This window comes from Pinus tabuliformis, chromosome 1_2, assembly GCF_031772625.1.
Source record: "Pinus tabuliformis cultivar Carrire ecotype Pingquan chromosome 1_2, CPIR1, whole genome shotgun sequence".
Classification (NCBI taxonomy): Eukaryota; Viridiplantae; Streptophyta; class Pinopsida; order Pinales; family Pinaceae; genus Pinus; species Pinus tabuliformis.
Genome location: NC_142298.1, coordinates 900996930 through 901141108, shown reverse-complemented (window position 1 = coordinate 901141108; position 144179 = coordinate 900996930).

Sequence of the window (144179 nt, the reverse complement as noted above, 5' to 3'; positions counted from 1 at the left end):
GGCGTAGCTTCCATGGACACAACTTCAGGGGTCTCTTCTTGAGAGACCATGGCTTCGAAACTTACTGGAGCAAACATTTGTTCAATAATAAGCTGCTGGCTAATTTCAGGAAGCTTCGCGATAGCCAGACTAGAAACTAGGTCCTCCCAAACCTGTCGATTCATATAGAAAAAATAAGAGGGCTTGTAGAAATTTCTTATAAAGAAAAGTGTTCTGCAGTAGCTGAACATGCCAAATTTATAGGCGACTTTGAATTCACATCCGATCGTTCCCTCCCTTTTCTGGTCATAAATGCAACTTTGGCAGCAAATATCCAAAGCTTTTTTCCATAAATGTCGTCTACTCACTCCTCCTAACTCGATTTTCACTATAAAATCATGAACAATGACTTCAATGGCTAATTTTGGACCCGACTGCGCGACACCGCCTCTTGTGACACAACTTACCCATCGTAGCTCCATCCGTCACAACTCTTGCCTCCATTGCGCAGCCCCCTTATGGTATTTTTATCCTCTTTGGGTCGTGTAGTTTAAATTCCCACTCCCCCTTGCAACTCCTTGGAGCACTAAGACTGTCTTGTGACCATGTCGCGAAGCTGAATGGGGAACCATTCCTTGGAAAAGTGAATGGAAGTCGGTTGAAGTTGTATACAGGGGATCCTAGCCCTGCGCCACCATCCATGATTTCATTAATAACATATGGCCTTAACCGGTGCATTTGAAATTTCCCCGGAAACTTTGTGAATTTGCTGTCATACAGCAACACCAAATCATTCAACTTGAAGGTGTGCAGCTTAATATGCCTATCATGCCAAGATTTTTCTCGTTCCTTTTGTACATGCTGGTGAAATCCTGCAAGAAAGTAATCTTCTTCCAGCTCTAGTAACTGCGCGAGCCATTCTTCCAAGGTCTTGCGATCCACCATCTCTATCAATGCTGTAATATGAAGGCTTGGCACAATATACTCCATAGGCATTACTGCCTCAATCCCATAGACCAACCTAAACAGAGTTTGGCCTGTCAACTTCTTGCAAGTCATTCAATATGCCCATAGAACTGCTGGTATGCACACGTCCCAGTCATTCCTCTGCGCGTTGCAAATCTTTGTCAACACATTCTCCAGAATCTTATTGAATTCTTCCACAGTACCATTGGCTTGGGGATGATAGGGCGTACTCTTTTGATGGTATACCTGGAATTCTTCAAGCATTACGCTGATTGTTTCATTCAGAAAATGTGTACCCCTATCACTCATCAATACCTTAGGGCACCCAAACCATGTTAAGACATACTCGAACAAGAAATTCACAACAGTGGCGGCAAAACAATCCTTCACCAGCTACGCTTTTTCCCATCTTGTTAAGTACTCTGTTGTAGTAATAATATACCACACGCCCTTCTTCTTTCCTGGTGGTTGTATCAGTCCTATAAAATCAATAGCCCACTTATCAAATACTTGTAATGACACCTGAGGGTTTAGGGGCAATTCATCTCTTCGCAAAGGCTTTCCCGTCCTTTAGCAAGCATTGCATGCCTTAGAATCCTTATGTAATGTTGGCCACCATAAACTCGTGCGCAAAATATTCTACGTAGTTTCTTTTCTCGCATAGTGTCCTCCCACCACTCCTCCATGTGCTTCGACGAGGATACTAGCACGCTCAAACTCTAGAACATACCTTCGCAGTATTTCATCTTTTCCCATCTTATATAAGTGACCTGAAATCACTAAAAAATCTGCAGAGCGGACTACTAATTCCTTCTTCTACTGAGTGGAATGTCCTTCCAAGGCTGTACCCATGGTTAAAAACTGAATGATATTAACGAAATGGTCATCCGCGATGCGCACCGCAAAAAGCTACGCATCCGGCAGTCCTTCCTCCAAACTATTTGGTTCTTCCCTTGTTTCAATCCTTGATAGGTGGTCTGGCCCTACATTCAACCTTCCAGGCTTCATAATTACTTCAAATTCATACTCTTGAAATAACAATAACCATTGGTAGATTGCCCCCCCCCTCCCAACACAGGCTTATTGACTAGGTACTTCAGCACGGAGTGATTTGTATACATTTTAAAATTTCCTCCCAACAAGTAATGTCTAAATTTTTACAACACGTAAACCATTTCTAGTTCTTCGCGCTTAATAATGGAATAATTCTTTTCAGCTTTTGACAATTTTCTTCTCATGAAGGCTACCAGATGATCAATATCTCCCTCTCCTACCTGTGTTAATACCGCACCTAACGCAATGCTAGAGGCATCCACATGGACGTGGAATTCTTTCTTCCAGTTTGGAAACACCAAAATAGGCACAGTCAACATCGTCTCCTTCAATACATACAAACTGCGCTGAAATTATTCATTCCAACAAAAATCACATCTTTCTTCAATAACTTTTCCATCGGCACGGTTATCTGAGCATACGCCTTCATAAAATTTCTATAGTACCCAGTGTGCCCTAAGGTCATGCACAGCTGTTTTACATTCCTGGTAGCTTCCAAATTCACAACCACAATAATTTTCACAGGGTCCACCATCAATCCTTGCTTACATACTACATGACTAAGTAATATTCCAAAGGGCACACAAAATATGCACTTCTTCAAGTTCAATGTGATCTGATATCTACGGCATGTATCCAGCATAAGGCACAGACTTGCAACATGGCACTTCAGCAACCCAAACAAAGTCCAATAATCAAAATAAACCTCAAAAAATTTATGAATAAATTCCTTGAACACCGCAATTACTACCCGGGAGGAGATTGCTGGTGCGTTCCGAATGGAATTAATGTATACTGAAAGCAACCCCACTCGATCATGAAGGTTGTCTTGCTTCGATCCTCTGGCACGATCTTTATTTGATGGTATCTTGAAAATCCATCAGTAAATGAATAAGCCTCCTGTCCTCCAACATTCTCTAACACTTCATCTATAAATGGTGTTGGAAACAGATCATGCCACATGCATCATTCAATTTTCTTAGATCTACACATATCCAAATTTCACCTTTCTGTTTCTTCTCTTGGACAACCATTGGGCTCACCCAATCAGATTCTTCTACTGGTTCAATAATACCAGCATCCAACATCTTATCAAGCTCTTGGCACACCTTTTCTTTATACTTTGGATTTAGCTGATAAGATCTCTTCTTAACGGGCTTTGCATCAAGTTTCAACGCGATCTTCATAATGCCCGAATCTCCAACGATCCCCTTCAGATCCAAAAAATTTGTTGGAAATAGATCCTGCTATTTGCATAGAAATTAGGACACCTTATCGACTATATCTTCATCCCAATAGTCTCCTACCTTCGTGAACTTAGGCTCTGCTTCAGATCCAATATTTATTTGTCCAGCTTTCAAAGGATCTGATATCTTCGAGTTTTCTTCTTTCGACCCTTCAACTTTGCGCTATCCTTTTGTCTCTGGAATGTTAATATTTTGTGGATCTTCTTTTTCCTCCTCATCAGTCACATTGTAGCATTCTTGTGCATGGTGCAGCTGTGTACTCCAATCTGGTTGAGTCCATTCTACTGGTTCCTTAGGCGTTCTGAATATAGCAGCTTTTATCTTCTGGAGCACTTCATCAATGCATTCAAATCCATCCTCAAAGTTGAAAGTCAATAGAAAAATTTCTCTTAATATGTCCCACTCCGCTATCCCATGGCGAAGCTCTGTTTCTAAATACTAGTTCATAGGGATTGTATCTAAGGTATGGCAAAAAATGTGCACCCATTCTGGTTGTGGCTCCGTTCCCCAGGCCTTAGTCCATCGTGCGAAATGATTGCGCAGATCATCCTTCCCATTGTACTTCTCTATCATCTAGGTATTGGCATATCCAAACCTTAATCTCATCATTCTTCTATATTCCTTCCATCCAGTGAAGCTCTCCTTGTACATACCCCACCACCGAGCAGGCGTAGCACACAGTGCCAACTCTAGTTCTTAGAAGCGATTTTCTTTAGGTACTTCCCTTTCAAATTCATCTAAAAACATATCCACATCAGTCAAACCATCATAATGTGGAATATTTCTTACCTCAGTTGAAACACACCTCAGTGATTTGGTCATCATATTACACCGGAGTGTAGATACTTCATGCAACCGATTCTGCCAGTGCTCAAGTTCTTCATCCGAGTTTGAGGTGCAGGAACTATCCCTATTCCACGCAATTTTTCCATCGGCCATAGGATTGATCCAATCTTTGTCTCACGTTGTGATCTTGTATATCTGATCTAGATCATCGTCATCCTCCACAAAGTCACACATAGGTTCAGTATAGAGCGCTCCCTCGAGAGGGTCTAGTGGTACTACAACTCGGAGCACCTTCCTTTCAAAAGTCATCTTCTACTTCTTCAAGTTGATTACTGCATCCATGTTAAAAGGCTAGTCAATCCTTAGTAGCATAGGGTATGGGTTACTATCATCCACTATTTTAATGACCTTAAAGTCAGTGAGTGCACTTGCACCCTCAATGTCTACCGTTACACCATATAAGTGCCCCATTAACATAATCTTCTGTTGATTAGCCATGTGCAACTGGATAGGAGACCACTGTAGTGCATCCCTCCTCATTCTCTCCCATGTCTTCTTAGGCAAGATATTTGCATCAGATCCCAGATCCAAGATTACCTGGTTCATTTCATATTCTCCTATTTGTGTGGTCAGCCTCATCTCGTGCCCCATTCGCTTCTTATGCTTGCCAATTTTTCTCAAGGTGTGCTATTTAATAGGGGTGTTCTCTTTATTCGCGCACTTGTCGATTAGCTCTTGCATCCCTTCTACTACTTTGTTACTAGGAAACAACTTCATACAAGTCTTTATAAAAGTCGCTAATACCGAAGGATCTACCTTCTACGTCGCACTAGTTTTTGGCAATTTCCCTTGGTTTCTTGAGGTGGAGGCCTCAGTGAAGCTCTTCTTGGCTTCCATGAATGTTTCTTTAGCCTAGTGGAGGTCACGTCCAACTTCCTTTTCAGTGGCCTTGTGCACCCATCCCTTGATCTCTGGCTGCTTTCCCTTATCTTTGCCAGTGGTCATACCACTTCTTGTTACTATATTTACACTATGATATTCTTCGCGTGGCTCCACCCTCATCATCTAGATATTCTGCGTAGGCTGTTGGGGCTAAGTCTTTTTTTTTTTCTATAATGACTGGACAACCTTCTATCACATGGTCGAACTGTCTACAGTATTGACATGACTGATGCATTTGGTTTTGGCAGTCCGCACGAAGTGTCCTGCCTCACCACAGTTATAACAGATCACTTGTCCACGACCTCTACTAACCCCTCCTCCTCTTGGTCTTCCCCGACCTTGGAATCCTCAGTGCACTCCACCCACGCCCTGCTCTTGAGGCTAATTTTCTGCCTACATGCGATAGGTAGGGGTTCTATCCATCATCAATTCATAGCTTCAACAATGACGCTAATCATGACCTATAGACTTGCAGAAATTGCAAAAAAACTGTTGAGGGGTCTGTACAAAATTTTATTGTAGATGACAATTGTCCATCGTGTGATGTCCTGTAGCCTAAGAGATAGCACACTATTTTGGAGAATTTGGTATCTACAGATAAATACTAATTCTAGATAAGTAGCCATATCTAGAACAACAATTTAAAGTGTTTTAGTCTTTTCCTATAAGCAATAGATAATATGAGAAGATGAGAAGACCTACATGTAGTTCCGCTTTCCTCTCGTCTCCTTTGTATCGATCCTGTTGCTCCTTCCCATACTTAATACACTTGAGAAGTACCTATAAACACAACAAAAAACAAAGAATCGATCAAAGCAAAAGTTCTATTGAATATAAGTGAAAGGACTAAGATACAATTCACACATATAAGCATTATAAAACAATACAAACGTATGGGAGAAAGGTTCAAACACTTTAATGAATAGAAGAAGGAATTACGACCATTGGTGTCTAATTCAAAGCTATTCCTTCAGCTTGGATCCCATCCACATCACATCAAAAGCATGACAAACTTGCAGCATTACAATACTTGATTCAAAGCCAAATCTCATAGCAACATTATCTCCTTACAATTTGAGTGGTCAATTTATAGGGAGATGAAGGAGGTTTTGTCATAAATGGTGGCATTGAATGGCCTTCCGTACTTAGAATTAGTTCCATGGAGGAAGGGATGAGAGGATAGGATGTATGTTAATTCATTCCTCATCCATTTTCGAGCTCATAGGAGTTGATAAGTGAGGGAACCTTCTAGATGACTCCAAAAGATAAGAATATTCCCCAAACCCGATGTGAATTTCACTCAAACTCACCCAACGTAGGTGAAGGGAAGCCTAAGTGCTCTGTAAAGCACCCTGGAATGGACTTAACTACTCTGCAACGCATCCTTACATGGGTCTACCTGCGTTCTTCCCTCTAGAGGCCATTTCTGGATGTCTTCAAGTCATGAAACTGTCTGGGAAGGAGGCATTCAAAGGGGTGACTTGTTTAGGGCATGTAGCAACTGAAATTAGGGTTTGATGAGCCCTAAAACACTGATATGGATGATGGGATTGATGTGCCCAAATGGATTTGTAATAGCTACCCCCTAAAGCATGAATTTGGAAAAATTCCAATGTGGAATGAAATGCTTTACGATGTGATGAGGAGGTATCGAAGTGGAAGGTGACCTACATCAATTACAATACATATATCATGTTTTTTGATTTTTACATGAATCGCTGAGGGAAGGCATACCCATGCTCAACTTATAAACTTTCATTACATGTACATAAACAGTCATCTACAGATATAGACCCATGATCGGAATGACCATCAGTGTAAAGCCATTGTACATATGATTTAGTACTCCTGAAATCACAATCCGGATGGATGAAACTAGATTTGGGGTCTTCTATCTTGTTCAATTTTTCGCTCAAGTACGAGTCTAACCATGTGAATATGTGATCTAAATTCAAACATGGGAAGACACCATCTAATTACCAGCCAATGATGTAAGCTGTTAACAGATGCGAGAGAAATCGTCGATAATGATAATGATCCTCAAGGTACTGTAGTACATTTGCATGGTGTGAATGGATGATTTGATGTCAAACACCATACAAACTCTTTCGGTCGAAGGCCATTGATGTCAACCTATCGCCAGAAGTGAGAAACCTACCATTGATGTATGAAAGCCTCAGGGTATTGGAAGGGTGTTTCTAAGTCAACTTCTCGGATAATATTTTGATGTTGACAAGAAGCGACTCGTTACAGGAGGGTCTTGATGTATCCCACATCAATGACACAAAACGAGTGTAGTGATTTTGGATATGGAATTTGACTGACGACACAAGGTTCAGGAATGGTGGTTATGAAAATGAAGGTTTATGAGTATTGCAAAGGATGAATTTTAATTGAATGACTTCTTTTGAACATGTCAGCGACACTGAAATGAATTGGTAGCATTGACCCAAAACAAAGTGATGGATGGTATGATAGACCAATGGTATGATAACCATCAAGCTAATAAGCCAACCCAAATAGTCACAATGATGGAGTGAAAGTGTCATGTTCAAGAGCGATCTGCTACCATAAAGTGGTTTTCCCCTTTTTCCCATTTTCCCTAGTCATTGCTGACCAATACTTCTTTATTTTTATCAAGCTTGAGGAGGATAACATATGCTTGTTGTATAATTCCACCCTTCGGGTGAATCCATCGTATTTGGTGTTTTAACGAGTCTAGCGAAGGTGAAGCTCGGTCTTGTCTAGATGGACAAGTTTATTGTTATTTGATGTTTTAACGATTTTAACGACAAAGATAACTCGCTCCTTTTCATGTTTAGAGAGTTTGAAAAGGGACAAAAAGAAAGCTCCATAAGTTCTTTTTCATAAATTAATCTCTCAAGCTCGAAAAAGCGTAAAATAATACAAGAGAGATGTCATTTCCAATCCGTTAACGAGTTGGAAAGGACAAGCGCTCGAAAATATTTTCATATTTTGAGAGTTTGAAAAGAGCTTAAAAAGGACTCCACTTTGAGGAATGAGTGGTGTCTAGGGTAGCAACTGGTTCAGGTGATGTTGGAACTTCTCAAAACATGTTGATTTATGTGAAGAGGCTGGCTAATAAGACCACTCATTGCAACTGTTCCTAAAAAGGGTAAAAAACCAAGTGAAAGCATATGATTGACCAAAGGGATGGTGGCGATGGGATGAAAACAACCAAGGCTCATCTGACGAAAGAGGTTGATATAATGGAAATTAGGAGGGTTAAAAATGGAAATGGGTTCATTTTTAGACAAGCTTGAACCATAAGGAACTATGCTTGGATTCAATTTCATGTTTACACAAGCTTGAAATGAAAAACTATGCTTGGATTCAGTTTCATTTTTACACAAGCTTAAAACAAAGAACTATGCTTGAGATTGGTTTACATGGCTCCAACATGATGAAAGGGAAAGTCTCCTATGACCAGATGGAAGTCGCTGCGGTGAAGCAAGACGGTTATCCAACACCTTTTTGGCTTCATCCAGATAGGGACAAAGGTGAATGGGGTGATTCCCTTCACATAACCTACAAGGAAACTTAACTTTACCACTAGGTGCATGCCCCCCAAGCTTCATTACATTCACCTAAGTAGACTACTCGTGGCTATCAGGTGGATGGAATGAAGGTTCATTTATGAGATCAAGTGAAAGACTTGACTGGGATTTTACGAGATCTAATCAAAGACTCGAATTGGAACTTTGCTCCAGGGGTCATTGTTTCATTTTTTAACGAGCTTGAAAAAAGACAAGGAACTCTGCTTGTACCCTTAGTTTCATTTTTAAACGAGCTTAACACAAGACAAGGAACTATGCTCAGAGACCCATTTCATTTTTTTTAATGAGGTTGACACAGTAAAAGAACTATCCTCATATCCTTGGTTTCATTTTTTAACAAGGTTGACACAAGACAAGGAACTATCCTCATATTCCTTGATCACGACTCATAAGAGGTCATGACTTCCAAGAGGTTCTCATCTGATGGGAGAATAATTCTTTCGAAGGGATCCGTAGCAAGGAATCTGAGATCTGGTTCGAATGCCCTTAGTACATAATGTACAACATCAGTGAATTGATCATTAGTTGACGTAAGCATGGAATGGGTTGCGACATAATTAACCCATGGCAGGGATGATACCATTGGTACAAAAGGATCACTTAGGGAAGATGGTTGACTAGAAGCCATATTTGGACCAGGAAATGAAAGCTGGTCAACAGTGAAAATTCTTCCTTCATGCGGGAAACAAATCACTTGAAATAGTGTTGAAACAATAGCTCCCATGTCATAAAAATAGTCACGCCCAAAAAGTAAATTGTAATCTAAAGGGATTGGCACTACCTATTAGCTCTGCTACACATTTCGAGATTTGAGGGTCAAATGCATGTCTGGCCGCGTTGGTTATGCTCACAAAGGACCCGTATCAGTAATCCTTCTCTTCCCCCCTCATTTCGCTCATACTCTCATAACCCCCGCTATCTCTGTTTTCCTCCAAAGCCCTGTATAAACCCATATTCCCTCAGGTCACTGGGTGCGAAGTTTAAACCCATAAGACCGTGATCACATGACCACATGCTTTCACAAGTCCTTTCCCCATCACATCCAATGAAAACATGTGCAATTAAACCCCGCCGTCTGATCACCCACAGTGGGATCCAACGACATTCGCTCCTCCCGCACCCGCGAGCTGCCCACGCTTTAACTCGCAATCAGGGCGGTTTTCATCATGTCCCGTCTGCCACGCTTCATGCATTGAGTGGGAACGCTCACTGTTGTACGATTACCGCTTGACCCCCAAAGGCGGTGCAAGCGATACCACTTACTGCTCAAACCATTTTCCCCGACCGTTAACCCCTGCGCATCTCCTTCGCCCGATGACCGTTGGATTTGTCGGCCCGAGATCCAACGGCTCACAATTGTCTCCCACCTCGCCTTCCCGATAAGTCCCTGCTGAGTGATCTCCGCCGTTCATACATTTGATCCAACGGCTGATATATCTTCCCATCATGCTTATGCATCCGACATGCAGTCCACTCACCTTGATCATGCCATGCACCCGAAGGATGAAGGCGATCACCTACCAGTGCCCGACACATTTCATCTTCAACCACTGCATTCAAGAAACCGTATGGCCGAGGAGAAAAAGGACAAAGTCTAGGCAGGTGAATGCATTTAACAGTTATGGAATTATATCCTCTATAACACTTCACCTGCACGAGAAGTACAATAGAGCATCCAAGAAGATCAATTTTGTTCACTACAACAAGCAGTTGCAATCAGCAGTTCTGCCAGACAGTTAAAGTGGTTGGTGGTCCATTATGACCGCTCCACGCATAGAACAACAGAACAATTTTTGTAATAAAACTCTATATATACCTGAAAAACAGATGTAATCAGGGTTGATGGTTGTTGTTTTGATGTAAGGTTCAACTTCTGGAGACTGTAACTGCTTTGATACTTGTAGCGTCTCATCTTCATTTTCAACTAATACAAGCTTCTTTTGCTGTTAATTGCTCACTTTCCATCTCTGTTCTGTTCTAGGCTATGCTTGATAGGCATTTCTTCCTGAACTCTTGATGTTTAGCATTAGAGGGGCTGTCATCGCACCTCCGTGTTATAATCTTGCATGTATCAGTGAAGGTGTTAACCAGGTTTCTTTTCATCTAGTGACAGTGAGCTGTCATCCTGTCTGTTCACTAGGGAATTAAATTTGCAGACCTTTTTACTGGTTACGGCCGGCCATCACAGGGTCTTGTGCATCTATTGGTGTGGTCAGTATTCTCCATATTCACCTCATCCTTAAACTGTGAGTAATTGGTGGTCTAAAGCCTTGTAGTCTAGGGGTGTTCACACCTGTCTGAAGTCAAGCAAAGCAGAAGTGGTTATTTGGCTTGAACATGCATCATTCCTTCCATTCATCCATTTCCAACATTGAGTTGAGTTTGTAATGTTCTCGAGCATCTCCAAGCTACAACCTAGGAGAATTCTTGGGGTGATAACATTGATTGGCACTGCTGTCGGGGAGAGGGGATTGAAGCTCAGCTTCCTTGGGAGAACGACATAGTTCTAGCTTTGATGATAGACAAATTCTGGACACATTTCTGCTTGTAATCATCTATCTGGCGACTGTACTGGAGAACCTACCTGGTGGCGACTCCACGTTTCAGTTCCGGCTCAGTTTGTGAGGCATACCCAGAGAAATTCTCAGAATTCACCAGCTGACCCAGTGCCTGACCCTGAGAAGATTGCTAAGCAAAGGAAAACATCACAGAAAGGAGCTCTAGGATCAGGTAAGCGCAAGAAATCTTATGTATCTTTGAAGGAAAAGGCTATAGTTGAGGATATACAGTTTGAAGATTTAGAGCCTAACACTGTTAGTCAAGAAATACCTTCAGAGATTCATACAGCTCCTTGTTCAGTCAGTTCCCCTTTGGATCTCAGTCCAAAGAAAGCCTTCCACACAGTCCATCATATTCCCTTGTGTCTATCATCTGTCTCGTTACTTCCTACCGTTCAATCTACCAGTATCCTTCCACCTAGCACAGTCATGGCAGGTCAGCAAGCTCCCACGAAGATGGAAAGAATTATAGCTGCTAGGTATGGACCCCTGGTCTTGCCTATTCCTTTGAATGCCATGCCTATAGGAGAATATTAGAAATACATGCCCAAATTCACTGGTACAGAGGGAGTAACAGCTGAAGAACACCTTGAGTCTTTTTATAGTTATGTTGATAACTTAGATATCAGTGAAGATGATGTGTGGATGAGAGTATTTGTCCAGAGCCTTGATGGAGAGGCTAGAAAGTGGTTCAGAGAATTGCCCCATAGGTCCATAACAGACATTGAGGTATTAGATGATGCATTCCTGAAGCAATGGGGAGATAGAAAAGATCTGCTTTATTATCATACAGAGTTTGAAAACCTAAAGAGGGAAAATGGGGAATCTTTGCCTGATTTTAATAAAAGGTTCAATCGTATATATAGTAAGATACCAGCTGAAGTAAAGCCTATCCCCACCTCTGCCAAACTCACTTATGCCAATGCTTTTGACTCAAATTTCTGCCTGCTTTTGAGAGAAAGGAGATGTGCCACTCTAGCTGACATGCAAGATGCAGCACTAGAGGTGGAATCAAATATTATGGCTGCAGAAAAGCTTAAAAGTCATGCTGATAGATGAAGGCAGAGAGGTGAGGCTTCTTCTTCCTCTGCTTCATCTTCAGAACTTAAACTAGATAAAATGGCCAAGATGATAGAGTCATTGGCTGCTGAGATATCTAAGCTGAAAGTTGAGTAGAGTTCTGGGAAACCAAGGTTTCAAAATACATTTGCTCCAAGAAGTTCAAACCCATTTAGAAGAGCAAATGAGTAGTTGCAAATCATTCAAAGGGGTAAAGAAGCAAATGAAGAACAAAGAGTTAAGGCTCCTTTCCAAAATGTAGTCATGGAGGAGGAGTAGTTTGAAGAGGAGGACAAAATTCACTGCATGGAAGATAAAGGTAGTGCTACCTTTTTGACATTGGCTGCATATGAAGAATCATTACTACTGGACCAAACTAGTCAAGAGTGGGACAAAGAGGTTATTTTGAAGACTGGTGAATAGCAAAGATATAACCTGAGGTCAAAAGAAAACAATGTCAAGGAGAACCCTGCCCAAAAAGTTGTTGTCCAGACAAAGTCACAGAATATCAGACATAAAATACCAGCAGCTGATCCAGTCATCCTCAAAGCACCAGCTCAAGAGGTAAGAGGTCCTGATAAGTCCCCTTCCCCTTTCATTTTTGAATCAGAAGTCCAGAAGTTAAAAATATCTGTGCCTCTGTTAGAACTTGTAAGGAGTGAAGTTTTTAGAAAGCCTATCCTTGAGGCTCTTGAGCTGAAAGCCACACAAACCCCCACTGACTATGTCAATTTGCAAGATGATAAACCCACAGTTGTGCTTAGCTCTATGATAGAACCTGCCGATAATAATTCTCCATCATTTTATGTCTCCTTAACCATTCATGAAAAAATCCTCCACAATCGCTTGCTAGACACAGGGGCCAGCCACAATCTGATGCCTAAAGCTGTCATGGAAGAGTTAGGCCTTGATATCACTAGACCATATCATGATTTATTCTCATTTGATTCAAGAAAGGTGAAATGTCTGGGGTTGATTAAAGATCTAGCCATTACCTTAACTCAACTGCCCGAAGAATATGATGATGGATATTGTGGTGGCAGATGTCCCTCCTAAGTTTGGCATGCTGTTGTCTAGAGGGTGGATTAAGAGACTAGGTGGGACATAGAATGATCTATCTTATGCCACTGTCCCAGTGTTTGGAGGAGAAAGCAGGAGATTGTACAGAGAAGAATAGCTTGCATACATCATTAGTGATGAGGAGAATCCTTCTAATCATCCCATATATGCTGTGGAAACTGATTTTGGAGCTTGTATCCTCCAAATTGAAGAATCTCAGAAGGCCTCAATGCAGATCAAGAAACCAGTCAATTAGGCCGAGGAAGAGAAAGGAGGTTTGATTTGGGAGATGTTCTTTGATGGGGCATGTTCCAGGGAGACTGTAGGAGCAGGGGTGGTGCTGATATCTCCAGAACAAGAAAGCACACATCTGTCTTTTAAGCTAGCCTTTCAAGTCACAAACAATATAGCAGAGTATGAGGCTCTAGTATTGGGTCTAAATGCAGCTAAAGACAGAGGAATCAGAAACATAAAGGTGTTTGGAGATGTTGACCTTATCATCTAGCAAGTAAAAAAAACATTTCAAGCAAAACACTCAAGGCTGAAAGCATACAGAGATGAGGTATGGAGACTTAAAGAGTCTTTTGATCATTTTTGTATCTCATATGTCCCTGGAGCTAAAAATCAACTTGCCAATTCCCTTGCTGTGTCTGCTAGCATGTTCCTTTCCCCCATGCCTCCCAGACTAGTCTATGAAGTTCAAATGAAATACAGACCCTCCTTGCCTGATAATGTCCAGCATTGGAAAGTTTTTGAGGATGATGATGAAGTAAATAGGTTTCTGCAAGTCATTGATGAATTTTCTAAAATGCAAATTGACCGAGAGAATGAAGCCTTGGAAGAAAATCCCCAATCCCAGCTTAGAAACAAAATTGGTAAAGATAGCATTTTCCAACTGCCCAACAATCATATACCTAAGGGTCTAATTCCACTAGAGAGACTGTTTGACCAGAATGATGTGCCTTCTAAGGCTGCCCAAAAGGAAGACCAATCTGCAGTCTGTAGGCATAATATAGGGATTCCAGGTCAGCCCAGATACATAAGTCTGTTCACTCATCTGTCTGCTGCCCATAGTGCTGAATACTGCCATTTAATGAAGCAATTAGTTGATGTTTTTGCCTGGGAATATAGTGACCTAAAAACTTATGATAAAAATATTATCCAGCATAACATTTCTTTAGAGAAATACACCATCCCTTTTAAGCAGAAGCTGAGACCAATAAATCCTTTGCTCCTCCCTTTGATTGAAAAGGAAATAAAAAATTACTAGCTGCCAAAATCATAGTCCCTCTCAGATATTCCAAATGGATAGCCAACTTAGTGGTAGTGAGGAAGGAAAGTGGAGAAATCAGACTCTGTGTTGATTTTAGAAACTAAACAAATGCTCTAAGAAAGACAATTACCCTCTACCCAAGATGGAGCATTTGCTGCAGAAAGTCTCAGGGGCCAAAGTAATGTCTTTCCTGGATAGATTTTCAGGCTATAACCAGGTTGCTGTACATCTAGATGACCAAGAGAACACTGCATTCACCACTCTTTGGGGCACTTTTATGTATTCCAAGATGCCTTTTGGGTTGATGAATGTTGGAGCCACCTTTCAGAGAGCTATGGATATAGCATTTGTGGGAGAGAAGGACAAGTTTGTCCTTGTTTACCTTGATGATATAATAGTATACTCCAGCAGCCATCATGACCATTTGCAACATTTAAAGAAAGTGTTCCTGAAGTGTAGAAGGTTTGGGATTTCAGTCAATCCTAAAAAGTCACAGTTTGCTTTAGAGGAGGGCAAGCTGTTAGGACATGTTGTTTCCGCTGTAGGTGTAAAAATTGACCCAGAAAGAGTAAGAGCAATACAGACCTTGTCTGTCTCGAGATCAAAGAAGGATATTCAGTCCTTTCTGGGAAAAATAAATTTTGTGAGGAGGTTTATCCCAAATTTTGTAGAACTTGTGAAACATATTACCTCCATGTTAAGAAAAGGATTAGAGATCAAGTGGACTGATTCAGCAAGAAAATCCTTTGAGTCCATTAAGAAGGTTATCATGGAAGCTCCCACTTTAAGAAGTCCGAATTACAGCAAGGAGTTCCATATATTTTCTTTTGCCTCTGAAGACACCCTTGTAGCAATTTTATTGCAAGTAGATGAAGAAGGCTCAGAGTATCCAGTGGCATTTTTCAGCAAAGCATTAAGGGATGTTGAGCTGAGGTATGATATTATGGAGAAAAAAGCATATGCTCTTATCAAGTCTTTGAAAGCTTTCAGAGTTTACATTCTGCATTCCAAGATAATTGCATATGTGCCCTCTACTTCAATAAAAGATGTCTTAACATAGCCTGATGCTGATGCAAGAAGGGCTAAATGGATTGCAAAGTTAATTGAATTTAATATAGAATTGAAGCCCACCAAGCTTGTCAGAGGTCAGGGTCTTGCCAGACTAATGGCTGAAGAAAATTGCAGAACGCTGGACATAAATCTCATGGGTGCAATTGTAGAAAATGGTCAAACAGAGGAAGAAAAAGAAACAGTTGAACCAAGGAAAGGACAGTCATTAGCAGAAAATCTAGCTTCTTGTGATTGGTACTCTGCAATAGCTAAATTCTTGCTGAAGCTAGAAATCCCTCCAGGCCTTAGTTCAAGCCAAGCCAGAACTGTTAAGCTCAGGGCAGCAAAATATTGCATTCATGAAAATCTGCTTTATTGGAGGGATCCCTCTGGAATCCTGCTAAGGTGTCTGGACAAAGAACAATCCATTGAAGTCATGCAGCAATTTCATTCCAACATATGTGGAGGGCATCATTATTGGAAAACTACAGCCCACAAAATTCTCAGAGCTGGGTACTATTGGCCCACCTTGTTTTCTAATGTCTTTTCATTTGTTAAATCTTGTGACAGGTGCCAAAGATTTGAAGGAAAGTAGCAATTGAAGTCCCTGCCCTTGAAACCAATACATGCAAATGGTCCTTTTCAGCAGTGGGGCTTGGATTTCATTGGAGAAATCAATCCACATTCCGGTGTCCAACACAGATGGATCTTAGTAGCTATTGTTTATTTTACTAAGTGGATCGAAGCAATCCCATCCAGAAAGACCGATCATCATGTGGTCATGAGGTTCTTGACAAAGAATATCTTCACCAGATTTGGTTGTCCACATAAAATAATTACAGACAATGCAGCAGCCTTCAGGGCAAAAGAATTGGTGGACATGTGTGACTCAATGGGCATTAAGCTGGTTCATTCCACCTCATACTACCCTCAAGGCAATGGCTTAGCAGAATCTTCCAACAAAAGCCTGATAAGGATAATTAAAAAGCTGTTGGAAGACAATAAAAAGAATTGCGACTCTAAACTCAAGTATGCACTATGGGCTGACAGAGTGACCATCAAGAAATCCATAGGGAATTCTCCATTTAGGCTGGTATATGGCACTGAAGCTGTATTCCCAATTCAGTTAACACTCCCTGTGGCAAAGTTCTTACAAGAAGCATAGAATGAGGAAGAAGATATGGCAAAAAGGCTGATTTAGCAGAGGTACATCAGATCAGAGAACAACTGGTTGAAAGGTCTGTAGCACATCAAAAGAAGATCAAGGAAGCTTTTGACAGAAAGACAAAATCAGATAATTTTCAAGTTGGAGATCTGGTTCTGAAGTGGGATGCATTGAAAGAAAAGAAGGGAAACCATGGGAAGTTTGATGCCTTCTGGACAGGGCCTTTTATCATTTCTCAGATCCAAGGGAACAATACCTTCATACTACAAAGTATGGGAGGGGAGATAGTTTTTGATGGTCTAGTTAATGGGCATTTTCTGAAAATTTATGTTGTTTAAGGTCTTTGGGCCTTAAGATTGTAAATATGTTATTTTATCAATTTTAGTATAGGCTTAGTTAGACTCCATGCCCAATGGAACACTAGGAACATTTTGCTAATCGGTTTGCACAGGGAAGGTATTGATCTACAAGTTCTTGAGACCTCACAGGGAGGATCTCATCCCCAGAAGGAGCCAGTGTTAGCTCTGCTACATATTTTGATATTTGAGGGTCAAATGCTTGTCTGGCTGTGTTGGTTATGCTCACAAAGGATCCGTATCAGTCATCCTTCTCTTCCCCCCTCATTCCTCTCATACTCTCATAACCCCCGTTATCTCTATTTTCCTCCAAAGACCTGTATAAACCCATATTCCCTCAGGTCCTCGGGTGGGAAGTTTAAACCCATAAGACCGTGATCACATGACCACGTGCATTCACAAGCCCTTTCCCCGTCACATCCAATGAAAACATGTGCGATTAAACCTCACCGTCCAATCACCTACCGTGCGATCCAATGACATTCTCTCCTCCCGCACTCGCGAGATGACCGTGCTTTAACTCGCGATCAGGGTGGTTTTCGTCACGTCCCATCCACCATGTGTCATGCATTGAGTGGGATCGCTCACTGTTTTACGATTATCGCTTGATCCCCAAAGGTGGTGCGAGCGATACCACTTACTGCTCAAACTGTTTTCCCTGACTGTTAACCCCTGCGCGTCTCCTCCGCCCGATGACCGTTGGATCTGTCCGCCCGAGATCCAATGACTCACGATCATCTCCCACCTCGCCTTCTCGATAAGTCCCTACCGAGCGATCTCTACCGTTCATGCATTTGATCCAACGGCTGATATCTGTTCCTATCATGTTTATGCATCCACCATGCAGTGCACTCACCTTGATCATGCCATGCACTTGAAGGATGAAGGCGATCACCTACCAGTACTCGACACATTTCATCTTCAACCACTGCATTCAAGAAACTGTATGGCCGAGGAGAAAAAGGACAGAGTCCAGGCAGGTGAACGCATTTAACAGTTATGGAATTCTATCCTCTATAACACTTCACCTACTCGAGAAGTACAATAGAGCATCCAAGAAGATCAATTTTTTTCACTACAGCAAGCAGTCACACTCAGCAGTTCTGCCAGGCAGTTAAAGTGGTTGGTGGTCCATTATGACCCCTCCATGCATAGAACAATAGAACAATTTTTGTAATGAAACTCTATATATACCCGAAAAACAGATGTAATTAGGGTTAATGGTTGTTGTTTTGATGTAAGGTTCAACTTCTGGAGACTGTAACTGCTTTGATACTTTCAGCGTATCATCTTCATTTTCAGCTAATACAAGCTTCTTTTGCTGTTAATTTCTCACTTTCCATCTCTGTTCTGTTCTAGGCTGTGCTTGATAGGCATTTTTTCCTAAACTCTTGATGTTTAGCATTAGAGGGGCTATCATCCCACCTCTGTGTTATAATATTTCATGTATTAGTGAAGGTGTTAACCAGGTTTCTTTTCATCTAGTGACAGAGAGCTATCATCCTGTCTGTTCACTAGGGAATTAGATTTGTAGACCTTTTTACTGGTTGCAGCCAGCCATCACAGGGTCCTGTGCATCTGCTAGTGTGGTCAGTATTCTCCATATTCACCCAATCCTTAAATTGTGAGTAATTGGTGGTCTAAAGCCTTGTAGTCTGGGGGTGTTCACGCATGTCTGGATTCAAGCAAAGTAGAAGTGGTTATCTGGCTTGAACATGCACAATTCCTTCCATTCATCCATTTCAAACATTGAGTTGAGTTTGTAATGTTCTCGAGCATCTCTGAGCTACAACCTAGGAGAGTTTCTTGGGGTGATAAAACTACCATCACAGTCAGATAAACGATTTTTCCTCCCAAATTAATACACAACCGAGGAAGGATCCCTAATGGTTGACTGGTTCCTCTGTTAAAAACCAACGAATTCTGGGTAACAGGCATAAGTGGTGGTGAACCGAGCACTTGCCAAGCAGTTGAGGAAAGGATACTACTGATGCACCTTCATCTATAATAGTGCCAGATACAATCATATTACAAACCTATACTATGATTTGGAAAGGCACATAAGAAGGAAGACGAAATCCTGCCAGTCGATTCCAATCAAAAGAAGTGACCAGACTACTTGGCAGGGGTACCGTAGAAACAAGAGAATTAACCCCTTGTGTTACGAGAATGGGAGGATTTTCCTCCTGTCTTGATGGAACAAGAGGGTTGTATCCAAGCTCATTAGAATATGAAGAAATAAAAAGAACTTGAGTGGTATCATACTCACTCTCTTCGGGAAAGGTACGATTAACTAAAGGTGAAATCGGGTCAACTGTTTCCACGACCTGTTGATTTGGGTCAGGTATAGACTCGTGGAATTCACTTTCATATAAAGAGTGGGTTTGACCGACGGTTGATTTTGGTCAGTCAATTTATCAACTAGTGAAGGATTTAGGGAGAGTTTCTTGTAACCAGATGGGAGTTGCTGCGGTGAAGCAGGGCAGTTATCCAAGACTTTTTTGGCTTTATCCAGATAGGGACAAAGGTGAATGGGGTGATTCCTTTCACATAACCTACAAGGACACTTAACTTTACCCTTCTTTCCATGAACTTTACTACCACTAGTTGATGGTGTGTCACCAACATGATCTCGAGAATTTGATGACACAGGATGATGTGAATGAGAAGACCATTCTTCTAAGATCTGAGGAATATTAGAACAATTTCGAAGAAGATGGTCTCCCGCACAAAGTTTGCATGGATATCAAACTTTGTGAGGCTTGACGGATGGTTTCTCATCAAATGTTGCATTCAAAGCAATGGTTGCTTGGTTGCCCCTCTGCTAAATTTGCTTCTTCTTCTTCTTCTTCTTCTTCCCTTTCTTCTTCTTCTTAGCCACCTGGTTACTAGTACCAATACTTTCACCAGGAGAAGAGGAAGAAGGGGAGGAAGAAACAACCGAGGAAGAAGGCAAAGGGTCAACTTTAGGATCAACTGGAGGTTGATTTTGTCCAGTTGGAGGTGTACTCGATTGCAGAGAAATCACAACATTTTGAACCAAGGAGGTTGAAAAAAACCATACTGGTAAGCCAATGGTAAATCCCGGTAGGGATAATGTAGCCATATAAGAAGCACCAATATTTCTGAAAGGAGGAAAAGGACTAGGATTCCCATCAAAAGGAATTCCCTGATTGGTGGACTCCGGATTTGTCGCCATATGTCTCAACCTAAGATCAACTAAGGAGTGAGCATGGAGGATGTTATACACTGTCAATTAATTTATTTTAATCAAAGTAACATAACAAAACAAAAGAGGAATAATCTAGGCAAAAGGTTTACCAAGCAACTGTGAACTGCAGAATACCTCCTAGCGAACCAAGAATTACGGCCAGGCAATCTCCCCAAATCCTGTGTTCGGTGTATCACAGTGTACAAGGCGACCGACTCGGTATCTAAGGATGGATAACAACCTAGTGTTGTCCTCCCTTATATACCCTAAAGTACGTGGAGGTCCAATCTGTATAAGCGTTGTCTAATGCAAAACCGCATAGTGAGAGAATTCCCATATACTTTACGTACTGTAACACCGCCTTATATACCCGAAGGTACGTGGACGAGCTACAATATACTCACGTAAGTGGAATGAGGTATCACACTTGGGATGTATTGCAAACAAGTTAGCGACAACTTATTTTTTTTATGACACCGGAACACGTCTATAGCTTAAACCTCTAAATGTTTTTCGTTAGGTGACAATGCTCCATTAGGTAAATTCAAATAAATTTTAAGTTGATTTTCTTTGGAATTTTCCTTTCAAGGTTCACCACGTGATACATGTTTGCAATTCCTAGAATGCAACTAATATGATAAACATTCTTCTCATTCAATTGAACAATGAAACCTTAGCTAGTAGGGATAGAGCAATCAGATCTTTGACAAAGAGCAAAGAGCACATCTAATGCAATTTTCCTAGCTATTCCTTTCAAGCGGTCACAAACTACAATATGAATGATGCAAGTTTTTCTTTTCGACTTCCTTAATGTGAATATAAACAAAATGAAATATGCATATACAATCAATCAATCTTTTTATAAGAACGAAGACTTTTACGACAGTTTTGTTTCGAAGGAAAATAAGACTTTACGACACTTTCTTTCGAACAAAGATTAATCAATTATATTCTAACTTTTACTATAGATTGATAACAACAAAGAAAACTTTTAAGAAACATTAATCAATCAAGTCAAAGTAGGGCTAGACAAGGAGATAGAAACTTGTTCTCTGAGACATAACATTCATTGATCAATCAACAAGCAATCAAACAGAGGAAATTTGGTAAAAACGCAATCCAAAGGTGAAAATTTTCCCTAAGTTTGATCAGCACAGGTCAAAGAGGGCCTAACTGCACTGCAGAGCACTATCTCTCACTCAAGGGTGCTCTACAAAGCACTGTCCCCTGACCAAGCCTGCGCTGATTCCTGAGAGGCCACCAAAGAGTCATCTAACCTCAAATTTTGACCAAAATTCAATGCAAAAGAGCTGAAATACAGTCAATGAACACAAGTAGGGTCTACAAGAATGTCCTAGGAGGTGGATAAGCTACTAGGAACGGTGATAGTTCCCCAGTGGAGTCACCAATTTGTTTTGGAGAATTTTGGTATCTACGGATAGATATTAATTCCCTAGATAAGTAGCCATATGTAGAACAACAGTTTAAAGAGTTTTAGTCTTTTCCTATAAGCAATAGATAAGATGAGAAGATGAGAAGACCTACTTGTATTTCCACTTTCCTCTCGTCTCCCTTGTATCGATCCTGTCACTCCTTCCCGTACTTAATATGCTTGATAAGTACCTGTAAACACAACAAAAAACAAAGAATCAATCAAAGAAAAAGATCTATTGAATATAAGTGAAAGGAATCAGATACAATTCACACATATAAGAATTATAAAACAATACAAACATATGGGAGAAAGGTTCAAACACTTTATTGAATAGAAGAAGGAATTACAACCATTGGTGTCTGATTCAAAGCCATTCCTTCAACCTGGATCCCATCCACATCACATCAAAAGCACAAACTTGTAGCATTACAATACTTTCTTCAAAGCCAAATCTTATAGAAACATTATCTCCTTACAATTCAACATAATCCAACCATTGATCACTTAGATGAGTGGTCAATTTATAGGGAGATGAAGGAGGTTTTGTCATAAATGGTGGCATTGAATGGCCTTCCATACTTAGAATTAGTTCCATGGAGGAATGGATGAGAGGATAGGATGTATCTTAACTCATTCCTCATCCATTTTCGAGCTCATAGGAGTTGCTAAGTGAGGGAACCTTCTAGATGACTCAAAAGATAAGAATATTCCCCAAACCCTATGTGAATTTCACTCAAACTTGCCCAACGCAAGTGAAAGGAGCCTAAGTTCTCTGCAGAGCACCCTGGCATGGACTTAACTACTCTGTAGCGTACCCTTACATGGGTCTACCTGCGCTGGTCCCTCTAGAGGCCATCTTTGGATGTCTTCAAGTCATGAAACTATCTGGGAAGGAGGAATTCAAAGGGGTGACTTGTTTAGGGCATGTAGCAACTGAAATTATGGTTTGATGAGCCCTAAAACACTAATATGGATGATGGGATTGATGTGCCCAAATGGATTTGTAACACGCACCATGGTGCATCTCCTGCACTTGGCCCAACGGTATTTTCCAGTTTGAGAGAAAAATTCCCTCCCCCGATAAGATAATTCTGATAAACTGGGCAATGGTCCTTATCATGTCCATGGCCCTTGAATTTCAAGCACCAAACTTTAGTGTGCACCTTAAGCTGGGCTTCCTTTCGTTTCTTTAGGCTTTACGACTCTAAGTGAATGCTTTCCAACTGGGAGTGAATTTGTTGCACTCTAAGGTTTATATCCTGTATCGGTGAGGCTTCCAACCTCATGGCGATTTCTAAGGCTTCTTCTTGTGTTGCTATATTTTTTTGTGACAACAACAATCATAAGTGCGGCAAGGGTGATGTGATATACTAGTCTTGATGCTGGGAATCTGTAATCACCATATTAGCCTGCCTGGTCAGGAATTTCAACCTCTGGTCGAAGTCTCAGGATGACTCATCTATCCTTTGGTGAATTTCATTGAACTCGGTTACTGATTGTGCCTCTGACTTCGGCTTTCTCTCAGATCTTGCTGGGTCTCTTCCAACGTCATGTTGGGGTTATTAGTGCAGTACTTGATGTACCACGTTAATGCTCGATCTTGTAAGGTTGTGACTAGTTGCGCTTTATTTATCTTATTATCCATAATCTACTGCACCATCCACACAACATCCACAACAAACCAAAAATGTTCGAGGTCTTCACTCCCGACCCCTTTAAAAACTGACATATTCATTGTGTTTGCCATGTTGAATGGTGGAAGTGGAGGTGAAGTTGAAGGTGTAGGCATATGAGGTGGAGGTGGAGGTGGAGTGGATGGATGAGGTATCTGTGGGATACCCTACTTAATCAACTATAAAGCACTTTATGGTGTATTCAACACCATCCCTTCGTCGTCACTTGAAGGGGATTCAATGAGTGGACTGTACTCTGAGCTCATTCCTTCGTTTCTTCTGAATAATTTACCACTTCGTGTAGCTCCAAACATCAAGGTAATTGCATAACCCTCTTTTCACATAACAACATTTTAATCCATATTTTCAATGATTTCAAATACTTACCTCATGGTCCCTTGAAGAGCCCATGTTCTGCCTTGCTATAACTGATAGTTCGATCAACCGCGAACTTAGTCACAAAGCTTCCAAGTGTGCGATCAATCTAATGATCCACGACCCACATGATATTTCTTTCTAATGCTTCCAGACGTTGCACCAGTTTTGGAGTCCACGTTATAGGACTGTCGAGCCTCCATGTCCCTTGACTATCTACCAATCTAGAAAACTATTTGTGTAGTTCGTCAGGGAAGAAACAGAACAATGCTTCGATCTCGTCTATGTACAAATATCTCTGCAACCACTTCTCCTTGGAAAATTTAGGGATTTTGTTCCCTTGAGCCACAAATGCATGCACTTTTCAGTCAATCCACTTCTCGATCTCTTTCTTTATAGGAAACCACTTATCACACATCTCTTAGATAGATCCCCATCCCAGCAACGAAACCATTTGTTGGCTTAAGGGGGCTTGACCCAGGTTCAGAGTTATTCATGCCAACCAACAAAACCCTACACTGCTGGCCCTTTCGGCAACAACCTATGTAGCGCAGGCTGCAGTCTCACCTGAAGCAGTATTGGGGGATGCTAGAACTGGGTTTCTGCATCCAGAGACCATGTGATGTGTATTCTAAAGCCCTAATAGCTCAAATCTGCCTTCATGCAAATGTATACCTTCCTACTATGCACTTTTGTAGCTCTATCCAGTTGACCTCTAGGACTTCGCAAAGGTCTATGATTGTTCTTATCAGATGTAAAAGTGGCAGATTCATGACTTTCGCTTAGTAAATAACAACCCTAGATTTGCCTTCGTGCAGATCTACACTGTTTCGAACAATTACAATAATAAATCTATCTAATATCTTCATAAAAACATTTCAGTACACTTTTCATGCATAAGTATTAAAGTCCAATAGATTCGCGTAGAGAATATACTTCAATTCATAGAAAGTAACCTACAAAAAGAAGATACATTAACTTAAACATAATTAAAGAACAAGGCTCAGATGCATTTAATTCAACCCAAACTGTCTTTATTAGATTCAATGTTCAAATTACAAACTCTTCTACCCAGTGCACCCGACGGCAGGGGCCCACACACTCAGCTGCGGACTTGCCAAGGTCTCCACGCACTCAGTTGCAGGAGCCTTCCCCTTTCACCTAAGTACAGGAAACAGAGCTTTCCTGCCTTAGCACCTTGTCCTTACACTTATTCTTCAAAAACCCATTGACTACTTAGACTCACTATGACTTGAATATATATAGCTTTTTCAATACAATACCATGGCTCACGACCCATGGGTGAGTCTCAAAACCATCCTATCACCTACCCATAAAAGGGGCTAATACCCCTTTGACTCTTACTTGACTTCGCACCCCGCTTGCACATTTTGTGGATACTTTACATTCTTTACAAAATTCTAATGAAGAACTAATTAAATTAACAAACATTGACCCTAGAGAACCTATCCCAACAAGTTCTTTAGAAAAGAGAGAAAAAATATATACATTGTTAAAGACGACTAAAATCGCCAATAAGTTTTGAGATTATAAGCTCCTATGCATTAATATTGAGTAATCCGAATTATAAGGTCTTAAATCTAATCCCTCAGGGTGACCAAATCACAAGGTTAAAATGATCTCTTATAGCTAGAGAAAAATTCACCTGTTGAAAAATCTAAGGACCGAGTTTTATAAGAACATTCTTAAAGTCCTATTTAGAAGCCACAATGAGGATTACAGTCTTCACTAAAAAGAGACTTGTATACATTTATTGAGAATGGAAGCCGAGACCACTATGACATAGAAAAAAAATCTATGTATCTACATATAATTTCCAAGTCTAAATGATGACGTAGAAGCTGACCTAGAATCAACTAATCTTGAAATTGATGAATCATTGAAACAAATCAAGATCTACAATCCTTATGGAGAAATGATCTATGTCAAGGAGAAGTAAAAAAGAGAAGATCTGTAGAAGCCTCTACTACATATAATGAAAAGATATCCAACATTTGAGGACCAGCTCAAAGCCTTCATCAAGTAAGTATTGTTACCGCTCTTTATGTTTTTAGTCTTCTAACAATGTGTATGTAGTTTGCAAGAATAGGCAACACACTCAAATAGAATATCAAGATAGAGGTATGTATATTATGTTAAAAAGAAAATGTCTTAGGGTTTATTTGCTTGTATAATCCTAGGATTTGCAAAATTAGATATAGAGAATGTGAATAGTACATATGCTAGTCTCTCTCTCATTCACGTGTTTCCTCTTAGAGACCCTATCTCACAATTATATAAGGTTTATAAAATATTTCGTGAGATATGAAAATTCTTGGAAATAATGAAATTAAAAGATTTCTATATTTTGTAACTCAAGTCGGACCATAGGAATTCACTCTAATGGAAATTATAGATAATCATCACACTATTGTACCTGCATATTTTGGTTGTGTTATTAACAAATATTGCAACCATATGTTAAATGGTGACTTGATAAATCAAGATTGGATCCTTGGCAAAAGTTAACATATAAGGAAATGAACCATGAAGACATTGTCATAATTCTAAGGGATACCTTCAATAAGGATACCCCAAAAGGTTTGTAAATGGAGCAACTCAAGGTATGTCTAAGACCACAAAATTTGTCACTAAACTTTTTCATTAAAATGTACGATCATTTTCAAAATTTACCTTGTATTACTATCTTTCTTATGTCTAGGTTTTTGAATCATAAGGATTCTTGTTCAGGTGATTAATATTTAGATTGAATCTACCCTTATCCATCTATCTCTTACTATTTGCTCATTTTGGTGAAACCCTAACCTTTAGGGTTCACTATAAAACCCTAGCCTTTTGATGCTTAGGGTATGCTAATGATGAAACCCTAGTCTTCTTAGGGTTTGTTGATAAAGTTTAGATCTCATAATGAAATCCTACTCTTTGATGTTTAGGGTTTTGGTAATGTTATGGTAAAACCCTAGCCCTTTTATGGTTTGATGAATTAGGGTTTAGGGTTTATGAACAAAATCCTTGTAATAGTTAAAGTAAGGTCCTAGGAATGAAACCCTAGGTGTCTGTGCTACTGTATGATTTCCTAGCCTTATTAAATTTGTTATATATCTAATTTTGGAATTTGATCTAGGGGTTTATGACAAAACCCTAGTAGAGATTGATATTCTAGGGCATGATAATGAAACCCTAGAAGTATAATGTTTTTGCTATGATTAGAATGCTAACTTGATTATTGATATGATTTAGTTTTGATGATGAAATCTAGGGTTTGTGACAAAACCCTAGTAAATGTTGTTGCAAGAAGTCTAATGGATGTAACTCTTGATCAATTATAATAACTAACTAGGTTTAGGTCTTGAATGTCTAAAATCTAATTTATCAGGCTCCTATTATAATGACATGCTAACCCTATATTGATAAAGTTGACTTCATGCTCTTGTACATATATATCTGTGTTTGGTTGTATGTGTTGTTGAAGGTTTATAGGTACATAGTCTTCAAGATGATGAAGATGATTACCTCATATTTGATGATAATTTGATGATGATGTTGAGCATGATGGAAAGAGGGAGCTGTGAGAACCTTGATGAAATTAAAGTTCGATAGATGACCTTGTTTCCATGTGAAGGAATGATGAAGTTTTGGAAGGTCTAAATTCTCCAATGAATTGTTGATGCAAAAAGGAAGAGCCTGTGTGACTAGAAGAATAAGATAATTGATGGACTTGTCTCTTTGTTACTTGGATAAAGGAAAGTGTATATATTCCTAGTTGAGAGGGAGATTGAAGAGAAGTGAATGAATTCATGAAAATGCCATGAGGATGTTTGAAATAAGAGAATAGCTGAAGAAATACTGATGGTTATTCATGATTGATAAAGTTGTGAACAAGACTTGGATGTTTTTGGAAGAAGTGATGAGGCTGAGTTTGGTGCTGCTGGAAAAGTTGAAGAAGTAAATATTTTGACTATATGTGTTTGACATGATGATGATTTAAGAAACATCAATATATTTGAGAAACCCCTAAGGTTTAAGCTAAACATATATATTGAAAAGTTATTACTAATTGGGGTTGTAACAAGGTTGAATATTTTTGGAAGCATGCCTGGACTGGTGGATATATATTATTTGGTTTATAGGAAGAGATGAAGCTTCTTGGGTCACAAGATGCTTGGGAGGACATCTGGCCAGCCTGTGATGATGTCTAGATCTCAAAGTAGGGAGGATGGCGTTGGTATTGGAGCTTCGACCTTGGATATGCACCTAGATCACTAGGTTGGTGTTAGAGATGAAGCGAGATGGTACCTAGAGTGGCTGAATCTTAGAACACACCTTAGTTCCACACAATGAAATACCTTTTTCAAGTATCTAATATATAACACTATGTGTGATGTGACTCTTTGTAGCACATATAAATTTTGATATGTTTCATGTACCTATGCATTTATGGTAATTACGAATACCTCCATAGTTAAGAGGGAGTGTTGAAGAATGTAACTAGTGTCGGTATTCATAATTATATTTGATGAAAAGAAAGAAAAATGAATTTTTATTGTAAAAGAAAATTTTCTTGAAGCATGGGTTTCTTGCTCTTTTATTTATTTTCTAGGTTAAAGCCTTAATTCAAGGCTTCTAGGTTTTGTCAAGAGTCAAAAGAGTCATTTTCATAATTATTAGACCCTACTTGGGCTTTTGTATCATGTAAAAAGAATGATTTTTTAGTCAAAATGTCATTTGCCACATCCACACTAAGTCGACCTTGTCCTAATGAAGTCGTCTTGGATTAGGGCTATTCAATCCAACAAAAGCAGTATCAATAGAAGTTCAACTCGACCTATTTGGGATCATCTCACACACAAGTTTGATATACAACTTTAGGGAAAGAAAAGAAGAGTGAAGAGAAAGGAGAAGGAAGAAAGAAGTTTTTGGGCATCTCTCTCCCACATGTGCAAAATTTTAGAAGTGTAGGAAGGCTGGAATTTCGTAAGTGTAGGCAGGTTGGAATTTCAGAAGTACAGATAGGCGGAAATATCAGAAGTGTAGGTAGGCCGAAATTTCAAAAGTGAAGGTAGGCTGAAATTTCAGAAGTGCAGGCAGGCCGAAATTTCAGAAGAGCAGGCAGGTTTGAAATTCTGAAGCTGAGGGCCGAAATTCTGGATTGAAGTTTTATTTGTGAAGCTGACACTTGGAGACTTTAGAAGCGATCATATACTTGAACGAAGGGTTGTATTGGTGATTGAAGGAGGTCATTGTCTACATCAAAAGGATCATGGATTGTCTCATCTTGATTTGAATCTACTAGTGGAAGATTTGGACTGGGTTTTCCCCTGGATAGGGATTTTTCCCTAGCTGAGTGCCTATATCTTATGTTCCTTGTTCTTGTGATATTCATACATTTTAATTTGGTAATTTCTTTATGAAATATAAAATAATAAAGAAGTAAAAGAAGCCAACATAAATCACAAGTAATTATAAAGAAAAGAGGAATCAAATCCTAATTCCTACATGCATTGATTTCTCAACATATAGGTCTACAAGAATATCGCCTTAACACAACATAATCACATGGGGAGAGCAAGAAAACATTCAAACAATATTGAAGAGTTTTATACAACAAAATGACCTCGTCATCAGCTCAAAGGAGAAGGACACTTTGGTTGGAAGAAAGATCTAATTCACATGCCTATTTTCCAGGGTAACACACCCTAGAAACAAACAAGAGGAGTTGTAATACTTTCCATCTCTCAGCCAAAAGCGTTAATCCCTAGGTTAAAACTCTATTTTTTCTAAAGGGTAGCGTTATTGGATATTTATGATATTCCAGAGGTCAAAGTGTGGGTTGACTGACTGACACTCTGCTTTTCACTCAAATGTCAGCTCGAAAAGCAAGAAACATACGCCTCAGACCTAACTAAGGAAATTGCTATTCCTAATAGAGCTTCATGGGAAGGGAAAGAGAAATAAATCGAGGAAACATCCAAGATTTTTCCTCATTGGAACTCATGAAAGAATTGGCAAGGATGAGCCTCTCTTCATCTATAAATTGGAAGCTCGGTCATTGTAAGAAAGGTTGAATGGTTGCCAAAAGTTTGAAGAGATTAAATGTTGTTATGCTACCAAGAAGTAGAGAGAGGGAGAGAGAGTGGAGATGAAGGAATAAAAGAGGCTTGATCTAGCGAAGATGGTTGTAAGAATCCTTCTTCTATCTAATAATATAGATATGTTTTTGTTTTGTCTACTCGACGGTGTCGATATTGTATTTCTTTACACATTGGCTCAATTCCATGATTGATAAGTAGCTTAGATGCATGTTGGCTTATATTCTCTTATATATTAATGTTTTGATTGTTAAGGTTCATATGCTGTGGAGATTATGCTTTATATTGTTTATGTGCAAATTTTGAACTAGGAGCTGGTGAAGAGGTCTTCCACTTTGTCACAATGAGATCTCCAACAGGACTACATCAAGGATTGAGGTAATTATTCTCCTTTTGATTTGTCGATAATGGATTAATATGAATATACGTATGCTTCTTTTTGAGAGTTGCATTTAATCTCAAACAGTCTGCCTTGGGTCCCGGGAAGTCCCAAGAGGGTATTTCATCGACAACCACCCATGCAATAAACCCTATAGCAAAATTATTCATCGAAAATATTTTTCCTAAATCTAACTAAAGAGGAATTTGGGAAATCTTCATAGCCTTCACTTTTATATATATTGGAGGCTTGGTTATTGAGAAACGAATGGGAGTTATTTTATTGTCACGCTGTTGATATTTATCTGGAGAGGGATATTTTTGGGGCTATGAGCTGGGGGAGGTGCTACTCCAATTGCATCTGATGGTTGTAACTTTCCTCTAACTCCTTTAATAATATAGATTTTTTGTTGTTCCTTCCACATGCTACCATTCGTTATTTACTTCTTTTGTTTAACTAATGAATGTATGGAAGTTTGGTTTATATTTATTCATTCAGTAATATTTTGATGTTTCTGATAGTTTTGATTATCAAGATATTATGTTGTGAAGGTTGCTTTGTTCCCTATTTTATGTGCAATACCAAGCTTTGGAACTAGCTAGGAGTGCTTCCCAGCTACACTGAAAACTCCAACAGGCCCTGCATGTGAGGACTCACAGGCATTCCTTCTCTTCTTTATCTTCTCTACATCTTGATCTACTGAGAATTCTAAGCCTTAGAACAACCTTTCTCTTACTCGGTCTCCCCTAGGTTTCCGGGATGACCTAAGAGCGTTTTACATTTAGCATACCAAGAATAAAATCCTATAGCAGGGAAATAATCAATTTTCCACTATACCTGGTCTAAGGAATTAATACTCAGAGCCTAATAATTCCTTTGAAAATATTCCTTCATTTTATAACTATACTATAAGGGGAATGCATGGTACATATGGGGTACCATATTTTCCTCCATACCCATTTAACCAAGATCAAATTCCATTTCTAGCATCACTTGACTTGCCAGATTTAGAGAAACTTACAGATGAACCCATCTGCCATGACCCATGGGCCACCCATGACTCTTAAGTTGCCCTCAGATATACCAAATGCATTGGTAATATGGGGGAGAACTAGACCAAACACATCATGACCTACCACTTATGGTGTTCATCTAATTAATTGGTGGATGATAGTATTAGGTTGTGTCTCTTTCAATGAACCTTAACCAAACATTCCACCAATTGGTACATTGAAATCTATAAGGCATCTTATCTTGATTATGCAACCTTGGGGTGAAAGTTCAAAACCATTTCTAGTTTCCTTCACAACAAGATATTAAAATCGGTCCCCTTTATACCTCTAGGAAGGAAACTTACACTCATATTTTTTATCATATTCACAAGTGAATGTGAAATAAATGGTTGGTTAGGAACAATATTCCATTTTGACTACTGAAATATTAGTTTACTCGATCCTTGTTACCTGAAATTTCCAAGGATGTAGCTATGGTCAGGGTGGATATTGATGACAAAGAAATCTTGCATGCCCAACATCTCGATTTAATTTATTCACAGTTGGGAACCTTGTACAATAATATTCCCAATGCTCCTTAAACATTAACCAATTCACCACATTCAAAATTAGGACCACATGCTTAGTTGGTTCTGTCTCCACTAGTGCTGTGAGCAAGCTAGCTGCTCAATTGGGGTAGATGATTGTTACATCTAAATCCCATGAAATTGGGCCTCGTTCTTAAAAAGAAAAGTCTCTTAAGCATACCATTGAAATTAATACGATGTGATCCACATAAATTAAAATATCTGAAGAAACTGGCAGTAAAAGGAAGAAGACTAAGAAGAAAAAGACTTCCACAAATTCTCCTAAGACACAAACGCTCTCAAGACACAACAAACTCAAACCAGTATAGGTGGGGGCACAAATGAATGCAATGTAAAGTTAAATTTCCTTGTAATATTTTTCAAGGTGACCATTTGATTCATGAATTCCCATGGATGGATGAGATTCATTTCCTCTTAGTGCAATACACTACTACACAACAACTTGCTATTTTGACACATCCATTTCCTTCGCAACCCAAAAAATAAATGGTTGTAACTTGTTCTCACCCTCTGCTTGGGGGTATGGGAGGATGAAACACCCAAGGAGGTCAATAGCATGTTCTTATGTGCGATGAGGTAGTAAAATTGACTACGAGAGTGAAAAACTATGAGACTCCATAGAGTAATTCTTATGCTAAGAACCCAATCATCCCCACTCAATCCAAGGGCCCTCTCACAATAGATAAGCCTTTGGAGATAATGATCCACCCACCTAAGGGTGTTCAAAATTAGTCAATACATAATACTAATCCTAGTGCATCCCAAAACTATAGTATTGTTGTGGATTTATCCCAAGCCTGATGTGCCATGTCTACTTTGGATGTTTTGCAAAGATGCCTTATGTAACACATAGCCTTGTTGACTTCTATCAAAGGGGTTGATCCCTTAGAGTATAACCTTATTATGTTTGATGTTTTTGGAAGTAGGTATCAATTTTACCATCAAGTCCCATTTCAGTTCTCAGTTCATGTCCTTAATATGGATGTTTACCATACTCTTGTTGATGAAGGATCCTCCACTTCTATTATGGCCTCGTCATGTTGGAAAGCTATCTGTTCTATGGCACTTTTTCAATAAACTACCACACTCTAGACCTTTAACAACCATACCATTTTACCTAAGGGATAGCCCTACATTGTCCATTGATATTGGGGGAAAATCCGTCACTGTTCTTCTATGTGTCTATGGTTCTACTGATGTATATTATGACATAAATCCTCATTGTATTTGTTGGTGGCTATGATATCTTTATTTACTGCATGTATCCACTATGTATTTCTTCATGGTCATGGGATAACATTTCATGTTATAGATCCACAGTGTGTACCCTTAGAAGCTATGTTTATTTCTTCTTTATACTCAACATAAGTATACTCGCCTCAGGAATGATCTATCTATGATTGAGGTTTCATTTCCAGGGTTGCTCCAATCTGGTTCCTTAATTTGTGACTCCTTCCTTGCATTTTTATACCTAGTTATAATTCATTTTGGCCATTATTTTCTCTTCTAACCTCATGCATTATTGGGGCATATGTTATAGCCCTATTTTCCACTTAGTTTTTTTGAGAGAGACCTTAGATAAGCTCACATCACTTGCAGGCTAAAGTGCCTCCCATTTAACCTTTGATTTTTCTCATTACATGCCTCATTGTTCCTTGATCCTTTATCATCACTCCATCCAAGTGTACATATTGTCATGGAATATTCAAAATACACTTGATGCCTTTGTTCATGGAGTGATTATGGCTCAGAGTTCTAAAAATGTTCTTTTCGAAGATGATCAAATCTAGTGAGGGTGTCATGAATTAGCTTAGGCCCAATTACTAGAGAAGTTTTCTAACTCCTCTTGACCCTAGGTGACTAGATACATTCTCCTAGATCTAGGAAGATCCTATACAACCAAACCATCTCAAGGGTAGAGGAGGGAGGAGAGAGATAATGTACTGTAACTTTATGCTAGATAATTGTCACCATGAGGCCTTTTCTTGTTGCATATATGAGCCCATTCTATGTTTGTGAGTTAAGGAAGGGTTATGGTTGAAGAATCAAAGAGGACTACCTTGCTTCCAAGGTGACTATATTTGCTTTGATATACATTTATATAGATTGTTAGATTGTTCCCCACTCTTACATGTTGTACATTATATATATTTATTATTTTCTTGAGATGATGAAGAGTATGATTTCTAGCCATTGAATTAAGTCTATCGTCTACATCGACATGTGAGGGTCATTGAAGAATCAAGGGCTATTAGGTGTAGTGTGATTCTTCTTGACTTGATAACAATTTTTTGAGTCCTTTTACGTTTTCTTGTTAGCTTAATATTCTTCTTCTTCTTATTAATGCATGTGTGTGTACTTCATCAAACTGCTACCAAAAACATAAGAACAAGAACACAAGATGTTGGCTCTCTGCCAAGGCCAAAACCTCTCTTCTCTTGAGAGGAAAACCCTTTAGTAAGTTTCTCTTATTGAAGCTTATTATTGATCAATGCTAAACCATAGACCCCTGACTAGAATGTCCTCCAAGCACAAGTCAAGTCCTTTCTCCTTTCTGTACTTTGTTCCCTGACACTTCCTTCTTCCGGCACTTCGTTTCTCGGCACTCCGTCCTCCTCCTTCTGACACTTCGTTCTTCTTTCAACTATTGGTAAAACTTGTAGCACTTTCTCTAGATGAGATGCTACTCTTCTATACTTATAGATATCCTTCACTTATGTAGACACCTTCCTTCAAATGAGATCCTTCTTGAGATGTATATGTAGGCTAAAGTGACTGTGCAACAACCCTAGATTCTCGCACATGTGGGAGGTTTACTTGCTGTAGTATACCCTTCTCTCCTTTGCTTGAGTACCCTTCTTATACACTTGAGTAGGAGGACTTGTATGCCTAGATTTAACCACAAACAATGAGAGATAGTACACTGTTTTTTGCTTCTTTCATAACCACAGAGACAACCTTCCTTTCCTCGCATGTGTGCCTGTAACTAGTCCTAGAACAGTCCTCTTAGGCTAGGTTATGTATCCCTTTTCTTCACTACACTAGGAGACCTCTTCTTTGTCCTTCATTACCCTTTACTTGCCTCTTTTCTTCACGGATTTCAGAGATATGAGTGCATTGTCTTTGGAGGAGTGGACAACCTCTATATATAGAGGATTGTCCCTTCTTTAGGTCGACTCATTGTTTGTAGGCTGACTTGCCTTTTATAATTCAGATTGCTTCTTTTGCAGGTGTCTTTGCATGGAAGAGACTTGTTGACTTTCCTTGGAGGTATTCACTTGACTCTAATACATAAAAATACATGTTGTAACATGCCCTTAAGGTCTTCAACATTTTCCTTTGACTATTTGACTCACCTATAGCACTTTAACATGTGCTAGACCATTTCAAAGAGCAAGAAACTCATTGACATATACTATAAAAATAAAATAAAATTTCTTGAATAAATATAAATATCAAAAGTACATTTATGAAGACTGAACCTAGTTACATTTCCTTCAACATTCCCTCTTATGTAGGTAGGTATTCATACAACATTACAAGGTGTTTGGATATGTTTCAATCTTGAAGAATTCACATAAGAGAAACCAGATTTTTAATCCATCTATTATAGCACTATAATAACCAACATTGTTTCCACAACAAGGCCTTGACTGACAACTCTATCTGTAAATAGACTGGAGCACAATGTTGGCGAGATAAATGACTTATAGACACCTTAGTTATTGTCTCTCAAGGTACATACCCACCCGGGTGTTCACTGAGTATGACCTTCTAGGACTATTCTTGTCTTGAGTTCCCAACCCTCAAAGAATATCGGTCCTCTTGCCTACTCTTGTCTTGCATTCCCTACACATACTCAAAGAGTATGAGATGCCAGATGATTACCCAATCCTCCCATTCTTTCTTCCTAAGTGAATACGAGAATGTTGTGTCTATGACTTCCTCTCAATTGAGGAAGACATGCCCAATTATCCTTTGACAAGGTACTTGTCCAAGTTCCTTTGTAATTGGGAACTTGTTATAACTCCCTCTTAGCTAGGGACTTGTCCATTCATCAAAAACTTCTTCCTTGTGGGTCCTCTAGCTGCTTGATCTCCTTCCTTCCTTTGATGTCATGAAGTCTTTTTTCGAACTTCTTCTTGGTAGGGCACCATCCATCGATCACTTTCCTTCCTTATTTTTCATGTCATTGCTTCCTTCATGGAAAGTGGCCTTCTTGTCACATAACAGGTTCTCTTTTCATCTGATTATTCCTTATCATCTTGTCTATTCTTCAGAATACTCTTCACATGGATGCTTCTTTGTACTTTATTGTTCCCATGCTTTGATCTAGTAGTCCTTCATGACTTCATCCTAATATTGCTTCAACATTAAATGGTGCTTTTGCTGGGTGGCTTCTTCATCGTGATATCTTCATAGAGTAGAGCCAGTTATATGCACCTTTCATATCTCCAAGGCCTTCATAGGTGTCAAGGGTCCTTTGATATTTTTCTTCCTTTTTAAGAGTTGACATGCCTTCTTTCGGGAGATGTCTTCAAAGTATCTCGTCAGATAGTGATTCTTGGTGATCATGGTGTTCTTCACATGCTTGATGTCTTTCTTCACTTGCTTCTTCTTGGATATATTAGTCAACCACATTATGCTCCTTGTGGGAGCACTTCTTCATAGCTTGCTTCTATGATTAGTCAACATTCCTTTTTCACTTGCTTCTTAGTCAACAATCTTATACTCCTTATGTGAGTATTTCCTTTTGTTGACCTTCATTGTATTGAAGTACATGAATTCTAGCATGTCATTGGTGAAAGAGATTCTTTCCTACTTGATCATGTTATATAACTATTCCCATGACTCAATAATATACATATGATAACATGACTAAACTTTGATACATACACACCTCATCTTGATTTTCCTTTGATCATATTAGCTTCATTTGGTTGTCCTTGGTGTCGCTGTTCTTGCTTCATCTTAGCTTGTATGAATACAATCCTTTTTCTTGAATCCCATGAATGGGATTCCCAATGAGACATCTACCTTTTTTTTATGATTCTTCTTTTGAAAATTCCATCATAGGATCTTGAAGACCCTTACCCTACAAATGTTTCTTTTCCTTTTGATGATGGAGGTCTTCTAAGATTCTTAATCATGATCAAATTTATTTCATTGTGGATGAGGTCCTATTCTAGGTATGCTCCTTCTATATGAATATCTTGAGCTATATCTACCATCCTCCTATATTCTAGAAGATATTTCTAACCATGCATTTTTTCTATTACAAACGCTCCTTCTACATGAGTATTTTGAACTCTATGTACATCATGCTTCTAGATTCTAGAAGATGTTTCTATCCATGCAATTTTATTCTATTCCTACATACTTCTATCCTACCGAAACCTTGAAAGAAGACCTTAAGTAAAGAAGTAGACTTAGTAATAGTAGAGATCCGAAGGATCTTCCTTATTTTTCTTCTTGTCTTCTTCTTTCATTTCTTGAGTCACATGAGCTTCTTCCCTTTTTTGTTGTTGTTTTTGTCCTTCTTTAGTTTAGGACAATTCCTCTTGTAGTGTCCATATTCTTGGCATTCATAGCATTAGAGTTTGGACATATCTTTGTTGTTTGTTCTCCATGGACCAAATTTGCCAAATTTCCCCTTTTTCTTGGCCATGGTAGCAAATGCTTGCTCCTTTGATCCCACCTCTTCCTTTCCTTTAAGTATTGTTTCCTCTATCTTGCATAAATACCACATTTCACTTAGTGTGGTGGCTTCCTTCTTGGCATATATGCTTGAATTGAAGTTTCCCCAATCCTCAGATAGAGCATTAAGTACTAAAATTGTCATTTCTTTGTCAGTCATGAATTCCCCTAGCTCTTGAAGTTGATCCCTCATCTCAAAGATCTTCATGAAGTAGGGAGCTATTCCTTCCTTTGATATCTTCATCTTGTACAATTCATTTAGAAGAGATATCACTTCTCTAGCTGTACTTACAGAGAAGAGCTCTACTAGTTTTTCATAGATTTCTTTTGATGTTTCAAGTTTGGATACATAAGGAATGAGAGAGTCTTTGATGGATTGTATTAGAATCCTTTGAGCTCTTATATCATCCTTATTATAATTGGCTAAGGCTTGAGTCCGTTCCTTAGCAGGAATAGTAACATTCCCTTTAATGTGTTCTAGAAGTTCATTCTCCTTGAGAAGTAAATCAATCCTTATCTTCCATGCAAGAAAGTTATTGGTACCTACCAATTTATCGCTTTCCTTGTAAAAATACATTGATGTATATTCAGAAGGGGACATATAATTACTTGATAGATTTTGATATGTATTAGACTTGCTTTCTCTTTGAAGACTTAATGGCTTGCCTGACTTAGATATTGATTTTCTTCAAGTTTCTTTCTCCAAGTGGACTTGACTTGATGATGAGAGTTGCTTGATGACTTGTAGCTTGATGTAGGTCCTGCTTTCATTTTCTATTCTTGTAGGTGCCTTTGTGTAAGGCTCTTCTTCTTGCTTTGTAGTCTTCCTTGATGAATGATAAATGGTAGACCTTATTCTTCTTAAAGTGATTGATACTTCTTGGCTAGATGCTTCAAATTTTGTAGATGTCCTTTCTTGATTACTGTTATTGAGATGCCCTTTCCTTGATGTGTCACCTTAGTTTTGATTCCATGTTAAAGAATCAAGGGCAATTAGGTGTAGTGTGATTCTTCTTGACTTGATAACAATTTGTAGAGTCCTTTTAATTTTTCTTGTTAGCTTAATCTTCTTCTTCTTCCTATTAATGCATGTGTGTGTACTTCATCAAACTGCAACAAAAAACATAAGAACAAGAACACAAGATGTTGGCTCTCTGCCAGGGCCAAAACCTCTCTTCTCTTGAGAGGAAATCCCTTTAGTAAGTTTTGCTTATTGAAGCTTCTTATTGATCAATGCCAAATCCTAGACCCCTAATTAGAATTTCCTCCAAGGACAAGTCAAGTCCTTTCTCCTTTATGCACTTTGTTCCCTGACACTTCCTTCTTCTGACACTTCGTTTCTCGGTACTTCGTCGTCCTCCTTCCGACACTTAGTTCTTCTTTCAACTGTCGGTAAACCTTGTAGCACTTGCTCTATCTTAGATACTTCTCTTCTATATTTATAGATATCATTCACTTATGTAGACACCTTCCTTCAAATGAGATCCTTCTTGAGATGTATGTGTAGACTAAAATGAATGTACAACAACCCTAGATTCTCACACGTGTGGGAGGTTTACTTGTTGTTGTATACCCTTCTCTCCTTCACTTGAGTACCCTTCTACGCTTGAGTAGGAGGCATTGTAGGACTAGATTTAACCCCAAACAATGAGAGATAATAGATTGTTTGTTTCTGTTGTCATAACTGCAGAGACAACCTTCCTTTCCTCACACATGTGGTTGTAACTATCCCTAGAACAGTCCTCTTAGGCTCGGTTATGTATCCCTTTTCTTCGCTGCACTAGGAGACCTCTTCTTCGTCCTTCATTACCCTTTACTTGCCTCTTTTCTTCACAGATTTCAGATATATGAGTGCATTGTCTTTGGAGGAGTGGACAACCTCTATATATAGAGGACTGTGTCCCTTCTTTAGGCCAAATTGAAGGCCAACTTACTGTTTGTAGGTCGACTTGCCTTTTAGAATTCAAATTTCTTCTTTTTTAGGTGTCGTTGCATGGAGGATACTTGTTGAATTTGTTTGTAGGTATTCTCTTGACTCTAATACATAAACATACATGGTGTAACATTCCCTTAAGGTATTCAACATTTTCTTTTGACTATTTGACTCACCTTTAGCACTTTAGCATGTGCTAGACCTATTTCAATGAGTAAGAAACTCATTGACATATATTATAAAAATAATATTTCTTTTCATGAATAAATACAAATATCAAAAGTACATTTATGAAGACCGAACCTAGTTACATTTCCTTCAACAAGGGTAGAATAGTGCATATTTTATTCCTCCCTTTGTTTCTATTTTTATATGAAAGCTTGTGTGCATAAATATATAGGGGAGATTGCTTAACCTTCTATCTACATTTTAGTAGATCTTGAGGCAGGATATAAGGGACAATATTCCCTTCACTCTAGTGTAAAAAACATGCAAACACTTTACAAGACCTCCAATGTAGGCATGACAAATGGTGCTTGAGCCAAGTCCTCCACAAGACTATAATTGTGGGTAGCTCATGCATTTGGGTTACGAGTTGACTAGCAAAGAGCAACTTTGGTAGGGTGTATGGCTAGTTCCAATGTGTTCTCTATCGAGAGAGGACAATTAGGATGGCTAGGTAGTAGGAGGCCTTTCCTTGCTACATAGATAAGCCTAATCTATGGTTGTGAGTTAAGGAAGGGTCAAGATTGAGGAATTGAAGAGGAGTACCTTGATTCCAAGGGGATTGTACTTTCTTTTATTTACATTTATATAGATTGTTAGTTTTTTCCCCCTATTACATGTTGTACATTATCTCTATTTATTGTTTGCTTGAGATTATGAAGAGTAGGATTTCTATCCATTGAACCAAGTCCATAGTTTAACTTGACATGTGAGGATAACCAAGTGCATATTTTTACTCCTCCCTTTGTTTCTATTTTTATACGAAACTTTGTGCGCATAAATACATAAGGGAGATTATTTAACATTCTATCTACATTCTAGTAGATCTTGAGGTGGGATATATGGGACAATAGTCGCTTTAATTGAGTGTAAAAACTATGCAAACACTTTTCAAGACCTCTAATATAGGGAGGAAAAATGGTGCCTGAGCCAATTCCTCCACAATACTATAATTGTGGGTAGCTCATGTATTTGGGTTATGAGTTGACTAGCAGAGAACAACTTTGGGAGGTTGTACAACTAGCTCCAATGTGTTCACTATTGAGAGAGGACCATTGGGATGGCTAGGTATCATTGGATTCTTCATGGAAGGTCCACTGTTAGGAGTATCATATTTATTTTCTTGTTCAGTAAGTAGAACAATTCTCATTGCACATGAAAATGTGAATATTTGAGGGCATGGTCCTAGATTGAGGTGAACATGCCATACCCCCTTGTGGAGATGTAGGGTGATGCACAACCATATGTTGTTGGGTGGGGAATGGATTAGTCAAAATAATAGGCTACTGAAAAGAACTCTACTAGTTAAATAATGATGGATTTCATCAATTTTTGGGAATTCGTGACTGAGATGGTCTCCTTGAAAAATATTGCAAGGATTTTCTTTTTTCCCATTAATTCCCTCCCTTGCATTAGGTTAGGTTTGTTGGTTCCCTTTATCATTCTTATAAGTGTTTTTATATTTAATCTTCTTCTTTTTTCCCTCTAGGTTGTTGAGGATTTTTCGATTGTGTGGACAACACCAATTTTACCTTAGAGGTGTAAGTAGGGACCATAGTAGTTTGAGTGGCAGATACTATATGGCTCAACTTCACAACTAACTTACCCATCATTTCATGGGAAAAGGAATCAACCAAAACATTGACATGTGGTCCCATATTTACATATTACACCAGTTACACACCATGACTTTGCTCTCAACCTTCATAATTGATAATCCCGAGGAGAATCTACACAGGATAAGAATCACATGTCATGCAAATCACCATGAACTAGCCTTTTGACTCCAACTTCATCCAGTTCACTCAAGCTTTCAAGCTCATCCATTCATCCCAAAATAGACTATACAATGAAGGCCATACCAAGGGAAAAGGAAGGAAGAAATATAGTAAGTTTATTTTGTTAAAATTTATATATAGGCTCAACGAAAGGGTCAGGATAGGGGATTGAAGAACACTTCAACCATGTTAAGGTATAATGTGATTATTGTAATGTTTTCATATTTGTAATCAATATAAATGGATCTATGCAATTTCTCCCTCATCCTTCTATGTTAATTTCATGTATTAGATATATTGCATGGATTAGATTCTGTTTAGCTAATGAATTTTTTTTTTAAGGAAGTTTGGAGAATCATCTTTGTTGTTTTGTGTGTAGGAAAGAAGTTATGCAAGCTGGAGCCAAGATCTTAGAAGATGCTTCAAATCAGGACATGTTAGGATAAACAATGATAAAAAGGTGCACTCCTCTACTTCTTTCACGCATTTGAATGATTTTTATTTAAATATAAGAGATTTTCATAGAGTTTATCGAACCTCGGTTTTGAGATCTCCTAAGGGAAGGTTCTCTTATCTGTAGAAATATTTTTCTATTAACAATATTAATGTTTATTAATGGTCCTCATCATTGGCCAATAATTAGATAATTCCACCCATGTTCGACTTCAACACATCTATTCATTTGGGTTGGTATCATACCATTAGGGTTAAGATGAAGACCATGGGGGCATCATAAATACTCATCGCTTATTCCTTCCTTGCATGCGAAGTTGTGGTGGAGTTTCACTATGAAGACAACATAGGAATTCTCATACCTGTTGTCTCCATGATGTATACTAAATCATTGATCTATGATGGGATTACCACCGACTCTACTTTCTCCATGGGCCCACCATGTACTTCTTTGTAGCCATGATATGGCACCTTTGTCTATGGATCCATAGTGTATTATTGGTAACCGTGATTTATAATCCCTTTGAATATGGGTGTGCTTCCCTCAAGGATGGTATTCATTATATTAACTCATGACCAATTGCAGTTACTCTTAGTTCTTGACTCTTTGTTCCTCCCTTGTGCTGCCTCTTGTTATTTGATTCATAATGTGTTTGGGTCATCAAATCCTCTCATGACCTTACACATTAGGGGACATTTGTTATAACCATAAAAATATCCCTATGAGCCTTTGAGGATCCACTCATATGAGACACTAAGACACCACAAATTTTTTACCTGTAAATTGATTTTTGAGCACTATTGCGCCCATACTTTATATCATAATCCAATTGTTCATAGGATACACCACTTGCAGCATGCGGTGGTCGTAAGTTGCACCTTTGATTGACCACGACCACCCTCTCAGCCTTCATAATTGATAATCTTAAGGAGAATTTGTATGGGATAAGAATCATGCCTCATGGACATAATCACGAATTGGCCTTCTGATTCTAGCTTCAATCAATTCACTTAAGTCTTCAGGATCATCCATTCATCCCAAAATAGACCATCCTCCAATTATATGATAAAGGTCATACCAAGGGAAACGAATGTTAGAAAATTATATATTACGGAGCAATGGAACACATAAAATATTGCAGAAACACAAACACAGAAAATGCATAAAACAAAAGAGACACAAATATACGTGGTTCACCCAGTTTGGGTTACGTCCATGGAGAAACAACAAGTCCTTCCTTTTATATTATCCATAAAAATGAAGAGATACAATCTACATCAGATTCGCTGTAATTTCCTCTTCGCTCTCACACAATATCCTCTCCCTTTCTCACTCAGAATACACACATAAACAACCATAATACAATTCCCTCATATATAGCGAGGGGTTGTCTTCTAGGGAAAAAACCCTAAATTAAACATAACTTCTACCATTAGATCTTTCGCTTAGAATGGCCCATATTGACTATGAAATTACAATATTTTACACGGACACCTGGACTCCCCTGACAACAATTAAACAGGTGGCGTTGCCACCCCATTACGAACTAGGGTCCAACGCGGCGATACCTCTAAATAAAGAAGATAATCAGGCTCCACACCCAACAAAGGAAGGAAGACATATAGTAAGTTTATGCTTTAAATATTTATATAAAGGCTCAAGGAATTGATAAGGATAAGGACCAAAGAACACTTCAACTGTGTTAAGACAAAAAGTGATTATTGTACTATTGTTACTTTATAATCAATATAAATGGATATGTGCAAATTCTCTCTCATTCTCCTATGTTAATTTCATGTTTCATATATATTACATAGGTTAAATTTTGTTTAGATAACAATTTGTTATTTGAAGGAAGTTTTGAGAATCATCTTTGTTGTTTTGTGCGTAGGAAACAAGTTGTGCAAGTTAAATTTCAGATCTCAGAAGTTGCTTCAAGTCAGTGCATGCTAGGATGAACAATGATAAGAAAAGTGCATCCCTTAATATTCTCTACTTTCATGCATTTTAATGATTATTGCTTTAAATATAAGAGATTTTCATACATTATATTGAACCTCTGTCTGTTTTGGGTTCAAGCTCTCCTATCTGTAGGAAGATTTCAACAAAATTACACAACCCTGCAATTATATAGTAAAATTTTACATCAATTATTAAATGGTTATAAATTCATATGGAAACAAGTTTTATCTATTATATTATATTTATGCGACTTTATTTTATTGCTCTATTTAATATTAGAGAGCTATAATTTAATTTTAAATTATAGCAATTTTTATTTTTTAATTATATATATATGTAAAACAAAATATTATTTTTGAAGATTAAAAAGTGTGAACATTGTTATTAATTGGTGGCAATGGTAGGTTAGATGACTAAATGTAGTTTATATTTTTGAATAGATAATGTATACGTCCAAATTAGTTTATGTTACATTCATAGAATTTTGGGAATGAAATTAAGGAATTCATCTTAAAAATTTAGTTATATCTTATTCATAAAATTTGAGATTTATCTTCATATTAATTTATATTTTCAGGGGGGGAAGGGCATCCCCGCTGAAGAAGCAACATATTACATTATATACAATATTTGTAAATATGAAACCGTACATCTGTTGCGTCACACTTGACAGCAACTAGGCATGAGACAACATCTGTGCGCGCAGGCACTCAACAAATCCGGCGGAGCGGCGAGACGAATTGGGTACAATATGCTGCTGGAACAGCGCTGAATGTAATGTGGATCGAACCTGGGTGGAGAGGCCATAAGCCGGCTGTCCCAACCACGCGGGCTACACAACCACGTGCCTTCATATTAATTTATATTATAATAATATAATTTTGAAAAACAAAATTTGGAAATTTATCTTCAAAATTTTGATCATATCTTATTTATAAAATTTATATTACATTTACAAAATTTTGAAGATTCGTGTCAAAATTTTAATTTATATCCCACTAATAAAATTTAGAGATTCATCTCCAATTTAATTTTTATTACACTAACGAATTTTGTTTAGAGATGAAGATGTAAACAAAAAGACATCATTAGAAAAGTAATTACTATAACTTATAAGCATGAGCATTGCCAAACCGTACACATTTTTCTGTTTTAAAACATAAATAGTGCACAAGGGCGCAACAATAACACGTAATGAATGCTCAGATGCGTAGCACCCACTTCAAGCCTGACCCTCATAAATCCATGAAATGAAATACATTAAATATTGTTGGTGCTATTTCAAAACCACTACTCTATAGCTTATGGAAGAAGTAAAAGCAAATGCTAGTACCATATTACAACTAACAACTATCAAATACTGTTAAAATAAGTATTTTATTTAACTAAACAAATAAGAGCATTATAAGTTGTATTGTTATAATACATATGTTTCAAGGTTGTGAGCTAACATGCAAATAGGTGAGATATGCGTTATAATTTACTATATCATATAATTGCATAGGTGAGATATGCGTTATAATTTACTATATCATATAATTTGTTTGTTTATATTTAAATTAAATAGTTTATATATATAATTTGAGTGAATTTTATGGTTAAGAGTATGTGTTTTTTGTAAGAGTAAATGTTTTGAGTGTGTTTAATGGTTAAGAGTGTGCAAAATAAAGAACTGCCTGTTTTTGATTAGAGAATAAAGAGAACTTTTATAAAATTATTTGGTTTTGGGTGTTTTTTTTGTAAGAGATTATACATTCAAATCCAAATGTGGGTAGAGAATGTATACTTCCATAGAATTTTATAGTCAAATTGCTACACAAAGATGGGTCCCTTTATCCCTTAAACAAATGGGTCCCATGCACTAATTTAATGTCTAGCTCGGTTGTGACATTGAAAATAAAATACTATTATGATTATTATATATAAAATTAATCAACTCCCATGAAGGCTTACCTTGAAGCCATGGAGTCACCTTGACGTAGTGGTCAAAAGTGTAGTTACACCTAAAAAGATAGATTAAATGGTCTTGAGACACATGCACACAAAAGTGGATGAAAGCCCCCCTTGCCACCCTTTTAAAGAAAATCCCAAGTTAGTACCTCAAGTGGTTAGGAGCAAAGTTTGTTCTCCCATCCAGGTGAGTTCAATTCCAAGGGACATGTTTGACCCATTGTGATAAGGCTCAAAGAGTAGGAACCCCTTGGGATATAGTCCACTCTAGTAAGATTAATACACCTTGACTCTTATTAAATAATAAGTTAATAATATATGTGGCTTATAAATTATTGAATATTTTCTTAATATTACACAAAATTTAATTTTAAACTTTATTAGACTACTTTAATAAATTATTAATTCTATATATATATAACCTTATTAATATTAATTTATCTTATACAAATTTTGAAAGTAAAAATAACACCTATGACCTCTCGTAACTTATAATTATTAATATTTATGTTTTAACTTATAATTATTAATATTTATTTTTTAATTATATTTTTAAGATAATATTAAATAATAACTTTCGTGTTTTAATTGCAATAATTCATAAAAGGTGAAATCATTTTAAATGTAAGATTAATTTTATGATATAAAGAATAATATACCACTTCAATTAATTTATATATATATATATATATAAAACAAGTTATTTAGTTACTTCGAATTCCATATTTGTATATATAAAGAAATTAATAAGGTGAACTTTTCATATAAGATATAAACATTAAAATGAAAAAAATTGTTGAGTATTACAATGTGTTTGTATCTAAGGTGATCAATGCTGGTGTTATTACTATGATCAGAGCCCAACAACATATTCTATTTTATTTTTTATTTTTATTTTTTATTTATTTATTTATTTTTAAATTAATTTTATATTTAAGTTTTACATTTTTCGAAGTGGTAGTCATAGTAGGGGAATTATTTATTAGGAGAATATATTTAAGATTTATATTTTCAATTGAATGATTATAAATTAGTTATTATTATTATTGTTTTTATGGCAATGAAAATATTTAAATTAATTATAGAATTTGTATTCATATTATAGTTGTATATAAGAGTTATATTATAATTTTTATTTTATTTTTAGTATCATTTACAAATTTTGGAACTAAAATTATTCTCCAAAGAGGAATACAATTGATGCTAAGTATATACATATCTTTGGAGGTGAATACCTTCTAATAAGGCGCCAAAACTAAAAAAAACTTGTAGTACATATAATCTAGCTCAAAATATAATCCTTGATTACAACATATTTCCTCGAATCCACTAGATAGTTTAGGTATAGACACTTGACATTATAGTTGTTAGAACCTTTTTTATATTTGAACACAGGATTCATGCTCAATCCACTAAGTGATGGAGGATGGTCTTAATTGACCATTAATCATCAATTGTCCAAACTTCAAATTGCAACCTTGGTTGGCATATTGATTTGCTTCTTGATTATTATCCATTAGAATGTGCTTCAAGCTCATATTTGGGATATCTTTTGATAGCTTCTTAATCTGATTCAAGAGATTATCCATAAAAAAGTCTCTAGGGGAAGACCTTTTGACCAAATATTGAATTATTAAAAGGGAGTCACTCAACACAATGAGAGAAGAGACTTGGAAATCATTGGCAAGAAGAATGCCAAAGAGTAAACCACATGTTTATGCCTAATTATTTGTCATCTTCCCCAATCCCCATGAATACTTTAAAACTTTGATTTCTCTGGGGCAATAAAGCAACCCTCCCCCTCCTGCCACCTCTATATTCCCTTTTGATGCACCATCGAAGTTGAAAATGTAGTCAGAAGAGGATTGTCTTCAACTCTTGAACTCAAACCACTAAAGACGAAGCTTCCATCCCTCACCATATAGAATTTTAACAACACCCATATTTTGAGATTTAACCGAATTAAAGGAAAATTTGGAGAGCCATGCAACTTCAGAATGATGCATTCCATAGTTGGAAAGAGTTCTAGATGTCTTATTGGACCAAAATTTTAAGTGTAGGTACAACTCTTTCAATGCTACTGACTGGGAGGCACCTTTGAATCATTAAAGATACACTTATTTTGAGCTAACCAAACTTTCCAACAAATGAACTTTGGTAATGCCTCCTAGATGTGTTTGCGAAGGGGAATTTGAATGAATCTTCTCACATATTTCAAGTCCTAGGAAGAGAAGAATCTAGAAATCGAATTTCGTTAGATCAATCTCTCAAATAGAGGAGACAAAGGCCAAGACTAGACTTCATTGGTGAAAGAGCTTTCTAAGAAAATATGTTACATGGCCTCTTCATTTTGTTTACACGAGGAACATTGGGAAGGACCTTGAATATCTCATTTTTTCAAGTTTTATGTTGTTAAAATCATCTCGTGAACCAACAACCAACAAAATGATTTAATTCTAGGGACACATTTTGGAAGCCATAACTTGTACGAAAAAACACAATTTCAGCTAGCCCTCGTGGGAAGAGGAGGGAGAAGTACCATTCATGAACTGAATACGTCAAATTCTTCCAGCCATGCTCATCCTCAACATTTTGATTCGAAGGAGAGCATGCAACTAGGAGGCGACAGAGCTTTGAAAGAGGGACTATAAACAAGGAGAGATGAAGTCTAATTTCTAGCTGATCCAATTACCTTCAACATCCTAGCTTGAAATATTGGCCACTGTGTATTTGTTGCTGGGTGTGGATACTTCCTTAAGAAGCACGAGTTCATTGTCCCTTTCTAAAGGAGGTTTGTTCATGATTTTATCAGACCAAATATGTCATTCTTAGGCTTCCAAGTGATAGACAATTTATTACATAGAGATAAATTATTGTGAATTTCTAAACCTTTTCCCTTTCTTTTGTATATTATGTATTAACCTATATTTGCACCGAGAGGTGCTCTCCAACCTAGTATGGAAAAGATGTAATGTCATGTGTTATTATGTAAATAATAATAATTAAAAATAAAATAAAATAGCCATACATTAAAATAAAAATAACGTTTTGAAGAAAAATAATAAAACAATAAAAATAAAAATAACCATACATTAAAATAAAAATAACGTATTGACCCATGATATTCACAATGGTATTCATGTGGAATATAGCTTATTTAAATGGGAAAAACCAGCCTAGATCCATCTTAACTCCGCATCTACCAAACATCGAGTTAGAAATGTATATCTCTAAATTCATTAGCATTTTAAATCTCCATTTCACCACACCTTCATCACATCTTTTCACTCTAAAAAAGGTTTGCACCTCAAGGGATTTGATCCCTCTTGGCGCTTCGTAGATCTAGAATTAACATGGATCCAGACTAGTGATAATTACCACATAATATAAATATTATTAACATTAGATATAGGTATTAAATAAATGCATTTATTGATTAATATTGTATGATTTAGTACTAATTGATTAATAATACATAATAAACAATGATGCTAAAATGATTAGTGATAGTTCAATAATGACAATACCAATATTTTCATGCAATGTTACACATACCACTAATGATACTAATAATACACTAAGAGGAACCTTAAAAGGCACTATAAAAACGAGTAGTCTTTAAGTGCGACTTTTTGAAATTTTTTCTTGTTTATTTTCCAATTTAATTTGTCTAGAATTTGATAGGGATTCATTGAATCTAAAGTTTGACAGGTGAACTCTTCACAATCAAAGTGCCCCAAGGGTTTTTGAGGGTGCTGAATCTATATATGCAGTCAAAAACTAGTTCAAACAACACAAATAAAGATTTGACCACAATTTGTTTTGCCGAATTCCAGCCAGAATTACACCAAAAACTCTAAAAAATTGCACTTAAAAACTACTCCCTATAAAAATGCTAATAAAATACCCACCAAATAAATTCTAATAAATAATTAATTATATAAAAGACAAATCTAAAATGTAAAAAAACACTCAGAAATAATAACATAAAAAGGAGGAAGATGCCAAAAAAAAAATGATTCTAACTCAACATTTAAAATATAGAGAAAAACATAAAAATGATACACACTATGACTCCTCTGGGAATATGAGAAACATAAAAATAACTTTTAAATATTCCATCACAAAAGACACATAAATACAATAATACAATACAAAATCACTCTACTATTTTAGTTTTAGTGGGTGATCAAGAGAAAATTTTTTTTTTTAAATATTCCATCACAAAAGACACATAAAGACAATACAAAATCACTACTATTTTAGTGGGTGGCATAATTTATGAAATTTGTTGCAACGTATTAATCTAACTACTTTAGAGGTACATCCTTCATGGTAGTAAATCATCTCGTATTGGTCTCAATATCTGGTGAATTTTTCTAGTAACTCATTGTCTCCAAACCATCAAAAGAATGTGGGAATAAAGATGGAATTACACTCGGATCCTTAATTTGGTAGTACTCTAGTGTAATAACAAGTTATTTAATGATTTGTGGGTTGTGTGTAATAGTTATATAGTGATTTGTTGGTCAAAGCAATAATGAGACATATCCATAGGCCACTGTGCTATGAAACGACATTCAATGTGTTGTTCAAAGTGGGCAACTTACCTAATGTTTGTATTTGGTGAGGTGATTCTTCTCCATTACTCTCAACCACTATGAAACGACATGCAATGTGTGTTCAAAGTGGCAACTTACCTAATGTTTGTATTTGGTTAGGTTATTCTTCTCTAGCCAACCACTATGGATATTGATGTTATAGGTCTTAAGTTACACAATTAAGCTAGGTACAAAGTATATGAAACCATATGAAACATTACGGATTTTATTTAAAAATTGAAATTAAAAATAAGTTTGAAAAGCATCATTATTAATTTGAATATTAGAAAAAATCATCATTATTAATTTGTTTAATACATTTTTGCTTTTATTTACTTATGTTTTTTTAATACATTTTTACTTTTAAATGTAAATAAATGTTTTCATTTGTTTTTAAAAAATTGTTTATTTAAATTGAACAAATAATTAAAAAATGTCTTTTGTTTTTCAATTTTTTTATTATATTGTAATTTCATATCATTCTCATTATCTAGGTTAAAAGATAAGAAATTACACTACATTTAATGAGTTTAAATTTAATAATTTTGATCATTATATATTTTACAATGCAATTTATTTTTATGATTTTAAACAATAAGACTAAATACTTGGTAGTGCGATTATTCTTAGTTAGGCATTAAATATAAATTTTGTATGTGAATGTACAATTGATGTGAGATTGTTTTGGTAAATTTAATGAAAGCTAATATAAACATTTTGACACTGCATCCACCCTTAAAATGTATTTTTTGAATCATCTTTTTGTGTTATTATTAAAATGATTTTCTCTAACTTCCAATTTTCATGTTATTTAACTAAACCAAGACTATAACTATCATAGTGGACCTTTACTTGATTGAAAGAATGATGTTAAATCTTTCATGTTCATTGGTTCAATATGTGGATTGACTTAGCCTTCAAGGCCCCCTCAACCAATACCTACAATTACTCAAATTAACAACATTATAAGGATATGGCATATAATGACACACATTTAAAACAAGAAAACATCATGTATATAATGATCTAGATATGACAACATGGCAAGATGATAAGAAATGTATCCATACTTTTTAGGGATCATAAACAATCCTATGTATGATGTTGATAACTTGGCTCGCTTGCCAAATCCAATAGAGCTCTTTTGTTGCCTATCTTGTAAAAACACATTGTCCACTTCTTTCTAACTTCTATCAATTCTATGCACATTTGCATAACTTTTGTGTCTATCTTAAGATTCTATTAATGTCTCTTAAATTATTTTCATTTGCTCTTTAATTTCTTGAATTACTTCAAGTTCAATTGGAACTCTATCTTCAAGTCCACCCTAACTAAGAGGAGTTCTATAAGGTTTACTATGCAAAAATTTGAAATATGCCATCTTATTGAACATTGATAACTATTGTTGTATACAAATTCCATAAGAGGTAATAATATTGCCAAAAACTTCGATTTTCCATTACATACATATGCAACATATGCTCCAATACTTGATCCACTCTCCCTATTTGTCCATCTATGTTGGGATGAAACACCCTACTAAAATTAGGTTTCATTCCCAAGGACCCTTGGAAACGAGTTGAAAACCTTCTCATAAACATTGATCATCTATTGAAAATTATCTTCCTTGGAATCCATGCATTATCACTATTCATTTACAAAAAATCTTAATATTTTTGGCGCTTGATCGCTATTCTACACTACAATAAAATGCAAACTCTTGGTCAAACTATTTTCTATTACAAAAAATGAATAATGTCTTGTCCACATCAAAGGAAATCCCACTATGAAGTCTATGAAAATCACTTCCCCTTTCAATATTGGTATTGTTTGTGGTTACAATAATGTGATTGGGTGTCGATGCATAACCTTCACATGTTAACATACTGGGCATATAGCAATGTAGTCTACTACATATTTCTTCATTCCATTCCAAATGAACAATGGTTAAATCTACATACATCTTTTTCACTCTAGTTTTAGCCATAGATGTTATTCTATTTTCTTCCTTGAGTATTAATTTATGACTTTTTTATTTGGAGATATGTAAATCCTTCTATGAAATCTCAGTAGTTCATTTTATCGAAGGCATATCCATCATAATTGGGAATTTTCATTACCTCATGTTTACTTATTTTATTTTATTTTTTCATACCATTTGTGATTTAATTGTAATTCAATATCTATTCTCCATGATTCACTTTTAAATTAAGATTGAGAACATCTGTGGTTTTCTACTTAAGACATCCTTTACCTAGTTTATTTTTATTTAATGTAAGATATGTTAAAATCACACTCAGTTATTGTATCCATCTTCTTTGTCTAGTATTTAAGTTACTTTGTGTAAATAAATTTTGAAGTCCTTGGTGATATACCTTTAGTTTTGTTGTCGCCTAAGATGTACATCTAAGTGTGGGAAACGTTTCCAACCCCACAATGTATAATCTTTATGGCTCAACGCTTAGAGCAGGGGCTATCACCTATTCCCTACTCACTCCCTTTAAGCTCTCTCCTAGGAAATCTAAGGGCGGTAGTCCCTAAAGATGATGAAGAAAGGAAAACTTCTTGGAAACAACAAGTTCTAGGAGACTAAGGGCAAGGAAATTACCTCTCTAAGTAACTTGAATTAAGGATTATTTAACAAGTGTGATTATTAAATGAGAAATATATGTGTTAACAAGATGAATTCTAATTAGATCAATATGGAAATAACAAGATAAACGGATAAATACCATAGCCTTAATAACAATGCTCAATAAAGATATAACACTTGCAAGAGATAATATTTCATGCTACTAATTCCGGGTCATTCCTTCAATATGTCTAACTCCGGTACTTAGCTACATTCATATTGAAAGGGACACTCTAAAAATGTCTCAATCATCTGAATTCCTATCGCAGGCCCTTTTACAAGAAAAAACTATCTCAATGAATGTTTATCATCAACCACATCTAAGGAATCATTTTAATTTTGGCTCCTTCAATGACAAACTTTCTTTACTCCATTGTCATGATAAGAAACCCTAATCTATAGGTACCACTGGGTTTGTGTCATAAATACCTTCCCTCAAGGGATGTATTCTTTCACACTCAAGAGGGAGGTGTTATTACAACCATGCAAGGTTGCTATGCTTCAGAGGATCCTTCAGTGTTCACTCCTACAAATCCAAAGAAATTTGAAGTAAGAGAATCATGGCATTAGAAAAACTTAAAACTACCAACTATGTGCAACGCTGCCAAAACCAATCTTACAAAACGAATCTCATAACATAGTTGCATAGATTATTTAACAAAAGCAAACCTAGATTCATCAATGAAATACTTTTATGTGCATTAAGTCCTATTATGTGCTTATCAATTAGTCGAAGTGCAAGACAAGATAAAGATCATATGAGAAATTTGTTAACATGTTAAAAGAACCCTATGTCATTTATAGAGTTATAACACTGAGTGTTGTGTGTGTTTCCATGTGCATGAGGAAATTAATCATTCATTTAATCTATTGAAAACATATCATTACTCTGTAGTATATGTGTAACATGAATACTACGAATCAGAACAGTATCATAAGCCAAATGAAACCCTTTATATACTCACTCTATGTGTTTATTAAACAAATTGTTACTTTTTGTGCCAGATCTAGTTACAATGAAGGAAATCCCTTTACCAAAATGAAAATACTAAAGATCATATCTATGAATTAGTTTTCCACGAGATACAATTTGTCATATTAGACCAATCCAAAGATAAAGTATTACTCTGTGTGGTCCTCGATCATCAACATTATTAATCAGACATGGAACTTATAAATCAGTTGCAAAGACCATGCATCATCTTAATTTGTTATATAACAAAAAATGGCATGAGTTAATACATGAAGCTTGTTATAATAAGAAAAATCTTGTGCATTATTTGTATATAGAATGTGATCACACAACCCAGATTCGAAGTTCAGAGGTTAAATAAAACCTGTGTTACTTCAATCCACACGACTTTTACAACGAAAAACTATCATAAATCTTAAATCCATGCATCAAGCATTATATAATCGATGTATTCATAAACAAAAAGTAAATTTAAAAGAATGAACTAGGGTATACTTACAAGTTCTAATAAAACACACCAAATACATCCTATAAACACACTAGCAAAAGAAGCAACACATTGGGTTGGTGGGCGCTTGCCCACCAATATTCTTTTTTATGAACAAACTTAGCTCAAATCAAAATATTGCATATAAAATGAATCCAAGTATCAAAAATAATATTTCATTATAAAAATAAACATATTACATGAGAGATAATACAACGACGACCCTAGTGGCTAATACAAGGTTACAAAATGATAGCCTATCTTTATTCCCACTATTTGCTAACAAAATCCATAGTCGAAGCTCTGTTGTAAATTTTTCTTAGGGCTATATTTTTCTTTGCTTTAGATAATTGCAATACATGAATTCAACCCACAACATCATAACATTATTAGAAATTATGTAGAAAGAACAATAACATTAGAAATGTAGTGGAACATAAAGGAACTATAGAAGAAAAACATGTACAAATAGAGACACTAGGATCTGGTCTGAGACCAGGGCAAAACCCCATAAGGGGGAAAACCCAGAATTCAATTCTTCTTCTTCTATTAGTTATTCATTAATTGTTCAGTTGGGATACATAGTACATAAATCATGAGACACTATCCAACACATCAGGCTATCAAGGGCCAACTATCTATGGCGGGCCATCCAAGTGGAGCTTGCTAACCATCATGTGTGTTGGAAAATTGGGAGACTTATGTATTATAAATGATTTTCCTTAACTTGATAATTATTGTGATATTTTTTGGCCTTTTATTAATTTATTATATCTTTTTTCATCAAGGAATTACCAAAACAATGAAGATTGTAATAAGATAAAGTACACAAGATATAGGCTCCAAGCCAGGAAAAACCCCTCCAAGGGGAAAACCCAGAAAAATGCTTCTATTCTTCTATAGAATCTTCTTACAAAGAGACTTCCAAGACCCAAATGTCAAAGCCAACAACCCTACCAAGAGCCAAGTCAGCCCCCAACAAGATCTTCTCCAAGGAAACTTCCAAACTTTGGCCTACTACAACTTCGTCCAAGAATTTTGGCCCTACAATCACTTCTTAGAATTTCATCCCTACAATTTCAGCCTCCTACAATTGCAGCTTCAAAAAAACCCTAGCTTCACATGTGTGTGGAGAGGGAGATATTTAGCCCAATAAACTTCACTTTTTCCTTCCTTTCTTTGTCCTTCTAGCTCTTCTTCTACTTTGTTATTGCATATCAAACTTGACTTGGATGAGTGTTTCAAATGAGGCCAAGATCCTTGTATTTATAGCCTTCTTGAGGGGTCGAATAACCCTCCCTTAGGCCGACTTGATCTGCTCTTGGGCTGACTTAGTATTGGGATACAAAATGACTTTTTCTTCATAAAATAAATATCTCTCTTTTGTTAAAATTGTAGCAATAAAAGGCTTCATTTGACTTGTGCCTTAGTTAGATGGAGAAATTTTATTTTCCACATTAGAAAAATGACTTGAATTGCATTTAGCTGGAGTGACATGGCCTTGTATCCTAGTTAAATCAATAAATTCAAGTTTGTAGGCTAGAAGTAGAGTTGTGCATGGGTTGATTGCTAAAATCTAGCAATCTAGTGGAGTTATTGTTAGTTAAACTCAGTTATCTAAGCTCTAATCATTAGTAGAGTCAGTAGGAGTTCAATTGAGTAGTAATGACTATTTTTAACTCAATGACATCTTAGTTAACTAATCAATTTATGAAAAATAGTCCTAGTCATGCATGGAATCTGAATTGCCTAGTTGGAGTGGAATAAAGGCACATTGTAATTGTCAATTGTATACTAGTTGAGTGTAGATGTTTTGTATTGGAGTAGGTGGTAAATTACTTTAGGATTTGTGCAAGGAAATAGGGATTTCTCCTATTTTTTATGGGCTAATTTCCTCAAGTTCACAAGGAAATAAGAGAAAAGAAGAGGCCTATTTTGGCTAAGTGTTGCTCATAGCAAGTCAATGAGCAGGCGATCATAATTGTAGTGCGCCATGGTGTGCTTCATGTGTGAAATCGTCCTTGTAATTGATCCATATTCTCATTTGGATTAATGAAAAGTAGCAGAGGGGTTTTTTCTAAGTTGGGTTCCCCTATAAAATCATTGTGTTCCTTGTGTTTTGATGGTTGCACGTTATTTCATGTGTTTTCCTTTCCACAGAATAGAAAAAAAAATTGTGTTTCTTGTTTTCAGTTAGAATTCATTGGCAGTAGAAAATATCTTGAAATTTATACATGGTATAAGAGCTACGAAAGACTATATAGAAACCTTGTTCCAAATATTCTCTTAGAGAAATTTTGATTTGCAGAGTTTTTAGTGTTGATTTGTGTAGCTTGGGAGGTACTCCTAGCCCTAGGGTTTAGGGTTTGGAGGGAAAAGCACCACAAGGGCAGCTTGTGGGCTTGGAACCCAATATGGGGTTTTGTCACCCATTGTGTTTTGGGGAAAAAACATGATGGATTCAAGACATGTGATGGATGAGGATGATAGTGCTTGGAAAGATGATTCCAATGCAACAAAAATCGTCTGAATCCAAGTTGTCGTTTGGGAGAAATGATTTTTTGAAGTTGACATAATTATTATTGGTTGTCAAGTAGGCCGACTTGAAGAATCCAATGGATGTGTTTCTTCAAATGTGACGTTTTGGAGCCCTTGTATTTGGTATAAATATAAGGTGATGTGAGTGTTATTTCATTCATTCAAAAGATCAATACAAGGCAACGTAGAAGGAGATAACTCTCTGATTTGGCTCCAACAAGGAAGTGACAGAACAGAGAAGGAAAGGATTGTTTTAGGGTCATCGCATGGAGGAAAAGTTGTTCTTTGGAGGGACGAGCAACATCCATATAGGGTTGAGGAAGAGGAGGTTTGTTCTGGGTTGTTTGTGAAGGTTTTGGTGGCTGTAATTACCTCTGTTTGGGTAGTGTGATTTATAGGTTTGTGTGCAGGTGATGAGCCTCATCATTGGGTAACTATATGGACCTTAATAAACCTCCTAGATTATTCAAATCAACTCTTGATAATTTATTACATATTTTGATTGTATTTTGCTTAATGAGATGAGTTAAAGTGAGATATTATGCCTAGTGGACTAATGGGCATTGATTGCAGGTTTTTGAGAGAAAATCATGGAAATCTTGGCTAATTAAGGGCTGAAAATCGAATGAGACAAGGGGGAGAGATTGTAAGAGGTAGATCCTCCTCATTTACTCCTCACTCGTTTGAATATTCCTCCATCAATCACACTAGCTTGGAGTACAAGTAGCCAAGTCATGGAGATCAAAAGGCAGTCGAGCAAATGATAGTGAAAGGGCCAGTTTATCTCGATTTTGGGAGCTGAGCCTCCCTAGATTTAAGGAAGTTGTTGGAGACTTCAATTATATAAATAAAGAGGCCTAGAGCCTCATTAGGATTCAATTTTTTGCTTTAAAAAACAATAGTCATTTCTGAGTTCTAGACTTGTGGAAGGCATTGTTATGTAATTTTCTGCTTTGATAATGAGAATGAGAATTTCCTTGATCTAGCACAGAGTTGAATCAGAGGAGTGAAGCTCTTGGGTTAGGGCCCAACCCTATTAGTAAAGACTCCCCTTCTTGTATTTGCATGTTTAGTTGATTTCATAGTTGAATTGTCTTTAGCATTATTTCATTGCAAGTAGTTGTGGATTTAATTAGTTTGCTTCCATTTGTGCCTTACTTCAGAAGTAGCTTAGAAGAGGTAAAGGAATATAAAAAAGCTGTTAGTAGGTGGATTTGGCCTGACTCCTCCCTTCAAGGATCATGGTTTGAGGAAAGAACTCCTATGCAGCCCCAAAAAGACAAAATTCTAGCTTCTCATGGAATTTAGGTTTTTCTGTTACTTAGGCCATCATTTGATTAATTTTCAACAATAGGATTTGATTTCCATTTCTTCCATATTCAGTCTCACATTAGACCTCATCAATTTTTCATATTATTCTACAAGTTCTTCCCATGCATGAAATAGGCAGCTAGCTCATGAAATTATATTTTCCTTAGTTATTTGAAATCCTTCTTGTTTACATGATTTTTGGATAAATGTCAATGGTTGATGTAGTGCAGGAGTTTCAGAAGTACAAAGAGATTTCATGATCAGAAACCTCATTCCAAATTCATCCATCCATGGTCATCACTTTCTTTCACTACAACCCTCACCAATTTCATCATTTCACAAGAATACTTCTCCAAGCTTGTTGAGCAAATCCAACCATCTCCCAACTCTGGTTTTGAGTTTTGAAGTGGTCCTAGGAACTCCCTTGCCTCATTCCATCCACCAACCACCTTCCCTAAGCCTTCAATCACCTTCAACATCCCTCCTTTTTCTCTCGGATGTATCCTATAGGAATTCAGGACATCCCGTAGGAATTCAAGACATCCTATAGAACGCATTAGGACATCCTGTACGTTGACCTATAGTGGCCTGTTTTGAGGTTGAATTGTGGAAAAATCCCCTAGGAAGCTAGAAAAGGACCCCTACTTGTCTCCCAAGCCTTCTGACCATTCACCATCATCCCTAAGCCACCTGCCACATCACCAAAAGAAGTTAGCTTTCACACTTTCACACAAAAAAGGACAAAAAGAAAAACAGAGTTATTTTGTTCATTTACATGCACAACGATAGAATGTTAGATGTTTTAATTTGCATGCCTAGGATAGTAGGATTGCATACATGTTAATTTAGCATTCTTTTGAAGAAAAGCCTCTTAGCAGTTAGTTAGAAGAATGGTGTGTTTAAGCATTTGATTTCAGTCTTTTTCCTTACTGTAGTAGACAAGATTGCTTTTAGTGTAGATTTCTCTTTTCCTCATTGGTAATCAAGCTTCTTCTAAATCAGTATAATTCTGGTTTGAAGAACCTTAGTGGTCTATCACCAGCTTAGCAGTGAAAAAGAGCATGCTCATCACATTTACTTATGTATATAGCACTATCACCTCCAAGTTTGTACGAACCCCGGGTTGATAAAGTAAAGTTGGTAGCCCTAGGAGTTGCAACATTCTTGTTGTAGTACTGGTGCTCATCACTTTTTGGCACCGTTTTCGGGGAGGTGTCTGAGTAATATGTGATTTCTACTTTCTTTCTTCCATTTTTTATCTATGATATTCTGCTATTAACTTCATTTCTGCAAAAGTAATTTAGTTCACTTTCTTTTCCATTCTGCATTCTTTTCTTCCTTTTCCATTCTGCATGTGATATTTCATTCAAGCAATTAGTTTTCACTTAGTCAGTTAGTTTTCATTTAATTTGTGATTTCAATTCTGCAATTATTTTAAAACCTTGAAAAAACACAAAACAAAACAAAAACACTTCTTTCATGCCTCGTAGGAATAGGGATAACCGAGGTAACTTTTTACCAAATACCCCCACTGCTTCAAATAGCCAACATTCCCTCTTCTTCGGTGGTTGTGAATTGGAGAACCCTTTAGGTGAACAACCACAGATATTTGAAGAGCCTACAGGGGGAGAAGAAGAAGAAGAACCCATTCCAACTAACTCAATGGTTGAAAATATAAATGATAGAGGAAATAGAGAAAGAGTTGAGGGTGCCTTTCCCATCAAAGAAACTAATGGGGGTACCAAGATGAAGAATATAAGCCCCTTTGCTCTCCCTCATTTCCATGGCCTGACCTCAGAAGATCCAGACACTTTCTTGTTTGAGTTTGTTGTCATATGCGGAACCTATGATTACACCAATGATGAGCAGAAGTTGAAACTATTCCCATCCACTCTCAAGAATGCAACTTTGCGCTAGTTCATGGGTTTATTTGGGGATAACATCACAACTTGGGCTCAGATGCAGCAAGCCTTCAAAAACAAGTATCGAGACTACTGCAGGTCCAAAGACACTAAAGGGAAAATTTTTAGGATGACCTTAGGGCATGATGAATCTCTAGAGGATTATGAGGAAAGTTTTGAGCTTAGCTACAAAAAGGTCAGGTGCACACTTGATCTTGAGTCACTAAAGCTAGTCCTGCTTAGAGGGGTAAGGGAAGATCTTTTGGATACCCTAAACTTGCTAGCAGGAGGGGACATCTACCAGCTACCCTATGAAGATATCAAGACTGTCTTTAGGAACCATTCTAGGGCAGATAGGAAAAAGGGTAGGGGTAGTCAACCAATGGTAATTCCATTCTCTTCCAATACATCCATCAAAGGTGAAATTGGAAATATGTTGGAAGATTTCAAGAGTGAGATGCTGCAAACCCTTGCCCTACAGATGGACACTATGCACATCAAGAGAAAGCAGGAGGAAGCAGAGAGAGCCTTAGCCATTTTCTACCCTAGATGCACAAGGAGGCACCCTAGGAATGAATGTCCATTGAATTTGATTGAAGTCTACTCAGTCTGTGAAGAAAACCACTCCACATACAAGTGCCCTTCTCTACCTAGACTAAAAGTTGTGTATTAGGGAACTAAAGGGGTGACTGAACAACTCTGCTACATAAATCAAAGGAGACCTCATGGGCCTCAACCATACCAGTAGGGCATGCAAGGGTCATCCCATGCCTATTACAACCCTAACCAGACCACATCCATTCCCTCTTAGGTCCCCCCTGCTCATCCTTCCTAGTCTACACCTCCTCCTTGGTCCTTTGCACCTCAGTACCATTCCCAGTCGACCAACTAGTCATTTCAGCCATATACTCCACCACAACCTCAGTGGAATGCACCGCCCCAGGGGTGGAGGCCCCCATACAACAATGCTCCAACTTTATTGCCTTCACCACCTACTCAACCACAACTTTTACACCCTTCTCCACCTAAACAACCCTATATGCTTGCCCAGCCAAAGCCAAACCCGAAAAACAGACATGCACAACAAGTATATAGTGGAGAGACATCCTATCCTGATTATGCTGTGGAGATTTAGGAAATCAACTTGAGATCTGGGAGAGTACTCCCGAACAACCAACCTCTACCTCCACCTAGGGAGAGTGAGGAGGAAAGAGAGGAAAGCATGCCAAAAGTAAATCCACCACCCATTACAGGTTACCAAACATTTGTACATACTGACCATGTTGCAATTAAATATTTGATGAATAAAGCTGATGTGAATGCTCAGATTATTAGATGGTTACTTTTATTAGAACAGTTTGATCTAACTATTGTTGATAAGCCTGGCAAGGAAAATGTTGTTGCATATTTTTTTATCCAGGTTAACTTTGCCTGCAGGGGAGGAAGGAATGACTGATGATCAGTTGCCAGATGAAGACTTATTTGCCATTTCAGTTCTCTCTCCATGGTTTGTTGACATAGAAAACTATTTGGTGTTTGCACAATTCCCACCGAATTTGTCCTCCAAAGAGAAAAGCAAGATTGTGAGGAAGAGCGCCCCATTCACTTGGATTGGGGGCAACCTCTTCAAACTAGGCCCAGATCAAATTTTGAGAAGATGTGTTAGGGAGGAGGAAGTCTTTGACATCCTTCTGACCTGTCATGATGGGCCTTGTGGAGGTCACTTTGCAGCCAAGAGGACAACATTCAAGGTGTTACAAGTTGGTTATTATTGGCCCACTCTTCATCAGGATGTGAGAAGGTATACTCGTCAGTGTGATCGGTGCCAAAGGATGGGAAAGCCTACCCCAAGGGATGAAATGCCTCTTCAACCTCAAGTGACTTTTGAGCCATTTGACAAGTGGGGCATGGATTTCCTTGGACCTATTGACCCTCCATCCAAACAAAAGCAGTACATCATTGTGTTCACTTACTATTTGACCAAGTGGGCTGAAAACAAGGCAATCAAGGCAACAACAGAGGAGAAGGTGGCAGAGTTCTTAAGGGAAAATGTATTTTATAAGTTTGGGTACCCTAGAGATCGGGTCACTAATCAAGGTAGCTAGTTCACATATAACATTATGGAAGACTTGTTAAGCCAACATAAGATCAAGCATAGAACATCCACTCCTTATCACCCATATGCTAATGGGCAAGTGGAGGTGACCAAACGAGTGTTGGAGGTCATTCTGACCAAAGTGGTTAGTAGCAACAGAAAAGATTGGGCAGATATATTAGTTGAGGCCACTTGGGCCTACAACACCACCTGGAAGACCACCACTGGATTCACTCCCTATGAGTTTGTCTATGGGAAGAAGGCCCTGCTATCCATTGAATTTGAGTACAATACATTAAGGATGGCAGCCCAACTAGATTTAGATCTCAGCAGTGCAAAAAAAGAGAGATTGCTCCAGCTGAATGGGTTAGATGAGTTTAGAATGCAGGCCCTCCTACACACAGAGGTGACTCAAATTCAGAGGAAGATCTGGCATGACAAGAACATCAAGGACAAATAATTTCAAGAAGGTGATTGGGCTTTGTTATATGATTCCAGATACAAATATTTTAAGGGCAAGTTAAGGACTAGATGGTTAGGGCCTTATATCATAGAGAAATGTCATGATAATGGTTCAGTGCAGATTAGAACCATTGATGTAGAGGCTATTCCTTTACTTGTTAATGGGCACAGATTGAAGGTTTACAAGAAGCCATTGTCAAAGCAAGAATTCATTGATGGTATCAGCAAGACAATGATGGTGGTGGAGCAAGTCTCAGCTTCTACCTCATCAAGTCACTTAAAAAAAAAAAGAGAGACTCAGGTGAAAACCTCCATGAGGCACCTGAGTCCCACTGTTGGGTTGAAAACCTCTTGAGGCAACCCAATGGTGTCAAAAAAAAAAAGAAAGAAAAAAGAATATCTCTAGGTGAAAACCTCTTTTGAGGCACCTAGGGCAAGCAACTAGGATGAAAACCTCTTGGAGGCAGACTAGTTATATATATATATATATATATATATATATATATATATATATATATATATATATATATATATATAGATAAGAGAAGAGAAGAGAAAATTTTGAAAATATCATTTGCAGGTCAGCAGGAGGAGGATCAGAGCAACAAGAGAGGATCAAAAGGGACCTATCCAGTTCACGTTTTTATTTCTCCATTCATTATCCTCATCATTCCATCATGCCATCCATTTTTCCACTCATTTAGCTCAGTTTACAAGGGTTATGTGTTTTCTACAGGATTCCCTGTAAACCTACAATATTCCTTGAAAACCTACAGGATGATCCTGTAGGAATTACAGTGGCTTGGGAATCCCAAAGGAAGTAACCTTAGAGCAAGGGGATGGCCTTCACATGCCAAAAAAAAATGTTAATTTCAAAAAATCGGTTTCAAAAAATTAGTTTCATCACCATACCTCTCTCCACCATGATCACCCCTGCATTCATCCAAAAAAAGTTAGTTTCAAAAAATTATTGTTTTCAAAGAAGAAAAAAACATAGAGAAAAGAGGATGAAGATAGAGAACAAGGGGACAACACCTGAAGGCTATATCTCTCATTCAAAAAATCCCTAGACCCCTTCTCTACCCATGCCAACCATCCTCATGCTCCATAAGTGAAAAATGATTAATTTTTTTTGAGAGAGAGGCAGCTACAAGACATCCTGTAGGAAATCCTGTAGCAGCCTGTCCCACAAAACAAATAATCACAGGGTGCAGTCAGCTTCAAGCATGGAGATCCAGAGGTCAAAGAATATCCTCCAGATCTTAGCAGTAGCATCAGGATCATCAGCATCACCATCTAAGTACCTGCACATCAAAGAAAAACATCAGAGGACAATAAAAAAAGGAGAAAAGCACATGCAACAAACACACAACAAAGACTTCACTCTTCGACAAACATCATCAAGGCATCATTACCACAGGTATGTATCTCGCTTCCACTCTCTCGTTAGCATAATATGATCAAACATGTAAAAGTTGTGAAAGAGTTGGTTTTATAAGCAGAAGGTGGCCAGTTAACTTGGCCACCTTCGCTTAATCAACGAGGAGAAGACAGTTAGTCCTTACACACGTGGCAACAGTCAAGTCAAGGAAAAGGAGAGATGAGGTCGAAAGTGGTTAAGCTACGAATGCCTGAAGTGGGAGTTGATTACGAGGTAAGGAGAATGATGATATGGTAGTGGGACCAACGGTCTAAAAATGGATATTCGTACCTCAGATGCCAGCACACCACCCCACTCAAATCACCCATATGAGGAAATAAATTTTGTAGAATTATCCTGTAGATTCTATTTGTCCCAAGGTTGTAGAATTATCCTGTAGATTCACAAGCTCATGTAATCTACTAAAACAAGAGACAAGAATATACTTCTACTCTTTACAGTGGAAGCACATAAAGATCGAGAAAAACAATAATAGAAAAGAGAAAGAACATCAATGGCACATAACACAATAAATATCTAGGGAAAGCCACAACTCAAAACCCCACTAATTGTATTGTATTAATTCAGAAAATCAAGATGAAATTAAAATGTTTGCTCTCACAGGAACAATCCCAGTACTCAGTAAAATCAATCTCACAGCTCACAAGCAAGCTCAAGCCAAATCCAGGCCTATTCTCTACTCTCCAAGCTCCTTATTTCCTTTCACCCTTGGTCAAAGAATTTGGATGAATACAATATGCTCTGCTCAACCTTGAGCTTCACCTGCACAAGTATTTCCTATCCTCCACTTGATGCCTTCCTTTTGCCAATACTTAGCCAAATTTCCAAGCCATCAAGCTTCTAATTCTTTGCACAATTCCTAAGAGAATTAGCATGTATTTAAAGGGAAATTCCTTAGTTCCTGAATGCATGCACTATCAGTGCGACTTAGAAAAATCTAAAGCAATATTACAATGTCTCTGCACTCTAGTCTCAACTAGGTCTTTCTTAGAATCAACATGCATGAGTTTTTGATGAGGGACTATTCAGTTAACTGGAGTAGGATTAGTTGAGTGCACTAATGCATCAACTGATTGTTAACTCACTATTAATTCCTCAAACAATTTGGAACTACTTTAACTAGACTTAACTCAATCAACTGAGTTAACTAATTACCATTCATACTTAACTCATATTGGACCCCTATAATATAGGGATAACATATACATGACTTCAGAAAGACTTCCAACTCGAAATTCCTAAGTTAATTAAGTCAACTCACTCTAGTTAACTATTACAAGTTGCTATGAGAATAAAATTCGATTTTAATTCTCAGTTTAATTCAAGGACAAATTAAACTAGAATTTCTGGATTCTATTTTTATCATTTCTTGTTGCTATTTTCAACATTCCCTCTCAACAAGAAAGGAATTCAACTCGATCCCGATCCTGAACCTTTGGAATGTTTTGCATGCAACACCTCTCTCTAGTGTTGTTGCTCCAACAATTCCAAAAACAAAAAAACATCCAACTTGAATCAGAATGATGCCTCTGTCATCAAAGTCTCTGAATGCTATTGCCTTTGTCGACTGAAAACTCTGCGCTTTTTTTGACTCTACCTTTCTACACTTGTTGTCAACCTCTATACGCTCCTTTATTATTTGACTGCTCTAGCCTCTATCACTTTGATCTTTGACTGCATCAATCCCAATGATTCCTCCCACTACTGTGAACTTTGGGCTCCCGTAGCAAGGTACGATCCATGAGATAAAACCACTCAATGGACCCTGCCCAATTTCAGCCCTCTTGGGACTATCACTTCAAATCTCCCCACCTCTCACTTGGAGGTATGGTTGCATGTGATCCCTCTGCCCACTTGGCTCAAAATTTCCCCCTACTGGAGGTCTCTGCATGACTGGATGCCTCCAGTCGGTCTCTTCTTGGCTTCTCCAATGTTGGCTGCTTCAAAATTATTTGAGAAAACTTTTGAGACTCCTTCTCTCCTTGATTGGATCTCAGCACTCGGTCCCCTCTCAACTTCTCTAGTTTTGGCTGCTCCACAACTTTCTGAAGCTGCTTCAGAGGATTCTTCTAGGGCTGCATGTTGAGAGGTAATTTACTCTCCCTCTTAACCACCAAGTCTCTAACCTTTGTATTTCTCCTCAAGGCTTTGCATGCATCTTGAACCTCAAGAGCATACATGTTCTTCACTAGCACACCAATCCGTTTCAGCTGTCCCGCCATCACGAAATTTTCTGGGACACAAGCTCATTTTAAATTAGCAATATCTCCCTCATCCGAACTCTAATTCGGCCAATTTTGTTTTTGAATTTGGGTATTCTTTTGCAAAGAATCCAAATCTTCTATTTTTTTTATTTTTTATTTTATTTTATTTTATTTTATTTTATTTATTTATTTTTATTTTTATTTTATTTTATTATATTTTTTATTTTTATTTATTTATTATTATTATTATTATTATTATTATTTATTTATCTATCTATTTATTTATTTGAAAATCTTTGTAAACTCGCAGCCCAAAACTCAAAACTTCGAAATCTCCTCTAGTATACTGTTCTCAGATTTGATACCATGTAGAATTATCGTGTAGATTCACAAGCTCATGTAATATACTAAAATAAGAGACAAGAATCTACTTCTACTCTTTACAGTGGAAGCACATAAGGATCGAGCAAAACAATAATCGACAAGAGGAAGAACATCAATCACACATAACATAACAAATATCTGGGGAAAACCATAGCTCAAAACCCCACTATCTGTATTGTATTAATCCAGAAAATCAGGATGAAATTACAATCTCCCAGCTCACAAGCAAGCTCAAGCTAAATCCAAGCCTCTTCTCTGCTCTCCAAGCTCCCTATTTCCTTGCACCCTTGGTCAAATACTTCAGATGAATACAATATGCTCTACTCAACCTTGAGCTTAACCTGCACAAATATTTCCTATCCTCCACTTGATGACTTCCTTTGGCCAATACTTAGCCAAATTTCCAAGCCATCAATATTTGCACAATTCCTGAGAGAATTAGCCCGTATTTAAAGGGAAATTCCTCAGTTCCTGAATGCATGCACTATCAATGCAACTTAGAAAATTCTAAAACAAAGAGTACACTATCCCTGCACTGTAGTCTCAATTGGGTCTTTCTTAGAATCAACATGCATGAGTTTCTGATGAGGGAATATTCAGTTAACTGGAGTAGCACTAGTTGAGTGCACTAATGCATCAACTAATTGTTAACTCACTATTAGTTCCTGAAACAGTTTGGAATTAATTTAACTGGACTCAACTCAATAAATTGAGTTAAATAATTGCCACTCATACTTAACTCATCTTGGACCCCTATAATATAGGTAGAACATATACATGACTTCAGAAAGACTTCCAACTCGAAATTCCTTAGTTAATTAAGTCAATTCACTATAGTTAACTATTACAAGTTGTTATGAGAATAAAATTCGATTTTAATTCTCAGTTTAATTCAAGGACAAATTAAACTGGAATTTTAGGATTATATTTTTATCATTTCTTGTTGTTATTTTCAACAAAGGTTTCCCTCACAGGTTTGTTGGATGCATCAACATGGATATGGAAAGGAAGAGCCCAATTTGGGCCCCTAAGTATGGGTGTAATGGTTAATTTATATTTCAAAATCTCAAGGGCCTCTTGGAAGCTATTTTTCCAACAGAATTCAGAGTCCTTGGCCAACAATCCAAACAATGGTGAAGCCACTTTACTAAATTCCTTGATAAACCTCCTATAATATCCAGTTAAGCCTAAGAAACTCCTAACATCCCTATGATTTTGAGGAGTAGGGACCCTTTTTATGATGGAAATCTTGTTTGGGTCCATTTGTATTCCCTCCTGAGATATTGAATGGCCAAGGACAATCCCTGCATTCATTAAGAATTCACATTTCTCACGACTAAGCAAGAGATTCATTTCAATGCATTTCCTCAGGACTTTTCCTAGGTTAGAGAGAGCCTCTAGGAAGTCACACTCATAGGGAGTGAAATAATCCATTTAGCTCTCCAAAGAGTCATGGAAAATCTCATAAACGATGCTTAGAACTTCCCTTTGAAAAGTGCTAGGGGAATTGCATAAACTGAAAAGGAGGACCCTATAAGCAAACGTACCCCAAAGACATGTGAAAATAGTTTTGTCCTGATCGTCAGGACTGATATGGATCTAATTGTAACCACTGAATCCATCTAGGAAAGAGAAGAACTTCTTCCCTACAAGACCATATAAAACTTGGTCAATAAAAGGAAAATGGAAATGGTCCTTCTTGGTGACTTTGTTCAACTCTCTGTAATCCACACAAATCCTCCACTTCCCATTCTTCTTTGGGACCAAAACTAGAGGGGACACCCACTCACTATCTGAGATGGGGTATATGAACCTCGCATCCAACAAACATTGCAATTCTTCCTTTACTATGTGCTTAAGGGTTGGGTTCATTCTTCTCTGAGGTTGGTGCACAGGTTTGCATCCCTCTTTGATGTAGATGTGATGGGTACAAACCGAGGGATGAAACCCTTTATTTCTTTATAGTTCCAAGAAAAGGCATCTAAGTGTTCTTTCATCATCTTGAACAAATTATCTTCTTGGTTGGTTGAGAGAGAGGGTTAATATTCAAGGTTCTAAATGGACCGAATTCTGCAACTTTGACATGGGAACGACTTGGTTAAACTAAGCATAATTCAGTCCAAGGACTACTCTCATAATCTTTCACAAGCTCATTAAGAGGCATGGTATTGCGGGGTTGGTTCTGGAGGATCTAGTCAATGAGGTCATCTTCATCAGGTTGCCCCCCTCCTATAACAACATCTAGGGTACAAATTGGATGAGATGTTGTATGATACACTTCATCTTCCTCCTCCTCTTCTAGCCACAAGGGTAAGTCATGCTCAATGGATGGCTGAGCGGGAGGGTACCATACCAATTGTTTGGTCAAATGCCCATTCTTAATGGTCATGTTCCCAACCCTAAAACTAATGTAAGCATCAACAATGGCTAACCATAGCATTCCAAAGATGAGAGGATAACCATTTAATTTGGTTTTGGGCTAGAGAACCAAGGAGTCAGTAGGAAACTCCCAGGAGTCAATGAAGATCATTACATCCTTAACAACTCCCTTAGGAGCCACCATGGATCTATCTGCAAATTGTAGTACTGTAGTGGTATTTATTAAGGCTACTTGGAGTTTTAGTTTAAGCATGGTTTCTTTAGTCATCACATTGATGGCATCCCCAAGATAAATTAGGGTATGAGGGATAATGATGCCATCAATGTGCACATCTACTACTGGAATTTAGGGTCTAAATATTTTGGACAAATCACTCTCTCCAACATCAAATTAGGTAATTGACCAACAACATTGATGGTGGGGGTGTCTCTTTTTCTCCTCTCGGGGTGTTTGAAACATTACTCTTTGATAAACTTATTATAGATGGAAATGTCCTTAATAGCTTGGAGGAGGGGTATTTTAACACATAGATTCTTCAATTCTCCCATAAGTTTAGTCTCTTTTGGGGTGTGCTGGGTAGATGTGTAAATCTCTCAGGAAAAGGAGGTGGATTTAATTGAGGGGTAGTCTCTTCCTTTTCCTCTTCAATTTTTTCATATGTAGATGGAGGTTGGTTATTTGGAATCACTCTTCCAGACCTAATATTGATTTCTTAAATCTCCACAACATAGGCAGGGTATGATGCCTCTCCACTGTAGACTTGTTGTGCTTGATTTTTATTCGGGTTTGGATTGGGTTGAGTAGGCATCTGAGGTTGCTTCAGTGGATTAGGATGAGTGAGTTGTGTTTGAAGTGGATGTGGAGGTAGTAAATCAGGAGGTTGGTTGAGTTGATACCCCTTCCCTTATGATGGGTTATTCCATTGAGGAGGTTGAGAAGCATATGGCTGAAATGGTTAGTTGATAGGTTGGGGAGGATATTGAGGTGCATAAGGCTAATAAGGAGGCGTGGAGAATGATCAATGAGTGGAAGAGTACCATGGTGGCAAGGGTGCATTCTAGTTCGGTTGGTAATAAGAGTAAGATGCGTATTGCATGCCCTGCTGGTATGACTGAGGTCCTATACGCATCCTTTGATTTATAAAGTAGAGTTGCAAAGCCCCACCTTCTGCCCCTTGGTATAGATATTTTAAACCAAGAAAAGAAGGACACTTATCTGTGGCATGGTTTTCCTCGCAGACTGAGCAAACCTCTATGACATTTAATGGGCTTTCATTTCTGGGGTGCCTTCTAGTGAATTTAGGGTAGACAATAACTAGGGCTCTCTCTACTTCCTCTTGTTTCCTCTTGATCTGCATGGTATCCATTGTCAAAGTAAAGGCATGCATCATTTCACTTTTAAATTCCTCCAACATGTTCCAATATCATTCTTGATGGATGTTTTGGAAGGAGAGGAATTGACCAAGCCTTAACTAGCCCTACCCTTTTTTCTAGCAACCCTAGAGTGATTTTTGAACACTGTTTTGATGTCATCATAGGATAAATGATAGATGTCTCCCCCAGACAGCATGTTGAGGGTTTCTAGCATGCCCTCCCTTATCCCTAAAAGAAGAAATAACTTGAGTGATTTAGGATCAAGGGTGCATCTGGACCTCTTATAATTGAGTTGAAATCTCTCCTCATAGTCCTCTAGGGATTCATCAGGTCCAAGAGTCATTTTAAAGATTTATTCCTTGGTTTCTTTAGACCTACAATAGTCCCTGTACTTGTTATTAAAGGCTTGTTGCATTTGAGCCCAAGTAGCGATGTTATCCCCAGCTAGAGCCATAGACTAGTGCAAGGATGCATCCTTAAGGGTAGATGGTAATAACTTTAGCTTTTGGTCATCAGAGGCATAGTCATAGGTCTTACATAAAACAACCAATTAGGGTTAGGTTTTTGGTTTTTGGATGTTTAGGGCTTTACATAGTTTCTCAACAATAAATAGGCCTTCGAGCCTCATTGTAACACAGTTCAAAGGCATGTAGCCACCACATCTCTTCTTAGAGTTAAGCTACCATCACTCAAGCTAGTCTATTTCCATTTCTCTTTGTAAGCATATTTCATTATTTTAAATTAATGAAATGAAGTATTATTTCTATTTCATGTCTGTATTTATGGTTATCTCTGTAATTTGTTGCGTTCCTATTTAAATCCGGATCAGTGGTATCAGAGCGGTCTGCTCTTTCTCTATTTTTCTTTGCTTGTCCCCAACGAGGTCAGGATATAAGGAGTTAAGGCCTGAACTGGTTGAACCTTTGCAAGACCAGCCTCGCAAATCCCGACAGCCACCCATGGCGGATGAAAAGAAAGACGAGGGGGTAGGAGATCCTATCAAAATCTTCCTTGAAGAATCCCTCGAGCGACGAAGGAACGTGATGATGGACAATTTTGCCCAGATCCTTCAGCGGCTACCCAAGGGCGACGCACTTACTTCCAATAACTACTCTGGAAATGCCACACCCTTTAAGGTACAAGTTAACTTTGAAATCCCCATATTCGAAGGTCGGATAGATACAAATGTCACAGATAAATGGTTAAATCTGCTAGAAGGGTATTTTTCTGTTCATGATTTTTCCAGCCGGGAAAAGATTACCTTTTCTCTTCTCAAAGCTGCCCCCCACGTCAAGGACTGGTGGGAAACCTACTGCTAGTAGAAGGATGAAAGTATAGCCTCACTATTTTTGATCAGATATTGATCCAGGACTTCAGTGATAGCTCAAATTTCAAAGTGTTCAAAAGTTTGTCGAACTTGAATGACCGGATAGATCTCGTCCTCTTGATTCTGGCGCCGTGAACAGTTCGAAAAATAGTCTCCATATGAGGAAGTTATGCCAAAAAGAAGAATTGCCCAATAACATTGAAATTTTGAACTTTTTCAAAAAAAATTTAAAATAGAATATTCCTTGGAATATTCCAAGTATATTCCTTTTGGGCAATGAATGGCAAGCTGCCACGTGGCCAATGTGACATCATCATGACATCAACGCAGATTGTTGTCATACGTTAAAAAGTTGGCAAAGGAGAGGTTTGAACACGCGACCTGCCTTATAAGGCCCCCACGCTTTACCGTTGAACCGTGAGCACAGGACTTGTGTAAATTGCGGAACAAACTTTTGTTAAAGTTTGAATTTGGTTAAGGGCGGAGCCCAAGGGGGCCAACCCCCATACATATGACTACGCGCCCATAACCGTGGGCCAGAACACTGACCATCGACATATAAAATGCAACTGCAACCGCGTTTGTTGCATTCACATGCGGATGCAACGGGGGTAACACAGTTATGTCACCGTTAATTAAAAGTCTTGGCGCGGACTCCAATGCAGCGAAAACCGCCAACGAACTGATCACATGCATTTAACTCAAACTCCAGTTGCATTAAACCATAACGGTTTGTTTGGCGGGATTCTTGGTGGACCACCAAATTTGGGCGGTCCCACCATAATTGGCGGAGCTAACTGAACTTCCACTACAATTAGCTGGAGTGATTCTAGGCCAAACTGGAGGAAATCTTCAAGGAGCCATAACTTTGGCTAGGAAAGTCCTTTTTGGATGAATTTTTATTTTATTTTGAGTATTCAGATGATGCTGAAGCCATTGGAATAGGTGGGAGAGCAATCAAAGGTCGTTTGCAGGTGTATTTTCTCCGTGGAAGTTCTAGAAGCCACTAGGGCCCAACATTGTGAGAGCTGTATTGGGTTGCAGGTACCCATTGGAGGTGAACCAGTAGTTAATCCTGAAGGATTTGAGTGTTCCGAATCTAATTTTACAGTCTATTTCTCCTTTAGAGGCTTGTATTCAGCTATACAATCATTTTGAGCTTTTAATCAAATCAAGGACATGCCCATTTGGGAGCCTTGGACCCGGCAGATGTAGCCCAGGAGGGGTGAACTGTGTTATCAACTTCTTTTGCATCTATGTTTGAGTTATTTTCTTGAACAAATCTGTTTTAGTATGTTAAACAAAGAAATGAATTAATTCTACTACACATAAAAGGGTCATAAACAGCTAAAAAACTCATTTGTTTCTAACTACAAGACATGTACATCACCTAAACATGTATGTTTACTGAATTGAATACCTTGCTAAGCATTTACAAGTAGTTTCAAATTCAGATCAAGTTGGTATCAGAGCAGGTTGTTGCTTCTTTGTATCAAAAGTAGTCAAATAAAGCTATAGACAGAGCCTAAAAAGAGCCAGGAAGCCTTCAAAATTCTCTTGTTATACAATTACAAAGTAGATAAACGCTCTTTTCAGTCAATCTCTGGTGTAGTTGTCTTTTGATTGTTTTTGTGCAAGGATATTTTGATTGTCTTGCAAGTTTTGATTACAATAGCTTAATTGTATAGCTTGGAAGGTGTTAAAGAAGTGTTGAAGATTGACTGCTTTACTATCCTGCAAACTACATGTTGTTTGAGTTTGTTGAAGTTTGGGGATAGCTACTGATTAGCTAAGTCTTGGAGAAGACAAAAAGGAATAGCAGATGTTTTCCTTACCCCAAAGGTCCTCAAAATCACTACAAGAATTTCACTTGAGTTGATTTGCTAATGATTGCTTGAACATGATGTTCACTTGATTTGTGTGTTGTTTTGGAAAGCTTTAAGAACATTTTTGAAGTTAATTTGTTCATTTTTATAATGACAACTTCCATAAGTGAGTTCTCAAAATCATCCTCCTTCACAAGATTCTTTGATGAATGCTTGAAGCAAGAATTTTTCATCATGATGAATATGGTGAGAGAAATGTATGAGGATGAAAGAAAGAGCTCTAGACTTCAAGAGTAGTTGAATTCCATGAGGGAAGAGAAGCAGTTGCTTTCTGACTAATTACAGGAAATGGAAGGCCAACTTCATATTGCAAACATGAATCTGGAAAGGATGCATGAGTTGGAGACACAACTCCTTGTTGCCAAAGAAGCCTTAGCCAAGTGTCAGCTTGAAGAAGAGGTAAACAATTCTAGTTTGTCTTCAAATTCTTATAAGAATGTTTATGTTGGTTCTTTTGAGAAACATACTAGAGGCATAGGGTCCAAGTTGATGTCCAAAATGGGATATGAAGGAAAAGGATTGGGAAAACATGCACAGGGTATAGTTGAGCCAATAATGGTTGAGGTAAGACCTAAGTATTTGGGTCTTGGCTATGGACAATCTTATGGAGAAAGTTCCAAAGCAGTCATGAAGGCAATTGAAATAGTTCCTAGAAGGAGTTTCATTTCAGGTTCTCTATCTCAAGGTTGTAAAGGTTGTATCCTTGAGGAATGCAATAGTTTGAAACATGCTTTGCAGGAAGAAGGTGTGCATAAGCATGCACTTGAACAAGAAAGTGGTGAAAGCTCTAAAACCATTGAAGGGATTGATAGTGTTCCAAAGGGAGCTTCTTCTTCTTTTGATTCACCTCCTTATGAAGGTAATGAAGGTGAAAGAGAAAGGTATAAATCTGATTTCCATCACACTTCCTTTGATCATGTAAAGCATGGAAAATTTCCACATAAGCATTGGAAAAGAATTGCATGTTCTTTTTGTGGTTTGTTTAACCATAGTGTTTCTAGATGTTGGAAAAGAATGGCAACATACAGGAAACTTTTGAAGGAAAGGAGGGAAGAAGCCAAAGTTCCATTGAACAATGCAAATCATGCTGTCAAGAAGATGAACATGTGTTGAACTTATTGCCATAAGCATGGACATACTGCTGAAAGGTGTTGGACTCTGAATCTAACAATGCTTCCATGAAAGTTGAAGAAATTGGACAAAGAGTATGGCAAGAATGGGAAGGAAGTTTCCACCATTGATATGTGTAAGGATGATACACATGTTGATATCGATGTGCAGTTAAAGGAAGTGCCTTTGAAATGGATTGGTAAGAAATGGTTAGAATTCTTATCCAATTAAAGTTGCATGTCTTTTGATTGCATGCATTTCTTTGTTAAGGGAATGCAAGTTGCAGGATGGAAAAGCTGAGTATGAGACTCACTCTATCGCAGCGAAAGTTATATTCATTTCAGCTTTGAAAGTACATGTACATGTGATTGAGGAACTTGTACTTATGATTATACTTAAGAGAAAGTTGAAGGATAAACTGCATGCATGAGAATGATATGCATGAGCACAGGGATCATGATGATTTCCTTATATTTTAAACGTATGTGTGATTAACTTGAAGGGTTGATTACTTTGTTTTTAACCATGCATGTAATGTAATATTGACTTGGAAAAAGTTAATTTGATCTCCAAGATTGTAAAGAGGAGAAATGATGAAGTGTTTCATCTTTGTAAAAGCATCGTTTAAATTCTTTTTGTACATGCTTGACTTGAAGGGTCAAATGTTTGAAAGGCATGATTTTGTTGACTTGTGATTTAGTCGATCATTTGTAAACATGATGTATAGATCCAATGTTGAATCACAAGATGTGAAAGATGTTTCTTTTACTGAAACAAGAATTTATTCATCAAGTTATTATCTTCTTTCAACATCATCTACATAAGAAGATTTGCAGTAGCAAAAGTCCCCATGATGGAAGTGGCTTGGAAGCGATGTTCAGCTACCTTCTGTAAATCCTAAATGAGTTCAAGGAAGATAGTTCTTGACAGGAGGACAAGCGCATTCAGGAAGGGAAGTGTCGTCTACCTTTGAGTTTTTGTTGAAAGGAACTAGCTATGCAGGCAAGTGTATAAAGGTTGAAAGAAGAGGGTATTATACTCTCATTTACTGTTCAGATCAGTATATCAGTCTTTTGGGGTCCAAAAGATCCTAATGGGGAGGAGTGATCAGATATTGATCCAGGACTTCAGTGATAGCTCAAATTTCAAAGTGTTCAAAAGTGTGTTGAACTTGAATGACCGGATAGGTCTTGTCCTCTTGATTCCGGCACCGTAAACGGTTCAAAAAACGGTCTCCATATGAGGAAGTTATGCCAAAAAGAAGAATTTCCCAATAACATTGAAATTTTGAATTTAAAAAAAAAAGAATTAAAATAGAATATTCCTTGGAATATTCCAAGGATATTCCTTTTGGGCAACGAATGGAAAGCTGCCACGTGGCCAATGTGACATCATCATGACGTCAGCGCAGATTGTTGGCATACGTTAAAAAGTTGGTAACGGAGAGGTTTGAACATGCGACCTGCCTTATAAGGCCCCCACGCTTTACTGTTGAACCGTGAGCACAGGACTTGTGTAAGTTGCGGAACAAACTTTTGTTAAAGTTTGAATTTGGTTAAGGGCGGAGCCCAAGGGGGCCAACCCCCATACATATGACTACGCGCCCATAATCGTGGGCCAGAACACTGACTGCCGGCATATAAAATGCAACTTCAACCGCATTTGTTGCATTCACATGTGGATGCAACGAGGGTAACACGGTTATGTCACCATTAATTAAAAGTCTTGGTGCGGACTCCAATGTAGCTAAAACCGCCAACGAATTGATCACATGCATTTAACTCAAACTCCAGTTGCATTAAACCATAACGGTTTGTTTGGCGGGATTCTTGGTGGACCGCCAAATTTGGGCGGTCCCGCCATAATTGGCGGAGCTAACTGAACTTCCACTACAGTTAGCTGGAGTGATTCTAGGCCAAACTGGAGGAAATCTTCAAGGAGCCATAACTTTGGCTAGGAAAGATCTTTTTGGACGATTTTTTTTTTTGATTTTGAGTATTCAGATGATGCTAAAGCCTTTGGAACAGGTGGGAGAGCAATCATAGGTTGTTTGCAGGTTTATTTTCTCCGTGGAAGTTCTAGGAGCCTGTTGAAGCCCCGAAAATCGGGTTGACAACAAGGGGGATACCCACCCGGTCCGGACCTTGGTTGGCAGCTCCTTATCCATTTGGTATAGCGGGTCCGACTGGGGATAATGGGACCAGTTTCCCAATCTAAGGGTGTGTGTGTGTGTGCAGAGTTGGATGTTGCTGATCTAAGGATACTTAAAGCTAATCTAATTCAAACTTTTAAACTAACTTTATGCTATTGTGATCTAATGAAAAACAGCACATCTAATCTATGCTAACCCGGGGTGTATTTCTTCTATTATGCGATCCAAAGAGATTTTAAACAATAACTGGTAATAAAGATCATTCAGCTATCATAAAAATGGAAATCAATTTAAGATGAACTACTTTGCATAAAAAGTTAGGCAAAACAGTTGTGAACAGCATATCGCATAATAAGTTATTCATATATCAGACATAAATAAATGGCTCCACTGTACAAAAGTGCCAAATGGTAACTCACACATTCATGCAATAACATATAAACAACTAAAACTGTATATCACTTTAAGAATATAAGCAGAAATGGCCAAGAGATAAAAGTACCATTTATGACTGATCCTACTCATAAGCTTCAAGCAACAATGATTTATCTCTCCTTGCTCTAACATCTACTAAGAGTACAGAAGTGAAACATCAGTAGCAGATATCAAATGCAAACATTAATAAACCTTGATCCATCCATTCATCAAAACCCCCTCCGAGGGTGAAAAAGTGCATGTTCTGAGGACAAGTTTTTGACAAATTTCTGGACCCTTCTCCAAATGCAATGAGAAGGGTTAAAATACTACTTCCTAATTCTAATAATAGTTTGTTTACAAAATTTAAGATGCGGTTTTCAAATGACCGTCCTTTTTCTAATCTAATTTTAAAGAAAAAAACAACATTCTAAATAAGACTATTTATGAATCTGTTCTTTAAAGCTGCAAGTGTTCATCATGGGCTTGAGGAGAGTCGGCTGGCTGACTTCTGCTTTGAGCTGGGCTACGAAAACGGAATCTATGAGAGCTGGCACTACTTTTTCGGTTGCGTTTATGATGCATTTCACAGTCATCCATTGACTATGCGGCTTGACCAAGTATGCCCAGTAACACTCCCAATTTAACCTATTTAATGCTTGGATCACTTTTCCCTTCTCCTGTGCCTTCTGCTTCCAGTCGTAGTTTATTTGGTAGATACCCCGGGGTGGTCTCTTCGATTAAATTTGCTCTGTGCAAATTTTCATTTACACAATCGATAAGAATGCTTGCTTGCGTGGCCGCTGTCTCCGCTGCTTATTCCGCCTGCCTGATTTGATCGTCCAATTTATCAAAGAGCAATTCTTTATGATTCTCATTTATTCTGGGTGCACTTGCTCTTTTCCCTTCATCTTCATCCTGCCAAGCCAAGTACTCCGTCACTCGTTTGTCACTCTGATCATAGTCACTCCGCAAGTCTACCACTTGATTGGTGATTTTATCGCTCAGTTCGCAATAATGACTCCACTGTGATATCTTACGTCCCAACTCTTCCTGTTGCTGCAGTAGTTGTTCATTTAAGCCAATAGACTCTGAAAGAAATTCTGTAAGCTTAGGCTCATCTTTATGCATTTCTTGAAAAATCTGTAATTGTTTTCCTTTCTCGTCTAGACTTCTTTGATAGCCTATCTGCATCTGCTGAAAGTCTTCCTGCAACTTCTCGAGCTATTTGTTAGCTTCAATATTAGCATTGGCTTGTTGCAATTGTCGTTGTAGTAGCTGTATTTGATCTTCATGTTCTTTCAACAGTTGTTGAACTTCCGATGCCTTTTCAATAGTTGCAGAAGCATATGCTCCTGCGATTTGAGACAACTTAGTGAGATTTTCAGATGGGTTATTGTTGGGGTCTTTCCATAAGACGTCCAATTGTTCAGCATCTTGTGACAGTGTATTTTCTAGTTTTCTTTTCTTTCTCTGTCTTCTTACAACTGCTTTATGTTGGGGACTATAGAATACATCCAGTGGAGGAATTACTTCTACATTAAGTAGAAGCTCAGAAGGTGGAGCAATAGGAATGTGCTCCGTTTCTGTGACACTGCTGACTATGGTCGAAACCACTTCTTGTGCTACCTGTGTATTGTTCACAGGCATTCTTGGGGCTTTCCCTTCAAGATTGATCAACTCATTGAAGGTTTCCCATTCTTTGTCTAATTCTGTTGTGACGGGTGGCGTTTTAATGACGAGAGGGGGGACATCTCTTGGCAGGGAGGCGATAACATGCTGTTGCGACATTGCACTTGACTGAGCCGTGTCTTTAGCTACCTCTTTGTTCTTTCTTTGGTTGCTTCCAGACCCTTTAGAATGTTCAGGTACTCCTTGCGCAGTGTTAGATTTAGATCTGGAAGTGCTTGAGTTCCCACTGAGGCTAACGCTTGGAGTCAGTTCTCTGGCAGGCAGTCGCAGCTTTTCTAAAGGAACACTGGCCAGTCTTCTTTCCCTGTATACCATGAATTTTTGGAGGTCATCTGGAGACAATTTTGACTGAGCTTCCCGCAAAATTTCCTGGAGTGTTTATTCTGAAATAAATCATCAAATAAATCCTTCTTTCCAACGAATACCTTTATTTTGACATTCGTTGTGAAATCTTGAGCAACTTCATTAGGGTCAAATGGCCTTGCTGGGAATTTAAATAATTGTAGACACGTCACATTCTCCACTTCGGTGAACGCGTGACCTACATCGAACAATGAAAAGGCCCCACAAACTACAGGAAACTGAGGCCATATGGCCTTCTTTTTGTCTTTTAGGTCTTTAGTTAGGCCACCTTCTGAACAGGTTTGATAAGCAATTTCTCGAGCCAGCAGTTTGTCAGGAATATACAAGGGTAGGACATGAGGAGGGACGGTGCTTCCAAATACTCTAATATAGGCGAACCATTCTTCCCCGAACCATCTTGCGAAGGGGATGATATCTATCTGTGCCTCGGGTGAGCACCTCGGGGGATCTTCATCATACATTATTCTATACAAGGGTAAGATAAGCCCTTGACAAATCTGGTAGAAATGTGGGATGAACTGAGAATCCCACAGTACCTTATGATAAAGATGGATAGGTAATGGGTCCTGGGTAGTCCATTTGCAACCCATAATGGGAAATTTAGACACATAACAAATAGAATCCATAACATATGCGGATAGATAAAAAGGAGGATAGATCCTTTGAGACAAGGATCTCTTAGACCAGTAATTGATAATAGCCGTGTATAGATTATCAGAAAAGATCTTGGCCCAATCCATAATATCGGCATTTGTGGCAACATCTATTAATGGTAACCATTCAGATGAAAACTTATTGATATCTGGCATCCCAAATAATCTACAAACCATGGCCGCAGCAAAACAATATGGAGAGGTGAGGGAACCAGTGCTGTACATACTGTTTTTGTCTTTCTTGAGCGGTTCCTCTTTTCTGGACCAATCTTTGGTGGTCTCTGATAGGTCTGGGTTCTCCGCCACAAATTTCTTAACGAATTGTGCATTGTAAGTCGCCTACGGTTCAGGAAGATGATACATAAGCTTTAAATCTTGTGCAGCGAATGATCCGATGAGCCCTTGTCCTTGAATCTTGAATTGTCTGTTGTCCATGTCTGCATTGTCAAGTATCCACTTGATCATATCCGTATATGGTAGAATTTTGGGCCTTGCTGCTATCCGATGAAGAAATGAGCATGCTAGCTCTTCTAAGGACGCTTCGGAAGAGCGTTGTGAGCCTGCGACAGCAGTGACCTTCATTATTCTGGGATTCTCTTCTTCAAGTAGTCTGTACATGCTTTCCCACGTCGATATCCCTGCGTCTTTGTTACAGGCTGTGTCTGTATACAAAGGCGCCATTTCCTTCGTCTTTTCCTTCGCCTCAGAGCCCTGAGCTCTATTTTTCTTTCCCATTTCTTCCTGCGTATGGCTGTGTATCGTCTTTCGCTCTCCGTTCCTGCAGCTCACAAGTGAAATGGAAATGACTGATCAAGAAAGGTGATGGGAGAGTTTTAAATGCAACAGATATATCAAATATGCCACCTTATGTGAAGTAATTCTTCACAAAAGCACACGTCTACATTTCATTTAATAGCTGACAACTAATCCCTTTACTATCATTAAAAGCGCATGATCTTGAGTCAGATTATGGTAAGTGGCTTTTCTTAAATAGCGTGCCCGAAGGATTCGTGATGAAGTGATTTTATGATTTGCTTACGTAACATCGCAGATCGCGCCATCGCAAATCGCACCATCACAGATCGCGCAAACACACGAATATAACATCACAACGATCGCAACATCGCAGAAGTTTTATGCTTGCCAAATCTTGTCAGCTCATTTTCTGCGATATGCGATCTTGCGATCGGTGTTATTGCAAATCGGTAAATCTTGAAGTTTTTCCGTTATGAGTATTACTTTATTGCGATGCGATATATTGCTTAGCATGAGGGTCTTGTACATACCGGGATTATACTCAAATGGAAGCACTTCCTATCCTTTTTGCAACGTGGCTTTAAAGATTTTTTCCTTATCATAGACTTAGGTTTTAAAATATTCAAAAGACCTTCCTAAGCTTATGATGGTAACCTTATTTTGAAGAAAGGAAACTCTTGCTTTTCCTAAATTTTAACTAAGGGTCCCCATTCATTTAGTATTTTGGACAACACTTAAATGAAAAAAGGGGGGGGTTGTTGCTGGCCACAACAGAGCCACTGGGGCCCAGCATTGTGAGAGTTGTATTGGGTTGCAGGTACCCATTGGAGGTGAACCAGTAGTCAATCCTGAAGGATTTGAGTGTTTTAAATCCAATTTTACAGTCTATTTCTCCTGTAGAGGCTTGTATTCTGTTGTACAATCATTTTGAGCTTTTAATCAAATCAAGGACATGCCCATTTGGGAGCCTTGGACCTGGCAGATGTAGCCCAGGAGGGGTGAAATGTGTTATCAACTTCCTTTGCATCTGTGTTTGAGTTATTTTCTTGAACAAATCTGTTTTAGTATGTTAAACAGAGAAATGAATTAATTATACTACACATAAAAGGGTCATAAATAGTTAAAAAAGTCATTTGTTTCTAACTACAAGAAATGTACATCACTTAAAAATGTATGTTTACTGAATTGAATACCTTGCTAAGCATTTACAAGTATTTTCAAATTCAGATCAATTTTCAGCCACACCCACTTGGAATTCATTCCGGGACTCCATCAAGGAGCAGTACTACCCTATTGAAAGATATAAGGATAAATACATAAAGTGGGCCACGCTGCGGCAGGGAAGGAACCAAGACATGCTAGAGTTTACTAATATTTTTCATACCCTTCGCACAAAGTTGGGTATTAAGGATTCTAAGCGGCATTTGGTACTCAAATACCATAGCTGCCTACATAGGTACATTCAGGACGAGATGGAGTTCCTGGACATCTCCTCTCTTGGCACGATGTACCGATACACTGTCAATATTGAGTAGAAGTTTAAATAGAAGAAGCAAGACTTTGGATCCGCGAATCCGAAGCAAGGGAAAGGCTTCCCCAAATGTAGAACCAAGGACAAAGCCAAGACGGTGTCACCCAAGACAACCCATTGAAGCCGCAAGAAAAGAACAACACCACGAAGTCAAAGAAGAACACAGGAAAGTGGTGTGAGTTCCATAAGAGCCCCACTCATAACACAAGTGAGTGCCGACCCAAGCAGTCGCTGGTGGCCGAGTTGAAGGCTTCAGAATCAGATGCATGTTCCAACCCTGAGTTAGAACCTGACAAGAGGAATGGCAAAGGCAAGTAGATCATTGATGCAGAACCCAGTGCCACTGTTGCCACCACCAAGATCTAGAAGAATGAGCCCGAAGATCCAGAGGAAGGGGAGCATCTTTTCCACTCACACATGTGGGTGAAGGGTTTTCCGCTGCAATTCATTGTCGATAGTGGCAGCCAAAATAACCTCATTTCAATAGAGGTCGTGAAGCGGTTGGGCCTACTAACCATACCACACCCGCAATCGTACAACATCAGGTGGCTTCACTAAGGATGAGATCTTCAAGTCTGCTAGTAATGTTGCCTTCCTTACAACATCAAGCCCTTCACATATGAGGTACTGTCTGATGTTGCACCTCTTGATGTTTGTGATGTATTATTAGGCCAACCATACTTGTGGAAGCGACATGCTATGTATGAGTCAAGGCCTCACGCTATTATTATTTCTTTGGGTAATTCATTATACAAGATACTAGAGGTAGCCCCACGTACTGCCACCTCTTTGATCTCTACTAGAAATGTAGTAAGATCATCTCCCAGACTAGGATATTTATTTTCTTTCTGGTTTGCTCTCAAAGTAAGGGGAAGATTGTGGCAACATCCATGGCCCTCAGAAAGGGTTCCTCCATGTAGCAAAACTAGGTGGATACGGTCATGAAAGAATACAGGGACATATTCTCCTCACCCATAGGGGTACCATTGCACTGTCATGTCAAGCATTCGTGCGATCTGAATCCCATAGCACCTCTACCCAACGGGCCAATATATCACCTCTCCATTGTGGAAAATGCTCAGTAAAAGCAGTGACATGATCAACATCGAGTGCCACGCAATTTTCAGGTGGGCAACAAAGTTTGGTTGCATCTGCAGAAAGAACACCTTACAAGAGCTCATTGGAAGTTCAAACCACTTCGATATGGTCCTTACAACATTACCAAGCTTGCAAGAAACAATTCTTTGGAGCACAACATTCCTCCATTCCTTGGCTTGCACCGAGTTTTCAATGTAGACAACTCTCAACCATGTTTCCCACCATTACTGGACACATCAGAGATTGTAGAATAGCTCACCAGGGACTAAGTTCGGCAGAAGTTTCCCCATCTCGTGGAGGCACTCAACAAAATGGGGACCATTGCTTCCTAAGGGGGGAGAAATGACCCAGGTGGAAGTTGGTGACCACCCACTTATCCCACTTGGATCCCCAAAAATATCTCTTTTAGTTTTCCAATTTTCTTAATTGTAGCACAATCTACTATTTTTGGCAGTTTTTTCGGGTCCTCAACTTCGAGAGCCGTTTTGAAGCCCTAAACGACTTTTTTTGGGAAATTGGGAGTGAACATGTGTTGTGGACAATGTTGGCAACTCGAAAGTTGTATTCCTCAGATAGATCTTTCTAACGAGGTATTAAGCGTGTCAAACAAAGATCGTATGCCAAAGTTACAACCCGAGGAAGTTGATGTACCAATTTACCCAAAAGGGGCCCATAGTTTAGTGCTTCATATCCTAGGGTTAGTTTATTGGATGTTTAGGGTTTTCCATTGTTTTTCAACAATAAATAGGCCTTCGAGCCTCATTGTAACATAGTTCAGAGGCATGTTGCTGCCACATCTCTTCTTAGAGATAAGCTACCATCGCCCGAGCTAGTTTATTTCCATTTCTGTTTGCAAGAATATTTCATTATTTTACATTAATGAAATGAAGTATTATTTCTCCTGCATGTATGTATTTATGGTTATCTCTGTAATTTGTTGCTTTCCTATTTAAATCAGGATCATGGACCCTACTACACCAAAAATGAGAAATACATGAAAAACCGTGATTGCAATAACGTTTTTCACGTATTTCTCATTTTTCATGTTGTACAATCCATCAAAAGTACGCAACATGGTTACTCCTTGGATGAGGAATCAAATTTTGCATCTAACAAGTGTTTTCACTCGAAATTTGAGTAAACCCATAAGGAGATAAGTTGAAAATACAAGTTGAAAAAATAGGTTTTTTCTCTTTTTCCCTCTAAAATTTGGTGATGTAATCTAATCTTATTTTATTATTTCCACTATTATTTTATAATTTCCTTAGGAGGCCCACTGTAGACCTCAAAATTCCCCTAATGAAGCTTGTCTACGATATTGGGCTTACTCGATCTTTCTTCAACCATGAAACACACCCTTAAAGCTCCACATCATCCCTCCTCAAGAACTATGGCTATCCTGAGGCACTCACACTTCACTTGGGAAAATACCTCTTGAGACATATGCTTGCTTGGATGTATAACTCGACCTCCCTTGCACCCCTACTCGACCTTCAAGCTTGGCCTCTCCTAGGGCTACATTTCGTTAGCCTCTATGATCAGATGATGCCCCCCATCCTTGGTTGTCTAGCCTTTATCCTTAGGCCTCTTTAAATAGTTTCTCCTTTAGTGTCTTAGGAACCCTCTAGTCTTATGGTTTTAGTCCTCTAGACCTTAGGAATTAATAATAATTTATTTTAGATCGTAAACCCCTTTCTTGGTTTCAAAACCCAACCACTTGGGTTCTTTACCCACAAACCCTTTTGCATTGCAAACTCACACAAACCTAGTACCCATGATTGTAGAGTACCTTCCAAGCTAAACAAATAAGCACTCCCCTTTAGCAAGGGAGGTACTTCCATTATTAGGAAGGATCCATCATCATTAATAACGACACTAGCCCATTTGGCGTGCACCACTACATCATACCCGATAGAATGGACCACACTGTATTGGTAGTGTCTATGCTTCATCGCGTCAGAACTTGGAGATATCAAACATCCATAGAGTTTATGCCTTTGAAGCTAGAATCCCTCTGAGTCTACACGATATCCATTGGCTCACATGCTTCCACTACACACACTTTGATCCACTCGCCCTTCAAAATAGCTCAGAAGCCATTTTAAATTTCCATGACACTCAAGAATTTGGTTTGGCTCTTAAAATATCAAACAAAAACACACTCAAATTCCACAACACTTCTACTTTGCACAACGAAATAACAACCATCAGTGAATCAACTAGTGCACATGACAATTTTTAACTTTTTAAACCCACTACTTGTTATATTACAAACCATAATACAACAATCTTAGGGATTCCATACTAAGGATCTTGGCCCTTACATACAACCTTGATACGAGGACATAACTAGGGCTTGGTGTCAATTACTATGACCACCAATCTACCTTGAACAAGACACACTTTCCTACTTTTCGATGTGTTGCCTCGTAACTATTTCAGTCCACGTACTTTGAACATATATGGTGGGTCCTCTTGCCTTCTCATCTGTTGATCACTACAACTACATCTTTGATTTCTCAACCTACCACTATCAATGATCACTTCTCCTTTTATGTCACTGAACTTTGGCTCATCGATCTTCCTACTAGTAGTCCTCTTGGTCCATGAAGAAGTATGCACATTGGGTCTTCTGGGTCTGCCCTCTTATCAATTGTTTTTCCATTTCCAACACACTGAACTAGGGATCCCATCAATCTACCTCCTAACAGACCATGGATCCTTTCATGAGTATTGTACTTGAGTTCTTCATGCCATTACATATTGCATACAAAATTCATTGTTCACAACTTCATTTGTGAACAATGCTCAACCATGAAGCCAAACCTCAAAGCTACAAATCATCTCTCCTCAAGGCTTGCGGCTATCTTGAGTGACTCGCACTACAATCGGACAAATATCTCTTGAGAAAGATGCTCACTTGGAAGTATAACTCAACGTCCCCTGTAGCCCTACTCGACCTTCAAGCTCAGCCTCTCCTAGGGATACACTTCGTTAGTTCCTATGATCAAATGATGCTCCTCATCCTTGATTTTCTGGCCTTGATATTTAGTCCTCTTTAAATAGTTTCTCCTTTAGTCTCTTAGGAAACCTCTATAATTAGGGTTTTAGTCCTCTAGACCTTAGGAATTAATAATAATTTCGCTTAGATTTTAAACCCCTTTCTTTGATTCAAAACCCCACCTCTTGGGTTCTTCACCCACAAACCCTTTTGCAGTGAAAACTCACACAAACCCAGTACCCATGGTTGTGGAGTACCTCCCAAGCTACACAAATAAACATAAAGGTGAAAGGGAGAGCCTTTATGGTCTTTGATGATGCCCCCAAAACTAGAGAGACCTAGGTTTCTTGATGCTCCATCAAAATTGAGTTTGAGGAAATATGAGGGGGAAGGGGACCAATGGGGGGGATATTAGCCTTAGGGGTTGGGGAGAAGAAGGGAGGATGGAGCGATATACCAATGTTGGAGGATAATATCTTCAGAGTCATGAGCTTTCCCAGTCAACACAAAGCCCAGGTGAGGAAATAATTGATTCCTTAATGTTATTTTGGATGATACTCGAAACAGAAGCTTTAGGCATGGATGATTTTTTAAAGATTATGTGATTCCTTTCTTTCGAGACGACCTATAGAAGGAAACTAGGGGCGAGATTCCCTATGTGGTTGAGGATGGGATTGAAAATAATTCCTTTATGCCAATTAGCAATACTATTTAGGATACTAATGGGGGCTCTGTCAAAGCATGAGAGGATTTGATTGAGGTAGCCCCAGATCCCGAGAGTATAAGAACAATTTTTAAATAGGTGCTCGACGTCCTTCAAGTGATGAAGCCATAAAGGGCAGTGAGATGAGCCTTCATGGTTCTGTTTGATAAGATTATCCCAGGTCAAAGCTTTATTTTGGAAAAACAACTAGAGTGAAAAAACTACTTTTGGCGATGAATGTTGCTTCCAAATATTTATCCAGACTTCTTCCACCTCCTTCCACCTCCAATAGATCATTTTATGTACTACAAGTTTTATTAATATTTATATTATTAGAAAGATTCTATAAAATAACCTATATTTCAAATACTTGAATATCTTAATACTTATTCCTTATATCTGCAAATGTATCAACACAAGTAATAGATCATGCTTGATGAACCTTGTTAAATTTTAATATTTGGGTAAAGGGTTGTGGCTTCTTTTTATATAGTAAAAAGCATTAAAACTTATAAAAGAGTTGAAATGTTTCTAAATTTATTGGGTGGATACACATTAAGTTTTTTGAAACTACTATAAGTATTGGAAAGACATCCAAAGTGCAAGGAAAAATCATTTATATGATAATTTTCATTGCAAATAAAGGTATCATTAAAATGAAAATAGCTCAAGGATAAAATGGGACTATGCATAAAATTATTTAATAAAATTTGAATATTTGTTTTAGTATTTAATAAAATAATCACCACTCTTAGTTGATTTTTAAAATTATTTTTATTTTTTATTATTTTTTTAAATAAAATATCAAGGAAAAAATTCCAAAACAATGAAAACGTATAAAATTGAGAAAAAAAATAATCCATTTGGAAATTTTTTGAAACTGAAGATAACGGACACAATCAACAAATAAAAACATGAGAAAATATCACACAACATTTTATATTATAGAAAGTTTCATACACATTTTATATGGATTTATTGCACTAATTTTAATTTATATTTGTCTCTCATGCGTTTGAAAATCATTGGCAGCCAGAAGGGAATTACACATGCTTGATGCTAAGTAGGCAAAAAGAACATTAGAGATAGAGTACTTAGGTTATGATTTTAGTTATTTTAAGCATTTATTAATAATAGTTCTCTAAAGTGATTATGCACTAACTTAAATATTAATTTTGGTTTTCTTTTCTTAAAATAAAGTGGAAGTGGTATGAGAACCAACCAACATTGAAATAAAATATGCCCTAAAATTAGCTATATAATATTGTGGATACCTTGAATTTGTAAATTATTATTATTTTTGTTGTAAGTGTGAGAATTTAATTTTTATATTAAATATTGTGTATTGAGTTGGTATGAGTATTTATTTTTTTACTAAATATGGTGTATTTGGTTAGTATACGAATTTAATTTTTTTATTAAATATTATGTAGTGGGTTGATATGAGAATTTATTTTATTTATTAAATATTGTGTATTTGGTTGGTATAAGAATTTAGTTTTTTAATTAAATATTGTGTATTGGGTTATTATTAACTATTTTTTTTTTTATAAATATTGTGTATTGAGTTATTATTAACTCTATATATATTAATATCAAATAATTTAGTACAGTAATAACATCAAATTGATATTATTAATATTTTCATCAAATTATTTCATAAACAATGAAAAATATTAATATGACAAATGCATTGTCTCCCACTAGTGTCTTTTTCATAATATGATCGTATTTTTCATTTCTAAAGCATGAGAGCATAATAAATGTTAAAGTTATTTCATAATTTGTTGGCATATGAAACGATATGTAATGTACGGTTCAATGTATGTACCTCATGTTTGCATTTGTTTAAGTGATTCCTCTCCAATATCTCAACCACTATACATATTGATGTTGACATTTCACATTTCACATTTCACATTTCACATTTCAATATCTTAAAGTTCACATTTCACATTTCAGCCATGATTTCATATGTGGAAAGTGCACGAAACCATACGAGTAAGGTCGAACCAGTGTCGGAAAGAACTGATATTTAAAGAGTCCTTAAAATTGTAATTGATATTTTAATTTAAAAATAATATTATTAATAAATTTGTTTTCTATTTATTTTAAATATAAAGAAATGCTGTAGTTTAACTATTATGTTTTTTTCCCTTAAAAGTTATAGAAATTCTGGTTATATTTTGAAAAAATCTGGTAGGTATTTTTGTAAATCTAAGTAAAAGCTGTCAATCTTCATAATTTTAGATGTCCTCTAGGTTTTTGGTGGTGCTGAATCTATTTCCGCCATCAAAAACATGATTCAAACACTGCATTTACAAGATTTTTTGAAAATTTTTTTCTCGGATTCCAGCCACTTTTGACGGCAATTCCTCCCCCTATAAACAACTCTATATCTATATATCTATATATATATTAATATTAATATTAATATTACAAATGGCTTATTATAAGGATTATTTTAATAATATACTTATTCATTATTAATTTAAATTTTTATGGATAATTTTGAAAAATATTATTATTGTTAATTTGTTTAATATATTTATCATTATAATAAAAAAGAAAATTTTTAATTAATTATATTTAATTTAAAAAATAAATAAAATAAGTAGTTGGACATTATTTTTTGTTTTTAAATGTTTTTTATATTTAAATTGAATAAATAATTAGAGATTATTATTCGTTCTTAAAAACATTCAATCATTATATTATTGTTGTTGGGTGTAGAGGCACTCTACAACTTATTAGGAGGGAAATGTTACCATATAACATTACATTTTAAAAATCATAAAATAATACTTAGATTAATAAATTAAAAGAACATTAATAATAGAAAAAATCAAGGTCGGTCATAAATAAAATATTTCAATTTCCATATTAATTTATATCAAATTTTATATAGAAAGATAATTTTATTGCAAGTAAAAGAAACTTAATTCGATTTTTAGTATGAAGGAGACATGTAATTCTTAGTACGAAGATGAAAAATGACATGTAAAAATAATATTGTTGATACTACATGATGTATAATTCTTTCTATGTTCAATTGTGATTCTTATATATATATGATGATGATGATGATGACTAAAGTCCACTAAGACCAATGTGGTCTATCAGACCTCGGGAAAGAAAAATAATCTAATTGCGATTCTTTAAAATCTTGTTTCTATGATAAAAAAGAAGGGAAAGAAGGACTCTAAGATCTTTATAGTTGCGCTAGCTTAATAAGTCAAGAAGATTGGAAGTGTGGTAGATGTTAGGGAATTGAGAGTGTATGTGAGTAAGAGTGAGGAAATCTAAAGGAAGTGTTTTTCATCTTCCACTTTCTTGGTATCACAAATCTGACAGATTCAATCATACCGGGGAATCTTGGGAGTAGACCACTGCCGAGTTTCAATGCGAAGTTCATGAGAATTAGTTCTTACCCTAGTGATGTTCATTTTTTCCTTAGTGTTGGTCAACACAGAGAGATAATTCTGGTTATCGAGGGTGGGGTTGATCACGTCCTTATAGTATCTTAGCTTCCTTTTACCCTCCAACTCCTTATCATCCCATAGCTTGTCCTTAAAATTGGAGGTAATAGTATCCTTGATACTATCCTTGCTTCCAAAGACGATCTCCTCCTTAATCCCCCGATGGTTGAGCCAAGACTGGGAATCCTTATGCCACCCACACTTAAGGTGAAGGTGGGGGTTTTGACTAAAGTTAGAAGAAATTTTTGGAAGCCTCTTGGAGTCCATGTTGTAAAGCTTCTTCTTATACATCATATATCTAAACATAATTGTACTTTGAATGGGGGACATGGAAGCGTTGATCAAGAGGATATGATAGGGAGTATTTCCCTTGATCTTGAGGTTGTAGGTTATGAATTTCTTTTTAATCATCTCAATCTTTCTCCACGACTCTCTCGATATACTGCAACCCCAAACTTCACATTTGTATAAGACAACAAGGGTGACGAGAGTCTCAAAGAGGAACCTTTTTTACTCCAAATGCAAAGATCGACTGACTTACAATTGTTTTCAAGCTCATAATAAGCTTTCCAACCTCCAATAATCCTTTTCTCGATGCTATAATTCCAGTTGAGCTGATGAGGAAAGTCAATACCCAAATATTTATAAGAAGAAACATGCTCTAAGTAATGGTTATCATAGATGAAACTACCATGGGTGATCTTTTTGGATTTGATGATCATGACTTTAGTCTTGTTAGTATTGATTTTCATACCAATCTTGGAGCAGCAGACATGAAGAGTCTTAAGTTGCTTGTCTAGGTCATGATGGTTTTTTGCAAGAAGAACGATATGATCAACATAAAGGAGAAGAGTAATGATTATCCCAGCAAATTTGGTGCCATTGCAAACTGCAATTTCCAGACAATCCTCTAGCTTATCGATGTAAATGCCAAAAAGGGTAGGGGATAGGAGATAGGAGATAGGGGATATAATTAATTTTATATCAACTTTATATAGAGAAATATAAAATAATTTAAATTAAAAATTGCCTTATACATTAATTTTCAATGTGAGTAAGATGGTCTAATTTATGCCATTTGCATTTTTAATACAGAGATCATATATAATATTTTAAAAATAATAATAACAAATATATTTCTATATATTATATAAAACAAGTGAAAATTAAAATTTCTTATAGTTAAAATATTTTATTAGTGTGTTTTTCAAAATCAACATAGATCCATCTTAACTCTAGATCTACCAAGAGTTGAAAGGAATCAAATGTGAAAATCGTTGCTAAAGTTTTATCCTCAAAAATAGGTGCATCTTGAGAGAATTGATCCCTCTCGGTGCTTGGTATATCCAAAGTTAAGATGGATCTATGTTGGTGTTAAAAAATTAGAAAGAACTCACATATTCAATGTTATGAACTTTAATTTTGAAATTTTCACTTTATAAATTTTACGTATAAATAATATATAGTTTAAAATAGATTGCTTTAAGATGGATCTATGCTGGTGTCAAAAAAAAAAAACCCACATATTCAATGTCATGATTTTTAATTTTGAAATTTATGCTCTATATATTTTAGGTATATAATTTAGGTATACAATGATATATAGTTTAAAATAGATCACAATTTACTCTTGTGATTTTCATTAATAGAATTCCATATTTTTGTTGTGAATTTATTTGTATTTAGGTATTAAATATACATTCTAAACTATGTGTATTAGCAATTGATATGTGGCTTCCCTATAAACTTTATGGAAACTACTATAAGTGTTATGATGCTGCATTAACCCTATAAATGTATCTTTTGAAGGAATCGTTTGGTGTTATTATTATAATGATTTTTTATAACTTCCATTTTCTGTGTTTTTTAGTTGAACTAAGATTATGATAATTGTAGCTATCATAATGAAACTTTACTTAATTGAACAATTGATATTGAATTTTTCAAGGTCATTGGTCGAACATGTTGATTGGTTTATCCTTCAAAGTCCCCCTCACCTAGCACCTACAAATTACTCAAATCAACAACATGAGAAGGATATGAAATATAATATTGGAAAATTGAAACATGAAAGCATTATATATAAGATCTGGAGATGATGAAAATGCAAGATGATAATAAATATATCTTAACCTTTCAATGATGTCAAATAGTCTCATGTGCCATGTTGATAAATTGGCTCCCTTGCCAAATATAATACATCACTTTTGCATTCTCTCTTGAAAAAACATTGTCCACTTCTTTGTAATCCACCAATTTTATACACATTTGCATAACTTTTTTTTGTTTATCTTAAGCTTCCATTAGTCTCTATTAGATTCTTTTCATTTTATTTTTAATGTATTGAATTAATTCAAGGTAAATTAGGAATATACCATTAATCCCGACCCAACTAATATGAGTTCAATATGATTGACCATGCAAAAACACGAAATTTGTTATTTTATTGAACTTTGATAACTATTTTTATATTCAAATTCCACAAGAGGTAAATACTTTTCCCAAAAACTTTGACAATCTATTGCATACATATGCAACATATTCTCCAATACTTGATCCACTCTCTAATTTTTTCGATCTATATTGGGTTGAAATGTTGTACTAAAATTAGGTTTCATTCCTAAGGACTCTTGGAAACTAGTTGGAAACCTTTTTGTAAACATTGATCCTCTATGTGAGTTGATCTTATTTAGTATCTATGCAATCTCATTATTTATTTATAAAAATCCTTAATATTTTTGGTTCTTGACTGGTATTCTTCACTAGAATAAAATGCATACTCTTGGTAAAAGAATCCACTATTACCAAGATTGAATCACATCTTCTCGACATCAAATGAAATCCCACTATGAAAGCTATCCAAATCACTTCCCATTTCAATTATGGTATAGCATGTGGTTACAATAATCATGTTTGGTGTCAATACTCAACCTTCACGTGCTAACATACCAAACATCTATCCATCGTGTGTACCACATCTTTCTTCATTCCATTCCAAATAAATAGTTGTTTCAAATCTACACACATCCTTTTCACTCTAGGTTGAGCATATATACTATTATTTTTTCTTCCATAAGTATCAACTTATGAATTTTTTCATTTGGAGGCATGTAAATCCTTCTTTAAAATATCAATAGTCTAAATTTATCTAGGTTATATCCGTCATATCAAGGAATTTCATTACCTCATTTTTATTTTGTCATTTCACTTCAACATACCATTTGTTATTTTCTTGCGATTTCAATATATTTTCTTTAAGATTATTTTTTCAAACTAGCATTGAGTATAATGTTTTCTACTTAAGCCATCCTCTACCTAATTTAATTTTCTTTAATGTATGATATGTTAAATCATACTCAATGATTATGTCCATCTTCTCTATATAGCATTCATGTAAATATATTCTAAATCCCTTGGTGGTCAACTTTATTTCAAAATTTCCTCTATCCAAAAAAATTCCTCCAAAGGCATCATTAATGCATTGTTTTCATAAGTTCTAAGGCAATTACCCTACCTTGTTTCATTAATACTCTATCTAATCCTTCTCTGAAAACATTGGTGCACACTAGAAAATCATGATCCATGTTTGGTACCTTTAGTATGGGAGTGTTCATCAACAATTGTTTAAGCTTGTTGAATAGTAATTCACATTGCTTTGTTCACATAGTTTTGATTTGTTTTTTTGTTTTGTTTTTTTTGTTTTTGTTTTTTGTTTTTGTTTTTGTTTTTTTGTTTTTTGTTTTTTGTTTTTTTTTTGTTTTGTTTTGTTTTGTTTTGTTTTTTGTTTTTTGTTTTTTTTTGTTTTTTGTTTTTTGTTTTTTTGTTTTTTGTTTTTTTGTTTTTTGTTGTTTGTTTTGTTTTTTGTTGTTTGTTTTGTTTTTTTGTTTTTTGTTTTTTTGTTTTTTGTTTTTTATTTCTGTTTTTTGTTTTTGTTTTTTTGTTTTTTGTTTTTTGTTTTGGTTTTTTTTTGTTTTTTGTTTTTGTTTTTTGTTTTTTTTTTTTATAGTTCCATGATAGAATTAATAGTTTTTGAAAATTCTTCTAAAAACCTCCTTTAATACCTAATTAAATCCACAGAGTTCTCATGTATATTTAGAGTTACCACCCAACCCATAATCGGCTCTGTATTTATTGGATCTGCAACAATTCCTTCTCTTGAGGCTATATGATCCAAATAATGAATATTTGATTAAAAGAACGAGCACTTAAAGAGCGTAGCATACAACTTATGCTCTCTACCATATTTTAATAGTAGTCTTAGATTCTCCACATCTTAAATGTCATGTTACAGATGTATTTTTCCCTAATTTTCAATTGATGATATTCCAACCTCAATTTAATGTTTGAAAATATATTTGAACACTTAATTATTCAAATAAATCATTAATTATGGGAAAATGATACTAAATTTTGGTTTAATTGAGGATAATTTATATGGAGCCTCCATGATCCATCTTTCTTCTTTCTAATGATTGCTAATACTCCGCACATTGACAATCAAGGATGGATAAAACTCAATTTAATAGTTTTTGGATTTGCATCAACCACTCTTGTAACTCTAGGGTTGTTATGTGACAAGGATCTTTAAAAATAAGCATAGCTCCTCTTTTAGGTTCAATCGTGAACTCCAAATCCTACTTACACGGTAATTTAGGTAAATCTTCTAGAAACACAACAAGGAATTTAAATATATAGGATTTTGAACCATATTCATTGCATCATCCTTCTTGTATGTAACTATAACAATGTACATATTACAAATCTTCCTAAAACATTTGTTTAATTCTAATACTAAAATGAAGTTTATGGATACTCCTCTATTAGATCCTACTAAGATTATTTTGTGTCCAAAGTTATCTATAAAATACAATTTCATCTTAAAAATTAACACTACCTTAATGGCGTTTCTATATATCTTCTATTTAATTAAAAACATTTATATATTCAATAAATTTTTCACACATAATTATGAGACATTGTATACTATTTATGTAAAACATGAATACTTGAATTGAATTGATTATGCTGACTAAATTGTATTTCTTAACTTCTAAACGCAAAGTAAAACTTCCTAATTCATTTTTAATCTTTAATGAAAAATACAAAAAAAAAAACATGATTACTTCATTATATAAGTGAATTTCACTATATTAGGTGGAGGACTGACATAATTAATGAATGATAGTAAATACTTGTCTCACACATGTCACTCAACAACTAATGACATTTTAATGATAAGGGTATTTATTTTATCTTTATATTATAAGAAGAATGTGGGTAGCTAATAATGATACAGTTACATAATGATAATTTTTTTCATTTCCTATGTTTTTTCAGGCCTTTTAATAATTTATATAATGATTTGTTAGTCAAATCAATAATGTAATATATCCATGTACTACTTCTATATGAAACAAAATATAGTTTGTTGTTTAGAGTGGGTTACTTATCAAATGCTTGTATTTGTTTAAGTGATTTTTATGTAGAAAGAAACCACTATGGATATCGGTGTTGATATTTTAAATTCCAACTATATTTGAAAAGTACATGAAATATATTTAATTAAAACCATTTATACATTCAATCAAAATTTCATGCATAAATATGAGACATTGTACACTATTTATGTAGTACTTGAATACTTGAATTGAATTGATTAAGATGACTAAAGTCTAATTTTGAAATTGTAAATGAAAAGTAACACTTCTTCCTATTTCATATAATCATTAAATATAAATACAAAAGAATAATACAATATTAATCCATTATATTAACGAAGTTCACTCTATTAGGTGAGGGAGTGACATAATTAGTGAATGGTAGTAAATATTTTCCTCCCACATGTGTCCCTCAACAACTAGTCACTTTTTAATGATAAGAGTATTTATTTTATCTTTAAACCATAAGAAGAACATAGGTAGCTGATAATGATAGAGTTACATTTACATAATTACATAATTATAATTTATTTATTTTCCTATGCTTTTCCATAACTTGTAATAAGTTGTATAGTGATTTTGTAGTCAAATCAATAATGAGGTATGTCCATCAACTACTACCAAATGAAACAACATATGGCATTTTGTTTAGAGTGAGCTACTTATCTAATGCTTGAATTTTTGAATTGATTCTTCACTAGAACTCAACTACCATGGATATTGATGTTGATATTTTAAATTACAACCATATTTAAAAAGTATATATATATATATAGAGATATATAAAATTTCATACATAACTATGAGACATTACACACTATTTATGTAAAAAACGAATACTTGAATTGAATTGATTACACTCTCTAAACTCTATTTCTTAAATTGTAAATGAAAACTAAGACTTCCAATTTAGCCTAATATTTAAAGAAAAATACCAAAAAAAATACGAGAATACTCCATCATATTAGTGAAGTTCACTTTACTAAGTGAGAGAGTGACATTATTAATGAACGCTAGTAAATACTTCTCTCCCATGTGTCACTCAACAACAAGTGATTTTCATGGTAAGTCTATTTATTTCATCTTTAAACCATTAGAAGAATGTGGTTAGTGAATAATGATAGAGATACCTTTAGATAAGTTACATAATGATATTCTATTTACGTTCCTATGCTTTTTCATGGTCTGTAATAAGTTATATAATGATTTGTTAGTCAAAGCAATAATAAGCTATAGCCATGAACTCTGTATATAAAACAACATGCAGTGTGTTCTTTATAGTGGGCTACTTATCTAATGTTTGTATTTGTTTAAGTGATTCTTCACTAGAACTCAACCATTATGGATATTGAGGTTGAGATTGTAAATTCCAACTAGATTTGAAAAGCACATGAAATACATTAATTAAAAATATTTATATTTTTAATCAAAGTTTCATATATAATTATGATACATAGTACACTATTTATGTAAAACATGAATAATTGAGATGAATTTATTACTTGACTAAAATATATTTCTTTAACTCTAAATGAAAAGTAACATTTCCTATTTAATCCAATTTTTAAATAAAAATACCAAGAAATAATACAAGATTACTCCCTTATATTAGTGAAGCTCACTCTATTAGGTGAGGGAGTGACATAAATAATGAATCATAGTAAATACATGTCTCCCACATAGGTCACTCAACAACTACTGAACATTTTTCATGATGAGAGTATTATTTTAGCTTTAAGCCATCAAGAGAATGTGGGTAGCTAATAATGATAGAGTTACATTTAGATAAGTTACATAATGACAAGTTATTTAAATTCCTATGCTTTTCCATAGCTTGTAATAAGTTGTATAGTGACTTGTTATTCAAAGCAATAATGAGGTATATGCATGAGCTACTGTTATATGAAACAAAATGCAGTGTGTTGTTTAGAGTGGACTACTTATATAATGCTGGTATTTGTTTAAGTGTTTCTTCACTATAACTCAACCTCTATTGATATTGATGTTGAGATTTTAAATTCGAACTATATTTGAAAAGTACATGAAATATATTTAATTAAAAAAATGTATGTATTCATTCAAAATTTCATACATGATTATGAGACATTGTACACTATTTATGTAAATCATGAGTATTTGAATTGAATTGATTATGGTGACTAAACTATATTTTTCAAATTGTAAATGAAAAGTAGAATTTCATATTTCATTTAATCTTTAAAGAAAAATACCAAAAGAGAAAACAATATTCTTCAGTATATTATTGAATTTCACTTTATTAGGAGAGGGAGTGACATAATTAATGACATATAATAATACTTATCTCCCACATGTGTCACTCATCAACTAATGAGTTTTTCACAATAAACATATTTATTTTATCTTTAAACCATGAGAAGAATGTGGGTAGTTTTTTTCATTTTTTTACCTCTAGAAAATCAGGGTAGGTCCACTCAAAGGGACCACAACCCTGACTAATCTAATCTAGGCCTAGCCCTAAGAGTTTTGAGGAGAATAGAACCCGTGACCTCCCAATGGAAAGATGCTTTAGCAATGAGACCTCCACCAATTGAGATAACCCTAACGACAAAGAATGTGGGTAGTTAATAACGATATAGTTACATTTAAATAAGTTACATAGTGATAGTTTATTTAATTTCCCATTCTTTTCCACGGCTTGAAATATGCTATATGGTGATTTTTATTCAAAGCAATATTGATGTATATCCATGAACTACTACCATATGAGACAACATGTAGTGTGTTGTTTAAAGTAAGTTACTTATCTAATACTTGTATTTGTTTAAATAATTCTTCATTAGAACTAAAATACTATGGATATTGATACTAAGATTTTAATTTCAATTACATTTGAAAAATACATAAAATATATGTAATTAAAATCATTTATAGATTCAATTGAAATTTCATGCATAATCATAAGACACTGTACACTATTTATTTAAAACATGAATACCTGAGTTGAATTGATTATACTTACTAAAATTTATTTCTTAAATTATAAATGAAAAGTAATGCTTCATATTTCATCTAATCATTAAAGAAAAATACAAAAAAACAATAAATTCTATAAGGTAAGAAAGTGACCTAATTAATGAATGGTAGTAAATACTGGTCTCTAAAATGTGTCACTCAACAACTAGTGACTCTTTCACCAGTAAGTGTATTTATTTTATCTTTAAATTATTAGGAAACTATGGGTAGCTAATAATGATAGAGTTATATTTTGATAAGTCAGATAATGATAAATTGTTTAATTTCATATGTTTTTTTTTTTTTTATGGATTTTAATAAGTTATATAGTGATTTGTTACTCAAAGCAATAATGAGGTATATCCATGAGCTATTGCCATATAAAACAACATGTAATGTGTTTTTTTAGAGTGGGTTACTTATCTAATGCTTGTATTTATTTAAGTCATTCGTCACTAGAATTCAACCAATATGGTTATTGATGTTGTGATCTTTTAAATTTCAACCATATTTAAATGTACATGAAATATACTTAATTAAAATGATTTATATATTTAATTAAAATTCTGTACATATTTATGAGAATGTGTACACTATTTATATAAAACATGAATACTTAAATTGAATTGATTACACTAAGCAAGCTCTTTTTCTCAAATTGGAAATGAAAAGTATCACTTGCTATTTCATTTAATATTTAATGAAAAAAACCAAAAAACAATAAAATATTTATCCATTATATTAGCGAAGCTCACTCTATTAAGTGAAGGATTGGCATCATTAATGAGTTGTAGTAAATGATTGTCTCCCACATGTGTAACTCAACCATTACTAACTTTTTCTTGACAAGAGTATTTATTTTATCTTTAAACCATTAGAAGAATGTGGGTAGCCATTAATGAAAGAGTTATATTTAGATAAGTTAGATAATTTATAAGTTATTTAATTTCCTGTGCTTTTCCAATGGCTTGTAATAGATTATATAGTGATTTGTTAGTGAAAACAATAATGAGCTATGTCTATGAAATCTGCCATATGAAACAAGATGCAATTTGTTTCTTAGAGTGGGCTACTTATCTCATGCTTGTATTTGTTTAAGTGATTCTTCACTAGAACTCAACCACTATGGATATTGATGTTGAGATTTTAAATTCCAACTATATTTGAAAAGTACATGAAGTATATTTAATTAAAAACATTTATATATTCAATCAAAATTTGATGCAAGCCCAAATAAACTTGAGCCCACTAACCCATAGTCCCAGTTGGCCTTCTCTGCGCAAGGCACTTTCGTTGACCCTGCATATTAGCTTATCAGGATATAAATACCTTTAATAATACTATGGGAGGAGCTGGGAGAGTTATAACAAAACCACCGAGTTCAAGTCCTAGTCATATATATAGCCTTGGTGTGCAAGGAAACTCATTTATAGTCTTGATGCTTTTATTTCTTCTGTCATTCTAAGCCTTCACTTTCTTATTAAATTGTAGAAATTCGCACTATAGATCAACAGATTATGCAATATACTAAAACACAATACAAGATCTACTTCTACAACACTTTGCGGAAGCTTAATCGAATTGAGCAAGATTAAGAGAACACATATAACTGAGAATGAGAAATCAATCACACAAAACACAGAAGAAATAACCTGGGGAAAGCCTCAACCTAAAACCCCAATCTCTGTATTATCATGCAAGTGGAAATCTTGTTCAAGTTACAAAAAGAATCAACTCTCAAGCTATCCTGCTCTCTTTGCAATCAAACAATACAGCTCACAGACTAAATAGACACTGTATATGTCCTCCTCAAGCCCTCCAAGCCTCCTATTTCATTGCACAGTTTTTCTTGGGGTCCAATGATGTCACATGTGTGAATTAGCCTCATCACACTCACTAAAATTGAGGAAGTAACTGCGCAATCCTCAAGGAAAGAATTCCTTCTGCATGCAAGGAATATTCACAATGGAATATTCTAGCAACTGATAGTACACTGCCCCTCCATCTGATCTCAACTAGGTCTCTATCTGAACTAACATGCATGAGTTATTTTTGAGAGAATACTCAGTTATCTGAAGTGCAGTAGTTACATGCATGCAAGCATTAACTAACTGAACTTACATTAATTCAACAAATTGTTTGAATTAATCTAACTGGACTTGACTCAGTTAACTGAGCCAACTAATTACAACTCAATATTACAACTCATCCTTATATCTTTAACTGATGGATAAATTCCTCAATTAATGGAGAAACTGTTGCATGTCCCCACATAGACTTCATGTTTGATTTTCCTAAAGTAATTAACTCAAGATGAATTAATTAATTGTTTTACAAACAACTGCTAAGATCAAATTCGAATTTTACTTCACTATTTTAGTTTAGGGACTGACTAAAATATGAAGCTATCCCGAAATGCTATTTATAGAATGCTATTTTTAGCACTTCCATTTTTCCATCCATTGTTTCTAAGATCAACACTGGTTGAACTACTATTTATAGCAATGCTATTTTTAGCATTTCTTGTTGCTATTTTCAACAGTCCCTCTCAACAAGAAAAGGATTATCAGTAACCCCAATCCTATCTTTGTGGAACTCGAACTTGCATTTTGACAATGCCTTAGTCAAAATATCTGCATCCTGTTCCTCGGTCGAAACATACAACAACAACATGATCCTCTTGACCACACAGTCTTGAAGATGGTGACACCGGATATCAATGTGCTTGGACCTGTCATGAAAAATTGGATTCTCAAAGAGTTTGATACAACTCTGGTTATCGTAGTAGATCACTGTAGGATCCATCATCTCACCAAACAATCCCACTAGAATCTTCTGCATCCAAATGGCCTCACATGCAGCCATGTATTCAGCCTCTGCTGAGCTAAGTTAAACTGATCTCTGTTTCCTACTGTACTAGGAAATTGTAGCTGAACCAAGGTTGAAGATTCCTCTAGAAGTGCTCTTCCAATTTGATGCGCTCCCTGCCCAATTTATCTCTCCTTGCTCTAACATTTACTAAGAGTACAGAAGTGCAACATCAGTAGCAGATATCAAATGCAAACATTAATAAACCTTGATCTATCCATTCATCAAAACCCCCTCCGAGGGTGCAAAAGTGCATGTTCTGAGGACAAGTTTTTGACAAATTTTTGGACCCTTCTCCAAATGCAATGAGAAGGGTTAAAATACTACTTCCTAATTCTAATAATAGTTTGTTTACAAAATTTAGGATGCGGTTTTCAAATGACTGTCCTTTTTCTAATCTAATTTTAAAGAAAAAAACAACATTCTAAATAAGACTATTTCTGAATCTGTTCTTTAAAGCTGCAAGTGTTCATCATGGGCTTGAGGAGAGTCGGCTGGCTGACTTTTGCTTTGAGCTGGGCTGCGAAAAAAGAATCTATGAGAGCTGGCACTACTTTTTCGGCCGCGTTTATGATGCATTTCACAGTCATCCATTGACTATGCGGCTTGACCAAGTATGCCCAGTAACACTCCCAATTTAACCTGTTTAATGCTTGGATCGCTTTTCCCTTCTCCTGTGCCTTCTGCTTCCAGTTCTAGTTTATTTGGTAGATACCTCGGGGTGGTCTCTTCGATTAAATTTGCTCTGTGCAAATTTTCATTTACACAGTCGATGAGAATGCTTGCTTGCGTGGCCGCTGTCTCCACTACTTATTCTGCCTGCTTGATTTGATCGTCCCATTTATCAAAGAGCAATTCTTTATGATTCTCGTTTATTCTGGGTGCACTTGCTCTTTTCCCTTCATCTTCATCCTGCCAAGCCAAGTACTCCGTCACTCGTTTGTCACTTTGATCATAGTCACTCCGCAAGTCTACCACTTGATTGGAGATTTTATCGCTCAGTTCGCAATAATGACTCCACTGTGATATCTTACGTCCCAACTCTTCCTGTTGCTGCAGTAGTTATTCATTTAAGCCAATAGACTCTGAAATAAATTATGTAAGCTTAGGCTCATCTTTATGCATTTCTTGAAAAATCTATAATTGTTTTCCTTTCTCGTCTAGACTTCTTTGATAGCCTATCTGCATCTGCTGAAAGTCTTCCTGCAACTTCTCGAGCTGTTTGTTAGCTTCAATATTAGCATTGGCTTGTTGCAATTGTCGTTGTAGTAGCTGTATTTGATCTTCATGTTCTTTCAACAGTTGTTGAACTTCCGATGCCTTGTCAATAGTTGCAGAAGCATATGCTCCTGTGATCTGAGACAACTTAGTGAGATTTTCAGATGGGTTATTGTTGGGGTCTTTCCATAAGACGTCCAATTGTTTAGCATCTTGTGACAGTGTATTTTCTAGTTTTCTTTTATTTCTCTGTCTTCTTACAACTGCTTTATGTTGGGGACTATAGAATACATCCAGTGGAGGAATTTCTTCTACATTAAGTAGAAGCTCAGAAGGTGGAGCGATAGGAATGTGCTCCGTTTCTGTGACACTGCTGACTATGGTCAAAACCACTTCTTGTGCTACCTGTGTATTGCTCACAGGCGTTCTTGGGGCTTGCCCTTCAAGATTGATCAGCTCATTGAAGGTTTCCCATTCTTTGTCTAATTCTGTCGTGACGGGTGGCGTTTTAATGACGAGAGGGTGGACATCTCTTGGCGGGGAGGCGATAACATGTTGTTGCGACATTGCACTTGACTGAGCCATGTCTTTAGCTACCTCTTCGTTCTTTCTTTGGTCGCTTCCAGACCCTTTAGAATGTGCAGGTACTCCTTGCACAGTGTTAGATTTAGATCTGGAAGTGCTTGAGTTCCCACTGAGGCTAACGCTTGGAGTCGGTTCTCTGGCAGGCAGTCGCAGCTTTTCTAAAGGAACACTGGCCAGTCTTCTTTCCCTGTATACCATGAATTTTTAGAGGTCATCTGGAGACAATTTTGACTGAGCTTCCCGCAAAATTTCCTGGAGTGAGCGTTTATTCTGAAATAAATCATCAAATAAATCCTTCTTTCCAACGAATACCTTTATTTTGACATTCGTTGTGAAATCTTGAGCAACTTCATTAGGGTCAAATGGCCTTGCTCGAAATTTAAATAATTGTAGACACGTCACATTCTCCACTTCGGTGACCGCGTGACCTACATCGAACAATGAAAATGCCCCACAAACTACAGGAAACTGAGGCCATATGGCCTTCTTTTTGTCTTTTAGGTCTTTAGTTAGGCCGCCTTCTGAACAGGTTTGATAAGCAATTTCTCGAGCCAGCAGTTTGTCAGGAATATACAAGGGTAGGACATGAGGAGGGACGGTGCTTCCAAATACTCTAATATAGGTGATTCATTCTTCCCCGAAACATCTTGCGATGGGGATGATATCTATCTGTGCCTCGGGTGAGCACCTCGGGGGATCTTCATCATACATTATTCTATACAAGGGTAAGATAAGCCCGTGACAAATCTGGTAGAAATGTGGGATGAATTGAGAATCCCACAGTACCTTATGATAAACATGGATAGGTAATGGGTCCTGGGTAGTCCATTTCCAACCCATAATGGGAAATTTAGACACATAACAAATAGAATCCATAACATATGCGGATAGATAAAAAGGAGGATAGATCCTTTGAGACAAGGATCTCTTAGACCGGTAATTGATAATAGCCGTGTATAGATTATCAGAAAAGATCTTGGCCCAATCCATAATATCGGCATTTGTGGCAGCATCTATTAATGGTAACCATTCAGACGAAAACTTATTGATATCTGGCATCCCAAATAATCTACAAAGCATGGCCGCAACAAAACAATACAGAGAGGTGAGGGAACCAGTGCTGTACATACCGTTTTTGTCTTTCTTGAGCGGTTCCTCTTTTTTGGACCAATCTTTGGTGGTCTCTGATAGGTCTGGGTTCTCCGCCACAAATTTCTTAACGAATTGTGCATTGTAAGTCGCCCGCGGTTCAGGAAGATGATACATAAGCTTTAAATCTTGTGCAGTGAATGATCCGATGAGCCCTTGTCCTTGAATCTTGAATTGTCTGTTTTCCATGTCTGCATTGTCAAGTATCCACTTGATCATATCCGTATATGGTAGAATTTTGGGCCTTGCTGCTATCCGATGAAGAAATGAGCATGCTAGCTCTTCTAAGGACGCTTCGGAAGAGCGTTGTGAGCCCGCGACAGCAGTGACCTTCATTATTCTGGGATTCTCTTCTTCAAGTAGTTTGTACATGCTTTCCCACGTCGATATCCCTGCGTCTTTGTTACAGGCTGTGTCTATATATAAAGGTGCCATTTCCTTCATCTTTTCCTTTGCCTCAAAGCCCTGAGCTCTATTTTTCTTTCCCATTTCTTCCTGCATATGGCTGTGTATCGTCTTTCGCTCTCCGTTCCTGTAGCTCACAAGTGAAATGGAAATGACTGATCAAGAAAGGTGATGGGAGAGTTTTAAATGCAGCAGATATATCAAATATGCCACCTTACGTGAAGTAATTCTTTACAAAAGCACGCGTCTACATTTCATTTAATAGCTGACAACTAATCCCTTTACTATCATTAAAAGCGCATGATCTTGAGTCAGATTATGGTAAGTGGCTTTTCTTAAATAGCGTGCCCGAAGGATTCGTGAAGAAGTGATTTTATGATTTGCTTATGTAACATCGCAGATCGCGCCATCGCAAATCGCACCATCGTAGATCGCGCAAACACACGAATATAACATCACAGCAATCACAACATCGCAGATCGCAGAAGTTTTATGCTTGCCAAATCTTGTCAGCTCATTTTCTGCGATATGCGATCTTGCGATCGGTGTTATCGCAGATCGGTAAATCTTGAAGTTTTTCCGTTATGAGTATTACTTTATTGCGATGCGATATATTGCTTAGCATGAGGGTCTTGTACATACCGGGATTATACTCAAATGGAAGCACTTCCTATCCTTTTTGCAACACGACTTTAAAGATTTTTTCCTTATCATAGACTTAGGTTTTAAAATATTCAAAAGACCTTCCTAAGCTTACGATGGTAACCTTATTTTGAAGAAAGGAAACTCTTGCTTTTCCTAAATTTTAACTAAGGGTCCCCATTCATTTAGTATTTTGGACAACACTTAAATGAAAAAAGGGGGTGGGTTGTTGCTGGCCACAACAATTGGCGATTCACTTGGGAGAACCAGTTATCTCTGCGTTTTCTATTGAATTTTTTAAACTTCCGAAACAACAATTTTTTTTTTCAGAAAATTAAACTTTATTATAAAAAGATAAAGCATATTATACTCCAAACTGTCAATGATATTTTGTTTCAACTTCTTTCTTTTTAATTGTTTGTTTCCTCAACTTGTCCTTGCATTTACACCAGCCATTACTTGGTCTTGTAAAGATAAAATAAAGTCTTCCCTGTGTAGCAGCTTTTTAAATATGCTCCTTTGTCGCAGGTAGAGCCTCTGCTGCCAACAGGCGTCCATAGCCTCGAAAGGGTTACCTATTACCCAGTAATGATCCTTTATCCTGTTTAAGGTGATCTACAACTTTCAAAGAAAAATCCAGATTGACACTTTTTCCTTTTTTATTCTTAAAGAACAATGTCTTGGTTTGGTAGCCAAATTATGACACAGTCATTCACTTGATTTACACTTTTGCTGAACAAGCTGGCTCGTGATGAGACCCCTTGCCTTGTGATTTCAATAATCTTAATTCGTTGCCCTGTTTTGGTGGACAGTAATGGCAAAGTCAGCAAAGTTTATAATATCTGTGATTATGATAAGCCGGCTCGTGATGAGACCTCTTATTCTTTGAGATATAGTGTTTCTTGGATTGTCTCTCTGAATGCTGCAATTTTCTCTAACAGGGAGGATATCATCGTTTTCCTTAAGAAAGCTCTGGACGACAATAATAGAGTTTTTTGGGAAATGGCTGTTTCTACAGGGAATCCTTATTTTGTTATTGATACCTTTCGTTGTACTGATATAAAACAATTTCTTCACTAAGATTGCTTTCGTCAAATTTTTTGGAAGTTGAAACTAGTATCATATCTGGTTTAAAGTTTTTAACTATATCTATTAATAATAAAGATCAAGTTTCTAAATTTTTTTGCTATTTATACAAGCAAAAGTTCAAAATCTGATAGAGAAATGGTGTCTTTAGTAAATGTCAAATGCTGTTAACCACAACAAATTTTATTATGAAGAAAGATATTTAATGAAAAGAGAAGTAACTATACCCTTGGATTATGTACATGATAGGGATAATTTCTTCTCTTATTTTTCCTACCAATATTTAAAAACTAAATTATTTACCTAATAACCTAGCTAAATTACTCCTACTCCTATTCTAATTATACACAGAAAAATTAACTAGGTAAAATGATATTTCCAGTGAAACCATCTTTTCATTTTTATTCCTACACTTATGTACCTTTTAAACATCGGTGTTGAGAACAAAGCTTTTCTTGGATTGTGAACATTGGATGTGAAATTAGAAAGTGTAACTTCAGTCGAAATTCTATCTGAAATTTCTTTCTTATGAAATCTTCTGTCCAATTGGATACCTATTGGATCATAAAAATCGGGATGAATTTCTATTATGGATTGGTGATCATGTAATAGGAAAGATGACAAGCCAGGTTGCGAATATGATTTTTCAGTTTTAATGGCCTGTAATCCATTATGCGTTAAAGTCAAGCTTTTAGCAATTTCTTGTAAAAGGAAAGTTTCCATATATAAATCACTAAATAAATCAATGAGGAATAGATAGAAATTTGTGACAAGAGATTTATCTATTAACGTGAATTGCTGGAAAGTTTCCAAAAATACTTTCTTTCGTCGATGATATCTTGGAGGACATAGAAGTTTTTTAAGGAATTCTGATATTGATTGATCTTGGAATTGAAAAAATTCTATACTTCCTTGACACAATCTAGTTTTCCAAAATGGTAGCACATCTTTCGAATGTTCTTTGATAAGGTGCTCAGTATACCATAGTAATCTATCAAAAGTCTGAAAATTTAAAACACAATCCGATTTTGTACAAAATGAGTGCAAGTGAGAAAGAATGAAATGATTATCTGTACAAATAATGTTACAGCACAACTGGGATTGACTTGAAATATCTTCTTTTTCACAAGAACTGGCCAGAATTATGGGATCCGAGCAATTTCGAATTCTGTCTTGTGAATCAGAAGACAAGTTATGATTTTGAACAGGCATGGGGGTTTCCTCATGATATGAATCATAGATCGGGGTATTGTCTTGGATAGTAAAATCATGCAAATGATCCTTTACTTTGGAATGAGGATTGACTGATATGATTCTTGAATTAGAATATCTCTCATTATCTAAGCTTTGTTGAGTTACTTGAGATAAATCAACAACATCATTGTCATCAAAGTAGCTATCATAAATGATTTTACAGGTTTCCCTAGATTTCTCTTTTTGATTGAATATTTTCAGACAAGGAAGGTCAAGTGGTTCTTGTTTGAAAATGATCAAAGGATGTTCTATAGCTATATTTTTATCTTGAAAACCTAATGATGACTCATTTGAGTAATCCTCTGTACCTTTTGAGATATCTTTAATACTGAGAGGGGGAAAATTATCATCACTAAAAACATCAGGATAAAGAGAAAAATGCGATTCTGGAACAATGCATTTGAAAATATCATCGTGGACAAATCTTTGTTCATTAGATTCATCATAGACATCGGGATTTAGATCATACCTTTGTGTACTGATACTTTTCGAAAGAGAATTAGTTTGCTGTTCTAACCTTGGCATCTGCATTTGTTGACTTGAAATGATATTATCTGACTTTGTATCAAAGTCATCTCCTGGTTCCAAGGTAGGCTTTCCTCCAACATCCTCACTTTTGTCTTCTTGCATTAGAGCATGCATGTCTCCTAGGCTTTGGGAACCTTCTTCATCATGGCTGATTTGTATATTCAAATTGGAATTCTCATTCATATTAGAAGAAAATGAGACACAACTTGGACTAATTTCTACTGGATCGGACATAGGAGGCAAGGAATGCTCAGCATAATCTGAAGATTCTTCATCCATGAGTTCACTTTCAAGATCATACTTTAGACAATTAATATGAAATCGCATATTAAAATCCCTAACAGATTCATCTTGTTTCCGTAGATAATCAATTTCATCATATACCTGGTCATAGTCATAACAATCAAATTTACAAATGAAAGTCTTGACGAATTGGTCCCAACTGTGAATTGAGGCAACTGGGAGGGTTCTACACCATTTTCTAGCTTCCGCCGTGAATGTAAGAGTAAAAATTCTGCATAAAACGCCTTCATCAATTCTTTGAACGTTCAAACTCGAAACTCTTTGAATAAATTGAAGAGCATGATTAAAAGCAGAAGAATTATTCTTACTATTGAATTTTACCTGAGACAAGAGTCTTACCACTTCAGGTGGAGTGTTGGAAGAGGCACGAACATGGATGCAACTCCAAATGGGAAGTTTGTGAGCAGCCATCCTAATTCAAATGTTATGATTTCAAACCATTCCAACAGACAATATGCTTCAGGCCCTCCTTCTAGCGCCAAATATGTTGAAGCCCCGAAAATCGGGTCGACAACAAGGGGGATACCCACCCGGTCCGGACCTTGGTTGGCAGCTCCTTATCCGTTTGGTATAGCGGGTCCGACTGGGGATAATGGGACCAGTTTCCCAATCTAAGGGTGTGTGTGTGTGTGCAGAGTTGGATGTTGCTGATCTAAGGATACTTAAAGCTAATCTAATTCAAACTTTTAAACTAACTTTATGCTATTGTGATCTAATGAAAAACAACACATCTAATCTATGCTAACCTGGGGTGTATTTCTTCTATTATGCGATCCAAAGAGATTTCAAACAATAACTGGTAATAAAGATCATTCAGCTATCATAAGAATGGAAATCAATTTAAGATGAATTACTTTGCATAAAAAGTTAGGCAAAACAGTTGTGAACAGCATATCGCATAATAAGTTATTCATATATCAGACGTAAATAAATGGCTCCACCGTACAAAAGTGCCAAATGGTAACTCACACATTCATGCAATAACATATAAACAACTAAAACTGTATATCACTTTAAGAATATAAGCAGAAATGGCCAAGAGATAAAAGTACCATTTATGACTGATCCTACTCATAAGCTTCAAGCAACAATGATTTATCTCTCCTTGCTCTAACATCTACTAAGAGTACAGAAGTGCAACATCAGTAGCAGATATCAAATGCAAACATTAATAAACCTTGATCCATCCATTCATCAAAACCCCCTCCGAGGGTGCAAAAGTGCATGTTCTGAGGACAAGTTTTTGACAAATTTCTGGACCCTTCTCCAAATGCAATGAGAAGGGTTAAAATACTACTTCCTAATTCTAATAATAGTTTGTTTACAAAATTTAGGATGCGGTTTTCAAATGACCGTCCTTTTTCTAATCTAATTTTAAAGAAAAAAACAACATTCTAAATAAGACTATTTCTGAATCTGTTCTTTAAAGCTGCAAGTGTTCATCATGGGCCTGAGGAGAGTTGGCTGGCTGACTTCTGCTTTGAGCTGGGCTGCGAAAACGGAATCTATGAGAGCTGGCACTACTTTTTCGGCCGCATTTATGATGCATTTCACAGTCATCCATTGACTATGCGGCTTGACCAAGTATGCCCAGTAACACTCCCAATTCAACCTATTTAATGCTTGGATCGATTTTCCCTTCTCCTGCGTCTTCTGCTTCCAGTCGTAGTTTATTTGGTAGATACCCCGGGGTGGTCTCTTCGATTAAATTTGCTCTGTGCAAATTTTCATTTACACAGTCGATAAGAATGCTTGCTTGCATGGCCGCTGTCTCTGCTGCTTGTTCCGCCTGCCTGATTTGATCGTCCCATTTATCAAAGAGCAATTCTTTATGATTCTCGTTTATTCTGGGTGCACTTGCTCTTTTCCCTTCATCTTCATCCTGCCAAGCCAAGTACTCCGTCACTCGTTTGTCACTCTGATCATAGTCACTCCGCAAGTCTACCACTTGATTGGTGATTTTATCGCTCAGTTCGCAATAATGACTCCATTGTGATATCTTACGTCCCAACTCTTCCTGTTGCTGCAGTAGTTGTTCATTTAAGCCAATAGACTCTAAAATAAATTCTGTAAGCTTAGGCTCATCTTTATGCATTTCTTGAAAAATCTGTAATTGTTTTCCTTTCTTGTCTAGACTTCTTTGATAGCCTATCTGCATCTGCTGAAAGTCTTCCTGCAACTTCTCGAGCTGTTTGTTAGCTTCAATATTAGCATTGGCTTGTTGCAATTGTCGTTGTAGTAGCTGTATTTGATCTTCATGTTCTTTCAACAATTGTTGAACTTCCGATGCCTTTTCAATAGTTGCAGAAGCATATGCTCTTGCGATCTGAGACAACTTAGTGAGATTTTCAGATGGGTTATTGTTGAGGTCTTTCCATAAGACGTCCAATTGTTCAGCATCTTGTGACAGTGTATTTTCTAGTTTTCTTTTCTTTCTCTGTCTTCTTACAACTGCTTTATGTTGGGGACTATAGAATACGTCCAGTGGAGGAATTTCTTCTACATTAAGTAGAAGCTCAGAGGGTGGAGCGATAGGAATGTGCTCCGTTTCTGTGACACTGCTGACTATGGTCAAAACCACTTCTTGTGCTACCTGTGTATTGTTCACAGGCGTTCTTGGGGCTTGCCCTTCAAGATTGATCAGCTTATTGAAGGTTTCCCATTCTTTGTCTAATTCAGTCGTGATGGGTGGCTTTTTAATGACGAGAGGGGGGACATCTCTTGGCGGGGAGGCGATAACATGTTGTTGCGACATTGCACTTGACTGAGCCGTGTCTTTAGCTACCTCTTCGTTCTTTCTTTGGTCGCTTCCAGACCCTTTAGAATGTTCAGGTACTCCTTGCGCAGTGTTAGATTTAGATCTGGAAGTGCTTGAGTTCCCACTGAGGCTAACGTTTGGAGTCGGTTCTCTTGCAGGCAGTCGCAGCTTTTCTAAAGGAACACTGGCCAGTCTTCTTTCCCTGTATACCATGAATTTTTGTAGGTCATCTGGAGACAATTTTGACTGAGCTTCCCGCAAAATTTCCTGGAGTGAGCGTTTATTCTGAAATAAATCATCAAATAAATCCTTCTTTCCAACGAATACCTTTATTTTGACATTCGTTGTGAAATCTTGAGCAACTTCATTAGGGTCAAATGGCCTTGCTCGAAATTTAAATAATTGTAGACACGTCACATTCTCCACTTCGGTGAACGCGTGACCTACATCGAACAATGAAAATGCCCCACAAACTACAGGAAACTGAGGCCATATGGCCTTCTTTTTGTCTTTTAGGTCTTTAGTTAGGCCGCCTTCTGAACAGGTTTGATAAGCAATTTCTCGAGCCAGCAGTTTGTCAGGAATATACAAGGGTAGGACATGAGGAGGGACGGTGCTTCCAAATACTCTAATATAGGTGAACCATTCTTCCCCGAACCATCTTGCGATGGGGATGATATCTATCTGTGCCTCGGGTGAGCACCTCGGGGGATCTTCATCATACATTATTCTATACAAGGGTAAGATAAGCCCGTGACAAATCTGGTAGAAATGTGGGATGAACTGAGAATCCCACAGTACCTTATGATAAACATGGATAGGTAATAGGTCCTGGGTAGTCCATTTCCAACCCATAATGGGAAATTTAGACACATAACAAATAGGATCCATAACATATGCGGATAGATAAAAACGAGGATAGATCCTTTGAGACAAGGATCTCTTAGACCGGTAATTGATAATAGCCGTGTATAGATTATCAGAAAAGATCTTGGCCCAATCCATAATATCGGCATTTGTGGCAGCATCTATAAATGGTAACCATTCAGACGAAAACTTATTGATATCTGGCATCCCAAATAATCTACAAAGCATGGTCGCAGCAAAACAATACGGAGAGGTGAGAGAACCAGTGCTGTACATACCGTTTTTGTCTTTCTTGAGCGGTTCCTCTTTTCTGGACCAATCTTTGGTGGTCTTTGATAGGTCTGGGTTCTCCGCCACAAATTTCTTAACGAATTGTGCATTTTAAGTCGCCTGCGGTTCAGGAAGATGATACATAAGCTTTAAATCTTGTGCAGTGAATGATCCAATGAGCCCTTGTCCTTGAATCTTGAATTGTTTGTTGTCCATGTCTGCATTGTCAAGTATCCACTTGATCATATCCGTATATGGTAGAATTTTGGGCCTTGCTGCTATCCGATGAAGAAATGAGCATGCTAGCTCTTCTAAGGACGCTTCGGAAGAGCGTTGTGAGCCCGCGACAGCAGTGACCTTCATTATTCTGGGATTCTCTTCTTCAAGTAGTCTGTACATGCTTTCCCACGTCGATATCCCTGCGTCTTTGTTAGAGGCTGTGTCTGTATAGAAAGGCGCCATTTCCTTCGTCTTTTCCTTCGCCTCAGAGCCCTGAGCTCTATTTTTCATTCCCATTTCTTCCTGCATATGGCTGTGTATCGTCTTTCGCTCTCCGTTCCTGCAGCTCACAAGTGAAATGGAAACGACTAATCAAGAAAGGTGATGGGAGAGTTTTAAATGCAGCAGATATATCAAATATGCCACCTTACGTGAAGTAATTCTTTACAAAAGCATGCGTCTACATTTCATTTAATAGTTGCCAACTAATCCCTTTACTATCATTAAAAGCGCATGATCTTGAGTCAGATTATCGTAAGTGGCTTTTCTTAAATAGCGTGCCCGAAGGATTCGTGATGAAGTGATTTTATGATTTGCTTACGTAACATCGCAGATCGCGCCATCGCAAATCGCACCATCGCAAATCGCGCAAACACACGAATATAACATCGCAGTGATCGCAACATCGCAGATCGCAGAAGTTTTATGCTTGCCAAATCTTGTCAGCTCATTTTCTGCGATATGCGATCTTGCGATCGGTGTTATCGCAAATCAGTAAATCTTGAAGTTTTTCCGTTATGAGTATTACTTTATTGCGATGCGATATATTGCTTAGCATGAGGGTCTTGTACATACCGGGATTATACTCAAATGGAAGCACTTCCTATCCTTTTTGCAACGCGGCTTTAAAGAGTTTTTCCTTATCATAGACTTAGGTTTTAAAATATTCAAAAGACCTTCCTAAGCTTACGATGGTAACCTTATTTTGAAGAAAGGAAACTCTTGCTTTTCCTAAATTTTAACTAAGGGTCCCCATTCATTTAGTATTTTGGAGAACACTTAAACGAAAAAAGGGGGGGGTTTGTTGCTGGCCATAATAGAGCCACTGGGACCCAGCATTGTGAGAGTTGTATTGGGTTGCAGGTACCCATTGGAGGTGATCCAGTAGTCAATCCTGAAGGATTTGAGTGTTTTGAATCCAATTTTACAGTCTATTTCTCCTGTAGAGGCTTGTATTCAGTTGTACAATCATTTTGAGCTTTTAATCAAATCAAGGACATGCCCATTTGGGAGCCTTGGACCCGGCAGATGTAGCCCAGGAGGGGTGAAATGCGTTATCAACTTCCTTTGCATCTGTGTTTGAGTTATTTTCTTGAACAAATCTGTTTTAGTATGTTAAACAGAGAAATGAATTAATTATACTACACATAAAAGGGTCATAAACAGTTAAAAAACTCATTTGTTTCTAACTACAAGAAATGTACATCACTTAAACATGTATGTTTACTGAATTGAATACCTTGCTAAGCATTTACAAGTATTTTCAAATTCAGATCAATTTTCAGCCACACCCACTTGGAATTCATTCTGGGACTCCATCAAGGAGCAGTACTACCCTATTGAAAGATATAAGGATAAATACATAAAGTGGGCCACGCTGCGGCAGGGAAGGAACCAAGACATGCTAGAGTTTACTAATATTTTTCATACCCTTCGCACAAAGTTGGGTATTAAGGATTCTAAGCGGCATTTGGTACTCAAATACCATAGCTGCCTACATAGGTACATTTAGGATGAGATGGAGTTCCTGGACATCTCCTCTCTTGGCACGATGTACCGATACACTGTCAATATTGAGTAGAAGTTTAAATAGAAGAAGCAAGACTTTGGATCCGCGAATCCGAAGCAAGGGAAAGGCTTCCCCGAATGTAGAACCAAGGACAAAGCCAAGACGGTGTCACCCAAGACAACCCATTGAAGCCGCAAGAAAAGAACAACACCACGAAGTCAAAGAAGGACACAGGAAAGTGGTGTGAGTTCCATAAGAGCCCCACTTATAACACAAGTGAGTGCCGAGCCAAGCAGTCGCTGGTGGCCGAGTTGAAGGCTTCAGAATCAGATGCATGTTCCAACCTTGAGTCAGAACCTGACAAGAGGAATGGCAAAGGCAAGCAGATCATTGATGCAGAACCCAGTGCCACTATTGCCACCACTAAGATCTAGAAGAATGAGCCCGAAGATCCAGAGGAAGGGGAGCATATTTTCCACTCACAAATGTGGGTGAAGGGTTTTCTGCTGCAATTCATTGTCGATAATGGCAGCCAAAATAACCTCATTTCAATAGAGGTTGTGAAGCGGTTGGGCCTACTAACCATACCACACCCGCAACCGTACAACATTAGGTGGCTTCACTAAGGATGAGATCTTCAAGTCTGCTAGTAATGTTGCCTTCCTTACAACATCAAGCCCTTCACATATGATGTACTATCTGATGTTGCACCTCTTGATGTTTGTGATGTATTATTAGGCCAACCATACTTGTGGAAGCGACATGCTATGTATGAGTCAAGGCCTCACGCTATTATTATTTCTTTGGGTAATTCATTATACAAGATACTAGAGGTAGCCCCACGTACTGCCACCTCTTTGATCTCTACTAGAAATGTAGTAAGATCATCTCCCAGACTAGGATATTTATTTTCTTTCTAGTTTGCTCTCAAAGTAAGGGGAAGATTGTGGTGACATCCATGGCCCTCGGAAAGGGTTCCTCCATGTAGCAGAACTAGGTGGATACGGTCATGAAAGAATACAGGGACATATTCTCCTCACCCATAGGGGTACCATTGCACTGTCATGTCAAGCATTCGTGCGATCTGAATCCCATAGCACCTCTACCCAACGAGCCGATATATCACCTCTCCATTATGGAAAATGCTCAGTAAAAGCAGTGACATGATCAACATCGGGTGCCATGCAATTTTTAGGTGGGCGACAAAGTTTGGTTGCATCTGCAGAAAGAACACCTTACAAGAGCTCATTGGAAGTTCAAACCACTCCGATATGGTCCTTACAACATTACCAAGCTTGCAGGAAATAATTCTTTGGAGCACAACATTCCTCCATTCCTTGGCTTGCACCGAGTTTTCAATGTAGACAACTCTCAACCATGTTTCCCACCATTACTGGACACATTAGAGATTGTAGAATAGCTCACCAGGGACTAAGTTAGGTAGAAGTTTCCCCATCTCGTGGAGGCACTCAACACAATGGGGACCATTGCTTCCTAAGGGGGGAGAAATGACCCAGGTGGATGTTGGTGACCACCCACTTATCCCACTTGGATCCCCAAAAATATCTCTTTTAGTTTTCCAATTTTCTTAATTGTAGCACAATTTACTATTTTTGGCAGTTTTTTCGGGTCCTCAACTTCCAGAGTCGTTTTGAAGCCCTAAACGACGTTTTTTTGGGAAATTGGGAGTGAACATGTGTTGTGGACCATGTTGGCCGCTCGAAAGTTGTATTCCTCAGATAGATCTTTCTAACGAGGTATTAAGTGTGTCAAACAAAGATCGTATGCCAAAGTTACAACCCAAGGAAGTTGATGTACCAATTTACCCAAAAGGGGCCCATAGTTTAGTGCTTCATATCCTAGGGTTAGTTTATTGGATGTTTAGGGTTTTCCATTGTTTTTCAACAATAAATAGGCCTTCGAGCCTCATTGTAACATAGTTCAGAGGCATGTTGCTGCCACATCTCTTCTTAGAGATAAGCTACCATCGCCCGAGCTAGTTTATTTCCATTTCTGTTTGCAAGAATATTTCATTATTTTACATTAATGAAATGAAGTATTATTTCTCCTGCATGTATGTATTTATGGTTATCTCTGTAATTTGTTGCTTTCCTGTTTAAATCAGGATCATGGACCCTACTACACCAAAAATGAGAAATACATGAAAAAACGTGATTGCAATAACGTTTTTCACGTATTTCTCATTTTTCATGTTGTAAAATCCATCAAAAGTATGCAACATGGTTACTCCTTGGATGAGGAATCAAATTTTGCATCTAACAAGTGTTTTCACTCGAAATTTGAGTAAACCCATAAGGAGATAAGTTGAAAATACAAGTTGAAAAAATAGTTTTTTTCTTTTTTTCCCTCTAAAATTTGGTGATGTAATCTAATCTTATTTTATTATTTCCACTATTATTTTATAATTTCCTTAGGAGGCCCACTGTAGACCTCAAAATTCCCCTAATGAAGCTTGTCTACGATATTGGGCTTACTCGATCTTTCTTCAACCATGAAACACACCCTTAAAGCTCCACATCATCCCTCCTCAAGAACTATGGCTATCCTGAGGCACTCACACTTCACTTGGGAAAATATCTCTTGAGACATATGCTTGCTTGGATGTATAACTCGACCTCCCTTGCACCCCTACTCGACCTTCAAGCTTGGCCTCTCCTAGGGCTACATTTCGTTAGCCTCTATGATCAGATGATGCCCCCCATCCTTGGTTGTCTAGCCTTTATCCTTAGGCCTCTTTAAATAGTTTCTCCTTTAGTGTCTTAGGAACCCTCTAGACTTATGGTTTTAGTCCTCTAGACCTTAGGAATTAATAATAATTTATTTTAGATCGTAAACCCCTTTCTTGGTTTCAAAACCCAACCACTTGGGTTCTTTACCCACAAACCCTTTTGCATTGCAAACTCACACAAACCTAGTACCCATGATTGTAGAGTACCTTCCAAGCTAAACAAATAAGCACTCCCCTTTAGCAAGGGAGGTACTTCCATTATTAGGAAGGATCCATCATCATTAATAACGACACTAGCCCATTTGGCGTGCACCACTACATCATACCCGATAGAATGGACCACACTGTATTGGTAGTGTCTATGCTTGATCGCGTCAGAACCTGGAGATATCAAACATCCATAGAGTTTATGCCTTTGAAGCTAGAATCCCTCTGAGTCTACACGATATCCATTGGCTCACATGCTTCCACTACACACACTTTGATCCACTCGCCCTTCAAAATAGCTCAGAAGCCATTTTAAATTTCCATGACACTCAAGAATTTGGTTTGGCTCTTAAAATATCAAACAAAAACACACTCAAATTCCACAACACTTCTACTTTGCACAACGAAATAACAACCATCAGTGAATCAACTAGTGCACATGACAATTTTTAACTTTTTAAACCCACTACTTGTTATATTACAAACCATAATACAACAATCTTAGGGATCCCATACTAAGGATCTTGGCCCTTACATACAACCTTGATACGAGGACATAACTAGGGCTTGGTGTCAATTACTATGACCACCAATCTACCTTGAACAAGACACACTTGCCTACTTTTCGATGTGTTTCCTCGTAACTATTTCAGTCCACGTACTTTGAACATATATGGTGGGTCCTCTTGCCTTCTCATCTGTTGATCACTACAACTACATCTTTGATTTCTCAACCTACCACTATCAATGATCACTTCTCCTTTTATGTCACTGAACTTTGGCTCATCGATCTTCCTACTAGTAGTCCTCTTGGTCCATGAAGAAGTATGCACATTGGATCTTCTGGGCCTGCCCTCTTATCAATTGTTTTTCCATTTGCAACCCACTGAACTAGGGATCCCATCAATCTACCTCCTAACAAACCATGGATCCTTTCATGAGTATTGTACTTGAGTTCTTCATGCCATTACATATTGCATACAAAATTCATTGTTCACAACTTCATTTGTGAACAATGCTCAACCATGAAGCCAAACATCAAAGCTCCAAATCATCTCTCCTCAAGGCTTGCGGCTATCTTGAGTGACTCGCACTACAATCGGACAAATATCTCTTGAGAAAGATGCTTGCTTGGAAGTATAACTCAACGTCCCTTGTAGCCCTACTCGACCTTCAAGCTTAGCCTCTCCTAGGGATACACTTCGTTAGTTCCTATGATCAAATGATGCTCCTCATCCTTGATTTTCTGGCCTTGATATTTAGTCCTCTTTAAATAGTTTCTCCTTTAGTCTCATAGGAAACCTCTATAATTAGGGTTTTAGTCCTCTAGACCTTAGGAATTAATAATAATTTCGCTTAGATTTTAAACCCCTTTCTTTGATTCAAAACCCCACCTCTTGGGTTCTTCAACCACAAACCCTTTTGCAGTGCAAACTCACACAAACCCAGTACCCATGGTTGTGGAGTACCTCCCAAGCTACACAAATCAACATAAAGTTGAAAGGGAGAGCCTTTATGGTCTTTGATGATGCCCCCAAAACTAGAGAGACCTAGGTTTCTTGATGCTCCATCAAAATTGAGTTTGAGGAAATATGAGGGGGAAGGGGACCAATGGGGGGGATATTAGCCTTAGGGGTTGGGGAGAAGAAGGGAGGATGGAGCGATATACCAATGTTGGAGGATAATATCTTCAGAGTCGTGAGCTTTCCCAGTCAACACAAAGCCCAGGTGAGGAAATAATTGATTCCTTAATGTTATTTTGGATGATACTCGAAAGAGAAGCTTTAGGCATGGATGATTTTTTAAAGATTATGTGATTCCTTTCTTTCGAGACGACCTATAGAAGGAAACTAGGGGCGAGATTCCCTATGTGGTTGAGGATGGGATTGAAAATAATTCCTTTATGCCAATTAGCAATACTATTTAGGATACTAATGGGGGCTCTGTCAAAGCATGAGAGGATTTGATTGAGGTAGCCCCAGATCCCGAGAGTATAAGAACAATTTTTAAATAGGTGCTCGATGTCCTTCAAGTGATGAAGCCATAAAGGGCAGTGAGATGAGCCTTCATGGTTCTGTTTGATAAGATTATCCCAGGTCAAAGCTTTATTTTGGAAAAACAACTAGAGTGAAAAAACTACTTTTGCCGATGAATGTTGCTTCCAAATATTTATCCAGACTTCTTCCACCTCCTTCCACCTCCAATAGATCATTTTATGTACTACAAGTTTTATTAATATTTATATTATTAGAAAGATTCTATAAAATAACCTATATTTCAAATACTTGAATATCTTAATACTTATTCCTTATATCTACAAATGTATCAACACAAGTAATAGATCATGCTTGATGAACCTTGTTAGATTTTAATATTTGGGTAAAAGGTTGTGGCTTCTTTTTATATAGTAAAAAGCATTAAAACTTATAAAAGAGTTGAAATTTTTCTAAATTTATTGGGTGGATACACTCATTAATTTTTTTGAAACTACTATAAGTATTGGAAAGACATCCAAAGTGCAAGGAAAAATCATTTATATGATAATTTTCATTGAAAATAAAGGTATCATTAAAATGAAAATAGCTCAAGGCTAAAATGGGACTATGCATAAAATTATTTAATAAAATTTGAATATTTGTTTTAGTATTTAATAAAATAATCACCACTCTTAGTTGATTTTTAAAATTATTTTTATTTTTTATTATTTTTTTAAATAAAATATCAAGGAAAAAATTCCAAAACAATGGAAACATATAAAATTGAGAAAAAAAATAATCCATTTGGAAATTTTTTGAAACTGAAGATAACGGACACAATCAACAAATAAAAAACATGAGAAAATATCACACAACATTTTATATTATAGAAAGTTTCATACACATTTTATATGGATTTATTGCACTAATTTTAATTTATATTTATCTCTCATGCGTTTGAAAATCATTGGCAGCCAGAAGGGAATTACACATGCTTGATGCTAAGTAGGCAAAAAGAACATTAGAGATAGAGTACTTAGGTTATGATTTTAGTTATTTTAAGCATTTATTAATAATAGTTCTCTAAAGTGATTATGCACTAACTTAAATATTAATTTTGGTTTTCTTTTCTTAAAATAAAGTGGAAGTGGTATGAGAACCAACCAACATTGAAATAAAATATGCCCTAAAATTAGCTATATAATATTGTGGATAAATAAAATATGCCCTAAAATTAGCTATATAATATTGTGGATACCTTGAATTTGTAAATTATTATTATTTTTGTTGTAAGTGTGAGAATTTAATTTTTATATTAAATATTGTGTATTGAGTTGGTATGAGTATTTATTTTTTTACTAAATATGGTGTATTTGGTTAGTATACGAATTTAATTTTTTTATTAAATATTATGTAGTGGGTTGATATGAGAATTTATTTTATTTATTAAATATTGTGTATTTGGTTGGTATAAGAATTTAGCTTTTTTTTAAATATTGTGTATTGGGTTATTATTAACTATTTTTTTTTTTATAAATATTGTGTATTGAGTTATTATTAACTCTATATATATTAATATCAAATAATTTAGTACAGTAATAACATCAAATTGATATTATTAATATTTTCATCAAATTATTTCATAAACAATGAAAAATATTAATATGACAAATGCATTGTCTCCCACTAGTGTCTTTTTCATAATATGATCGTATTTTTCCTTTCTAAAGCATGAGAGCATAATAAATGTTAAAATTATTTCATAATTTGTTGGCAAATCCATGGACCACTGCCATATGAAACGATATGTAATGTACGGTTCAATGTATGCACCTCATGTTTGCATTTGTTTAAGTGATTCCTCTCCAATATCTCAACCACTATACATATTGATGTTGACATCTTAAAGTTCACATTTCACATTTCAGCCATGATTTCATATGTGGAAAGTGCACGAAACCATACGAGTAAGGTCGAACCAGTGTCGGAAAGAACTGATATTTAAAGAGTCCTTAAAATTGTAATTGATATATATATATTTTTTAATTTAAAAATAATATTATTAATAAATTTGTTTTCTATTTATTTTAAATATAAAGAAATGCTGTAGTTTAACTATTATGTTTTTTTCCCTTAAAAGTTATAGAAATTCTGGTTATATTTTGAAAAAATCTGGTAGGTATTTTTGTAAATCTAAGTAAAAGCTGTCAAATTTCATAATTTTAGATGTCCTCTAGGTTTTTGGTGGTGTAGTTTAACTATTATGTTTCTTTCCCTTAAAAGTTATAGAAATTCTGGTTATATTTTGAAAAAATCTGGTAGGTATTTTTGTAAATCTAAGTAAAAGCTGTCAATCTTCATAATTTTAGATGTCCTCTAGGTTTTTGGTGGTGCTGAATCTATTTCCGCCATCAAAAACATGATTCAAACACTGCATTTAGAAGATTTTTTGAATTTTTTTTTCTCGGATTCCAGCCACTTTTGATGGCAATTCCTCCCCCTATAAACAACTCTATATATATATATATATATATATATATATATATATATATATAGATAGATATAGATATATATTAATATTAATATTAATATTACAAATGGCTTATTATAAGGATTATTTTAATAATATACTTATTCATTATTAATTTAAATTTTTATGGATAATTTTGAAAAATATTATTATTGTTAATTTGTTTAATATATTTATCATTATAATAAAAAAGAAAATTTTTAATTAATTATATTTAATTTAAAAAATAAATAAAATAAGTAGTTGGACATTATTTTTTGTTTTTAAATGTTTTTTATATTTAAATTGAATAAATAATTAGAGATTATTATTCGTTCTTAAAAACATTCAATCATTATATTATTGTTGTTGGGTGTAGAGGCACTCTACAACTTATTAGGAGGGAAATGTTACCATATAACATTACATTTTAAAAATAATAAAATAATACTTAGATTAATAAATTAAAAGAACATTAATAATAGAAAAAATCAAGGTCGGTCATAAATAAAATATTTCAATTTCCATATTAACTTATATCAAATTTTATATAGAAAGATAATTTTATTGCAAGTAAAAGAAACTTAATTCGATTTTTAGTATGAAGGAGATATGTAATTCTTAGTACGAAGATGAAAAATGACATGTAAAAATAATATTGTTGATACTACATGATGTATAATTCTTTCTATGTTCAATTGTCATTCTTATATATATATGATGATGATGATGATGATGACTAAAGTCCACTAAGACCAATGTGGTCTATCGGACCTCGGGAAAGAAAAATAATCTAATTGCGATTCTTTAAAATCTTGTTTCTATGATAAAAGAGAAGGGAAAGAAGGACTCTAAGATCTTTATAGTTGCGCTAGCTTAATAAGTCAAGAAGATTGGAAGTGTGGTAGATGTTAGGGAATTGAGAGTGTATGTGAGTAAGAGTGAGGAAATCTAAAGGAAGTGTTTTTCATCTTCCACTTTCTTGGTATCACAAATCTGACAGATTCAATCGTACCGGGGAATCTTGGGAGTAGACCACTGCCGAGTTTCAATGCAAAGTTCATGAGAATTAGTTCTTACCCTAGTGATGTTCATTTTTTTCTTAGTGTTGGTCAACACAGAGAGATAATTCTGGTTATCGAGGGTGGGGTTGATCACGTCCTTATAGTATCTTAGCTTCCTTTTACCCTCCAACTCCTTATCATCCCATAGCTTGTCCTTAAAATTGGAGGTAATAGTATCCTTGATACTATCCTTGCTTCCAAAGACGATCTCCTCCTTAATCCCCCGATGGTTGAGCCAAGACTGGGAATCCTTATGCCACCCACACTTAAGGTGAAGGTGGGGGTTTTGACTAAAGCTAGAAGAAATTTTTGGAAGCCTCTTGGAGTCCATGTTGTAAAGCTTCTTCTTATACACCATATATCTAAACATAATTGTACTTTGAATGGGGGACATGGAAGCGTTGATCAAGAGGATATGATAGGGAGTATTTCCATTGATCTTGAGGTTGTAGGTTATGAATTTCTTTTTAATCATCTCAATCTTTCTCCACGACTCTCTCGATATACTGTAACCGCAAACTTCACATCTGTATAAGACAACAAGGGTGACGAGAGTCTCAAAGGGGAACCTTTTTTACTCCAAATGCAAAGATCGACTGACTTACAATTGTTTTCAAGCTCATAATAAGCTTTCCAACCTCCAATAATCCTTTTCTCGATGCTATAATTCCAATTGAGCTGATGAGGAAAGTCAATACCCAAATATTTATAAGAAGAAACATGCTCTAAGTAATGGTTATCATAGATGAAACTACTATGGGTGATTTTTTTGGATTTGATGATCATGGCTTTAGTCTTGTTAGTATTGATTTTCATACCAATCTTGGAGCAGCAGACATGAAGAGTCTTAAGTTTCTTGTCTAGGTCATCATGGTTTTTTGCAAGAAGAACGATATGATCAACATAAAGGAGAAGAGTAATGATTATCCCAGCAAATTTGGTGCCCTTGCAAACTGCAATTTCGAGACAATCCTCTAGCTTATCGATGTAAATGCCAAAAAGGGTAGGGGATAGGAGATAGGCGATAGGGGATATAATTAATTTTATATCAACTTTATATAGAGAAATATAAAATAATTTAAATTAAAAATTGCCTTATACATTAATTTTCAATGTGAGTAAGATGGTCTAATTTATGCCATTTGCATTTTTAATATAGAGATCATATATAATATTTTAAAAATAATAATAACAAATATATTTCTATATATTATATAAAACAAGTGAAAATTAAAATTTCTTATAGTTAAAATATTTTATTAGTGTGTTTTTCAAAATCAACATAGATCCATCTTAACTCTAGATCTACCAAGAGTTGAGAGGAATCAAATGTGAAAATCGTTGCTAAAGTTTTATCCTCAAAAATAGGTGCATCTTGAGAGAATTGATCCCTCTCGGTGCTTGGTATATCCAAAGTTAAGATGGATCTATGCTGGTGTTAAAAAATTAGAAAGAACTCACATATTCAATGTTATGAACTTTAATTTTGAAATTTTCACTTTATAAATTTTACGTATAAATGACATATAGTTTAAAATAGATTGCTTTAAGATGGATCTATGCTGGTGTCAAAAAAAAAAACCCACATATTCAATGTCATGATTTTTAATTTTGAAATTTATGCTCTATATATTTTAGGTATATAATTTAGGTATACAATGATATATAGTTTAAAATAGATTGCAATTTACTCTTGTGATTTTCATTAATAGAATTCTATATTTTTGTTGTGAATTTATTTGTATTTAGGTATTAAATATACATTCTAAACTATGTGTATTAGCAATTGATATGTGGCTTCCCTATAAACTTTATGGAAACTACTATAAGTGTTATGATGCTGCATTAACCCTATAAATGTATCTTTTGAAGGAATTGTTCGGTGTTATTATTATAATGATTTTTTATAACTTCCATTTTCTGTGTTTTTTAGTTGAACTAAGATTATGACAATTGTAGCTATCATAATGAAACTTTACTTAATTGAACAATTGATATTGAATTTTTCAAGGTCATTGGTCGAACATGTTGATTGGTTTATCCTTCAAAGTCCCCCTCACCTAGCACCTACAAATTACTCAAATCAGCAACTTGAGAAGGATATGAAATATAATATTGGAAAATTGAAACATGAAAGCATTATATATAAGATCTGGAGATGATGAAAATGCAAGATGATAATAAATATATCTTAACCTTTCAATGATGTTAAATAGTCTCATGTGCCATGTTGATAAATTGGCTCCCTTGCCAAATATAATACATCACTTTTGCATTCTCTCTTGAAAAAACATTGTCCACTTCTTTGTAATCCAACAATTTTATACACATTTGCATAACTTTTTTTTGTTTATCTTAAGCTTCCATTAGTCTCTATTAGATTCTTTTCATTTTATTTTTAATATATTGAATTACTTCAAGGTAAATTAGGAATATACCATTAATCGCGACCCAACTAATATGAGTTCAATATGGTTGACCATGCAAAAACACGAAATTTGTTATTTTATTGAACTTTGATAACTATTTTTATATTCAAATTCCACAAGAGGTAAATACTTTTCCCAAAAACTTTGACAATCTATTGCATACATATGCAACATATTCTCCAATACTTGATCCACTCTCTAATTTTTTCGATCTATATTGGGTTGAAATGTTGTACTAAAATTAGGTTTCATTCCTAAGGACTCTTGGAAACTAGTTGGAAACCTTTTTGTAAACATTGATCATCTATGTGAGTTGATCTTATTTAGTATCTATGCAATCTCATTATTTATTTATAAAAATCCTTAATATTTTTGGTTCTTGACTGGTATTCTTCACTAGAATAAAATGCACACTCTTGGTAAAAGAATCCACTATTACCAAGATTGAGTCACATCTTCTCGACATCAAATGAAATCCCACTATGAAAGCTATCCAAATCACTTCCCATTTCAATTATGGTATAGCATGTGGTTACAATAATCATGTTTGGTGTCAATACTCAACCTTCACGTGCTAACATACCAAACATCTATCCATCGTGTGTGCCACATCTTTCTTCATTCCATTCCAAATAAATAGTTGTTTCAAATCTACACACATCCTTTTCACTCTAGGTTGAGCATATATACTATTATTTTTTCTTCCATAAGTATCAACTTATGAATTTTTTCATTTGGAGGCATGTAAATCCTTCTTTAAAATATCAATAGTCTAAATCTATCTAGGTTATATCCGTCATATCAACGAATTTCATTACCTCATTTTTATTTTGTCATTTCACTTCAACATACCATTTGTTATTTTCTTGCGATTTCAATATATTTTCTTTAAGATTATTTTTTCAAACTAGCATTGAGTATAATGTTTTCTACTTAAGCCATCCTCTACCTAATTTAATTTTCTTTAATGTATGATATGTTAAATCATACTCAATGATTATGTCCATCTTCTCTATATAGCATTCATGTAAATATATTCTGAATCCCTTGGTGGTCAACTTTATTTCAAAATTTCCTCTATCCAAAAAAATTCCTCCAAAGGCATCATTAATGCATTGTTTTCATAAGTTCTAAGGCAATTACCCTACCTTGTTTCATTAATACTCTATCTAATCCTTCTCTGAAAACATTGGTGCACACTAGAAAATCATGATCCATGTTTGGTACCTTTAGTATGGGAGTGTTCATCAACAATTGTTTAAGCTTGTTGAATAGTAATTCACATTGCTTTGTTCACATAGTTTTGTTTTGTTTTTTTGTTTTTTTGTTTTTGTTTTTTGTTTTTGTTTTTTTTTGTTTTTGTTTTTGTTTTTGTTTTTGTTTTGTTTTGTTTTGTTTTGTTTGTTTGTTTGTTTGTTTTTTTTTTTTTTTTTTTGGTTTTTTTGTTTTTTTTTATTTTTGTTTTTTTGTTTTTTGTTTTTGTTTTTGTTTTTGTTTTTTGTTTTTTTTTTATAGTTCCATGATAGAATTAATAGTTTTTGAAAATTCTTCTAAAAACCTCCTTTAATACCTAATTAAATCCACAGAGATCTCATGTATATTTAGAGTTACCACCCAACCCATAATCGGCTCTGTATTTATTGGATCTGCAACAATTCCTTCTCTTGAGGCTATATGATCCAAATAATGAATATTTGATTAAAAGAATGAGCACTTAAAGAACGTAGCATACAACTTATGCTCTCTACCATATTTTAATACTAGTCTTAGATTCTCCACATCTTAAATGTCATGTTACAGATGTATTTTTCCCTAATTTTCAATTGATGATATTCCAACCTCAATTTAATGTTTGAAAATATATTTGAACACTTAATTATTCAAATAAATCATTAATTATGGGAAAAGGATACTAAATTTTGGTTTAATTGAGGATAATTTATATGGAGCCTCCATGATCCATCTTTCTTCTTTCTAATGATTGCTAATACTCCGCACATTGACAATCAAGGATGGATAAAACTCAATTTAATAGTTTTTGGATTTGCATCAACCACTCTTGTAACTCTAGGGTTGTTATGTGACAAGGATCTTTAAAAATAAGCATAGCTCCTCTTTTAGGTTCAATCGTGAACTCCAAATCCTACTTACACGGTAATTTAGGTAAATCTTCTAGAAACACAACAAGGAATTTAAATATATAGGATTTTGAACCATATTCATTGCATCATCCTTCTTGTATGTAACTATAACAATGTACATATTACAAATCTTCCTAAAACATTTGTTTAATTCTAATACTAAAATGAAGTTTATGGATACTCCTCTATTAGATCCTACTAAGATTATTTTGTGTCCAAAGTTATCTATAAAATACAATTTCATCTTAAAAATTAACACTACCTTAATGGCGTTTCTATATATCTTCTATTTAATTAAAAACATTTATATATTCAATAAATTTTTCACACATAATTATGAGACATTGTATACTATTTATGTAAAACATGAATACTTGAATTGAATTGATTATGCTGACTAAACTGTATTTCTTAACTTCTAAATGCAAAGTAAAACTTCCTAATTCATTTTTAATCTTTAATGAAAAATACAAAAAAAAAAACATGATTACTTCATTATATTAGTGAATTTCACTATATTAGGTGGAGGACTGACATAATTAATGAATGATAGTAAATACTTGTCTCACACATGTCACTCAACAACTAATGACATTTTAATGATAAGGGTATTTATTTTATCTTTATATTATAAGAAGAATGTGGGTAGCTAATAATGATACAGTTACATAATGATATTTTTTTTCATTTCCTATGTTTTTTCAGGCCTTTTAATAATTTATATAATGATTTGTTAGTCAAATCAATAATGTAATATATCCATGTACTACTTCTATATGAAACAAAATATAGTTTGTTGTTTAGAGTGGGTTACTTATCAAATGCTTGTATTTGTTTAAGTGATTTTTATGTAGAAAGAAACCACTATGGATATCGATGTTGATATTTTAAATTCCAACTATATTTGAAAAGTACATGAAATATATTTAATTAAAACCATTTATACATTCAATCAAAATTTCATGCATAAATATGAGACATTGTACACTATTTATGTAGTACTTGAATACTTGAATTGAATTGATTAAGATGATTAAAGTCTAATTTTTAAATTGTAAATGAAAAGTAACACTTCTTCCTATTTCATATAATCATTAAATATAAATACAAAAGAATAATACAATATTAATCCATTATATTAACGAAGTTCACTCTATTAGGTGAGGGAGTGACATAATTAGTGAATGGTAGTAAATATTTTCCTCCCACATGTGTCCCTCAACAACTAGTCACTTTTTAATGATAAGAGTATTTATTTTATCTTTAAACCATAAGAAGAACATAGGTAGCTGATAATGATAGAGTTACATTTACATAATTACATAATTATAATTTATTTATTTTCCTATGCTTTTCCATGGCTTGTAATAAGTTGTATAGTGATTTTTTAGTCAAATCAATAATGAGGTATGTCCATCAACTACTACCAAATGAAACAACATATGGCATTTTGTTTAGAGTGAGCTACTTATCTAATGCTTGAATTTTTGAATTGATTCTTCACTAGAACTCAACTACCATGGATATTGATGTTGATATTTTAAATTACAACCATATTTAAAAAGTATATATATATATATATATATAAATATATATATATATATAAAATTTCATACATAACTATGAGACATTACACACTATTTATGTAAAAAACGAATACTTGAATTGAATTGATTACACTCACTAAACTCTATTTCTTAAATTGTAAATGAAAACTAAGACTTCCAATTTAGCCTAATATTTAAAGAAAAATACCAAAAAAAATACGAGAATACTCCATCATATTAGTGAAGTTCACTTTACTAAGTGAGAGAGTGACATTATTAATGAACGCTAGTAAATACTTCTCTCCCATGTGTCACTCAACAACAAGTGATTTTCATGGTAAGTGTATTTATTTCATCTTTAAACCATTAGAAGAATGTGGTTAGTGAATAATGATAGAGATACCTTTAGATAAGTTACATAATGATATTCTATTTACGTTCCTATGCTTTTTCATGGTCTGTAATAAGTTATATAATGATTTGTTAGTCAAAGCAATAATAAGCTATAGCCATGAACTCTGTATATAAAACAACATGCAGTGTGTTCTTTATAGTGGGCTACTTATCTAATGTTTGTATTTGTTTAAGTGATTCTTCACTAGAACTCAACCATTATGGATATTGAGGTTGAGATTGTAAATTCCAACTAGATTTGAAAAGCACATGAAATACATTAATTAAAAATATTTATATTTTTAATCAAAGTTTCATATATAATTATGATACATAGTACACTATTTATGTAAAACATGAATAATTGAGATGAATTGATTACTTGACTAAAATATATTTCTATAATTCTAAATGAAAAGTAACATTTCCTATTTAATCCAATTTTTAAATAAAAATACCCAGAAATAATACAAGATTACTCCATTATATTAGTGAAACTCACTCTATTAGGTGAGGGAGTGACATAAATAATGAATCATAGTAAATACATGTCTCCCACATATGTCACTCAACAACTACTGAACATTTTTCATGATGAGAGTATTATTTTATCTTTAAGCCATCAAGAGAATGTGGGTAGCTAATAATGATAGAGTTACATTTAGATAAGTTACATAATGACAAGTTATTTAAATTCCTATGCTTTTCCAAAGCTTGTAATAAGTTGTATAGTGACTTGTTATTCAAAGCAATAATGAGGTATATCCATGAGCTACTGTCATATGAAACAAAATGCAGTGTGTTGTTTAGAGTGGACTACTTATATAATGCTGGTATTTGTTTAAGTGTTTCTTCACTATAACTCAACCTCTATCGATATTGATGTTGAGATTTTAAATTCGAACTATATTTGAAAAGTACATGAAATATATTTAATTAAAAAAATGTATGTATTCATTCAAAATTTCATACATGATTATGAGACATTGTACACTATTTATGTAAAACATGAGTATTTGAATTGAATTGATTATGGTGACTAAACTATATTTTTCAAATTGTAAATGAAAAGTAGAATTTCATATTTCATTTAATCTTTAAAGAAAAATACCAAAAGAGAAAACAATATTCTTCAGTATATTATTGAAGTTCACTTTATTAGGAGAGGGAGTGACATAATTAATGACATATAATAATACTTATCTCCCACATGTGTCACTCAACAACTAATGAGTTTTTCACAATAAATATATTTATTTTATCTTTAAACCATGAGAAGAATGTGGGTAGTTTTTTTCATTTTTTTTACCTCTAGAAAATCAGGGTAGGTCCACTCGAAGGGACCACAACCCTGACTAATCTAATCTAGGCCTAGACCTAAGAGTTTTAAGGAGAATAGAACCCGTGACCTCCCAATGGAAAGATGCTTTAGCAATGAGACCTCCACCAATTGAGATAACCCTAACGACAAAGAATGTGGGTAGTTAATAATGATATAGTTACATTTAAATAAGTTACATAGTGATAGTTTATTTAATTTCCCATTCTTTTCCACGGCTTGAAATATGCTATATGGTGATTTTTATTCAAAGCAATATTGATGTATATCCATGAACTACTACCATATGAGACAACATGCAGTGTGTTGTTTAAAGTAAGTTACTTATCTAATACTTGTATTTGTTTAAATAATTCTTCATTAGAACTAAAATACTATGGATATTGATACTAAGATTTTAATTTCAATTACATTTGAAAAATACATAAAATATATGTAATTAAAATCATTTATAGATTCAATTGAAATTTCATGCATAATCATAAGACACTGTACACTATTTATTTAAAACATGAATACCTGAGTTGAATTGATTATACTTACTAAACTTTATTTCTTAAATTATAAATGAAAAGTAATGCTTCAAATTTCATCTAATCATTAAAGAAAAATACAAAAAAACAATAAATTCTATAAGGTAAGAAAGTGACCTAATTAATGAATGGTAGTAAATACTGGTCTCTAAAATGTGTCACTCAACAACTAGTGACTCTTTCACCAGTAAGTGTATTTATTTTATCTTTAAATTATTAGGAAACTATGGGTAGCTAATAATGTTAGAGTTATATTTTGATAAGTCAGATAATGATAAGTTATTTAATTTCATATGTTTTTTTTTTTTTTTTTTATGGATTTTAATAAGTTATATAGTGATTTGTTACTCAAAGCAATAATGAGGTATATCCATGAGCTATTGCCATATAAAACAACATGTAATGTGTTTTTTTAGAGTGGGTTACTTATCTAATGCTTGTATTTATTTAAGTCATTCGTCACTAGAATTCAACCAATATGGTTATTGATGTTGTGATCTTTTAAATTTCAACCATATTTAAATGTACATGAAATATACTTAATTAAAATGATTTATATATTTAATTAAAATTCTGTACATATTTATGAGAATGTGTACACTATTTATATAAAACATGAATACTTAAATTGAATTGATTACACTAACCAAGCTCTATTTCTCAAATTGGAAATGAAAAGTATCACTTGCTATTTCATTTAATATTTAATGAAAAATACCAAAAAACAATAAAATATTTATCCATTATATTAGCGAAGCTCACTCTATTAAGTGAAGGATTGACATCATTAATGAGTTGTAGTAAATGATTGTCTCCCACATGTGTAACTCAACCATTACTAACTTTTTCTTGACAAGAGTATTTATTTTATCTTTAAACCATTAGAAGAATGTGGGTAGCCATTAATGAAAGAGTTATATTTAGATAAGTTAGATAAATTATAAGTTATTTAATTTCCTGTGCTTTTCCAATGGCTTGTAATAGATTATATAGTGATTTGTTAGTGAAAACAATAATGAGCTATGTCTATGAAAATTGCCATATGAAACAAGATGCAATTTGTTTCTTAGAGTGGGCTACTTATCTCATGCTTGTATTTGTTTAAGTGATTCTTCACTAGAACTCAACCACTATGGATATTGATGTTGAGATTTTAAATTCCAACTATATTTGAAAAGTACATGAAGTATATTTAATTAAAAACATTTATATATTCAATCAAAATTTGATGCAAGCCCAAATAAACTTGAGCCCACTAACCTATAGTCCCAGTTGGCCTTCTCTGCGCAAGGCACTTCTTTGACCCTGCATATTAGCTTATCAGGATATAAATACCTTTAATAATACTATGGGAGGAGCTGGGAGAGTTATAACAAAACCACCGAGTTCAAGTCCCAGTCATATATATAGCCTTGGTGTGCAAGGAAACTCATTTATAGTCTTGATGCTTTTATTTCTTCTGTCATTCTAAGCCTTCACTTTCTTATTAAATTGTAGAAATTCGCACTATAGATCAACAGATTATGCAATATACTAAAACACAATACAAGATCTACTTCTACAACACTTTGCGGAAGCTTAATCGAATTGAGCAAGATCAAGAGAACACATATAACTGAGAATGAGAAATCAATCACACAAAACACAGAAGAAATAACCTGGGGAAAGCCTCAACCTAAAACCCCAATCTCTGTATTATCATGCAAGTGGAAATCTTGTTCAAGTTACAAAAAGAATCAACTCTCAAGCTATCCTACTCTCTTTGCAATCAAACAATACAGCTCACAGACTAAATAGACATTGTATATGTCCTCCTCAAGCCCTCCAAGCCTCCTATTTCATTGCACAATTTTTCTTGGGGTCCAATGATGTCACATGTGTGAATTAGCCTCATCACACTCACTAAAATTGAGGAAGTAACTGCGCAATCCTCAAGGAAAGAATTCCTTCTGCATGCAAGGAATATTCACAATGGAATATTCTAGCAACTGATAGTACACTGCCCCTCCATCTGATCTCAACTAGGTCTCTATCTGAACTAACATGCATGAGTTATTTTTGAGAGAATACTCAGTTATTTGAAGTGCAGTAGTTACATGCATGCAAGCATTAACTAACTGAACTTACATTAATTCAACAAACTGTTTGAATTAATCTAACTGGACTTGACTCAGTTAACTGAGCCAACTAATTACAACTCAATATTACAACTCATCCTTATATCTTTAACTGATGGATAAATTCCTCAATTAATGGAGAAACTGTTGCATGTCCCCACATAGACTTCATGTTTGATTTTCCTAAAGTAATTAACTCAAGATGAATTAATTAATTATTTTACAAACAACTGCTAAGATCAAATTCGAATTTTACTTCACTATTTTAGTTTAGGGACTGACTAAAATATGAAGCTATCCCGAAATGATATTTATAGAATGCTATTTTTAGCACTTCCATTTTTCCATCCATTGTTTCTAAGATCAACACTGGCTGAACTACTATTTATAGCAATGCTATTTTTAGCAATTCTATTTTTAGCATTTCTTGTTGCTATTTTCAACAGTCCCTCTCAACAAGAAAAGGATTATCAGTAACCCCAATCCTATCTCTGTGGAACTCGAACTTGCATTTTGACAATGCCTTAGTCAAAATATCTGCATCCTGTTCCTCGGTCGAAACATACAGCAACAACATGATCCTCTTGACCACACAGTCTTGAAGATGGTGACACCGGATATCAATGTGCTTGGACCTGTCATGAAAAATTGGATTCTCAAAGAGTTTGATACAACTCTGGTTATCACAGTAGATCACTGTAGGATCCATCATCTCACCAAACAATCCCACTAGAATCTTCCGCATCCAAATGGCCTCACATGCAGCCATGTATTCAGCCTCTGTTGAGCTAAGTTAAACTGATCTTTGTTTCCTACTGTACTAGGAAATTGTAGCTGAACCAAGGTTGAAGATTCCTCCAGAAGTGCTCTTCCAATTTGATGCGCTCCCTGCCCAATCTGCATCTATGAAGCCCTGAAGCTTCACTCACTCCATCCGTCTGTACCACAATCCGAACTGAGATGTGCCTCTGAGGTATCTCAGCACATGCTTTGTTGCCTTCCAAAACATCTTGGTAGGTTGAACCATAGCTTGACTCAGTTGGTTCACCACAAAGCATAAGTCGGGTCGCGTGTTCACTAGATACATAAGTGAACCCACCAGCTGCCCATAAATAGTAGTAGCTACTACCTCACCTAAAGTAACATCCTCCTTCCTCCAGTTCCCAGCTAGAGGAGTCGGCATGGGCTTGCCTTGAGACACAAATACTTCCCCATCTTTCTGCCACACCTCCATGCTTAGAAAGTAGTGCATAAGGCCCATGTCCTTCATCTCAAACTCTCTTGCAAGGTCCTCCTTGCAAGACTGTATCAGCTGATCATCACCTGTCAAAATCAGATCATCGACATAAAGAACAATGATCAATGGTTTACCTTCTACCATGATGTGGTAAAGGTTCGCATCTGCTTCACTCTTGGTGAAGCCCAAACTGGTGAAATGGCTGTTGATCCTAGTGTACCAAGCACGGGGTGCTTGCTTCAGCCCATACAAAGCCCTCTTGAGTCTGCACACATGCGACTCATGATCGAAGGTTTCGAAACCTTCTGGTTGCTCAATGTACACCTCCTCCTCAATCTTCCCATTGAGGAATGTTGTCTTCACATCCATCTGGTGGATCTTCCACCCCATCTGAGCTGATAGTTCCAATATCAATCTAATCGATGAGTACCTTTCTAGGGGAGAAAAAGTCTCATCGTAGTTGATCCCCTCAACCTGTGAGAAACCTCGAGCAACAAACCTCGCATTATGTTTCTCAACACTGCCATCAGCTTCCTGCTTTACCTTGTAAAGCCATCTAGAACTCACTACTGACTTTCCCTGAGGCCTTGGGACAACATCCCACACACTGTTCCGAATGATAGAGTCATACTCCTCTACCATTGCATCAACCCAAACTGGTTGTTGCACTGCCTCCTCGAATGAAGAAGGTTCAGTATCTACACACTCCCCAACTAGGGCCATGTACCCAGTGTACCGCTCGGGTGACCTCCTCTGTCTGCACTGAGAAGATGGTTGTCCCACATTCTCCCGCGCATCCAAAATCAACCTGTCAGCTTCCCTTGAGCATTTCTGCCCATATCTGGAAGTCTCAGCATGAGTGGATGTGTCCACTCCCAGATCCTCTGCATGTGGCTGCTCCACATCAATCTGAGGCTCCTCCTCCTTAGGAACTAAAGGTTCCTCATCTGCATGCAACTCGAGTTCCCTCTCAAGTGGTAAGCGCATGGCTTTCTTCTCGTCAAACTTCAGATCCCTGCATACCACTGTCCTCTGAGTGGAAGGCAGGTACACCTGATAGTTGTGGGGTGTATTCGTGTACCCCACAAGTATTCCCAACTCAGTTGTTGGGTCCAGCTTCTTCCTTACATCTTTGGTCACATGACAGTAAACTGATGATCCAAAGATTTGGAAGTGACTTACATCAGGTAGCTTCCTAGAATAGGCCTCCATAGGTGTCTTCACTCCTAGTATACGGTGCGGGTTTCTGTTCTGCAAGTATACTGCTGTATTGCATGCCTTAGCCCACAAATGCAGTGGTAGGCTTTGGTCATGCAACATTGCTCGAGCTGCTCCCACAATCGATATGTTCTTCCTTTCGGCCACCCCATTCTGCTGTGGGTTATGGGGTGTCGTCAATTCCTGTTTAATACCTTCTGCAGCGCAAAAGTCTTTAAACTGTTGGGAGACATACTCTCCACCATTTTCACTACGCAAGGCTTTTATTTTCTTTCCAGATTCTTTCTTTTCCAAGGATTTAAACTCAAAAAACCGTAAGAAGGTCTGATCCTTCTTTTGCATAAAGTAGATCCAGCATCTACGAGAAAAATCATCAATAAAAATAACATAATACCTTTGTTTAGTGGTGGAGGCTGTAGAGAATGGTCCAAAAACATCTGAGTGAACTCGCTCCAGGACTGCTCTAGCTTTACTGTCTCGATACAGAAAGGAAGATTGCACATACTTACCCAAGGTACAACCTTTGCATGTAGTCATCTACTCAAGTTTTCCCTTGGGTAATCCGGTAGAAATCTGTTGCATGATCTTCAGGGCTCGATGGTGCAAGTGGCCCAGTCTTCTATGCCATAGCTCACCAATATCTTGGCTCTACACCATCTCAGCTTTGGAACTAAAAGTATCACAGTCATATACCTCCTGCTTGTAGAGATTCTTGACTCGAATCCCTATTCGCTTTGTTTGTCCAATACTGATATGCCTCTGGAATACCTTTCCTTTACTAAAGACTACATCATAGCCTTTATCTTCTAGCATAGTGACAAACACAAGATTCTTCTTCAGACCTAGTACATACTTTACATTAGTCAAGGTGAGGGGATCTCCATGCTCCCTATGAAACACAACCGTACCTTCACCTGAAACATAGTACTTTCCATCATCACCCATCTCGATCCACATCTTCCCCTTCTTCTTTGGGACCAAAACTAGAGGGGAAACCCACTCACTATTTGAGATGGGGTATATGAACCCTACATCCAACAACCTTTGCAATTCTTCCTTTACTATGTCCTTAAGGGCTGGGTTCATTCTTCTCTAAGGTTGGCACATAGGTTTGAATCCCTCTTTGATGTAGATGTGATGGGTACAAACCGAGGGATGAAACCCTTTATTTCTTTATAGTTCCAAGAAAAGGCATCTAAGTGTTCTTTCATCATCTTGAACAACTTCTCTTCTTGGTTGGTTGAGAGAGAGGGTTAATATTCAAGGTTCTAGATGGACCGAATTCTACAACTTTGACATGGGAAGGACTTGGTTCAACTAAGCATGATTCAGTCCAAGGACTACTCTCATAATCTTTCACAAGCTCATCAAGAGGCATGGTATTGCGGGGTTGGTTCTGGAGGATCTAGTCAATGAGGTCATCTTCATCAGGTTGCTCCCCTCCTATAACAACATTTAGGGTACAAATTGGATGAGATGTTGTATGATACACTTCATCTTCCTCCTCCTCTTCTAGCCATAAGGGTAAGTCATGCTCAATGGATGGCTGAGCAGGAGGGTACCATACCAATTGTTTAGACAAATGCCCATTCTTAATGGTCATGTTCCCAACCCTGAAACTAATGTAAGCATCAACAATGGCTAACCATGGCATTCCCAAGATGAGAGGATAACCATATAATTTGGTTTCGGGCTAGAGAACCAAGGAGTCAGTAGGAAACTCCCAGGAGTCAATGAAGACCATTACATCCTTAACAACTCCCTCAGGAGCCACCATGGATCTATCTGCAAATGGCAGTACTATAGTGGTATTTATTAAGGCTACTTGGAGTTTTAGTTTAAGCATGGTTTCTTTAGTCATCACATTGATGGCATCCCCAAGATAAATTAGGGTATGAGGGATAATGATGCCATCAATGTGCACATCTACTACTAGAATTTAGGGTCTAAATATTTTGGACAAATCACTCTCTCCAACATCAAATTAGATAATTGACCAACAACATTGATGGTGGGGGTGTCTCTTTTTCTCCTCCCAGGGTGTTTGAAACATTACTCCTTGATAAACTTATTATAGATGGAAACGTCCTTAATAGCTTGGAGGAGGGGTATTTTAACACAGATTCTTCAATTCTCCCATAAGTTCAGTCTCTTTTTGGGTGTGCTGGGTAGATGTGTAAATCTCTTAGGAAAAGGAGGTGGATTTAATTGAGGGGTAGTCTCTTACTTTTCCTCTTAAATCTCCACAACATAGATAGGGTAAGATACCTCTCCACTGTAGACTTGTTGTGCTTGATTTTTATTTGGGTTTGGATTGGGTTGAGCAGGCATCTGAGGTTGCTTTAGTGGAGTAGGATGAGTGAGTTGTGTTTGAAGTGGGTGTGGAGGTAGTAAATCAGGAGGTTGGTTGAGTTGATACCCCCACCCTTATGATGGGTTATTCCATTGAGGAGGTTGAGAAGCATATGGCTGAAATGGTTGGTTGATAGGTTGGGGAGGATATTGAGGTGCATATGGCTAATAAGGAGGTGTGGAGAATTATCAATGAGTGGAAGAGTACCATGGTGGCAAGGGTGCATTCTGGTTCTGATGGTAATAAGAGTAAGATGCATATTGCATGCCCTGCTGGTATGACTAAGGTCCTAGATGCATCCTTTGATTTATAAAGCAGAGTTGCATAGCCCCACCTTCTGCCCCTTGGTATAGATATTTTAAACCAAGAAAAGAAGGACACTTATCTGTGGCATGGTTTTCCTCATAGACTGACCAAACCTCTATGACATTTAATGGGCATTCATTTATGGGGTACCTTCTAGTGCATTTAGGGTAGAAAATAACTAGGGCTCTCTCTGCTTCCTCTTGTTTCCTCTTGATCTGCATGGTATCCATTTTCAAAGTAAAGGCATGCATCATTTCACTTTTAAATTCCTCCAACATGTTCCAATATCATTCTTGATGGATGTTTTGGAAGGAGAGGGATTGACCAAGCCTTAACTAGCCCTACCCTTTTTTCTAGCAGCCCTAGAGTGATTTTTGAACACTGTTTTGATGTCATCATAGGATAAATGATAGATGTCTCCCATAGACAGCATGTTGAGGGTTTCTAGCATGCCCTCCCTTATCCCTAAAAGAAGAAATAACTTGAGTGATTTAGGATCAAGGGTGCATTTGGACCTCTTATAATTGAGTTGAAATCTTTCCTCATAGTCCTCTAGGGATTCATCAGGTCCAAGGGTCATTTTAAAGATTTATTCCTTGGTTTCTTTAGACCTACAGTAGTCCCTATACTTGTTATTAAAGGCTTGTTGCATTTGAGCCCAGGTAGCGATGTTATCCCCAGGCAGACCCATAGACCAGTGCAAGGATGCATCCTTAAGGGTAGATGGTAATAACTTCAGCTTTTGGTCATTAGAGGCATAGCCATAGGTCCTACATAGAACAACCAATTAGGGTTAGGTTTTTGGTTTTTGGATGTTTAGGGTTTTACATAGTTTCTCAACAATAAATAGGCCTTCGAGCCTCATTGTAACACAATTCAAAGGCATGTAGCCACCACATCTCTTCTTAGAGATAAGCTACCATCGCTCGAGCTAGTCTATTTCCATTTCTGTTTGTAAGCATATTTCATTATTTTACATTAATGAAATGAAGTATTATTTCTGTTGCATGTCTGTATTTATGGTTATCCCTGTAATTTTTTGCGTTCCTGTTTAAATCCGGATCAGTGGTATCAGAGTGGTCTGCTCTTTCTCTGTTTTTCTTTGCATGTCCCCAACGAGGTTGGGATATAAGGAGTTACGGCTTGAACTGGTCGAACCTTTGCAAGACTAGCCTCGCAAATCTCGACAGCCTCCCATGGAAGATGAAAAGAAAGATGAGGGGGTAGGAGATCCTATCAAAATCTTGCTTGAAGAATCCCTCAAGCAATGAAGGAACATGATGATGGACAATTTTGCCCAGATCCTTCAGCGGCTACCCAGGGGCGACGCACTTACTTCTAGCAACTACTCTGGAAATGCCACACCCTTTAAGGTACAAGTTAACTTTGAAATCCCCATATTCGAAGGTCAGATAGATACAAATGTCGTAGATAAATGGTTAAATCTGCTAGAAGGGTATTTTTTTGTTCATGATATTTCCAGCCAGGAAAAGATTACTTTTTCTCTTCTCAAAGCCGCCCCCCATGTCAAGGACTGGTGGGAAACCTACTGCGAGTAGAAGGATGAAAGTACGGCCTCATTGTTTTCAGCCGCACCCACTTGGAATTCGTTCCGGGACTCCATCAAGGAGCAGTACTACCCTATTGGAAGCTATGAGGATAAATACATAAAGTGGACCACGCTGCGGCAGGGAAGGCACCAAGACATGCCAGAGTTTACTAATATTTTTCATACCCTTCGCACAAAGTTGGGTATCAAGGATTCTGAGTAGAATTTGGTACTCAAATACCGCAGCTGCCTACACAGGTACATCCAGGATGAGATGGAGTTCTTGGAAATCTCCTCTCTTGGCACGGTGTATCGATATGCTGTCAATATTGAGCAGAAGTTTAAATAGAAGAAGCGAGACTTTGGATTCGCGAATCCAAAGCAAGGGAAAGGCTTCCCCAAATGCAGAACTAAGGACAAAGCCAAGATGGTGTCACCCAAGACAACCCATTGAAGCCGCAAGAAAAGAAAAATACCACGAAGTCAAAGAAGGACACAGGAAAGTGGTGTGAGTTCCATAAGAGCCCCACTCATAACACAAGTGAGTGTCGAGCCAAGCAGTCACTGGTGGCTGAGTTGAAGGCTTCAGAATCAGATGCATGTTCTGACCCTGAGTCAGAACCTGACAAGAGGAATGACAAAGGGAAGCAGATCATTGATGCGGAACCCAATGCCACTATTGCCACTGCCAAGATCTAGAAGAATGAGCCCGAAGATCCAGAGGAGGGGGAGCGTCTTTTCCACTCACAAATGTGGGTGAAGGGTTTTTCGCTGCAATTCATTGTTGACAGTGGCAGCCAAAATAACCTCATTTCAACAGAGGTCATGAAGCGGTTGGGCCTACTGACCATACCACACCCGCAACCGTACAACATTAGGTGGCTTCACCAAGGATGAGATCTTAAAGTCTGCCAGTAGTGTTGCCTTCCCTACAACATCAAGCCCTTCACATATGAGGTATTGTGTGATGTTGCACCTCTTGATGTTTGTGATGTATTATTAGGCCAACCATACTTGTGGAAGTGACATGTTGTGTATTATTCAAGGCCTCACGTTGTTATTATTTCTTTGGGTAATTCATTATACAGGATACTGGAGGTAGGCCCACCTATTGCCACCTCTTTGATCTCTACTAGAAATGTAGTAAGATCATCTCCCAGACTAGGAAATTTATTTTCTTTCTGGTTTTCTCTCAAAGTAAGGGGAAGATTGTGGTGACATCCATGGCCCCTGGAAAGGGTTCCTCCATGTAGCAGAACCAGGTGGATATGGTCATGAAAGAACACATGGACATCTTCTCCTCACCCATAGGGGTACCATTGCATTGTCATGTCAAGCATTTGTTCGATCTGAATCCCATAGCACCTCTACCCAACGGGCCGATATATCACCGCTCCATTGTGGAAAATGCCTAGTAAAAGCAGCGACATGATTAACATCGGGTGCCACACAATTTTCAGGTGGGCGACAAAGTTTGGTTGCATATGCAGAAAGAACACCTTACAAGAGCCCATTGGAAGTTCAAACCACTCTGATATGTTCCTTACAACATTACCAAGCTTGCAGGAAACAATGCTTTGGAGCACAACATTCCTCCATGCCTTGGCTTGCACTGAGTGTTCAATGTGGACAACTCTCGACCATGTTTCCCACCATTACTGGACACATAAGAGATTGTAGAATAGCTCACCAGGGACTAAGTTAGGTAGAAGTTTCCCCATCTCATGGAGGCACTCAACGCAATGGGGACCATTGCTTCCTAAGGGGGGAGAAATGATCCAGGTGGATGTTGGTGACCACCCACTTATCCCACTTGGATCCCCACAACTATCTCTTTTAGTTTTCTAGTTTTCTTAATTGTAGCACAATTTACTATTTTTCGCAGTTTTTTCGGGTCCTAAACTTCCAGAGCCGTTTTGAGGCCCTAAACGATGTTTTCTTGGGAAATTGGGAGTGAACATGGGTTGTGGACCATGTTGGCCACACGAAAGTTGTAGTCCTCGGATAGATCTTTCTAACGAGGTATTGAGCGTGTCAAACGAAGATCGTATGCCAAAGTTACAACCCCAGGAAGTTGATGTACCAATTTACCCAAAAGGGGCCCATAGTTTGGCACTTCATATCCTAGGGTTAGGTTATTGGATGTTTAGGGTTTTCCATTGTTTTTCAACAATAAATAGGCCTTCGAGCCTCATTGTAACATAGTTCAGAGGCATGTAGCTGCCACATCTCTTCTTAGAGATAAGCTACCATCGCCCGAGCTAGTTTATTTCCATTTTTGTTTGTAAGCATATTTCATTATTTTACATTAATGAAATGAAGTATTATTTCTCCTGCATGTCTGTATTTATGGTTATCTTTGTAATTTGTTGCTTTCCTATTTAAATCCGGATCATGGACCCTACTACACCAAAAATGAGAAATACATAAAAAAACGTGATTGCAATAACGTTTTTCATGTATTTCTCATTTTTCATGTTGTACAGCCCATCGAAAGTATGCAACATGGTTACTCCTTGGACGAGGAATCAAATTTTGCATCTAACGAGTGTTTTCGCTCGAAATTTGAGTAAACCCATAGGGAGATAAGTTGAAAATACGAGTTGAAAAAATAGTTTTTTTCTTTTTTTCCCTCTAAAATTTGGTGATGTAATCTAATCTTATTTTATTATTTCCACTATTATTTTATAATTTCCTTAGGAGGCCCATTTTAGACCTCAAAATTCCCCTAATGAAGCTTGTCTACGATATTGGGCTTACTCGATCTTTCTTCAACCATGAAACACACCCTTAAAGCTCCACATCATCCCTCCTCAAGGACTATGGCTATCCTGAGGCACTCACACTTCACTTGGGAAAATATCTCTTGAGACATATGCTTGCTTGGATGTATAACTCGACCTCCCTTGCACCCCTACTCGACCTTCAAGCTTGGCCTCTCCTAGGGCTACATTTCGTTAGCCTCTATGATCAAATGATGCTCCCCATCCTTGGTTGTCTAGCCTTGATCCTTAGGCCTCTTTAAATAGTTTCTCCTTTAGTGTCTTAGGAACCCTCTAGACTTAGGGTTTTAGTCCTCTAGACCTTAGGAATTAATAATAATTTATTTTAGATTGTAAACCCCTTTCTTGGTTTCAAAACCCAACCACTTGGGTTCTTTACCCACAAACCCTTTTGCATTGCAAACTCACACAAACCTAGTACCCATGATTGTAGAGTACCTCCCAAGCTAAACAAATAAGAACTCCCCTTTAGCAAGGGAGGTACTTCCATTATTAGGAAGGATCCATCATCATTAATAACGACACTAGCCCATTTGGCGTGCACCACTACATCATA